Here is a 144179-nt window from a genome sequence, read left to right as displayed (position 1 = left end):
GGTTATGCTACAGCGCAAAAAATCTTACGAGCAGGATACTTCTGACCAACAATGTTTAAATATTGCATAAACGCAGTCAGAAGTTGCCATGCTTGTCAAATTTTCAATAACAAAACCAGAAGACCACCCGCACCTCTGCAGCCAATAGTTGCTATCGGGCCATTCGCCAAATGGGGCATCGATTTCATGACATGTAACCCCACCTCGACCCGGGGGCATGGGTATATCATAGTCGCCGTTGACTATTTTACCAAATGGGCCGAGGCGATGCCTACATTAGATAATACTGGTGAAACAGCTGCCCTCTTCTTTTTCAATCATGTAGTCGCCAGATTCGGCGTACCACAAGCTATACTCACAGATCATGGATCACATTTTCGCAATCACATGATAACCGAGTTCGCTGCCAAACTAGGGTTGTCTCACGACAGCTCTACTCTGTATTATCCGCAAGCCAACGGACAAGTTGAAGCAATGAACAAGGTCCTGAAACGCATGCTGCAAAGGATGATTGGAGTGCACAAAAGAAGATGGAACCTAATCCTGTACTCAGCTTTGTGGGCTTACCGAACATCGGTAAGGAATGCAACCGGGTTTACACCTTTCCAACTGGTATATGGCCTGGAGGCAGTCTTACCAATCCAGTGCGAAATCTCGTCTCTCAAACTCGAAATTGATCTCCTCCCCGGAACTTCAGAAGAAGAAGCTTGTTTCTTGGAACTAATCCAATTGGATGAAACCCGTCGTGATGCCGCTTTGGCTAACGAAGTCCATAAGAAACGAGTCAAAGCGCAGTTCGACAAAAATGTCAAACCCCGTGTCTTCTTAGAAGGTGACTTGGTCTTGCTTTATGATCAAGAATCCGATAAATTGGGAGCAGGTAAATTTAAGTCCTTATGGATGGGCCCCTATATTGTTAAACTAGTGTTAGCAAAAGGAGCCTACGAGTTAATGGATTATGACGGAATTCCACTAGCGCAACCTCGTAACGGGTTGTACCTCAAGCGTTGATATGCATAATGGTAACCTGTATGCTTTTGTTATGTTTTTGTTTTTGCTAAAGTGTTTATTTTGGTCAAGTAATCCACTTTTTACATTTATTGCAGATGTCAAACCTATTGGAGTCATGTGTTGGATATGCCGACGGAGCGAGTCGTAGTTCGCGGAACCTATCTTCCGCGGCCTGGGCCATTTTTGATCCGAGTGGCGAGTTAGTAAGTTTCAGAGGGGTATGTATTGGTCGATCAACAAATAACATCGCTGAATATAGCGTGTTGATAGAACTTCTCTCTGATGCCATCGCACATGGTATACGCCGATTGATTTTCAGGCTAGACTCACAACTCGTCATACTACAACTCACTGGTATCTACTCTGTCCGAAATCTAGCTATTTATCGCATGTTCCTAAGGGTTAAGATTTTGGAAAGACGATTTGATCTTATTCAATATCATCATATTTCCAGAAACTTAAACACATTAACTGACTCATTGGCAAATTATGTGTTAGATAGACATTTGCAACATTTATAAAAAATAAGCATACCATCAATGTTTGCATTTGGATCATGTAACTCAACCAAAATAAAACTCCGAAAATCAAAAATATATATAACTGTTTATGGTTTACACATAATGTTCTGTAACCAAGACAAAATCGGTCAAGTGACCAAAAGCTCAAAATGCTAGGGGGCACCCTAGTCTAATGATGTTCGTGATAGCAAGTCACAGCCTGTGCGATCATGCGTAAGAGACGAGTCCATCGTCTTGGCACACCAGTAGTATGCCGCTGCAACCTCAAGGGTAGCTCGTCAGTCCTCACATCTGGAATACCAAGAGTGAGGCCCTCAACCTGATCCTGTAATGCTGTGAGAGTCTCGGCCACATCAAGGCCGCGAAGGATAGCCCCTCCAACAGCCTCTCCTGCCGGGGCGGCAACTAGCACTCTCAGGTGTGCTACTGGCCAAATAGGACCAACATCTGCATGAACGCATGAGTTTGATTAAAGTCTTGATAGAATAAAGCACAAGGACATTATAAATGAAAAACGATAAACAGGAATATGGTCAAAGAATTTACCAATAGCGCCCCACTGTTCGCCATCCGGCAGTACTAAATCCGGATCACCCCGGAAGTCCATGCCAGCATATGGATACTCGGAATAAACCATCTCCTGATGATCAAACCACCTGAAGAAGGTATCAGAAAATGAAATCTGAGACTGACCAGCGTGCCTAGACATATGGTCAACCCATCTCTGCATACGTGGTTCAGTAGGTGAAGGTAAATCGAGTGCAATATACTGCGGCTGCATCAGGGGTATCTTCTCCATGGCAAAGGCGGTCAAAATAGAACCATACCCAAAGTTCTTCAACCTCCCGCTCTATATCTTGGTCAACTGTTCTTTCATCACAAGAAGTACTGCGTCGCACCAGTTGAACACCATCGGTTGGAGGCATTCCAAGGCATACTGCATATAAGATCGGTTGGCTACATGAAGAGCCGCACCACCAGCCATCCTACCAAAGGTAAACAGAATAATCCTGAGGGACTTGTCAGTGACATCACAGATAATGATCTTGTCGTCTTTACTCGGCTGAGATCCCTCTCTGCAATACCGGCGAACATAATCTCTCACAGATTCACCTCCTCGGGCCGAACCTAATAAAGAGATGGGGGCACCCCGCCTCGACAAGCCAGTCAAGAAATAGATGTCTACCGCAGTCAAGGGGATAGATTTGCCCCTGATCTGGAACACCTGGTTGGTAGGATCCCAAGCATCGAGCAAACACTGCAGTAAATTGATCTGTTGTCTTATGCTAGAAATGCGGAAAAACTTCAGCAAGCCACAGTTCCGCAGTGCGTTTACTGTAACCGGATCATGTAGGGCAAGCATGTCCTCTTCTTCATGCTCACGTTCTCGCCATGTAATGGTCATCTTACTCCAAAGATCTCTGAAAAACAAACAAGAGAAGAGTTAGATCCTGATTTTGGTAAGAAACAGGCAAAATTTCCATAAAAAACTGTGCATAAAATTCCTTCTCTGTGCCCATCGCACCTACAGTAGTGCTCTGGGTGCGTTGCATGTCAGATGGCCATTAGACAGGCCAACATCCAACGCACCTTTCGATACACAGAGGGTGCACTGAAGGCAGAACGAGTTTTTCAAACCCCAGAGGCCCAGAAAAACCAGGAATCAAGCTCAGAATGCAAAATGGAAAGCATGAAATGAAAGAGCTTAGGTTTAGCTCCTACCTGGTCCAGACGGTGCCGAGAATCGTCCACAGAATCTCCCGAAATCAGCTGATGAAAATCAAAGGGGGAAAGCACCTCCAAAGCTCCAACAAACCAAAGTTCAAATGAAATGGTAAAATGAGAGGTAAAAACACTTTTCATTACTTTTTACGTAGTTTGAAGTAAAATATTAGTGTTCTAACTCATTTTTCAAGCATATGGTTCATTTCTAACTAGTTTGATGAAGCATTTGAAAATACAGTACAATCTTTGAAAGAACAAAGCTATTTATGGTAAAGTAAAAAAGAGACCATTCAATCGAGCAGTTTTAGCACATAGTTCAAGCTCGTTAAAAAATAAACATAAGACATAAGCAAATGTTTCCCCCCCGTTTAAGCTCATTAAAAAATGAACTATTCCCCGGTAAATAACCATCGTGAATGTAGTACTTCAGCCTTTGAAGCCTTGGTCGTGTTTGCACCATCACCTCCACTTTTGCATTGGCCGATCATTCACCTCCATTTGATTGTTTACCCATTTTGAGGAACAACTGCGAAGAGTGATCTCACTAGCCATCCGTGTAACACTGCCGTGATTGGAAAATTCCAAACCTTACCTGGAATCAGCTGCTACCCATTTTATCACTCGTTCCTCAAAAGACGAGTCTCCTTTAAGCTCTTTTCAACTGACTCGTAAAATATGAAAATATTGCCGAGCCATTGGCCTCTCCAGCTCGTTAAAGGGACCGGAAGTGCTATCTCTCCTCTAAATTTTAATCTTTTTGGACCTGACAGATTATTACACAAAAAGATCGAGCGCTTGTTTTGTTCGGCTCGTTAAAAGTATCAAAAATTCATCCCTTCTGTATTGTTTTATACTTTTTCGGACTTAAGGGATTAGATGACGAAAAAGGAATTTTGGAGTTACCTTTACGTTCCTTTTCAGACTCTCTAAAATTGAAAAGGACCGAGTTATCTTTGTCGTTAAACTCGCTAAAATTTTAATAGCAACAAACTTGTCTATAGACGAGAACGAGTTTCACTATTGCTAGGCTCGTTAAAACATAGCGATGGGTTTGCCCGAAGGGCAAATTATAGAGCAAGCATATGTTATCCTCCTCAAGCTTGACAAAAATAAAGAGGTACTGGTCAGCAATGACTGGGGAAAATTGGGAAGAAAACTTGAAGAAACTTTGTTGGTAGCAAGTTGCTCTTGAACATGACACTTCCACTCCGCGTCCGAGTCGGGTTGGGTTGTTTCATTCACCGGTCACATCACCATGGTCCCTTCATACCATCCACATTTGGGGTTAATGCTACCGATCCATCACATCAGTGTCGCCGATATGTTCAAGAGAAGTCATTCAGAGAATTGACCTATGTCTCACCCACTACCATACATTTCTACTCCATTCTTTCATGACCGCCACCCTGAACCTTATATCACCAGATCGTTTTCACCTCCATTAAAATCATTTGCTCCGTTCCGTGTCATTGATGTGGGATTCATTAAGGCCCTCCTATGACGGATCGCTTCTTGTCGACATCAGCTCATTATCCAAGAAGTCGATCTAGGAACACCCCATTCAGTACTTTGAAGCTTGCATGCCTCAATGGCAAGTTTCTCACTTCCGGCGACAGGTTTACATCAATGGCCTTCGACCTAAAGATTTTGCGTGGTGTTTGAGGCCAAGTCCTTTATTCACACCACGTGAATTGTACTGCAGTACCTTGAGGGTCATTATCATTATCGGTGATTCCTCTCACGCCTGTTAACAACTTACATCATTGGCTGGTAATCAGGCGATGTCTTTCCATGTTTGACTCCAGAACATCCTTCACATAGATCGGCTTGTACTTCGAGTGAAGATCGAACGAGATTGAAGACCCCATATCTAGTTTCATCCATCCGGGTTGCGATATACATTCAGGAAAATAAAAACATCAAATGTACATCATGGCTGCACAGATAATCATCCAATCAAAGGGATGATGGCTCTATCAGAATCATTAGTCTTCACTCAGACGATTGTCTGTCCTATGTACATGAAAATGAATTTATAAAGCTGAGCATGGAAATGCCCGCCTCAGCTAGATCATGAAAATATTATGAAAATAATGTATTGTATTGTATCTTATTACAGGTCTCCTCCCAGCATTGAAAGAACTTCGGATCCTCATAATAAAGCATTTCACCCGATATCAAAAGATTAACGACCTCATGCTTTAGGGGGCAACTGTTATAGACATTTTTGGGCACTACAACCCCAAGCATGAAATGTCCATAAACTAAGGGCTCCTAAGTCCCTAAAAGTGTTGTTCTAACCCCTAAAGGAACAAGGTCAACAGATTACAGCTTCTCCCAAAAGTTCTCCATGAAAAACTGCTCAGAATTGGTCAAAACAGGATCATTTCAGCTGCTCCACTGGCCAGGTGTGTTGCATCTCACCTAAACACACTGTGTGGGTGCGTTGCATTTCAAAAAGCCCTTCTATGGGGTGCGATGGGCGAGAAATGACAAATGGCAGTGTCATTCCGCGAGGTGGAGAGGCAATGGAAGCTTCCAGAAACTTCTCCTGTGACACTTGTCTCACTGAATTCGACCAAGGATGAGTAAGAGATCATCAATCTCCAAATGGAAGAAAGAACTATCAGAGGGAAGACACTAATCAAATCATAAGCTGACTCATCTCCATTACAGATATCTACATATGGATCCCTCATCCCAGAGATCCAGAGGCTGGAATTTTGCATATTGTAAGGAATTGCTGTTGGTTTCTTGAGATAAACATCAGATTGTTGGGTGATCTAAGCTTTGTATGAGGTGAAGAGGGGCTTCTTTGCTGAGAGGTTGATGTTGGGTCAGAACAACTGGTTGTAACTCCTCTTGGCTCTTTCTTGTTTATCAATAAAAGCTATTCGAGTTTTCCTCCATACTCTTGTGTCACTGATATTTGTTGCATTTGTATGGTCAATTCACATCTGATCCTAGATTGTTTATGATTATAGATCCATGTCTTTGTATAGTGCTATGCTACTGTGATCTTACAGGTACTTTGTGAAGCTGGGCGTGCAAGGGAGCAGATAGCGAAAGACTATCAAAGAAGAGAGGAATCAAATCAGGAGATTAGCGCAAGATAGAGGTTGGTCTTCTTGTTCCTCTCTATTTATAATTCATAAAGGAAAAACGAAAGTAGCTTTACTCTGTTTGTTTCTAAGGCAGCTGTCACACCTTAGTGGGATAGAGTAGTGCTATATAGACACTTTTCCTTGTAACAATTGGGTGAAGTTAGTTAGTTACTTCTTGGTAACCGAGTTGCAGTTCAACAGTTAGTAGTGGCAGTGCTCGGGGTAGCATGTTGAGAGGGAGTTACAGTATAGATGTAGCAGTGGCAGTGGCAGTGTAATGGGAAGCAGTACAGGAAGAAACAATGCAAGGGATGTGAGGTAGCAGGCCAAGCATTAACACAGGTACCGATGTGGAGGATCAGTGTGATGTTTCTGTGATGAAGCATTACTAGCGCACATTCCTCACTAAGAGGTGTGTTGATTTTTGGTAGCATTGGATGTGCTCTAGCCATGAAAATTGGTGGAGGGTCTAAGGCACATGGAATCTCAAATACCCAGAAATCATTTGGGGAAATTCCACCCGGATGGAGAGATATTAAAATAATTAATATTTTTAATGGGGTTCCTAAGTCTAAACTTAGGAAAATTAAAATATTAATGTGTATTAATATAATATGGGTGAGAAAGTTCTAAATAACGAGGATCAAGCCAAGTCTAATCTTAGCTATTGATTAGGGACTTAATATCAGCTATTGAATCATCAACAAGAAAAGTGTAAGAGGAGGCTTGAGGGTCAGTTGGAGATACACTAAGTTGATCAGTCAATTTGATTTTTTGGGGTAGGGTTTGTTGAGAAATCGAGTTAGTGATCTGTTGCAGCGAGGAGAAGTTCGACAAAAAGCCGAGAATACATAGCAGAGAGTTAGAGATAATGCCATAGAAAGTGCAGAGGCAGCCAGAGTTGACGCAGAGGTTTGGAGGGTCAGCGTTGGTGACGCAGGAGGCCCAGTGATGTAGAAATTCACTTGTAAAGTATATGTCAATGGATAGGTGAGAAGTGACCTTGAAAACCCTTTCCCAAGGAAGGAGTGAAGAATGGAGTTTGCTTGCTTTTTAAGCAACAGACTTGGTCCACCAGGGATAAGGGGTGAGGATTAGAGGGTTGAGGGAGAAAAGATAGGCTTATAAACAAGTTTCTCAATCCCTATAATCTTTGAGAAACTTTGATTCCCAAATGGTCCTTGACAGATAGTCTTTATTGAGAAGTGGGACCACACGGGGCCAAGAGAACCCAACCCAGGTTCGGGGGTGAAATGTAGCAACCAATGATGTTCTTATCCTGGACAAGGTATGGTGAGAGGACCAAACAATAATATTTATTTCAAAAGGTTGAATTGATCCTATTAGTGTCTAGCCTTGCGGATGCCTAGGAAAAATTCGGTCCTAGAGCTAGGGCTTGAGATTCCCGGAGATTCAATCATCGGAATGGCCCCAAATTTGGAGGAGAGAGAGGGGACCAACCATCGCAGTACCCTAGAGGAGATCAAAAGTTATCCTTGGGCCAATTGTCAGGAAATTGATGCCCTAGATGACCCACTAGGGCTAGACTTGTGAAAAAGGGGAAAAATAATGAATAGAAGGTTAATATGATCACCCCTTTTATGGAACAAATGCCTAGTTCACTTTGGGATATGGAGTCAAGAATGGTAATGAGTAAGAACTTGGATTCTTGATCAAGGAGGCCCAGAAAGTCAACTTCAACCAATGTAGATAGTAAGAAAAGAAAAGCAACGTTAAAGCATTTATACTTTAAAGAAAATGATGCAAGCTTCTCAAGATAAATAATATCTAGGATATCTTGGTTCATATAACATTGGCCCATACACTTAATAACTAAAACATTGCTCAATTCCACATCACAATAATGTAGCAACTAGCCCTAATTTTCGCAGTATCTAGCAACAAGAATAACAATGATAAAAAGCAATTACAACGCTATAGAGTATATCCAACCAGCAATTCATTTGCATAACAGAACTCCAAGATAGGAGAAATAGCCCAAATCGATACATCAAAATTCATCCATCTCCAAAAATATCCTCCAAGGAAAAAGTGCGAAAATTCTCTAAGACTAGAGAGATTCCAAGTCAAGTGATGATAGAAATGAACGTATCTAACATCAATATATAGCCTCCTAAGGAGTTCATATTAGCCCATGGACCCCTAATGATAAAATAATGTGCAAATAATAACCCCTAATGGTGACAAGCCCACCATACAAGCTCATAATGTACAACAAGCCTCGCTAGGGGCCAAATAATGGAGTATGCATGTCGTAGGGCCCTCCAAAGGATTAATAACATTCTGAAGTGCCATATTGAGGAATAAATTCCTTGGAATATGATGGACAAGGGGGTGGCCCCTTGTTCTCCAAGTAGTAGACCTGTGGTGCTTTCAGTGGGTCTGAGGGCACATTAATGAGCCCATGGGTCTCCATATGAATCTGAGATGTCTGCAGATCCTCTGCAATGGTGCAGGTGGTGGAATGAATGCTGCCATGACATCGTAGAAGTGTACCCCTAATGGTGACAAGCCCACCATACAAGCTCATAATGTAAAACAAGCCTTGCTAGGGGCCAAATAATGGAGTATGCATGTCGTAGGGCCCTCCAAAGGCTCAATAACATTCTGAAGTGCCATATTGAGGAATCAATTCTTTGGAATATGATGGACAAGGGGGTGGCCCCTTGTTCTCCAAGTAGTAGACCTATGGTGCTTTCAGTGGGTCTGAGGGCACATTAATGAGCCCATGGGTCTCCATATGAATCTGAGATGTCTGTAGATCCTCTGCAATGGTGCAGGTGGTGGAATGAACGCTGCCATGACATCGTACAAGTGTTGGGACACCTACCAAGAGTGTGGGCTCCTACCGGGGCCTACTAGGCATAGTGTACCAATCATGTCACCATTGTCCCAAAAGTGGATCGCTAGTAGTCTCTGAACATCCATGAAGATCTGTGGAGTGTTGTCTATTGTTGTGGAGGCCCATGACTCTCTATGCACACCCTACATGTGCTAATGTGGACCTCTAGGGGTCAGGATCCCATATAGGGAAGCCAAACCCAAATGGAAACTACTTGCAATCCTGCATAAGATCTAGTGCGTCCCCTAGGCTTCCAGTACAATCAGTCACTAGAATAATTGGGTAAAGGAGCTTACAAACCATGGATAACAAGGTGGGCACTTCATAATGGCATGCCCTTCCGTAGTGGGCTTTAGCCTATGCTAGTATCTCCAAACTCCAAAGGGGGTTAGCCAAGTACCTTATTAAGTGGTTTCAACCCTTAGAGGAGATAGTATGTCCAAGGTACAACCTTCAAATGGGGGTGGCAAGTGACAAATAGGTGAGATGGAATAGGGAATGAGAGGGGCACCCCTGAGCCACATAATGGGGCATAGTGGTAGCTAGATAAGGGGAAGCCCACACCTGGGTATATAACGTATAGGAGGGAGCAGTCGTGGTACATGAGGTGCCCCGACCTTGATTATTCCACCCTTCTTTGTATGCCCTTTCCTTATATGATTTTTCTTTAATTAAATGCTCGGGGCTCAAAGGACAAGAGCATGATGTGTTTAATATAGCAGTGATTACCCCTTTTGAGGTAGGGCAGTTCATTGCCCTCCAGGAGTTGGGACAATCATGGGTTCCTAAATGATAGAGGAGGCTCATCTAGGGCCTATGGAACCAGGGTGATGGCCATGGATGGGGTAGAGCTCATGTGTTGGCTTTTTCCAATGTGCTAATTATTTTTGTCCTGACCATCTTTTGCATTTTGTGGTACAATTTCCTTTTAAATGTGGCCAATTATGCTTTTTCTTCTTTTTTTAGTTGCTTCAACCTCCGAGGCATCATTCTAAGTCTGAACCAAGGTGGGGGCAAAAGGGATGGGAAGGCTAGCCCTATGTGGACCCACAATGGGAATGTGGACACAAGTGGGAGAAAAGATGAATGGGTGTATAGTGAGTGGAAAGGGAGTAATATGTGTGGGTAAAGGAGCGGGACTGTGAAAATTCTGTTACTGCAACAACTGATTTATTTTACCTATTTATTTTCCAATAAGTTATTTACGAAATCCCTTGAGTAAATATTAAAATAAATTCTACTGTAGATATTACACCACAATACAAAAACAAATACATGCACAAGAATCAAACACATCAACACATATATTTTTTTACAATTGTCTCTGGAAAAACCCAACTTGGGAAAACCGGTGCAGCAAAGGAGGATTTTTATTAATCAACTTTTCTTGAGTACAACTAGGGTGCCAAACTGGCTCACCCAACAGAGATAATTTCTCTAACACCTCCCCTAGACTCAGCATCATACTAGCTAACCTTAGCGCAACTCCCATACCCTCTGCGTCAACACTGGGCCTTTCTGCGTCACCCACGTAGGCCCTCTAGTGACTCCACAGTCCTACTGCCTCTGCGTCTTCCTGAGTGGCTCTGCGTTTGCCTATCTGATCTCTGTGCTGATCCTCCGACACTATCCCTGCCTCTTTGCTCTATACTTGCTACTTCATGTTGCAATCCAGTCTTCTAGTTCGAATTTCTCAGCAAGCCCCGCTCTGGAAATCGAACTGACTCAGTGTGTCTCCAACTGACCCTCAAGCCCTGATCCAGGTGGATATTGGTGGCCACCTGCCAAGTCCACCTGGACCCCCACCATTGTTTCTCTCAGAATTTTCAGTTTCTTTAATTGTAGCACAACTTACTATTTTTAGCAGTTTTTCGGGTCCTGAACTTCCGGAGCCGTTTTGAGGCCCTAAACGACGTTTTTTGGGAAATCTGGGTCCATGACCCATGTTGCCTCCCAAGGTGGTATGCTCGGATAGATCTTTCTAACGAGCTATTGTACGCATGAAACAGAGATCGTATGCCAAAGTTACGACTCCGGGAAGTTGGTGTACCAATTTACCCAAACGGGGCCCACAGTTTGGCGTTTCATCTTCTAGGGTTAGGTTTTGGAATGTTGAGGGTTTTCCATTGTTTCTCAACAATAAATAGGCTTTCGAGCCTCATTGTAACATAGTTCAGAGGCATGTAGCCACCACATCTCTTCTCAGAGATAAGCTACCATTGCCCTAACTAGTTTATTTCCATTACTGTTTGTAAGCATATTTCAGTATTTTACATTAATGAAATGAAGTATTATTTCCGCTGCATATCTATGTTTATGGTTATCTCTGTAATTTGTTGCGTTCCTGTTTAAGTCCGGATCAGTGGTATCAGAGCGGTCTGCTTTTTCTCTGTTTTTCTTTGCATGTCCCCAACAAGGTCGGGATATAAGGAGTTAGGGCTTGAACTGGTTGAACCTTTGTAAGACCAGCCTCGCAAATCCCGACGACCTCCCATGGCGGATGAGAAGAAAGACGAGGGGGCAGGAGATCCTATCAAAATCTTGCTCGAAGAAGCCCTCGAGCGACAACGGAACGCGATGATGGACAACTTTGCCCAGATCCTTCAGCGGCTACCCAGAAGCGACGCATCGTCTTCCAACAGCTACTCTGGAAATGCAACACCCTTTGAGGTACAAGTTAATTTTGAAATCCCCATATTCGAGGGTCAGATAGACGCAGATGTCGTAGATAAATGGTTAAATCTGCCAGAGGGTTATTTTTCTGTTCATGAATTTTTGAGTCGGGAAAAGATTGTTTTCGCTCTTCTCAAAGCAGCCCCCGACGTCAAGGACTGGTGGGAAACCTACTGCGAGTAGAAGGATGAAAGTACTGGCTCACTATTTTCAGCCGCACCCACCTGGAATTCATTCCAGGATTCCATCAAGGAGCAGTACTACCCTGTTGGAAGCTATGAGGATGAATACATAAAGTGGACCACGCTGCGGCAGGGAAGGGACCAAGACGTGCCGGAGTTCACCAACCTTTTCCATACCCTTCGCACAAAGTTAGGTATCAAGGATTCGGAGCAGCATTTGATACTCAAATACCGCGGCTGCCTGCACAAGTACATCCAGGAAGAAATACAATTCCTGAACATCTCCTCGCTCAGCACAGCATACCGATATGCCATCAAGGTCGAGCAGAAGTTTAAACAAAAGAAGCGAGACTTTGGATCTGCGAATCCAAAGCAGGGGAAAGGTGCCCCTAAACCACAGAACAAAGGACAAAGCCAAGGCGGGGCAGCCCAAGACAACCCGTCGAAGCTGCAAGCAAAGAACAACACCGCGAAGCCGAAAAAGGACACAGGAAAATGGTGCGAGTTCCATATGAGCTCCACTCACAACACAAGTGAGTGTCGGGCCAAGCAGTCACTGGTGGTTGAGCTAAAGGTTTCAGAATCAGATGCATGTTCCGACTCTGAGTTAGAACCCGACAAGGGGAATGACAAAGGGAAGCAAATCATTGATGCGGATCCCAACGCCACTGGTGCTACCGCCAAGATCCAGAAAAATGAACCCGAAGATCTAGAGGAGGAGGAGCGTCTCTTCCACTCCTAGATGTGGGTAAAGGGCTCCACATTGCAATTCATTGTTGATAGCGGGAGCTAAAAGAACCTCATTTTGGCAGAGGTCGTGAAGCAATTGGGCTTACCGACCACAGCACATCCACAACCGTACACCATCAGGTGTCTTCACCAAGGACGAGATCTTCGCGTAAGCCAGCAGTGTCGCCTTCCATACAACATCAAGCCCTTCACGGATGAGGTATTGTGTGACATTGCTCCCCTTGAAGTTTGTGATGTATTACTAGGACAACCACACTTGTGGAAGCGACATGCTGTGTATGAATCAAGGCCCCTGTGCTGTTATTATTACATTGGGAAATAAGTTGTACAGGATACTAGAGGTAGCACCACCTACCGCCATCTCTTTGATTACTGCAAAACAATGTAGTAAGATCATTTCCAAAATCGGGAAATTTGTTTTCCTGATGATACGCCCTCAAGGAAAGAAGAAGACGGTGGCTGCGGCCTCCAGACAGGGCCCCTCCACATGACAACTACAGATGGACAAGGTCGTGGAGGAGTACGAGGACATCTTCACCTCCCCCGCAGGGGTTCCACTGCACTGTCAGGTCAAGCACTCCATCGATCTGACCCCAGGTGCGCCGCTACCCAATGGACCAATTTATCGCCGCTCCGTTCTAGAGAACGATGAAATCAAGAGGCAGATTCAGGAGCTCCTGCAGAAAGGTCACATCCGTCCAAGTTAATCGCCTTGTGGGAGCCCGATCGTGTTGGTACATAAGAAGGATGGGACGTGGAGACTCTGTATTGACTATCGGGCACTGAACAAGATCACTGTCCGTAATAGGTACTTGATCCCGTGGATTGATGACCTCCTGGACCAACTAAAGGGGGCGAAATATTTCAGCAAGATCGATCTGAAGTTAGGATATCACCAGGTACCAATCGAACCCTCTGATGTGTGGAAGACTGCCTTCAAATCCAAGGAGGGCCTTTTCGAATGGTTGGTTATGCCTTTCGGATTGACGAATGCTCCTGCAACCTTCATGAGGCTAATGGATGACATCTTGCGGCCATTCACCAACTCATTTGTAGTAGTATACTTGGATGACATTCTGATCTTCAGCCAGAGTTGGGAAGAGCACCTCCACCACATCTGATAGGTTCTCCAAACACTGCGGCAACACAAGCTATGTGTCAATTTGGAAAAATGCACTTTTGGCATGACCCAGGTTTAGTATCTGGGATACATCATTGATGAACAGGGGGTGCATGTGGATCCAGCCAAGATCCAAGTCATTCGGGATTGGCCATCTCCAACTACTCTAACAGAGCTCCGCAACTTTCTAGGTCTTGCCAAGTTCTACCGCAGGTTCGTGTTGGGGTTTTCTCATATTACTTGGCCCTTGAGTCAAGTCACCAAGGGAGGAGCGAAAGCAAAATTCTTTTGGTCTGAATCTCAACAAAAGGCATTCATAGAGTTGAAGGATCGCCTCTGCACGGCACTAGTGCTCGCATTACTAGATTTACAACAACCATTTGAGGTCGAGACAGATGCCTCTGACTATGCGATTGGGGCAGTCCTTACTCAACATGGACATCCAGTCGCATATCACAGTGAAACACTTTCAGACACAGTCCAGAAGTACCCCACTTATGATAAAGAGATGTATTCCATTGTGCAGGCCTGCCGAAAATGGAAGCATTACATTTTGGGAAAGGAAATGGTCATCCACACCGACCACCGACCCCTGCAGTTCATACAGACCCAAGGGAAATTGCAGAATGATCACCATCAGAAGTGGTCTACATACCTGCAACAGTTCCACTTGAATATCAAGTATAAGAAGGGCAGCACCAATAATGTTACAGATTGCCTCAGTGGACCACCAATCATGGCATTAACCACCGTGCTCAACTCTTGTGGGCACGAGACTTCTGATTGGCCATTTCTCTACAAAAGCGACCAAGAATTCAGCCACACATACCAGACACTCTTGGAGGGTCGGCATGTTCCAGATTTTCACCTCCAGGATGCCCTGTTATGCCACCTGGGTCACCTTTGTGTTCCTTCAAGCGAGAGTGCCAAGATTATTTGGGAAGCAGACTACAGTCGGGCTGTTGGGCATTTCGGTGTCGAGAAAACAGTGGCAGTAATGCAAAATTATTTCTATTGGCCGAATCTTCGACAGGATGTTGGGAAGTACATCAGATCATGTACTGCTTGTGCCATCGCCAAACCGACCATCAAGAAGCACGACCTCTATACCCCGTTGCCTACCCCTAGTCGACCTTGGGAATCCATCTCCATGGATTACATGTCAGGCCTTCCTTCCACTAAGCATGGAAATGACTGTGTTTTTGTGGTCGTCGACAGGTTCTCGAAGATGGCCATTATGGCGGCCTGCAAGAAGAGTATCACAGCAGAAGTCACTGCTAAACTCTTCTTTGAACGAGTGTGGGTGCACTTTGGGATCCCACAGTCTATCATCTCAGATCAGGACAATCGATTCCTCAGCACATTTTGGTCGAGTCTCTGGTCAATGCTGGACACCAAACTCATGAAGTCCACAGCCTTCCATCCTCAAACTGATGGCCAGACAGAGGTTGTCAATAGGATGATTGTGCACATTTTGCGCATGTATAACTCAAAGCATCCACGCACATGGGACGAGAGCCTCCCCTATGTTCAACACAGCTACAACCGAGCTCTTCATAGCTCCACTGGCCACAGCCCTTTTCAGGTGGGTTTGGGATTCCAGCCACTATGCCCCATTGATGTGGCCATGCCACTTGCAGCTACTCACATAAATTTAGCTCATGTCCAGTCCGAAACAGATAAGGCCACTAGCTTCATTGAGCGCATCCAACATATTCGCCAGCAGGTCCATGAAATTCTGGAGAAATCAAATACCAAGTACAAGCAGCGACATGATCAACATCGGGTGCCACACAAGTTTCAGGTGGGCGACAAAGTCTGGTTGCATTTGCATAAGGAACGCCTTACTGGAGCCTATCGGAAACTGAGACCACTCCGATATGGTCCTTACACCATTACTAAGGCTATGGGAGACAATGCATTTGAGCTCAGCATTCCCCCATTCCTTGGCCTGCACCCAGTGTTCAATGTGGACCGCCTTCGGCCATACTTTCCACTATTGCTAGACACATCTGACATTGCAGAACAGCTCACACCCACAGAATTAAATCCAGATTGCATGGAACAAGCTGCAACTGATCGGATCATGGACACACAGATCAAGAACACTCGCCAACAGAATATCCAACTATATCGAGTTGTCAAAGCAGGCCAACTCCTTCACCAGGGCAAGTGGCTCACCAGGGAACAATTTCAGCAAAGTTTCCTCATCTCATGGAGGAACTCAACGCAATGGGGACCATTGCTTCCTAAGGGGGGAGGAATGATCCAGGTGGATATTGGTGGCTGCCTGCCAAGTCCACCTAGACCCCCACCATTGTTTCTCTTAGCATTTTTAGTTTCTTTAATTGTAGCACAACTTACTATTTTTAGCAGTTTTTTGGGTCTTGAACTTCCGGAGCCGTTTTGGGGCCCTAAACGACGTTTTTTGGGAAATTTGAGGCAACATGGGTCCATGACCCATGTTGCCTCCCAAAGTGGTAGTGCTCGGATAGATCTTTCTAACGAGCTAATGTACGCGTCAAACGGAGATCGTATGCCAAAGTTACGACCCCGGGAAGTTGGTGTACCAATTTACCCAAACGGGGCCCACAGTTTGGCGTTTCATCTTCTAGGGTTAGGTTTTGGAATGTTGAGGGTTTTCCATTGTTTCTCAACAATAAATAGGCCTTCGAGCCTCATTGTAACACAGTTCAGAGGCATGTAGCCACCACATCTTTTCTCAGAGATAAGCTACCATCGCCCTAGCTAGTTTATTTCCATTACTGTTTGTAAGCATATTTCAGTATTTTACATTAATGAAATGAAGTATTATTTCCGCTGCATATATGCGTTTATGGTTATTTCTGTAATTTGTTGCGTTCCTGTTTAAGTCCGGATCAAGCCCCCTCTTATACTTTTCCTGTTGATGAATCAACGACCGAGATTAAGTCCCTAATCAATGGCTAAGATTAAAATAGACTTGATCCTTATCTTTTAGAAGCTTCTCATCCTTATCTTTATTAATACCATTAATATTTTTATTTTCCTAAGTTTAGACTTAGGAACTCATTAAAAATATTAATTATTTTAATAGCTCCTTATCCGGATGGAATTTTCCTAAACGATTTCTGGGTCTTAGAGATCTCATATGCTTTAGCCTCTCCACCAATTTTCATGGGTAGATCACATCTGATGCTACCCCAAATCAACAGGGACCACGCAACCAAAGTCTCGTTTCCCAATTATTACCACCCTAGAACTGAATGGTCAATAAAGGAGATCCCATGGGACTAAGATCCAACGGTAATAACCAAAAGAGATCAAGGGGACAAGAGCGCAAACTAATCCCACTCTTTCCGCCAAATCCCCCCATCAATCCATACCCAGAAGTATCCATGATGAGTAAACCCAATACTCAATTACCAAATGACAAGACATACCTTTAGATTCGGGAGGCCTGCCTTCAAACATACCATCAATACAGGTGGGTGAGGGACCACATGGCTGGCTCAGGTAGTAGAGAAATGACACAACGAGCTAGTAGAAGCATCAAGGAACTGCTGGTTGTCGGCTGAGGCTCATCATGGAGAAAAATTTCTCCTGTGGATATCACCCACAAAGTGGTGGGTAACAATGTTCATTAATTCTACTTTGCAATTTATTAGGTTATTGTCATCAAGACAAATGCCAAACAATAAAGGTCACATTGCACAACACAAAACACAAAATATAGGTGCTCAAGCAGGGAAAATCCCCTATGAAGGGGAAAACCCAGTCAAACTCTTCCACTAGTAGATTCAAATCAAAATTGAGACAACTAGGACCCAAGACCAAGACAAATGATTCACTCACTCCACCAAGTCAGCCTTCCATAAATTCAAAACTAGGGTTTTGATCCCATTCATCTTTCTTCTGCAACTTGCATCTTAAGAGAAATCACACATGTGGTAGAGGATCACGACTTCAGACTTTCGCTTTTCTTGTTTCTTCTTTGCATAGGACATGCTCTTTTTCGTATTTCATCTCATATTCTAAGCTTCAAATCAGATGTGTTATGTACCACCTTCAACTAGCCTAATGCACTTGGATATATAGTGGTTCAAGTCTCCAATATTAGGCCGACTTGTCAACTATTCTGAGGCTGACTTGAAGGACTAGGGCAGGGCAACATATAGGAGGGGGGAGCTGAATTAGTGGAGAAATTTCTTTGACACAAAACAATTTTCATTCTTTGACTTAAGGTGCCCATGAAGGGTCTTTTACATTATGACTTTGACTTTGACACAATACGAAGTTCCTAGAGCACTCAATGGGTGCTTTGACCCTTTGACCAATGACGCAAGCATGAAACCCATGATTTAATAAGTCAATTTCTTTTATAATGAATTTTTTCTTTCTTTCTTTTTGACCAATACAATTACATCATGACTCATATACAATTATGAAGACCAACACTAGTTACATTCTTCAACACTCCCTCTTAGCTAGGGAGGTATTCATAATTACACATATACAAAGGTACATGGAATATCTCAAAGTGATATTCTCTACAAAGAGTCACAACACACACAATGCTATAGATTAGATAGTTGACCAAGGTATCTAATCTAGTCGGTACTAAGGTGGATACCAAGATTCAGCCACTGTAGGTACCATCAAGCTTCCACTCTAACACCAACCCAAGGATCTAAGTGTGTATCCAAGATCAGAGCTCCAAGACCAACATCACCCTCCCCACTTCAGTATCTAGATATCATCACAGGCCGTCCAAATATCCTCCCAAACATCTTGTCATCCCAAGAAGCTTCATCTCTCCTTATCAGCTAAACCAGTTATATCCACCAATCCAAGCATGATTCAAACGTTCAACCTTCTTATGGAGAGATCTGGACAAGCACAACCCCAATTAGTAATAAAATTTCACTTCATATACATATTTAACACAAACATTCAGGGTCCTTAATTATTCTAATGCTACTTAGACCATCATCATATTAAACACATCAGTCGGAAGGTTTCTTCTTTAACTTCTTTAGCAACACCAAAACCAAACTTAGCACTTCTCAACACAACCAAGTCTTTATTTAATCAACCATCTATAGTGCTTTTAGCTATTCTTTGATTTGACTGTTTCTTCAGAGCCTTTTACTATAGTTGACACAATATGTCCTCCCTCTTAACTAGAGAGATATACAAAAATTTCTTTCTTCCAACCACATAATATCTTTTATTTGTATCATCATATCATCAGACAAACTTCAAAGTTTCATTCTTTCAGTAACATCATTCTTTCTTATGGCAACAAGGTCATCTATACATCATTCTTGCAACTTCCTTTATCTATCATCATCATCATTATTATCAAATCATCTTCAATTATGAACATCTTCAACATCTTGAAGATTATGTACCTGCAAATCTTCAACAATAAGTACAACCAAGTACAAGTATACAAAAACATGAAGTTAACTATATCAAAATCATGTCATTATAAATGAAGCATCAAAACAATCAAGCTTTAGACATCAAATACCTAAACCTAGTTAGGTTCATAGTCAACAAGGGTTACATCTTTTACATATTAGATTTCAACAATTTGTTAGGGTTTTGTTACAAACCCTAGATTCCATCAATGAGACTTTTAAAGTCTTAGATATCAACAACTAAATCAAGTTAGCAATCATTACATCTAGGGATTCAATATTATGTCCTCAAACTCTACTAGGGTTTTGTCACAAACCCTAGATTTCATTAATAAAACTAAATCATGAATATCAATAATCAAGATAGCATACTAGCATTCCATATCTAGGGTTTCATTAATATTTTCTTATATCAATCTCTTACTAAGATTTTATTGTAAACCCTAGATACAAACATCAAACTCCAAAATTAGATATACAACAAATTTTGTTCAGGCTAGGGTTTCAATATGCAGAAGCTCATCCACCTAGGGCTTCATTCCTAGATTTTACATTGACTATAGCAAGTTTTTTCATAAAATCTAATGCTTTAATATCCCAAATACAATTTTTGCAGATAATTTCTTCATAATAATTTGCCATTAATTTAAATAGATAATGCACACCATTATGAACTAGAAAATCAACAACGAAATTGGAAATAGATTCTGCAACTGAAAAATAAGTGAGAAAATAAGCAGAGAATATCAGCCTTATTTTATTAATATGTAATACGCTGATACAAGAAAATGGAAATGGTTGAGGTGATGGCCTAAACGATCTACAACAATGCCACAAATGACCTCTAAAATAGATTGAAAATCAATAAGCTGCAACCTGTGAATTCTGGATGAATTCACCTAGGGGAGAGTTGGGTACTCACACACTCTCACTGAATCACCCGAGGTTTTTCGTCCTAGGGCTACTATGGTAGAGAACTGAATTCTCTAATCCACATCAAAGACAAATGCTCCAATCCAAGATGTCTCCAAATGACCTCCTCATCCTCTTTTATAGATCTGATGGATAGATCTCCAGGCCTCTAGAAGCATCTTATTTTATTATTATTTGAGAAGCTCCTCGATTAACTTTATCTTTAAGTGACTTTATTTCAATTAAGTCACTTTTGGGCCTTTTCCTCCAAGTAATTATCTTTCCTTAATTAATTGACTAATTAAAGTCATTTTTAATTAAGGAAAATGGTAAATCACCCACCATACTCTCTTCGGCCACTAAAAGTCACTTCTCAGCATCCCATCCTATAGATCTTCTCGTTTTAGTTCCAATGATATTTTACACTGAGGTGTTCCATCAAATGGTCTTCTTAGAATGCCACCTCGAGCATAATTAATTTAGGCCCCATAATAATGCTATTTTTTTAAAGTTGTTGGAATGCAAGAGAATGAAAGGAAATCTATGCGGATGATGGAATATGCCAAGCGAATGCCATCGGATCCCGCTAAAACTCCTCAAAACTCCCCCGGAACCCTTGATGACATAAACCTGCTTCGACGACTTGGGCATCCCATGCCTTGGAAATCCACCTTGGCTGTAATATAAAGGAAAATAAAAATGGGGACATGACAAATCCTCCCGCCCCAAAAGTGCTTACCCTCAAGCAATCTGCACCTATCCACTATAGAGACATTTGCAAACTGATACTAGGATCCCATATGAACCACTAGTCCACATCATGCCTCTAGGAAATCCAAACATGACTGGACCCCTCAATACTTGGATCCCAAGCCCATCTGACTCAAACTACTACCAGTAGATCTACCTGGATCCCAATGCTACCATGGCCAATCATCATCCATGTCCCATGGCTTTGATTTTGCTCTGTCTCTGGAAATAAATGCTACTCCACCAGTAGAAAACCAACTCATCACCTCTCACTAGTCCAACCCTTGGCATAGACCAAGGTAAACCCCTCTATGATGATGCAGGCTTAGTGTAAATGGTATGTTGATAAACTATCGGCCTACATCCCTCTACAAGCTTAAAGATGCAATATCCCTTACATCTACGGGCTCTTGCTGTACTACATCCCTGAATAAAAAGATTGCTCCATCAAATAGGATACCAACTCATGATCTCCTGCCAATCTATCCCATGAAAATGATCGAATGCGTAGGAAATTATATATGGAACAAGTTGTTGAGAAATCTAGGGGTAGTTAGATAAGGTGATTTCTCTTACTTTGATAACTTCTTGTGATTTCTTAACTTGATGTACTTGTATTTAACTCTTCTTTACTTGCTATTATAGTGTTATTTAATCATCAAACAACCACCAAACAATGAAAAACAATGAGACAAGAGGACACAAAATGTAGGCTACAAGCCAGGGCCAAAACCTCTCCTCTTGAGAGGAAAACCCACAAGAATTCTTCTCTTTTTATAGAATGTTCAGAGGATGAATTCCAAGACCTATGACCCTTGACAAAGACCCATCCAAGACCAAGCCAAACTGCTCCTTGATGAACTTCTTTCAACTCAAGTCAAACTTGCCTCATAGAAAATACAACTTCTCCTTTGACCAATATTTCGGACCAACAACTTCTTGATTGCAACTCGACCTTACTGCATAAACCATAGGCCACACATGAGCTACTTCGCTTAGTGAGCTACTTCTTATTCAATAACTTGACTACCTTCCTTTATCCTTGGCTTCCATATTTCAGATTCTTTAAGTGTTGAAATTTCTAAGTCTATTTGTTAGAAATTTAATCTGTATTCTTCTAGTTTATTTCTTCTACTTGTTAAATTCGAACAAGTTATTTAAAACATATAAATAACGAAATAAACACAATACAGTCTCAACATCTATAGATCATCAGCTGAAAGAAAACAAACACACAAGTGACGCTGTTATTTTTGGACAAATGTCCCTAGAAAAATCCAATGTTAGAAAACCGGTGCAACTATTTTGAGGTTTATTATTATGCAGTGTTTCCTTGAGTACAACTAGGTGCCAAATTGGCTCACCCGACAGAGAAAAACAACCGACAGTAATACCTATCTATTCAGGAAACCTTTCCCACAAAACCCTCTTCAGCAACTCTGAAGCACTGTGTCAGCCTCCTGCTGTTCTGCGTCAGCCTTAGAACCCTCTGCGTGAGCCCCTTGAGGTACTGTGCAGCCTCTAGTACCCTTTGCGTCACTCCTGCTACCTTCTACGTGGATGACGTAGGCCCTCTGGCCTTTGCGCTATCTCTGTTAAGCTCTGCGTGGCCTGCTCTGGCTGTTACTTCTCGTTCTCTGCCTCTGCGTTGGTCTCTCGGAACTATCTCTGCCTCTCTGTCCAGTACTCATTGCCCCTCTCTGCTGATCACTGATTCGACTTTGCTTAGCAACTCTGCTCTAGCAAATCGAATGACTGATCACTCTGGTGTATCTTCCAACTGACCCTCCAACCTCCTCTTATAATTTTCCTGTTAGTCCTTCAACGGCCGAGATTAAATCTCTAATCAACGACTAAGATTAGATTTGGCTTGATCCATGACTTTTGGAACCTTCTAACCTAGTTTTATATTAATACCCATTAATATTTTATTTCTCCTAAGTTTAGACTCAGGAACAACATTAAAAATATTAATTATTTTAATATCTCCCAAACCGGGTACAATCCGTCCAAACCATTTATGGGTCTTCGAGATCTCATGTGCTTTAGTCTCTCCACCAATTTTTATGGCTAGAGCACATCTGATGCTACCCCAAATCAACATTAAGTAGGTGTGAAATTTGGCCTTCCTGCAACATATTGATGCTTTGACTCTTCTTCGCATGTGTGAGTGTTTCTGCTCCAAAACATACATTAAAAATTTGGTTTCTTCTTCTTTGGAATCTCCTCCCTCTTCACTCTTGTTCTCGATCTTTTTCTTGTGCTTTAACGAGCTGATTGGATGTCCTCACAATGAGGTCAACTATCTTGTATATATAGGCTTCATGTCAATGTCGAATAGCCTTTAGGTGACCAACTTGTTGTTCCTTGTAGGCTGACATGTTTGATTGGTAGGACGACTTGTCTTGGAAGGGGTCTTTTGACTCACAAAAAATATTTTGACACCCAATAGGGTCTTTCATATATGACAATGACTCTTTTGACTTCTAGTTACAATGACAAAACCTAGAAGCACTTAATGGGTGCTTGACCTACAAATAAAAATAACCTTGAGCATGAAACCCATGCTTCAAAATAATAATAATAAAAATTATTTTTCTCTTTACATCAAATACATAAATTCATGATTACATTAAACATTATGAAGAACAAACCTAGTTACATTTTCCAACACTTCCTTTTAACTAGGGAGGTATTCATAATCCATACAAGGTACTTGAACATTCTCATATTGAAGAAGTCTCATAAGAAGAGTAGGATTGGTAAACCATCTCATAAGCTATTTATTCAACTTATATCAGTGCATCTCATCATATCAACCAACATTTCCATATAGCAAGGCCTTAACTAACAACTCTATCTCTCCACAAGAAAAGAGCACAATGTTGGGGTGACAATGATTTATAAACACCTTCATCATTGTCCCTTAAGGCACACACCCCATCTGGATGTTCAAAAGGTATGTCCTTCTAGGATCATTCCCATCTTGGATTAACACATCCTCATGGAATTTCATCTTTGACTACTCTTACCTATTGGATGCCCTATCTCATGCTGAAAGAGTATCATAATCAATCTCAGATTCTTACCCAATCCTCCATTCTTTCTTCATAACATGAAGAAAAGAATGATGTGTCTATCTCTCCCTATCAACTAGGAAGGATCAATTCATTCCTATAAAAGGAGTATACCCAAGCTCCCACTAAATAAGGGACTTGTTACCAATAACAACTCTATTTGGTGAAGATCATGGTACTATTGGCTGCCTATAGGGCTCATTTTTTTCGGCATCATGTCATGAACTTCAACTCTTTCATCATGGAGCCATCTTCTTCTTAGGGCATCGACCATCTTCTCTATCACTTCCTTTCAATGAAAAATCGTGTTGAACTAGTCGTCATTTCATCCTTCTCTTCAACGGGGAGTGATCATCTAGTCCACATCTGTCTATCCTTCATACAACTACCTCTTCCAGGTCATGTTTCTTAGAATCTTCCATCCAATCTTTTGAGTACTAGTTGTAGGTGACTTCTATAATTCTATTTCGGTAGCCCTGTAACAACCCAACCAGATGCTTTCAAAAGTCAAAATGAACATTAAATCAAAAAGTACCCCTTTATGATGGCCTTTCGTCATGACATCTGTTTTCGACAACATCAACATTCTTTCACATACTGTTTGAATCCATCTCCAAGATATACATTACCATAGGTTCTCCTCTTTTAACATATCAAGGTATTCATATATTCTTCGTGGAGATGTCATATTTAATCCTTCTTGATATCAGATGTTGATTGCTTATCTTATCTTACGTGACTATAGATGCATCTTCTCATGAAATTTTCTTTTACCTTCTTCACATATTGCTTCCTCATGATCCTTTATACATAGTTCCTTTATCATGGGTACTGTTGTCGCACAGAATGTCTAGGCACCGCGACAATGGCTCAGATCGGGGGCTGTCACCCTGATCCCCAATCTCTCCGTTTAAGTTGTCTCCCTACTACAGGCTAAGGGGGGTAGACCTTATGGAAAAGTGGAATGAAGAAGAACTAGTTGGGAACCAACCAGTTCGGGAGACACAGTGAAGCGATCAAGTACTTGATTAAGATTTAGCAAGACTTATAGGATTTGATTAGATTTTAAACGATTGATACTAGTGCTTTATGGAGTCAACGATTTTGCTATGAAAATTAAGACCAAGTAATCGATTAGCAACTGTTGCTTAGATGAATGACTATTTTATATGAAATGCAGATCCCAAAACTAATGTGAAATGCAAGAATCTTGGTTAATTTTAGTTAAATGTCTATTTAAATGTGAACTCTTCAATCCTTTTTGTGTTGAGCTTGATTTCGTAGTAATTGGCAAAGAGAAGATTAGGAGAAGCACACTAAGGTGTGATTAATGATACCTCTCCTGAAATTCTAACATACCCGGTGCCTTTGGCGCTGCAGAGAACTGTGGCTCTGACGACTGCAAGGTCACCGTTTTAAGTACTATTAAAACAGGCTTATCAAGAAAATACAGATGGAGATCTATTTGTCTATCGACTAAACTTATGCTTGGAAGTAAATTTTATATACGCAAAGTTAATTTATATGCAAATGCATTGGAAGATGAAATGAAATGAAACTCGAGAATGGGAAAACACTTATGCTGCAAAAGCCCTCAATTACCCAAATGAAATGCTCGCCTTTTTTTAGATGAAGACTTAGAAAATAAACTCTTGAAGATACTATAGTTAGAACACCAACTTATTTGAAATCTTCTTGATACAATTTAGCTCAAAGAGAACAAAAACAACTTTGCAATTAGATATCAATGTCAACAGATGCTAAAAAAAATACTTAGTTTATGAAACAAAGGATATGCATTTTATCACAATTCCATGACAAAATACTTAATTTTCAAAAATTAATTTTTAGGACAGCAGTAAAAAAAACTTTATGACAGCAGCAATATGACAATGAAAACAGTGAGCTATTAACGATATCTTTATGCCAAAAATTTACCGAAATTTTTCCAAATTTACTCACATGAATTATCAAAAAAATTTCAGCCTGTTGTGATGTGATTTCCAGAATTATATCAGATCTGATATACTTATTACAGCCAGCGATTAAGACATGAAATAAGCCTAATAATGAATGCCCAACTCAAGAAATTAATTCTTTAATGTATTAGACAACTTAGGAATTGATTTTAGGCTAACCCACATGAAATGTTTCCACTGTTATATTTCAGACTTCAAAAACAAAATTATTCAGAGATAACAGTGACTCAAAATGTAGATCTAGGCCAAATTCTTGATACACATCAAACATAAATGATTTATTAATGTATTTAACAAATTTTTAGTTAATTTCAAACCACTTAGATGTATTTTTCACCACTATTAGAAAGGTATGTGACTGCCGTAGCAAACAGTGAGGAAATAGATAGTTTAGAGATCAAACCCTTAGGCCCTAGGCCTTGAAAATAACTTGCCCAAGTTGCCAAAAAAATTTCAATATCTAAAACAAAATTTTTTACCAAATTTTCTACAAAAACCCACCAATGATTAGCTTCAAAAAATCAGATATTCAAATCAGAAATAGAGCAAGGGAATCTAGAGCCAATGAGAGCTAGCACTAAGCCCAATAGAACCAGTGTTGGGCTAGGAGAAGGCAGATCTAGGTTTAGGAGCCCCAAAACTTGAAACCCTTGTTTTAAAAGAAATTATTTTGCTTCAGATTTTCATATTTATTTCAAAATCTTTAATGGCTAGCTTTGTAAAAATATTTGGGATAAAATATTGTCCTCCAGGGCCTAGATCTGTCTCAAAACCCCCAGATTTGCTTGAAAAATCTAAGATCTAAAGATTTACTTGGCTGATTTTTGAGATCTATTCCTGCAAACAATCTTTGAGCCCAGATCTTGCCCTCTAGGGTCTAGATCTAGTTCAAATCTAAAGATTTACTTAGCTGATTTCTCAGATCTATTCCTGCAAACAATCTTTGAGCCCATATCTTGCCCTCTAGAGTCTAGATCTAGCTCAAATCTGAAGACTTACTTGGCTGATTTCTCAGATCTATTCCTGCAAACAATCTTTGAGCCCAAATCTTGCCCTCTAGGGTCTAGATCTAGCTCAAATCTGAAGATTTACTTGGCTGATTTCTCAGATCTATTCCTGCAAACAATCTTTGAGCCTAGATCTTGCTCTCTAGGGTCTAGATCTAGCTCAGATCTGAAGATTGTCTTGGCTGATTTCTCAGATCTATTTCTGCACAAGTGGAAAGAGAAAAACCCACTACCCAATATGTACAAAAATAGAGAAAATCCCAAAAACTCAAGTGTTAAAATTCAAAATTATGTTACAGAATTTCAAATCTACACAAGTAAATAACAGATCTATACAAATAATTTACAGATCTATCAGATCTGAGGAGTATAAGTCCAACTACGCTCCTAGATCTGATAATCTAAGGCTCTTAATAGCCAGATCCATCAAAATTTCCACAAAATATTTAAAAGTTTTTGAAATTTTAGAGAGGTACTAGCCCAAAAACACCCTGCAGAAAAAAGATTATCGTTAGATAAATCCTGAGGCTTATATGAAGTAGGCTCTTCAGAAAATATGAGTTGAGAGTTGGCTGGTCCAAATGAGAACTATCCCCAAATGCTCAATGAGGACCTGAGAGATCTTCTGCAAACACTAGATCAACCATCAAATCAAGTAGAGAAATAGAACAACAATAAAATTATGAAAAAATAGAGATCCCTTCTACTTCAATCAAAATTAAAAATGTTACCCTAGATCCAACAAACTGAATAAGATACCTGTATTCAGATTATTCTAAGAGAGCTATTGATTGATAATTTTCACATAATATTAATCATAAACTAAAACAATGTTACCATAAATTCATGAAGAGGAACACTACAACACGTTGAAACTCCAAAGGCTTTTGCATTAATTCAAAAAAGCATATAAGAGAGCTTGAGAGCTTAGTACATGATCTAGAGATCGGATCATTCTGACTGACCAAATGACCTCTTATTTAAAGATGAATCCTCCAATGGCTAGTTCGAGTGATCCACATCAAAGCAATTTCGACCGTTGATGACGATCAAAATCTCTTTTAATCTCATCCATTGAAATTTTAAATTTTTGAGGAAATTCGAAATTTTCAATTAAATGTATTTTAATTAATTAAAAAATTTAATTTTTGAATTAATTTTATCAAATTTTTGACTTTGACTTAACCCCAGGGACCAAGGGCTTAAAATTTAGAAAAATAGTTAATTTACCTTAGTCCCTAGACCTCTTAAAATTTAAATTTTTAAGGACCAACAAATTTTGCCTTTGGAAAATTTATATTTACTGAGGACCTAGAATTAATTAAATTTCTGGCTTAGGATTTTAATTAAATTTGGCTAGAAAATTTAATTAATTAACCTATGAGGGGATAAATTATTTTTCCAACCCTCAGGACACTTTACATTGTGATTTTCACAGATTTTACATCACAAGGGGGAAAACCCATCTGAAAAGGATCCTCAAAGACTACCCAGTTCTGTGACACAAATATAATTTAGTAGATCAAACAATTTGTAATAAAATAACCTAACCGAATAGTTAGGATTATTCCCAAATCACTTTTAAATAAACTCAATCTAGAACACCAGCACTCCCCTAAGATCCCAGTGACAAAATCCACCCCGGCTTTGGAGTAAGGCTGAAGGAAAACTCTGTCGACTATTCGAGAATGGATCGGTGAGACAAAAAACCTCTTGGAATGTAGATCGTCATCAGAAAAATAGGTTTACCTAGGCAATTACATACACGACACGGATCTGCTGATATTATTTACGATTTACACATGCAGAAAGGGTTTACAATATAACAGAATAATCACGCTGATGATGATAGTTGAACAGCACAGAAAAGTCAATCAGGCGCTATCCCTTTTGCGAAAAAAGGAGGTGTACTGCTATGGGTCGTTGACACGTAGTGGTCAACATCTGGCTCTACTTGGGGACACGTTGCTACAACAGAGGAATGTGAGAATCTAGAATCTGCATCCACGCAACACACAATATAACATAAGTAGCGTCCATCCAAGAAATCATCATATAACGTTAAGCACAGGAAATATATAAGCTCTTCATTTATTAACTAGTCTAATAACATGAAAAACACAAATCTAACTACAAAATGAAATACTGAAATAACAGGGCATAAGGTTAGAAATACAATACAAAGATGCCCATGGCATCAGATGCATTCAATATAGTGCATACTGAGCATTTGCCTGCTTTCAGGGAAATCTGTCGGCTATTTCTCGGATGTGCCATGTCCAATTCTTTATACGGTAGGACTTTTTTTTATCCGAAAATCAAGATGTTCGCGACCATCTGAATGCATCAAATCGCTTTCTCATTCTCTTTCTCTTGCGCTTTTTCTTTGTAGGAGGCTGTATCACTAATGACGTGGAACATTCTGCTTCAAAACTCTCAGATGAAGTATGTAAGATATGCATGACATGTCTTTCGTCATTCTACATCTGCTTTGTCAAGGAGATAGATCAGTTGCATAGGTATCATGAGTTATAACTTTACCCTTTTTTATTTCTTCTTCGATCATGTCATCCTTAGTTAAATCTTCATTAATGGAGTTAGTCTCTTTCTTGAGATATTCGCAACAAGACGGGACCTGTGATTTCCTCTCTTCCAAGCTCTTATGTAATGAACCCATTTCTCTGGCATGTCTTACTATTAACTTCGCTTGATTGAGTTCAGTTTTCACGAATCTTTCTTGCAGAGTGACATGATTAGCTTGCATAGCCTTTATTTGATTCTGAATAATGGACATCTGATTAGAATGATTAACTTCCATTATTTTTAATTTGTTTTCGATGATATGTATTCCATCTGTATTTATGACACATGGTACCTGCTTTTCTTCTATGGCCAATAATCTATTCTGAAGAGATATTTGACCAACTTCCATGTCCTTTATAATTTTATAATTTTTTGCTTTCATGCCCATGAAACAGTTTTGCATATAGTTTATCTCTTTCTTATGATTTCCCTGCTGATTATTATAATCGAATCTCATGATGGTCATTTCTTCATCCATAGTTGACAACTTGTTCTGAATCGCACTTATTTCTTCCTGATAACTTGCTTCCATGGCAGTCACTTGATTTGAATGATTGAATTCCATGATCGTCATATTTTCCTCTAGGGCTAATAACTTGTTTTGCATAGAATTAATTTCCCTGTCATGATTAGCTTTCATGGTTTCCATTTCCTTAGCATGCTGACTTTGCATGTCGGTTACGTGATCAGAGTGTTTAATTTTCATGATTTCCATCTCCTTATCACGTTTTTCCAGGTGGGTGTATAAAGTTTTCATATCCTTGACGTAATCAGTTACAATTTTTTCTTGATTAAGCTCCATATTTTTTACCAACCGCATTAGTTCTTCTATAATTTTCTTATCATTTTCCCTTTCATTGTCTAGACTGATTTGACAACTTGTCCCTGTTTTCCCACTGTCATGGATTTGATCTACAATAGTACAAGTGGATGGCACATTCTGATATGGAGAATTGTCTTGAAATCTTTCATCGACAGTTGGATCCTTCACAAGATCACTTTCATTCTATTGCATAATTTTAGGGGCACAAGGCGAGCTACCTTGATAACCATATCTATCTTTAAAAGCATTGACGATGTCTTGTAAAGAAGCGAAAGAATCTTCAGGACAATTATTAAACCAATTCAAAGCATCACCCTCTAAAGAAAAGGCAAATAGATGCATTTTGACATCTTCATGATCACACTGGGAAGAACTACAATATATGAGCATTGTAAGAGTAAACCTGCATAGATGCTTTCTAACAGCAACTGAATCACCACCCGAGAACAAAGACAATTTATGAATGGCCACTTCCGGAATATCATGGAGAACATCAGTAAAATGACACGGGGTAAACGAATCATCCATGATGAATTGCCTGAAGGAATAATGGGGGACCAAATAGATGATAGAGAGAGAACCCTATTCAAGAAAATCCAGAGATCCACAAGAAGCGAGCTTCTAGTAGAAATTCTTGTAAAAATTGAAAGAAGTGGAGTCGCCACTTGAACATGAATCTAGCTCTAAGATCAAAAAGGCAAACAACTAGATACAAGGGAGGGTTTCTTGTTTGAGAAATAATGGGATGAATGAGTGGAGTTGCCACCCAAACACGAAATGAACCGAAATGTCAAGGTGCTAAAGGTGTAGATGAAATAATTAACAAGATGACAAAAGATAGGGAGATAAAAAGATCAAATGATGCCAGGAAATGTTGTGCTGCCTGACAGGATAATGAATGGCGGAAAAGATGAGATGATTGAAATGATGAATGTCATAAAGCCAAGGCCCAATAAATCGGTCCCCAGTGGCAATGCCAAGAAGTGATGGCTTTGTCACCTCGATTGAGAGATGAGAAATGAGAAGAATTATGAGGAAATGTAGTTGAAATGCCGAGAATAAAATGTCCTCGGCAACGACGACAAAAATGTTGGCGTTGCTGGTAAAAATGATAAAGAAAGATGATACGAGGAGAATGAAGAGAAAATGTTATTGAAGCACTGAGAATAAAATATCCCCGGCAACGGCGTCAAAAATGTTGGCATTGTCAATAAAAATGATAAAGATGATATGAGGAGAATGAAGACAAAATGTTGTTGAAGTGCCGAGAATAAAATATACCCGGCAATGGCGCCAAAAATGTTGTCATTGCCAGCTGAAATGAAAAGATGAGAAATGAGAAGAATGATGAGGAAATGTCGTTGAAACGTTGAGAATAAAATGTCCTCGACAACAGCGCCAAAAAATTTTGGTATTGCCGGCTAAAATTAATGATAGAAAGATGAAAGATGAATGCTGTAAAGCCCAGGCCCAATAAACTGGTCCGCAGCAGTGGCGCCAAAAATGTTGTCGCACAGAATGTCTAGGCACCGTGACAACATCTCAGATCGGGGGTTGTCACCTTGATCCCTAATCTCTCCGTTTAAGCTGTCTCCCTACAGCAGGCTAAGGGTGGTTAGACCCTATGGAAAAGTGGAATGAAGAAGAACTAGTTGGGAACCAACCAGTTTGGGAGACACAATGAAGTGATCAAGTACTTGATTAAGATTTAGCAAGACTTATAGGATTTGATTAAATTTTAAACAATTGATACCAGTGCCTTATTGAGTCAACGATCTTACTAGGAAAATTAAGACCAAGTAATCGATTAGCAACTGTTTCGTAGATGAATGACTATTTTATATGAAAGGCAGATCCTAAAACTAATGTGAGATGCAAGAATCTTGGTTAATTTTAATTATATGTCTATTTAAATGTGAACCCTTCAATCCTTTCTGTATTGAGCCCGATTTCGTAGTAATTGGCAGAGAGAAGATCAGGAGAAGCACACTAAGGTGTGATTAACGATACCTCTCCTGAAATTCTAACATACCTGGTGCGTCTAGCGCTGCAGAGAACTGTGGCTCTGACGACTGCAAGGTCACCATTTTAAGTACTATTAAAACAAGTTTCTCAAGGAAAGACGGATGGAGATCTATCTATCTATCGACCAAGCTTATGCTTGGAAGTAAATTTTATCTACGCAAAATTAACTTATATGCAAATGCATTGGAAGATGAAATGAAATTAGACTCGAGAATGGGAAAACGCTTATGCTGCAAAAGCCCTCAATTACCCAAATGAAATGCTCGCCCTTTTTTAGATGAAGACTTAGAAAATAAACTCTTGAAGATACTTTAGTTAAAACACCAGCTTATTTCAAATCTTCTTGATACAATTTCGCTCAAAGAGAACAAAAAAAACTTTGCAATTCGATATCAATGTCAACAGATGCTCAAAAAAAATACTCAATTTATGAAACAAAGGATATGCATTTTATCACAATTCCATGACAGAGTATTTAATTTTTAGAAATTAATTTTTAGGACAGCAGTAAGAAAAGCTTTATGACAACAACAATATGACAATGAAAATAGTGAGCTATCAATGATATTTTTATGCCAAAAATTTACCGAATTTTTTCCAAACTTGCCCACATGAATTATCAAAAAAATTTCAGCTTGTTGTGATGTGATTTCCATAATTATATCAGATATGATATACATATTACAGCTAACAATTAAAACATAAAATAAGCCTAATGATGAATGCCCAACTCAAGAAATTAATTCCTTAATTTATTAGACAACATAGGTACTGATTTTAGGCTAACCCACATGAAATTTTTCCACTGTTATATTTCAGACTTCAGGGATAAAATTATTCAGAGATAACAGTGACCTAAAATGTAGATCTAGGCCAGATTCTTGATACACATCAAACATAAATGACTTATTAATGTATTTAACACATTTTTAGTTAATTTCAAACCACTTAGATATGTTTTTCACCACTATTAGAAAGGTACATGATTGTTGTAGCAAATAGTGAAGAAAAAGATGGTTTAGAGATCAAACCCTTAGGCCTTAGGCCTTGAAGATCACTTGCCCAAGTTGCCAAAAAAATTTCAATATCTGAAACACAAATTTTTACCAAATTTTCTGCAAAAACTCACAAATGATTAGCTTCAGAAAATCAAATATTCAAATCAGAAATGGAGCAAGGGAATATAAGGCCAATGAGAGCTAGCACTAGGCCTAATAGAACTATCGTTGGGCTAGGAGAAGGCAGATCTAGGCTTAGGAGCCCCAAAACTTGAAACCCTAGTTCTAAAAAAAATTATTTTGCTTCAGATCTTTAGATTTATTGCAAAATCTTTAATGGCTGACCTTGTAAAAAGATTTGGGATGAGATATTGTCTTCTAGGGCCTAGATCTGTCTCAAAATCCTTAGATCTGCTTGAAAAATCTCAGATCTGAAGATTTACTTGGCTGATTTTTGAGATCTATTCTTGCAAACAATCTTTGAGCTTAGATTTTGCCCTCTAGGGTCTAGATCTAGCTCAAATTTGAAGATTTACTTGGTTGATTTCTTAGATCTATTCGTGAAGACAATCTTTGAGCCCAGATCTTGCCCTTTAGGGTCTAGATCTAGCTCAGATCTGAAGATTTACTTGGTTGATTTCTCAGATCTATTCCTGCAAACAATCTTTGAGCTCAGATCTTGCCCTCTAGGGTCTAGATCTAGCTCAGATCTGAAGATTTTCTTGGCTGATTTCTCAAATCTATTTCTACACAAGTGAAGAGAGAAAAACCCAATACCCAATATGTACAAAGATAGAGAAAATCCAAAAAACCCAAGTGTTAAAATTCAAAATTATGTCACAAAATTTCAGATCTACACAAGTAAATAATATATCTATACAAATAATTTACAGATCTATCAGATCTGAGGAGTATGAGTCCAACTCCACTCTTAGATTTGATAATCTAAGGCTCTTAATAGCCAGATCTATCAAAATTTCCACAAAATATTTTAAAATTTTTGAAATTTTAGAGAGGTACTAGCTCAAAAACACCATGTAGAAAAAAGATTATCGTTAGATAAATCCTGAGGTTTATATGAAGTAGACTTTTCAGAAAATATGTGTTGAGAGTTGGCTAGTCCAACCGAGAACTATCCCTAAATGCTCAATGAGAACCTGAGAGATCTTCTCCAAACACTAGATCAACCATCAAATCAAGTAGAGAAGTAGAACACCAATAAAATTATGAATAAATAGAGATACCTACTACTTCAATCAAAATTAAAAATGTTACTCTAGATCCAACAAACTAAATAAGATGCTTGTATTCAGATTTTTTAAGAGAGCTATTGATTGATAGTTTTCACATAATATTACGCATAAACTAAAATGATGTTACCATAAATTCATGAAGAGGAACACTACAGCACGTTGAAACCCCAAAGACTTTTGCATTAATTCAAAATTGCATACAAGAGAGCTTGAGAGCTTAGTACATGATCCAAAGATTGGATCATCCTGACTGACAAAATGACCTTTTATTTAAAGATAAATCCTCCAATGGCTAGTTCGAGTGATCCATGTCAAAGCAATCTCGACCGTTGATGAGGATCAAAATTTCTTTTAATTTCATCCATCGAAATTTGAAATAATTGAGGAAATTTGAAATTTTCAATTAAATGTATTTTAATTAATTCAAAAATTTAATTGTTGAATTAATTTCCTCAAAATTTTGACTTTGATTTAACCCCAGAGACCAAGGGCTTAAAATTTATCTAAATAATTAATTTACCTTAGTCCGTGGACCTCTTAAAATTTAATTTTTTAAGGACCAATGAATTTTGCCTTTGGAGAATTTAAATTTACTTAGGACCTAGAATTAATTAAATTTCTGGTTTAAGATTTTAATTAATTTTGGCCAAAAAATTTAATTAATTAACGTACGATGGGATAAATTATTTTTCCAACCCTCAGGACACTTTACATCATGATTTTCACTTTTTTTACATCACAAGGGGAAAAACCCATCTGAAAAGGATTCTCACAGACTACCCAGTTCCGCGACACAAATATAATCTAGCAGATCAACCAATTTGTAATAAAATAACCTAACCAAATAGTTAGGATTATTCCCAAATCACTTTTACATGGACTCGATCCAGAACACTAGCACTCCCCTAAGATTCTAGTGACAAAATCCACTCCGGCTTTGGGGTAAGGCTGAAGGAAAACTCTACCGACCATCCGAGAATGGATCAGTGAGACAAAAAACCTCCCGGAATGTAGATCGTCACTAGAAAAATAGATTTACTTAGGCAATTACATACATGACACGGATCTGCTGAGATTATTTACGATTTACACATGCAAAAAGGGTTTACAATATAACATGATGATCAGGCTGATGATGATAGTTGAACAACACGGACACATCGATCAGGCGCTATCCCTTTTGCGAAAAAAAGGGGGTGTACTACTATGGGTCGTTGACACGTAGTGGTCAACAGGTACCATAGTTTCTAACCACCTCATATTCTCCATGAGGTCATATTATCCATGTTATCAATACATAGAAGAGTTCAAGGCACATTGATTACATGCCTGCATGCATCGTTCTAATGGAAGAGCTTCTTATTTCATGATGCTCATGAGATAGAGCATTTATAACCAATACTATATGTAACCATACAATGACATGAATTTATCTATATATTACCAAAAATATACATACTTCTTCCTTCTTTTAGTCATCTAGACTTCCTTTGGCAACTTCCTTTCACTACTTGAAGATGAGAGTTTTTCAACCAACTTGAGATGCTGCACATCTTTGTCATCATACCATCATCCTTCTTAACCAATGGATCCCGTACAAGGTGGAATGTAGACTATTTGCGAGACACTTGCTTCTTCTAAGTAGATTTGAATCTTCTAATAAATATTCTAATGGAGGATCTTGATGATCCTCATTCTGCAAATGCTCCTTTCTAATAATGATGATGTATGATGATATCTTTATCTTTCTATATTGCTAGATGAATTATTCCAACCATATATAATGCTACTTCGGTTATCCTAATATTATTTTAATGTAGATGCCATGAGCTACTTCCTTTTTATCATGATGACTACTTCAACCATGTAGACTTGTACTTCAGCTATCCTTCCATGATTCTTTGATGATATCATTTTCTTCTCTTTGCTACAATGCATCCTATCATTCTAGAGATGATTCTCACTTGGACATGCTAACTTTTGTGTACTTGAATAATAGGCTAAGTGACTGAGGGACCTTCTAATAGTGGAGGTCTATCACTTCTTCCCTGTTTGACTTCTTACTTTCAAGTTCTTCTACTTCTTCCTTGACATGGGATTCATTTCTTTCCTTTCTCTTCTTGTTGTCCTTCTTGAGTTTAGGACAATTTACTTTGAAATTCCAATATTCATTACACTCATAGCATTGGATCTTTGACATATCAATTCTCTTGTGAAACTTCTTTCAAGGCTCAAATTTCCCAAATTTTCATTTCTTCCTTGTCAACACTGCATATGCGTGAGTTCGTTCATTTTTCCTAACATCGTCTTTTGCCTTTAATCTAGATTCTTCAATCTTGCATAATGACCATAGATCACTAAATGGAGTGGTTTCCTTCTTCCCATAAATACTTGACACAAAGTTGTTCCATTCATCAAGTAATGCATTGAGCACAATGGTGGTCATCTCTCGACCAGACATTACTTCCCAAGTTCTTGTAATTGGTCTTTAATTTGAGATACCTTCATGAAGTATGAAGCCATCCCTTCTTCCTTTTGAGATTTTCATCTTGTATAGTTCGGTTCTTAAAGATATGATTTCCCCTAGAGTGCTCACAGAAAATAACTCCGCCAATTTGTCATAGATTTCCTTTGTTGTCTTTAACTTTGCAACATAAGGGATGAGAGAATCCTTTCTACGAGGACCCTTTGTGCCCTTATTTATCCTTTCATGTACTTTGATAGAGCTTGAGATTGCTCTTGTGATGGCTTGGTGATGGAGCCCTTTACATATTCAATGACTTCATTTTCCATGAGAATTAAATTGATTCTCTTCTTCCATTCAAGGTAGTTCGAGGTCCCGATCAATTTGTTGTTTTCCTTGTCGAATGAAGTCATTTGATTTGTAGATTGAGACATAAAGATATAGAATACTTACTTGTCAAGTGAAGATGCTCTTTTGAAGATGATATCTTCAACTTGATTCCTTATTGATGATGTTGACAACTGAAGATGCTTCCTTGATGATTTCTTCAAAGATGACAATGCTTCTTTTTCAAGAGAGGGAGGTTGCCTTGATTTCTTTGATGATGATAGCGTGCTTATTCTTCCTTCCTTTGGATGTAGAATGAAAAATGTGTAAGCTTCTCAAGAGTGCTTCAAGAGTAGAGTCTTTCTTTGAATGGGGGTAGGTATTTGAGGTCTTCTTTTCTTTCAAAGTGTTGTTCCTTCCTTCAAGATGATGTGATCCTTGTCCTTGTGATGTGATGGATGGTTCTTCTTGATGCCTTTAGATCTCCTTTATAATTTGACTTGATGCTCCTCTTATTCTTGGCCCTTATGAATACTTCTTCCATTGGATGATCTTTAAGATGCCTCTTCGTCTTGTTGATATCGCCTTAGCTTTGATACCATTTTGAGAAATCTAGGGGCAACTAGATAAGGTTATTTCTCTTACTTCGATAACTGCTTGTGATTACTTAACTTGATGTACTTGTAGTTAGCTCTTATTTACTTGATTATTATAGTGTTCTTTAATCATCAAATAACTACCAAACAATGAAGAACAATGATACAAGAGGACCAAAATCTCTCCTCTTGAGAGGAAAACCCACAAGAATTCTTCTCTTCTTATAGAATGTTTAGAAGACGATTTCCAAGATCTATGACCCTTGACAAAGACCCCTCCAAGACCAAGTCAAATTGCTCCTTGATGAGATTCCTTCAACTCAATTCAAAATTGTCTCATAGCAAATACTTCTCCTTTGACCAATATTTTAGATCTCCAACTTCTTGACTGCAACTCAGCGTTACTGTAGAAACCCTAGGCCATACTTGTGAGTGAGAATATGGTGAAATAGTCCTTTCTTCTTTTCTTTGTGAGCTGCATCTTGTTGAATAAATCGACTACCTTCCTTGATCCTTGGCTTCCATATTTCGGCTTATTTAATTAGGTCTACAATTCAGCCTTACTGCAACAACTTGATGCCTTAACTCTTCTTCGAATGTGTGAGTGATTCTGCTCCAAAACATACCTTAAAAATGTAGTTTCTTCTTCTTTGGAATCTTGTCCTTCTTCGCTCTTGTTTTTGATCTTTTTCTTGTGCTTTAATGAGCTAATTGGATGTCCTCCCAATGAGGTCGACTATCTTGTATATATAGGCTTCATGTGGATGTTGAATAGCCCTTAGGGGGTTGACTTGTTTCTGCCTGTAGGCCAACATGTTTGATTGTTATGGCGACTTGTCTTGGAAGGGGTCTTTTGACTCACAAAAATTATTTTGACACCAAATAGGGTCTTTCATATATGACAATGACTCTTTTGAATTCTAGACTCAATGGAAAAACCTAGAAGCACTCAATGGGTACTTAACCTACAAATAAAAATAACCTTGAGCATGAAACCCATGCTTCAAAATAATAATAATAAAATTTCTTTCTCTTTACATAAAATACATAAAATCATGATTACATTAGACATTATGAAGACCAAACCTAGTTACATTTTCCAACACAAGTCCCCTATGCTGCACCATGCACAACTCATGCCACTTTGTCCATTCCATCAGCATGATCTATCCAAGAAATCTTGCTCCTCTCCCTGTAATGGGAAAATTCAGCAAATTGTGTTGCAAGCCCTGTCTATGTATTCTTGGAGAGGGTTGCTCCCTGAAAGTACTTCAACTCTACTAGTTTCTTGTGCATCTACCTGCACCTCATCAGTGGGTGGGCCCAAATATGGATGCACCTCCATCTCAAAAAGATCCTCCGTCATCTGATTGGAAACTCCATGCTCCTCCAATCTACAAATCTCCTGCAAAACTATTTTGTCAGACTCTAGCACCTCCTGATGACAAGTGTCTGCAAATACTGCCACCCTATTGGCTGTTTGTACATCTGTCTACTCCTCATCCTCATCAATGGTTGGCCGCAAGGATGGATGCTCATCATCCTCCTTTATGGGCTCCACATGAGCCTCCCACTGGCTCTCCAAGAATGGCTCCTCATGCACACTTTGCACATCAACCTCCTCAATTGATCCATGCTCCTCTATGTGCTCTCCATGTTGAATCATCAGTCACTCATCTGGCAAGTCTGCCCCGTGGATAATTTGTTGCTCATCATACTCCTCCATCTCAAATGGATGCATATCCAGGCCGCTTTCATCAACTCCCCATGATTTCTCACGTTCCTCAAAGGTATCCTCATAAGAATCGATGGACTCAACCATAGAAGAAGAATCTTTATCCTGAAGGTCAGAAGGAATCTCCTCCTAATCTACCCCTGTCATCTCCTTAGTGTCACTCAAGCATGAGTGGTTAGGTCCCCAAGGTTCCTTGCAGATGAAGCAAATATCCTTCCTCAACTCATTCCTTCTACATGGTTGGTTACCACAAATCTACTGTAACTCCTCATGGGTCAATCGTCTCCTAAACATCTCAACGTTTTGCTCAATTAACCTTTCGGCTAGTTCATAAGCAGCAGACAAAACCAACTATTCCTCCCTTGAAATGGGCAACAACCTAGACTGCAACCTCTTGCAAATGGCATCATGGCCTCCCATACGTGAAGACAAAATGGACTCCATGTGTGTTGTGACTGTTTTAGGATGATGTTTCCTAATGTTGAAGAAGCATTGGGACATCTGTAAGATCAAGTCGTTACAGTCCAGCTCAAACATGCGGTCATAAGATCTAACCAAAGCCATGACTTCTAGAATCTCTAACCTCTTCCCAAAGGTAGGGCCCTCACTGTTATCCAAATCTTGAAAGGTCTCCACTATCATTCTGAAGATTCTCCTCATAATGTCATCACTGTAAAGAGATATAGATGCGGTTAGCATCATGATACTACTTAGACAAGAGGCAACTGGAAGTTTGACTCCAATACAAGGATGCTCCAAAAGTGTTGTATGAGAGCAAGCATGGTTGGTTTTAGAGCCCAAATCAAGCTCTTCCCATGTGATTGATGCACCTTGGAGAGGAGTGAAGCAATTTCTTGTAGTTTGAGAAGGGCTTTTGTTGTAACCCCCATGTATCTCAAATTTGTTCCTAGTGCATAAATTTTGGGCCCCAATTCATGTTCTTCTTGTGGATGCTCTTGTTATAACATACAAAGTATCTCCCTAGAAAAGGTTTTGTTGATTGTTGCTGCTAGTTTATGAAGGGAGTTTATAAAGGTTTGATCCATGATTTAGTTTAACGAGGTCAAGTACATCAATCAAGGCTTTGATTGAAAACAATACACAGACCCCTCACTCAACTCTGCAATTATATCAACCCTTGGGTACAGCAAGAAAGACAACGAATTCTGACAATATACACAAGTACATACTCCTCAGCAGTGGCTTGAATTAGCAACTTCTCACTAAGATCCCCAACACAAGATATAGGTCAAGACTCAAGAAAATTTCATACTTGGAAGATTGACGAGACTTATATATAAAACTGGAATACTTGCGTCCTTATGATCTTCTTGTAATGAAGTTTATTGTGTGCTGATTTGGGGTAGCATTGGATATGCTCTAAGCCTCAAATTTTGTAGGGAGGCTTGGGCACAGGTATTCCAAAGAACCCAGAAAGTGTTTTGGACAATTCCACCCAGAAGTGATTTTATTAAAATAATTAATATTTTTAATGGGGTTCCTAAGTCTAAACTTAGGAAACTTAAAATGTTAATGACTATTAATCTAATCAGGGGTGAAACTTCTAGAAAAAGCCATGGATCAAGCCAAAATGATCTGAGCCTTTGATTATGTTTTAATCTAGGTTGTTGGTTGTCCAATAGGAAGATATAAGAAGGGGCTTGAGGGTCATTTGGAACACACACAGAGAGAAAGAAAATTGATTTTCTAAAGTGAGAAGTTCTCAAGAGGAAAAATTGATTGAGGAAATCTCTTGCACTTGAGGGGCAGGGATAGAAACTTCCGGAGAGAGAGATTCTAAGCCGGAGATACATCAACATAGAGAGGAAGTAAGTGATTCAAAAGTCTTGACGCAGAGGTTGACAGAGGGCCAGAAGGGCCACACAGAAGTGATGCAGAGGCAGAGAGAGAGGCGAAAATTGGAGTAGAGGCTCAGTATCAGTAGCTGGAAGCCGGGGTGTGAGAATGGGAGGTTGAGAGCAGGGACTCTGGGCTACTAATCGAATCCCCAGCTAGGTGACGCAGTGCCTAGAAGGGTTGACACTGGGACAGTGTAAAGGCAATGCAGAGATAACACAGTGCCTGCCAGGGGCACTTCATCCAGCAGCCGGATCAGCCGAGACTTTTTCTTAGTGATTGTGTGAGGTAAAACTCACAAAGCTTCTACCAATATTTCTCTTTGTAACTGAATAACCCTGTGAGGTTTTCAGTGATGTATTCAAATTTTGCTACTGCTTAATAATAATAAAACCTCAGAGCTGCTGCACCGGTTTTCTCGCATTAGGTTTTTCCGAGGAATTTTGTCCAAAAATAATTGTCCTATGTGTTTCTATTTTACTTGCTCAATTTCTATGTTTCATAATCATATTTAAATTGGTGTAGGCTTCTTCAGTAATTTGCTTTGATATTTCATGAAGAAATTTGAAATAAGTTTGTAACTTAATTTACAATCTAGGAGAAGTAGATTCAGCTGGTTGCAAAGGGATTCCGGAGATGGTTAGATCTAGGAATTTTCACATGGTATTAGAGCTAGTATAGGAGAAACAAGAGGAGTAGAACCAGAAACTATAGCGCTGAGCAGAAGGGGAAATCAAAACGCTGCAGGAGGCAGCAAGTTGAAACCCGAGAGGGTTTGCGCAGTTCCTGCCAGAGGGTCGAAAATCCGAGGGAGTCTCTCTTCGAGTGAGTTGACGGAGAGAAAATAGCTTCTAGTTCGATTTTTGCAGTGGTATAGGGAGCAATGCTGAGCCTCGGCGTGAGGAGCAGTTGGTAGACACAAATTTTTCAGTGGGAAGCTTTATCGGGTTGAAAAGACGTTAGAAGAAGGAAGCAATGAAGCATAGTGAGGGAATACTTCCTCATTGATTTCTTGCCAAGGAAATCAACATTTCTCAATTGTTGAGTAGCAAAGGAGCAACAACTTAATAGCTCCATCAGGGAATGCGTAAGTAAGCCCAGGAGCTACGTAGTAGGGAGAGAGAGGGAGCAGTTCGACAATTTTTAGAAGAAATGGCAACAAGTGGCTTGAGGGATCAGGATAGGTTGGACGGGGCGTTCAACTATGCCATCTGGAAGGATAGGATGACCTTTCTGCTTGATGAGAATGCCCTCAAGATGTACGTTGATAATGTGGTGGCTGAACTTGCAGATGCAAATCTGCTGAAAAAGTACAAGGTTGAGATGGCTAAGGCAAAGAGGATGATCCTGGACGGGGTCAAGGATCACATGGTGTGCCACATTGCAAGCAAAGGGACCGCTAAGGAAATGTGGCATGCCTTGGACACATTATATCAGGAAACTTTCGAGTAGCACCTCCATGCATGTTCCACCACTTAAGGGAAGAAAAAGTCTCTCGATCTCTAATTGCATGCATGATCTCAAATGTACCAGTGCTAAGTGTATAGTTGCTCAACTGTCTCCGTACCATGGAAGTCTCCTCCTCATTTGGGACTAATTTAGTCAATGTTATCATATATTTTTTGTGAACCTCTTGATCTAGGTGTGGTTTTCTCTTGCTCCCCCCCAGGTGCTGGTGTTGAAAGCCATGATGGATGATAGTATTTAGGTGTCAAAACATATGCTAATGCATGTAATGGAACATTTAGCATTCCCATTGATTTTCCACCTCTGCACGAATATAATTGTACAAGGTGATATCTCTAGGCTCAACAATGTCTTTAATATGCCCCAACATGCTATCCATTTGCTCACACACCTCCCCAATTATTGTCTATCTGAATCTCCAAACTTGATCATGTAATAAATTGGTCTGGTGAATTGCAAAACATATTTAACTTGTGACCAAAAGTACATGTCAAGAATAGTGTTCTTGGCTACATTGGCACCATCTCTATCAGTGTTAATTTCCTCCCATGATTTAGTGGTCACCATATTAGTTAAAGCTTGTCTCACCTTCACTAGCTGCCTAAATGTGAGGTAATAACTTGCAAATCTGTTTTTTGCAAGTTTAAGCAACTACAACTTGGAGTAAGTGCCATAGAAGTAGTTTACCCTTGTATGCCATGTGATAAATTTAATTAGCTGCTTCCCTCTCCTGTAAAGCTCATTAATCCACACGCATTCTTTATGCTTCACAATATCATATATCAAAAGGTTCAATGTGTGAACCAGGCACCCAGACCAAAAGATGTGTGAATGAGTACACTCAATAACTTTTCTTGTTGCCTTACAATTTGTTGCATTATCTGTGATCATTTGAACCACATTATTTGGTCTAACATCTCTGATTGGTTGCAATAGATCTGCAATATTTTGTTAAGATGCACTGATGGAGGAGGAGTCATGACATGTAATAAATATTGCACCACTAGCAAAAACACCAAGAACATTTATCAAATGTTGGTTTCTAATATTTGTCCACCCATATGATACAATGGATGCTCCACAATCTACCCACTCATTTGTAAAATGTGTCAAAGCTCTTTGAACCTTTGCTTTTTCTCTTTCTAATAACACCATTCTAGCTTTCTCATAGTTGGGGGACTTGTATCCTTTTGGGGCTTCATTGATGCCCTTTACCATTTCATGCCAGTAGGGAGAGCGAAGCACATTGAATGATAAACCGCAAGCACAAAGAAATCGGACTATCTTTCCATCCGCATCACCCCTCCCAACGACATTAAGGAAATCCCCTATTGTTCTTTTACCTCCAGAGCTTGCAGAAGTACCATGAGTAGATGAGCTACCAAATCTAGAGGTTGCACTTGATTTAGACTGAGTTTTTTGTTTCTTGCTTTTTTGTTGTGCAACCTCCTCTATTTGGATGTATTTTCTTCTTTGTTCAACTGAAATGTTTGGGCAAATTTGTATCCCCACATCACCCGTTTTATCATCACTGTCCATCACCCCACAAAGATGCCTCCTCATACAGGTATATGAACCACTAAATGGTTTTCCTCCATGACAACGATGGGGGCACAAAAATTTGTAGCTTCCACAACCCTTTCCCCTTCAAGTTTGGTCACATGGTTCTACAATGGTGTTAATGTAGCCTTCCCCTCTAGTGTTTCAGTGTTCCCTTTAGGTTCATCCCCTTCCTCTTCAAATCCTTCCTCCTCATCATACATTGGGTCACTCATATGAGGACCGCTATCCTCTTGTTCTTCTTCCCTTCTATTCCTACTCCCCCTTGCCATCATTAAAACCAAAAGTGGAATGATACATAGAAGCCAAAAGAACACCATCTTGGAATATGGATATAGGTGGTGGACAACCTGCAATTAAATGAACAAGTAGAAAAAATGGGAAAGAGTAGGAGAGGGAGGAGAAAAATACAAAAAACAATGACAAAAAAATGAGGGAGTTTGGGGTTTGCACTTACCTCTTTAGGTCTTGTAGATGGAGGCCCTTCTTTACTCTTCCAAGCTTCTCCTCCTTCTCCTAGCTCCTCCTTCACTCCTTCAAGCTCTCATAAAATAAAAGTGAGCAAATGAGAGATGAAAGGGTCTCTTAATCCCTTCACTCCTCACTCTAACCCAAGTTGGACTCACCCCCAACAAAAAAAAAATGAAAAAAAAAATGCCATTTTGTGGCCTGCGTGGCGGAAACGGTAGGCTGCTCGGTGAAGTGGTTACAATCTGTACGTATCTGACCCAGAACCATTGCGGATTGTACGACCGATCTGCCATATGAAACACATTTCGGAAATTCCGAATTGTGGATCGGGCCGTACGGTTCCGAAATGGCAGGAACCGTATTTTTCAGCCCGATCCGCGTTTCAAAATTTCCGAAATGCTTTTCAGGGGGTGGATTGCCCACTGATCCGTACTGATCACATTTCGCTCTTTTGATCTGGGGGGGGGGGAGGGGGGGGCATTTCCTGCAACATGTCAAGCATCAGCAGTAGTGCAATGGTTGATGGACAACATGTTAGGGATCAACAATGAAGAGACGATGCTTCAAAGTCAGAGCAGTATGTAGAGAGGCAATGTATTGCTAGAGCACATTCCATGCTAAGAGGGAGTGTTGATTTGGGGTAACATCGGATGTGCTTTAAGCCTCACATTTTGCAGGGGGGCCTGAGCACTGGTATTCCAAAGAACCCAAAAAGCGTTTTGGGAAATTCCACCCAGAAGTGATTTTATTAAAATAATTAATATTTTTATGGGGTTCCTAACTCTAAACTTAGGAAAATTAAAATATTAATGGGTATTAAACTAATCGGGGGTGAAACTTCTAGAAAAAGCCATGGATTAAGCCAAAACGATGTGAGCCTTTGATTATGTTTTAATCTAGGCTGTTGGTTGTCCAACAGGAAGATATAAGAAGGGGCTTGAGGGTCATTTGGAACACACACAGAGATAGAGAAAATTGATTTTCTATAGTGAGAAGTTCTTAGAAGGAAAATCAATTGAGGAAATCTCTTGTAGTTAAGGGGCAGGGATAACAGCTTCCGGAGAGAGAGATTGTCAACTGGAGATAAATTAGTAGAGAGAGGAAGTGATCCAGAAGCCTTGATGCAGAGGCTAATGCAAGGCCAGAAGGGACACACAAAAGTGACCTAGAGGCAGAGAGAGAAAGTCGAAAATCAGAGCAGCGGGTCAGTATCAGTAGTGGGAAGTCGGGGTGTGAGACTGGGAGGCACAAAGCAGGGTCTCTGGGCTACTGACCAAATCCCCAACTGGGTGACACAGTGCCTAGAAGGGTTGACGCTGAGACAGCGTAAAGGCAATGCAAAGATAGCGTAGTGCCTTCTAGGGGCACTTCAGCCAACAGCCAGATTAGTTGGGACCTTTTCTCACTGATTGTGTGAGGTAAAACTCACAAAGCTTCTTCCAGTATCTCTCTGTAACTGAATAACCCTGTGAGGTATTCAGTGATATATTCAGATTTTGCTAATGCTTAATAATAATAAACCTTCAGCGCTGTTGCACTGGTTTTCTCGCATTGGGTTTTTCCGGAGACTTTTGTCCAAAAATCATTGTGTCCTATGTGTTTCTATTTTCCTTGCTCAGTTTGTATGTTTCAAAATCATATTTAAATTGGTGTAGGCTACTTTAGTAATTTGCTTCGATATTTCATGAAGAAGTCTGAAATAAGTTTGTAACTTAATTTACAATCTAGGAGAAGTAGATTCAGTTGGTTGCAGTAGGATTCCTGAGATTGTTAGATCTAGGAATTTTCACATGGTATTAGAGCTAGTGCAGAGAAACAAGAGGAGCAGAACCAAAAACCCCAGTGTTGAGCAGAAGGGAAAATCGAAAAGCTGCAGGAGGCAGCAAGTCGAAACCCCAGAGGGTTTGTGCAGTTCCTGCCAAAGTGTTTAAAATCCGAGGGAGTGTCTTTCGGAGTGAGTTGATAGAGAGAAAAGAGCTTCCAGTTCGACTTTTACAGTGGTAGAGGGAACAGTGCTGAGCCTCAACGTGAGGAGTAGTTGGTAGACGCAGATTTTTCAGTGGGTAGTTTTGCTGGGTGGAAAAGACATCAGAAGAAGGAAGCAACAGAGCATAGTGAGGGAATACTTCCTCAATGATTTCTTGTTGAGGAAATTAGCATTTCTCAGTTGCTGAGTAGCAGAGGAGCAACAGCTTCCTAGCTCCATCAGGGAGTGTGTAAGTTATCCCAGGAGCTACACAGTAGGGAGAGAGGAGTAGTTTGACAGTTTTTCAGAGGAAATGGTAACTAGTGGCTTGAGGGATCAGGATAGGTTGGATGGGGCTTTCAAATATGCCATCTGGAAGGCTAGGATGACCTTCCTTCTTGATGAGCATGCCCTCAAGATGTACGTTAACAATGTGGTGGTTGAACCTGTGGATGCAGATCTACTGAAAAAGTACAAGGCTGAGATGGCTAAGGCAAAGAGGATGATCTTGGACAGGGTCAAGGATCATGTGGTGTGCCAGGTTGCAAGAAAAGGGACCACTAAGAAAATGTGGGATGCCTTGGCCACATTATATCAAGGAATGTTCGATCAGCGGAAGATGTACTTAGAGCAGAAGTTGAGATCTGCTTAGACACAGAAGGTGGAGCAAGTGGATTTGTTTTTTACGAAATTGAAGGAGACTTGTGATGAGCTGTTAGCTGTGGGACATAGTCCTCAAGACTCGGAGTTAATGAGACTAGCTCTAAACTACGTCTCAGATGATTGGAAGATCTTTGTCTAGAGTATCCTGGGCAGGGCAGCGTTGCCAAATTGGGACGAGATGTGGGCAGCTCTGAAACAAGAAGAGCTGAGGAGAGACCTGCTCAAGGTGAAACTTGACGGGAGCAGTAGCAGTAGTGGGTCGAAGCCCAATGTGGACGAAGAGGATAACATAGCCCTTGCATCGAAGGGAGAGCTAGAGCAATAGAGACGTAAGAAGGACGTCTCCAAGGTGAAGTGCTTCAGATGTGGCGAGATGGGCCACTATGCATCCCAATGTCCTTTGAAGAAGAAGGACAAGGATGAGAAGCATGATCCGAAGGTTGCAGCCGCGAAGATTTACGAGGAAGAGTTTGCCATGACAGTTGAGATACCTCCAGGAGGGAGGTGGGCTAATATAGAGCTGTAGTCGGGAGGACTGCAGATGGGCAGGATCCTTGAGGAGCCCACCTCTTGGATCGTCACCTTGCTATGGGAGCCCATGATCAGGAGTAGCAAGATGGTGGAGTTTTAGTTGGTGCCATTGAGTGTTGATTCGATAGATGCAGTGGCTAGGAGAGCCAAAGATTGAGCAGCACAGAGCAGAGAAGCAGCAGTGCGAGTAGGCACAGTGCAGAGCTTTAGCAACACAGTGGCTTCAGAGGCAAAGTGAGACTAGCAATAGTCAGGGTGTCAGCACCGAGGAGTATCCACTGGATACTTGTCCAGTTTTGGTGTCTTCAGTTTCTTCTCTCAGCAACTGAGTTGCAGTACGGATGTAGTGTTAGCAGTGGTAGTGCTAGCAACATAGCAGATGCAGCATTTGAGAGGGAGCTGCAGTGCGGATGTAGCATTGGCAATGGCAGTGTAAAAGGTAGCAGTATAGTAGCAGCAACAACACAGTGGTTGATGGATAGCATGTCAGGCATTAACTACACCGAGACAATGCTTCAAAGTCAGAGCAGTATGTAGAGAGGCATGTATTGCTAGAGCACATTCCTCGCTAAGAGGGAATGTTGATTTGGGGTAGCATTGGATGTGCTCTAAGCCTCAAGTTTTGCAGGGGGACTTGGGCACAAGTATTCCAAAGAACCAATAAAGCATTTTGGGAAATTCCACCCAGAAGTGATTTTATTAAAATAATTAATATTTTTAATGGGGTTCCTAAGTCTAAACTTAGGAAAATTAAAATATTAATGGCTATTAATCTAATCAAGGGTGAATCTTCTAGAAAAAGCCATGGATCAAGCCAAAACAATCTGAGACTTTGATTATGTTTTAATCTAGGCCGTTGGTTGCCCAACAAGAAGATATAAGAATTGGCTTGAGGGTCATTTGTAACACACACAGAGAGATAGAGATATTCGATTGTTTGAAGTGAGAAGTTCTGAGGAGGAAAAAATGATTGAGGAAATCTCTTGTAGTTGAGGGGCAGGGATAGCAGCTTCTGGAGAGAGAGATTCTAAACCGGAGATACATCATCAGAGAGAGGCAGTAAGTGATCCAGAAGCCTTGATTTAGAGCCTGACGCAGGGCCAGAAGGGCCACGAAGAAGTGACGTAGAGGCAGAGAGAGAGAAAGTCGCAAATCAGAGCAGCGGGTTAGTATCAGCAACCGAAAGCTGGAGTGTGAGACCGGGAGGCTGAGAGTAGTGACTCTAGGTCACTAATCGAATCCACAGTTGGCTGACGCAGTGCCTAGAAGGGTTGACACTGGGACAATGTAAAGGCAACACAGAGATAGCGCAATGTCTACCAAGGGCACTTCATCTAGCAGTAGGATGAGCTAAGACTTTTTCTCAGTGATTGTGTGAGGTAAAACTCACAAAGATTCTGCCAGTATTTCTCTCTGTAACTGAATAAACGTGTGAGGTATTCAGTGATGTATTCAGATTTCACTACTGCTTAATAATAATAAACCCTTAGAGCTAATGCACCAGTTTTCCCACATTGGTTTTTTCCGGGGGCTTTTGTCCAAAATTAACTATCTTATGTGTTTCTATTTTCCTTGCTCAGTTTCTATGTTTCAGAATCATATTTAAATTGGTGTAGGCTGCTTCAGTAATTTGCTTCGATATTTCATGAAGAAATCTGAAATAAGTTTGTAACTTAATTTACAATCTAGGAGAAGTAGATTCAGCTGTTTGCAGTAGGATTCCTGAGATTGTTAGATCTAGGAATTTTGCCAGTATTTCTCTCTGTAACTGAATAATCGTGTGAGGTGTTCAGTGATGTATTCAGATTTCGCTACTGCTTAATAATAATAAACCCTTAGAGCTGATGCACCGGTTTTCCCACATTGGTTTTTTCCGGGGGCTTTTGTCCAAAACTAACTATCTTATGTGTTTCTATTTTCCTTGCTCAGTTTCTATGTTTCTGAATCATATTTAAATTGGTGTAGGCTGCTTCAGTAATTTGCTTCGATATTTCATGAAGAAATCTGAAATAAGTTTGTAACTTAATTTACAATCTAGGAGAAGTAGATTCAGCTATTTGCAGTAGGATTCTTGAGCTTGTTAGATCTAGGAAATTTCACATTATGTTGCATAGAAATCCACTTGAATTTCAAATGAGGTATTCAAGGGTCTAAACTAAATTTTATTTAGCTTCAGAGTTTATATAGATTGCATGTAGATAGTGAAAATAGTTGTAGTAATTTTTCATTCACCAAACAAATGTATAAAGTATTAATGGAAGAAAGAGAACCTAGGACTGTGCCTCTTGTTCCACAGTGTGATTGATCCACGCAAGTCTAAAAATAGTGGATGATACCAAGCTCGAACCCTGCTCTAATTAATATCTTTCTCCTTATCAGTCCCTTTGCTTTACCAACAAACCATCAAAGTCCAATAAGCAGCATTTCTCACCCAAACAACAACTACACAATTTCTCTGAGATAAGACTATTTTGGGCTTCCACAGCGTACAACCACGCTACCTTCAAACCACCACGATGCCGTCGAACTGCCACGCCCTGTCACACAATACCTTTCCAATAGCTGCCATCACACATCTTTTTTGCACATTAAACTATAGGAACCATGCGCACTTCTGTCTCTTCCTACAAGTAGTTACTAAAATGGTGCATACTTAACTCAATTTCTCCAAAATATTCTTGGACGATGGTCACTATATAGCAAATATACCCCTGTTCTGTCATTAATTTTTGGGGAATTTAGTCAGACAATTGGGTATCAACAATTTAGTTAGACAATTGGGTATCAACATGTTGTAGGCTCCAATGGGTTGGCCTTCTTCCTAAGGAAAATGGTTTGATCTCTTTCTGAACATGTCTACTATAGTGATGATAATTTCAGCCCACTGAAGAGTTAATTTGTGAAGCATGACAATAATTCCACAAGCAATTGGCAAGGAAAATTTTAAGAAGCACCCTAAATTTATATGTATAATAAATGGGTGAATCCCCATGATACATAGGAAAAATGGGAGGCGATTTTATCACTAATATAATATGTATATATATATATATATATATATATATATATATATATTGGCGAATCTCTCACCAGATTATATTATCTTGTAAAGTCATGACGAATCTTTCACTGAATTATAAAATCTTGTAAGACCTTGGAAAATCTTTCATTGAATAATAAAACATTGTGAAGTGTTTGCGAATGTTTTGTTAAAGTATGAAACCGTATATAATAATAATAAAACATATTCATTAAACTGTAATATACTAACATACATGTTTGGAAAAAAGAAACATAATTTTCACTTCCTACAATCAATGTTGCAAGTTTTAGTGGCCATGATTGTCATGGTAGAAGAGATTAATGTTTTCTCTACCACTTTTGTCAAGCTACCACTTTTTCCAAGCTATCAAATTTCTTTCTTATTCCATAGACCCCAACTGCGAGATTAAAAAAACACATCAAGTTTCTTTACCCCAACATGCCAACAAGTAGCAAGCCCCAACTGTATAATATAATGAAGTAGTAGGTATCCCAAAGGCCTGAAGGGGATCTAATGGAAAGAAGTGACTGTTGTCAGAAGCCTTCCAATCAATATATAAATATATAAATGTAGATTTATTATTATTTTAATTGGAAATCTTGAATTAAATAATAAAATTTAATTACGTCTCTCCCAATCTAAATTTCTTATTAGCATAATTCACTACCTTCATACCATTTTTAACAGCATTGTAACATGTGGCTTAATTTCCTTTTTGGTGCACAATCTCCACCTTTTAGGACAATATGGTGCAGTGACCCAACCCCTACAAATCATTACGACAAACTAAGAATAACAGAGAAGATGAAAGGTTGTACAAACCAGCGTATTTTTCAAACAACTAATCCAAGATCAGTATCTTAACTTTTTCATGAAGATATCATATTGAGAATGTTTAAAAAATGGTGGGAAATCTGGGTAGCAACTATCTCTCTTCTGCGAGGGTGATGCGGAAAGAGTCTCTCTTTTGCCAGGGTGATGCGGAAAGAGTTAAGATTTCATTGTTTTGAATTTTTTCTTGTTAAATGAGAAATACCAATATTAATAGAGATATCGGTATTTTTTACTAAATTTTGTGAAGTGACTAAATGTAGCTTTAACCATTCACCTTAAGATTTTTTTTACAATATAATTTCCTAAGTCTATTTAATATCTTCATTATCATAAAAACCAACCTATATCCATCTTAACTCCACATCTACCACTCTTAGAGGGATGAAATCTATTTATCCCTCCCAACACTTGGTAGACCCGGAATTAAGATGGATCTAAGCTAATAGAATTTCCCCTTTAAATAGTCTATGCTCACATGAATACCATGATATTACCATGGGTTATCATAAACCTGGAGCTTAAAAACTACTATTAGGAATTTATAAAAATTAATAAAATTAATAATTGATTTTTTTTTTTTTAACCAAGTTAAAATGTTTAAGTGACATTAAATTACAAGATCCATTTTAACTCTTGATCTACCAAGCCCTGAGAGGGATCAAATATTTTTTCACTCTATGTTAGTTTGCATATCACGATATTTGATACAGAGTAAAGATGGATCTATGCTAGTTTAATTCCCCCCTTTAAATAGGCTGCATTCCATGTGAATACCATGGGTCAATATCATGTGCCATCTTTATTTTTACTAATATTAGGGTTCATAATGTTTTTTTGCATAGTATTAATAATAAGTTGGCCCATAGGCTTCACCTAAATATAACACATTTTTTGAGTGTTCGTAAATATAAGGTGGCTTATGGAGTAAATATAAAAAATGTTTTATTTATTTACCATAACTCTTGTTTATTTATATTTGTATTAATTTACCATATCTTTTTTTATAAATATGGTATTTGGCCCATAGGGTTCAATTAAATAAAACCTCTTTTTTTAGCCTTCTTAAATAGAAAGAGGGTTATGGACTAAATATAGAAAGAGGTTTTATTTATTTACCATACCTATAGTTTATTTATATTTTTATTTATTTACCATACCTTTGAAGTATAAAAAGAGGTTTTATTTATTTACCATACCTTCACTTTATTTTATTTTTATTTATTTACACGCTTGCATGTTCATAAATATAAGGTGAAATATGGAGTAAATATAATTATTTATTTATTTATTTATTTACCATACCTCTCGTTTATTCATATTTTTATTAATTTACCATACCTCTTTTATAAATATGGTATTTGGCCCATAGGATTCACTTAAATGAAACCTAGTTTTTGAGCATTCTTAAATAGAAAGAGGGTTATGGACTAAATATAAAAATAGGTTTTATTTATTTACCATACCTCTAGTTTATTTGTATTTTTATTTATTTACCATACCTTTGGAGTAAGTATAAAAAGAGCTTTTATTTACCATACCTCCACTGTATTTATATTTTTATTTAGAACTATCATAAATACATGAGAGCGAATGGAAGATTGTAACTCTTAATTTCAAGGGCTAAATTTACTTTTTTTACCCTCTCCCTTAAAATAAGGTGGGCTAACCTCCATACCTAATTTTTTTATAAAATAAACTTGAGGTGATTCGTAACAATGTACTATGATACAAAATATTTGCCCAATAAAAATATAAAACCCCTTAATTTAGCCCAAGGGCGAAAATTTGCCCCTAAAATTTTCCATGGCAATCGACCTTCCCTTCAACAATTTCGAAAGACAACAATGATTTGATTGCCTTTATATTATAGATAGAGATGTGAGAACGGAAAAATGGCTCGAACCACCAATGGAAGGACTGATCTGCTTCATCAAAATTAATAAGGCACAATGAAATATCAGTTCTAGACCAACTACACAAGTATTCAACCCTTCTATTTCGCACAATATTTTAACCTTCATGGAATCGAGATGCTACAGGTATCACACATAACACATTCGAACTCCAAGCACATGGCCCGGGCAGCAGATGACTACGTCTTTTGTAAAGGAAATACACGCTCAGTCAATGTAAACAAACACAACCTTTGAGCTATCAAGAGGATCAGTGCCTGCGATGAAGAGCAGAACTTGATCTCTATAGAAATTGCACATGCATTCGTCCAATTGCAGACTCTATACATGGAATAGAGAGAATTAACCCCTTTATTGACACAGAAAGAAAGAAGAAAGAAATTATTTTAACGTCCACGAGGCTAAAGATAGCCTATGGGACAGATTGCTTCTTCATTTGCTTGATGTATTCGGCCCTTTTTCTGTGAAGCTTCAAAATAAATGCTCCCAGCTTCTCGACAAACCCCTCGCTAAATAGATTATCCCAAGAGTTAGCTGCCAGCATATCTACATAACTTTCCCTGTTGTCTTTGAAGGCCTCACATTTTAAAATGAAATGTTTTTCTGTTTCCACTTTTCCGGAAGAACAAAAAATGCATACTCTTTCCTCCCACACTTCCTTTGGCCTTTTCCAGTGCTCTGTTTCACAACGGAGTTGATGAGAATTAGTCCTTAACTGAGCAATAAGAATTTTGGCTCTCCAAGAGATATTGGCCTCTATGTATGCTTTTGGTTGATGACTATGAGTGGGATTAAACACTTAAATATAATAATTTTTCTTTCTTCCTAGCTTCTTATCCCAAGTACGCTTGTGGAACTTTACCATAACAAAAGCTTTTATCTCTTTGTTGTTTATGGGACACGCATTCAAGCAAATACCCCATTTACTAAACCATTTGCTATTTTGTTGCATCCAAGTTTTTTGCTCTTGCACAATCTATCATTAAAGACAACCTTAGGCCATCTACCCTCTTCCATTTGCTCAATTTTTTTTAAATACCTTATGACTCGCACCATAGCAATTTCTTCAATAGGAGCAGTCCCTATTTCACTTAACAAGATAGCATAAGGAACTGAACTTTCAATCTTAAATTTGTTTGTAAACAAATGTTTCTGAATTTTCTCAATTTGTCTTCATTGCATGTCGGATGGACTGCTGGCCCATAGTTCACAACCATAGAGAATCACTAGAAGCCCAAAAAGAGTTTGAGTGGTTTTCCAGTCCCATAACTCTGCCTCTCTACACCTATTTTGAAAAGCATAAAATGCTTTCCAACCCCCCAAAATTCTTTTCTTTCTACATCCATTCCAACTTAGATTTTTGTTGAAGTCAATTCTAAGGTATTTGTAATCCGCTTCTTCTTCCAGAATGTTGCCTTCAAAGTAGAACTTATGCTGGTTATGTTTTCTTTTCTAAGAGAAAACCACTACTTTTGTTTTGTTGATATTGACTTGCATCCCTACACTTCTACAAAAATGCTCAAGGGATAGTAAGTTCTCTTGCAAACCAAGAGCCGATTTAGCAATCAGAATAAGGTCATCTACATACAAAAGAAGCCTTATAACAAACTTGCCCAAATAGATACCATCACCCCCTTGCGAATTTAACCACTTCTCAAGCTTATCGATATATAAACCAAAAAGGGTAGGAAACAGTGGGCAACCTTGCTTGACCCTGATATCGCTTCTAAAACTTTTAGAAATGCCTGCTAAAGTTATAATTTTGACTTTCACCTCTTCATACAGCTTATGCACAACTGCTCTCAAATGTTTAGGAACCCCAAGTTCCTCCATTCTGTGCCAAAGCTTATCCCTGGGAAATAAGTCAAAAGCTTTTCTAAAATCAATAAAGCAACAAAAGACTTCTTCCTTTTTCTTCCAAACTTTTTCAATGATGTACCTTAAAGTTATACAATGATCAACTGTGGAATGTTTAGGTCTAAAACTTGCTTGCCCTTTAGCACGCTTATCTCTTTCTTCTGCGCAATTGTTAATTTTGTTTTCTAGCATGCTTCCAAATAGCTTTGCAAACAAAGGGTTTATCATGATGATCCTATAATTGGAGGGATTATTGACATCATCGCTCTTGAAAAGAGGTATTGCTAGAGTAGTTTTCCAATTTGTGGGGAGCCCTGGTTGTATGATGTTGTTGAAGATTTTTGTAATTGAAGAAATTTCAAACCCCACTCCGGTTATCAGTTTTCCTTATCATTCCATGCATTTAGTTTTAAATCCAAGCATGAAAAAAATTCTAAAATCTGGAAATGACAATAATTTTCTGAAAACACAAATTTAGAGATTTCACAACTGCTGAAATTGCAAAAATAAAACACAGCAAAATTATGATAGCCACACAAAAAATAACACCGTGATTTTTGGTCAATGTGACCCTGGAAAAACCCCCTACAACTCTTGGGGAAAACCAGTTTGAGAGCTCTTCTTTATTTCTAAAAATGCTTTTATAGAGAAACTGAAATACACTGTAAAAATTTCAGCAACCACAAATTACAACTTATCTCAATTTCCGTGCTTGAACTCCACCTCGAAAATCATGCCAATCAGCAAACAGCCAAAACAAAAGAAATTTACAGCAATAAAACAACATTAAATGTTGTATGGCTAGCCTCAAAAAATGTGCCCAGAACTTGCTGTCCCTCTTCCTCGATTTATGTGCCTTTCTCCTGCGATACGGTTTTTCCTTGGGATGTGTGCCAATAAATGTTGCTGCCCAGATTTGCTAAAATGTCTTCTTGCTGCTCTCCTTCACTTCCTCATTGCTCAGAAATTTTCTCCTTGCTCTCTTTTCTCTTTCTCTCAAATGCTCATGAAAGAATGAACGATCTTTTCCTCTTCTCTTCTCCTTTTATTCTCTAAATGACCTTTTGGGTTACCCTAAGATCTAATGGCTGAGATTCATTTAGATCTAGGGATGAGAATAAATATGCATTTAATTCTCACTTTCTATTTTTTAACTCACCCACTTAAATAAAGACCCACTTAGCTTTTATTTCCATAGTCACTTTTTCACTTTCTAATTCTTCATTGAGTTTAATAAAGTCACCTTTAAATTAAAATGTAACTTTACCACTTCTAAAGTCACTTTTAAATTAGAATGTAACTTTACCACTTATAAAGTCACTTTTAAGTTAGAATGTATCTTTACCACTTATAAAGTCACTTTTAAATTAAATTGACTTTACCACTTATAAAGTCACTTTAGGAGGAAAGTACAAATAAATTTGGACACTTTTCCCTAAGCCAAAGATCAAAGCCTTAGGGAACCACTTGTCCTCTGGTACCCAAATTTTAACACTCCCTTTTACCGAGGAAAGTGTTCCTCACCACTCCCATCTTGTCTCTGAAGTAAACATGCTTGCCCCGTGGTAAGGCTTTGGTGAAAATGTCCGCTACCTGCTCATTTGTGGAAATGTACTCAAGCTTGACAGCTCCCTTTTGGACATAGTCTCTAATGAATTGATACTTGATCTCAATATGCTTTGACCTGTCATGAAAAACTAGATTCTCCGTGAGTTTTATGCAACTCTGATCATCATAGTAAATCACTGAAGGTCTCACTGCCTGACCAAATAGACCAAACAACATCTTGCGAAGCCATATGGCCTCACAACTAGCCAAACTAGCATCCATACACTCTGCCTTATTTGAAATCAATGCAACTGATTGTTGTTTCCGGCTGATCCACGACACAACTGCCGAACCCAACCCAAAAAAACACCCGGAAGTACTCTTCCTATCTGAAGCACAACTTGCCCAATCTGAATCTGTGTACCCTGCTAATCTCACTCCATCACCCTGTCTATAATCCAGACCAAAATCCACAGTCCCCTGCAAGTAACGAAGAATGTGTTTTGCAGGCACCCAGTGCACTCTCCTGGGCTCACACATGAACTGACTCATAGTGTTAACTGCAAAACATATATCTGGTCGAGTGTTGACCAGATACATCAAACAACCAATCAACTGTTTGTATAGAGTAGAATCCACCAACTCGGAATCAGAAGCATGAAGCTTCTTCGAGTTAGTGATCATAGGTGTAGAAATGGGTTTGCAGTCCTCCATGTGAAATCTGCTAAGAATATCCACAATGTACTTCCCTTGTCCTAGGAAGAAATTCCCCTCCTGACACCCCTCCAATCCTAGAAAATAATGCATCAAGCTGATATCCTTCATCTTAAACTCTGAAGCAAGATCTCTCTTGTAGCCTTCAATGAGTCTCTCTGCAGCAATGATAATCAAGTCATCAACATACAACACCAGAATGAGAGGCTCCTCACCCACCACAATGAAGTACAGGTTCGGATCAGCCTCACTCTTTGTGAAACCCAACTGTTACAAGTATGTATCAATCCTCGAGTACTAAGCTCTAGGAGCTTGATTTAGGCCATAGAGTGCCTTTTTCAATCTGCATACATGGGACTCCTTCCCATGCACCTCAAAGCCCTGCGGCTGCTCAATATAAACCTCCTCTTGAATGAAGCCATTAAGAAATGCAGTCTTCACATCCATTTGGTGGATCTTCTAACCCATCTCTGCTGTAATCGATACAATGGAGCGAATAGATGTATACCGAGCTACGGGAGCAAAGGTCTCCTCATAGTCAACTCCCTCTACCTGTGAGAATCCTCTTGCCACAAATCGAGCCTTGAACTTCTCGATGCTGCCATCTGCAACATGCTTTATCTTGTAGAGCCATCTAGAAGTAACAATTGATTTACCTTTAGGCCTCGACACTACCTCCCAAACATTGTTCTTCATAATAGAAGAATACTCCTCCATCATGGCCTCTCTCTAGACCTGCTGGTTGGCTGCCTCCTCATAACTAGATGGCTCAGAGTCAACAATGCTTGTTACCAATGCCATGTAACTACAGAACTACTCAGGTGGTTTACTCTCTCTAACCTGTCTCTTTGGCCCAACAACTGATGTGGCCTCGCGCAAGGTATCTTGAAACCACTTGGGCTTCCTCTTCCCTGAGCATACTTCTCCCACTGAAGTGAAAGAATCCTCATCATCATCAGAAGCCTGAACTCCTAAAGGCCTATCAACTGACCTCATGCCTGAACCTGTGCCTGTAGATGCTGAAATACTGTGTGAACTGTCCATTAGGGGACTACCCTGTGAACTGCTTCGCGGACTGCCCTGCATGCTGCCCGAAGAACCACCCACCTGACTTTGAGAGCCACTGCTCACTGATGGACCTAACACTGTAATCGATGTACCTCCTGATCTCTGACCACTGGATCCCTGTGACTGACTCAGCTGCTCCTGAGGATCTGGTGACTTTGGATACTCTAACTCCATGACCTCCTGAAAGCTCTCTCCTCCTAGAACTTCACATCCCGCTTGATAACCACTTTCCTCTACGCATGAATATAAATCCGATAAGCTTTTGAGGTTTCGCTATAACCCACAAAGATGCCCTTGTCTGCAGTGGGCTCTAGCTTGGTCTTGTTCTCCTTGGGGACATAAGAATGTGTAAGGCACCCAAAGATACAAAAGTGCCCAACATCAGGCTTCTTCCTAGAAAAAGTCTCCTCCAGAGTCACATTCCCTAAGGCATGATGTGGACTCCTGTTCTGCAAGTACATAGCAGTGTTGCAGGCCTCTGCCCACAAAAATAAAGGTAACCCTTGATCATGAAGCATGGCTTTGGTAGCCCCTGCAATGGATTTGTTCTTCCTCTCTGCAACCCCATTTTGTTGGGGGTTGTAAGGAACTGTGAACTCCCTTCTAATGCCTGCCTCAGCACAAAAATCAACAAACTCACCAAGGGTATACTCCCCTGCATTGTCTGACCTGAGGACCTTGATCTTTCTACCTGTCTGGGTCTCCACAAGAGCTTTGAACTCTTGAAACCACTTGAAGACCTCACTCCTGGTCTTCAAGAAATAAATCTAGGTCTTTCTAGAGTGGTCATCAATGAATAAAACATAGTACTCATAGCCACTCAATGATACATGAGACATCCGACCACTCACATCAGTATGTATCAAGTCAAGGATCCTAGTCGCTCTGCTGTCACTATTGGGAAAAGGGGATCTGGCAAACTTCCCCATAGCACATCCTTTGCATACATGAAGGTGATCAGAACTGAAATTTGGCACACTAGTGGTGATCTCGCACAATGTACTCAAGGCCCCATGATACATGTGCCCCATCCTGCGGTGCCAAATCTCACACAACTCTGAACTGCTAGATCTGTTGTCGGTCCTATCTCAAGTGCTACTACTCAATGCCATCAGGGGCTGGAATGAGAACTTGTACACCTTGGCATGGCGCACACCAATAGCTCTAGCTGAAGAAGCTAGAGTTCCCCTAGGATATATAAGCACCTGCCCTCTCCTGAACAACACATCATACCCTCTATCCTTAAGTGCTGAGACAGATATCAGGTTCTTCTTCATTCCAGGCACATATAGAATATCTAACACTTTTAAGGGAGGTTTGGGTCCCCTATCAAATGTCAATGTCCCCACACCGACTACTCTAACAATGCTGTCATCACCAAGTACTACCTCCATATCAGTATCACCCTCTGAAAGCTCTGAGAAGTACTCTCTGACTCCTGTCATGTGGCGGGAAGTGCCACTGTCAACATACCAAATGCTAGAAGATGCTCTGCTAGTAGCAGGAAATGCACACTCCCTCTGAACCTGTATGGTAGGTGATCCTGCACTAGTGGCCTCACAAGCTATGAACCCAAACTCTCGATCAAATCTCTCTGAGAAGCTCTCTATCTCTGTAGAAGCTGCCATGGGTTTGTCTTTCCCTTTCTTGTTGTTCTTCTCTAAACACATAACGACATAGTGTCCCAACTTTTGACAATTCCAACATTTGACTTTGGAATAGTCCTTCTCCTTGTTCTGCTGCTTGCTTTTACCTTTGCCTTTACCTCCACTATTGGAAGCTTGCTTCTTTGCTCTGCCCTTCTTGCCTCTTGCTAACAATGCCACATTGTCATCCTCCTCCACCTGTTTGGCTGCCCCAAGATGGTTCTTTCTGAGCTCATTTTGAATGCAATCATCCCACAACCTCTCCCAATTGGGAAGGTTTTCCCATGCAACAATGCCATCCACAAAATTATCCCAAGTCTTAGGAAGACCATTCAAAGCAATTTTCACCAACTCAGTGGGTGCAATGATCTCACCTACGGCTGCCAAGTCATCTCTCACTAAAGTGATCTTGGTGAGGTATGTTGTAGCATTGTCAGTCTTAGCCATTTTAATGGCCTTCAGTTTCTCCTTTAGGACCATTTTTATGTTTTCATTTGAGCTCTGGTAAACACTAGTCAAGGCTATCTACATCTAATGTGCATAAGTATTTCCTCTCACATGAGGAATGACATGGTCTTTGATTCCTTCCAGAATCAATATTTTCGCCTTAGCATTCCTTTTGTTCAACTCTTCCAACTGTACAGGGTCAGCAGGTACTTCTACTGGGTTCTGTGTGGTATTTACCATAATGCTCGAGACTTCTGCTTCCTCAAAGATGCTCTGGATTTTCTCCTTCCATGCACTGTAGTTGTTCTGCCCATCCAACCTGTCTCAACTCTCAAACCCAAAGACATGTTTCACTGTCCTACCAAACTAAAATTTTCAAATATGTGGTAAAGGTTTCTATTTTTTGTGTAAAAATCAACTTGCTGTAATTTTCACTTTGCTGCCCCAAATTTCACTTTTCAGCTAACCAAGCTCTGATACCATGAAGAAATTTCAACCCCCACTCTGGTTATCAGTTTTCCTCATCACTCCATGCATTTAGTTTTAAATCCAAGCATGATAAAAATTCTAAAATTTGGAAATGACAATAATTTTCTGAAAACACAAATTTAGAGATTTCACAACTATTGAAATTGCAGAAATAAAACACAGCAAAATTATGATAGCCACGCACGGAAAATAACACAGTGATTTTTGGTCAACATGTCCCTAGAAAAACCCCCTACAACTCTTGGGGAAAACCAGTGTGAAAGCTCTTCTTTATTTCTGAAAATGCTTTTACAGAGAAACTGAAATACATAATAAAAATTCCAGCAACCACAAATTACAACTTATCTCGATTTCTGTGCTTGAACTCCACCTCAGAAATTTTGCCAATTAGCAAACAGCCAAAACAAAAAATTTTACAGCAATAAAACAACATTAAATTTTGTACGGCTAGTCTTGAAAAACGTGCCCAAAACTTTTTGTCCTTCTTTCTCGATTTTTGTGTCTTTCTCTTGCTGTACGATTTTTCTTTGGGATGCCTGCCAATAAATGTTGTTGCCCAAATTTGCTGAAATGTGTTCTTGCTACTCTCCTTCACTTCCCTCACTTCTTAGAAATTTTCTCCTTGCTCTCTCTTCTCTCTCTCAAATACTCATGAAAGAATGAATGATCTTTTCCTCTTCTCTTCTCCTTTTATTCTCTAAATGACCTTTTGGGTTACCCTAAGATCTAATGGTTGAGATTCATTTAGATCTAGGGATGAGAATAAATGTGCATTTAATTTTCACTTTCTATTTTTTAACTCACCCACTTAAATAAAGACCCACTTAGCCTTTTATTTCCATAGTCACTTTTTCACTTTCTAATTCTTCATTGAGTTTAATAAAGTCACCTTTAAATTAGAATGTAACTTTACCACTTATAAAGTCACTTTTAAATTAGAATGTAACTTTACCACTTATAAAGTCACTTTTAAATTAAATTGACTTTACCACTTATAAAGTCACTTTTAAATTAAATTGACTTTACCACTTATAAAGTCACTTTAGGAGAAAAGTATAAATAAATTTGAACACTTTTCCCTAGGCCAAAGATCAAAGCCTTAGGGAACCACTTGTCCTTTGGTACCCAAATTTTAACAGTAATGTGAGGTGCAAGAATCTTTGAGCCCTACTTTAGATATTCTGCTTGGAGTTCAGCTGAGTCTTTTGCTTTTCCAACACCCAACTTCTTGATACCCATCTCTACCTCTTGTACCGTGAAGAGTTCAGTATCAGTGTTGACCAAGGGGAGAGGGTCAACCTTGGGAACCTGCTCATAGAGTTGTCTTGCATAGTCAAACCATTTAGAAGTTGTAATGTTATTTCCAATTTTTATCTTTTTTCGGTTGCAGCTCCTTCCAAAATAATTTGGGATTATTTTTCCCAAGTAAGATTAGTTCTTCCCTCCTCGAAACCATGAAATCGACCATTTTCTTGCTTAATAACTACTTGTAAGCTTTGAGCTTTATGTTATCTTTGTTTGACTCTTTCCACATTCTCCTTGCCTTTTTGCATTCCTCGTCAAACCAAGTATTAACCAGAAAGCAATTTGTTTCAGACTTCTTAATTTTTGCTCTTTTGCACTTTGCAAGTGTGCATTGAATTAAATGTGTTGATTCATGACTATGAAGGCTGTGAATTGTAATTTTTTCCTTCTCGAAGAGCCTTTCTAGCGTCATTTTGAAGGTATTACAATTTTTTGGGGTCAAAAGAATTCTACCCTGTGGGAGATTTTGTTGGACATGCTGAATTTTTGACTCGAATTGTTTCTTTCCAATCCAAGAGAAACATAAATAAATTGGCTTGTGATCTGATTTCAAGTCCCATAGCTGATCTCCAATCAAAACTTCCTCCATTTTCTCACACAAACCATGCAAGAAAATTACATAATCTACCACACTTGCTCCATTGTAAGTATTGCAAGTGAAATTACCAGACTTTTCCCATCTAGTCAAGCCATTAGAAATGACTAAATCAAAGGCCCCACAAAGAGTAAGCAATTGTTCACCAAAGAGATTGCAACTCTTGTCCTCTGAAATTCTTTCCCACTAATGATTACTTTCTTCTGTAAGCCAAATAGGGTCACAATCATCTTTACAACAAAGAATGCTAGCTTTCTCACTTGCAGTCCTAGGATTGAAATCACCCACTATAAGGACTTCACCTAGCTGCGAATATGTTGCAATATCCTCTTTTAAGGCTGCAAATGGATCTTTATGGTCAAGCCCTCTACCTTTGTAGATTTTTGAAACCTGCGGCGCAAAATAGCATGCTGCAATTCTGATGTGGTTTCCATTTTCTAATATTTTAAACCGAATGAATTGCTTATTTAAGTCTTCTCTTTCTACCTGAATGAGACGACCTTCTTTCTCCCTTACTAAAACCATGATACCCCCACGCCCTTTGCCATAACCTACTGCCTTGTTCCACATTGCCATCTTCCTGTATCCTTCAAACAGAGGTGTCTTGCACCCTTCATGCAGTATAAATGAACTCGCGGACTTTTCCAATCGCACCAATCTTGGGCACATGCATAGCAATCCTTTGTAACTTGAAATGGCGACAACTCCCTAAGAAATTTGGTCTTGGAAATGGAATCCTCGCGCAACTACAACGATGCAAACTTGGCAGCTCTTATGTGATTGATTAGTCTTTGACCCCTCTGTCTGAATAATCTATGTGGCCCCTTTCGGAAACAAAGAAATCAGCCCCACAAAAGACTTTGGCTAAATATTAGAACTTTGGCCCCTTTAAAAATAACAATGTTTTCACGACCCCTCTTAATAATTGGCTTAGAACCCCCACAAAATATTTGAATACGGAATAAATAAGTAGCCTTTATAATATTCACTTGTCCTTAAAAAAATAGATTTAAGGAATTAAAGTTTTGGCCTAATAATTTTGATCCTACCAAAATCTTCATTCCACAAAGACAATGATGAACTTTTAGAAAATTTTCTTTGAGGAGATTAGTTGAACACTTGATATGCAACTTTGATGGAGATAATAATCTGACCTTGGTCCAGATCCAATAATGCTTGCAAGAATAGTAAACCCTCGACTTTTTCTGAAGCTACTCTGCAGTAAAACCCTCAAGCTAGCATGAAGACCATCTTCGATACCACTGTAATATCCCAAATAAAATATTTGCAAATAATTGCTTAAGAAATTTTTTTGTTAATTTCAATAGATAATGTGCACCATTATGAACCAAAAAATCATCAACAAAATTGGAAATAGATTCCGCAATTGAAAAATAAGCGAGCCAATATGCAGAGAATCTCAGCCTTATTTTATTAATATGTAATACAATATGTTAATACAAGAAGATGGAAATGGTTGAGGTGATGGCCTCAAATATCTACAACAATGCCACAACTGACCTCCAAAATAGACTAAAAATTGATAAGTTGCAACCTGTGAATTCTAGATGAATTCACTAAGGGGAGAGTTGGGTACTCACCCACTCTCACTGAATCACCCGAGGGTTTTTGTCCTAGGGATACTACGGTAGAGAGCCGAGTTCTCCAATCCACATCAAAGACAAATGCTCCAATCCAAGATGTCTCCAAATGACCTTCTCGTCCTCTTTTATAGATTTGATGGACAGATCTCCAAACCTCTAGAAACATCTTATTTTATTATTATTCTAGAAGCTCCTCAATTGACTTTATCTTAAGTGACTTTTTAATTTTATTTTATTTCATTTAAGTCACTTTTGGGCCTTTTCCTCTAATTAATTATTTTTCCTTAATTAAATGACTAATTAAAGTCATGTTTAATTAAAGAAAATGGTAAATCACCCACCATACTCTCTCCGACCACTAGAAGTCACTTCTCAACATACCATCCTGTAGATCTTCTCATTCCGGTTCCAACGAGCTATTACACTGAGGTGTTCCATCAAATAATACTCCCGAAATACAACCTCGAGCATAATTAATTAAGCTAGGCCCCATAATAATGCTATTTTTTGAAAGTTGTCAAAATGCAACAAAATTAAAGGCAAGTTGTGCATATGATGGAATATGCCAAGGCAATGCCATCAGATCCCATAAAAACTCCTCAAAAATCCCTTAAAACGCTTGATGACATAAACTTGCTCTGATGACCTAGCCATCCCGTGTGCTGGAAATCCACCTTGGCTGTACCATAGAGGAAAATAAAAATGGGGACATGACAATTTCTAGGGTTTTATTATGTAACCGAGATATGCTAGGGTTTCTTCATAAGATTACCAAAATCCTAAATATTAAGAGAGTAGGATTTCATCACGAGTTCAAAACCCTAAGAGGACTAGGGTTTCATTATTAACATACCCTAAGCACCATAAGGCTAGGATTTTGTAGTGAATCCTAAAGGTTAAGGTTTTACTAAAGTAAACAAAAGATAGAGAATATAACAAAGTTTGATTTAATCTAAAGATTAATCAGCTTAAACAAGAATTTTAATGATACAAAACCTTAGATATGAAAAGAGTTAGTAATACAAAGAAAATTTCAATATGATTGTACCTTTTAATGAAGGAGACCTACTACAAATATTGTTCTATTATACATACCTTGAGTTGCTACCTTTTGAAAACCTAGTAGGGTTTTCTTATTGAAAGACTCCCTTTGAAACTTCTTACAAGTCTCCTTTTGAAGTCTCCCTCTGAATTTAGTCACGATCCTTATACCTGCAAACTTAGTTCTAAGGAAGGATAATAATCAAACAAAAATAAAGCTAAATATACTTATCTTTTGCGAGAATATGGAGGCTTCTCCTAGAAGGACAACATTTCTATAACTACCTACAAAATTCACTTGACAAGTGCTACGAAAAATATACAAGTACAATAGCTTGATCATCTAGGGTTTCCATTATCCTTTTAAAGAACGAATTCCTAGAGTTACAAAAGCGTATCATTCTTGCCAAGAATTGTCATACTACTTACAAACCCTAGACATAGTGTTTCTAAGAGAATTAGTATAAAGAGTTTCCAAATGTTCTAGCTAGGATTGTCAATTTCAATCTTCATCATAATGAAAACTAGTCAGCCCTTACAAAACCCTAAAAATGTTATATGCTTGACTCTTAATAAATGAACCATTTATACATACCTTTTTCTTTTATGATGAAGAATTGATGCACCATAGAGCTAGATGTTTTTTCTAGCAAATTGGAAACATATTGGTAGATATTTGAGATAAAAAGAACAAAAATAATACTTAACTGACTATGGTGAGATCTTCAAGAGTTCTTTCACAAGCTCGTGCACGTCAAAATGAACACGTTCTTCGTACTATGGTGGACTATTTCTTTTGTCTTGAAACAAAGACGCTAAGCTTGCTGAATGAATTTTGTACTTGAGATTCATTATTGATTAATGTAATAATGTGTAGGCTTGGCATTCCTTTGTACACAAGTATTTATTTAGTGACAGCTATAGCTTGTGATACAATCACAAAATTTAACAATTCGGCTCTTCTTTATGTATATGCACATGATCGTACACAACTCGAAGGAGACTATTAACATCTGATAATTACTTGACTAACCCTTCAAAGGTCGGTTTATATTTCACTTGATCAAGCTTGGACTATATGTATAGACATATTCAGGTTCTTCGTCCTTTCTCAGGAGTCTCAACTCTTTCAAGTATAGTGACTTTATCTAGGTAACATATTCTTTAAAGTAGGCTTGTAGATCTTCCAAATGATTCAAACTCTTATTAAAGATGTTCATAATTTCTGAAATCAAATTTATGAGGCAATACAAAATTTGGATCCTTGTAGTGATTTCAAACCTTGATAATAGTATACAGGAGTTCGATCTTACTCACAAAGAGTTTGGTCATGACTATACTAGTGATCTAGCCTTTCAGTCCTCAGGAGTGATGCTTTTAAACTCTCTTGCTTGACTTGATCAGACCTGTGGTCTAATTACAGAGATATGCCCAGAATTTTTGGATTAGAAATGTATATTTTTCAGCTTGGTGTCATGATTAGGTAATTTGACTTAATTAGTTCCTTTGGAAGCCTTCTTTATTCACACATTCAAGTTGCCTTCTTTCTTTCGTAGATCTTCTAGCTGCCTTAATTAATTAACCATAGCTTTGATCTCATATTGAGAAATTTAGGGTAGGTTTAGATAGGGTATATACTTAATTTGATTTCTCTTCCTTTGACACTTTCTTGTGATGTTCATTAATTCTACTTTGCAATTTATTAGGTTATTATGATAAATACAAATGCCAAACAATAAAGATCACAACACAGAACACAAAATATAGGCGCTCAGCCAGGGCAAAACCCCTAGGAAGGGGAAAACCTAGTCAAACTCTTCCACTAGTAGATTCAAATCAAAATTGAGACAACTAGGACCCAATTCCAAGAAAAATGAGCCCCTCACTCCACCAAGTCAACCTTCCATAAAATGAAAACTAGGGTTTTGACCCCATTCTTATTTCTTCTACACCTTGTAATATTCTGCACTTTTTCGGCCCTCTAATACTTGAAAGAATTTGCACATGTGGCAGAGGATCAAGACTTTAGAATTTCTCTTTGTTTGTTTCTTCTTGGCATATGAAATGCTCTTTTTTGTATTTCATCTCATCTTCTAAGCTTCAGATCAGTTGTGTTATGTCCCACCTTCAACTTGCCGAATGCACTTGTATATATAGTGATTTGATTCTGCAATATTAGGCTGACTTGTCAACTGTTCTGAGGCCGACTTGAAGGAGTAGGGAAGGATGACATATAGGAGGGGGAGCTGACTTGGTGGAGGAGTTTTTTTGACACAAAACAATTTTCTTTCTTTGACTTAAGGTGTCCATGAAGGGTCTTTTACATTATGACTTTGACTTTAACACAATACAAAAATCCTAGAGCATTCAAAGGGTGCTTTGACCTATTGACCATTGACCCAAGCTTGAAGTTGAAACCCATGCTTTAATAAGTCAATTCCTGTTATAATAATTTTTTTTTTCTTTTTGACAAATACAATTATATCATGCCTCAAATACTATTATGAAGACTGACACTAGTTACATTCTTCAACACCAAGTAGTGCCCTTCATAAAGCCATAGGACAATAGGGGAGATTCCATGGGACTCGGATTGAGGATTAGCCCCCTATTTAAGGTGAGGGAACAAATCCACAGTCAAAGCCCTTCCTTCTTCCAAGTCACCCAATGATCCATGCCCAAAATTCCCAATGGAAAACAAGCATAAGCACCTGATTGCATAATGAAAAAAATTCCATTTGGGTTGGATTGCCCACCTTCTAACATATCCTCTTGATAGATGGGTGAGAAAACATATAACTGATACAAGGAGCGGAGATAAAGTGGCACATTACATTGGCTCTGAGGTGGCTCTTAGGAAATTTTGGTTTCCGGCTAAAGAAGATGACTAGGAAAGAAGCTCTCCTAGGGGTCCCCACTTTTGGTGGGTAATAAGGCCAAATTGGTTTTTCAAGGAGGTTGATTTCCCAGTCTAGGAAGGGGGCAAATTGACTATCCAACGAGGCCGAATTACCCATTTAGGGAAGCAAAAATTCTAGGAGGCCAAATTGATTTCACAAGGAGGTCAAATTTCTGGTCACGAGAGGAGACTGAATTACCTACTTAGAGAGGCTGAAATATCAGTTTGGGGAGGAGGTCAAATTGTTTACTTAAGGATGTTGAATTGCCAAATTTAGATGGAAGTTGAATTGCTAATCTAGGGAGGCTGAGTCCACTTCCAGAGACGAGGCCAAATTGGTCATTTTAAGGAAGCTGAGTTTCAGTGACAGACAGAGGTTGAATTGGTTTACGAAAAGGGGTTGAATTATTGCAATTTGGGAACGCATAATTGTTGAACAAAGAAGGCCAAATTGCATATTCTAGAGAGTTAATTTTTAAGAGGGCCAAATTGATCAATCAAGGAAGCCGAATTGCCATCTTGTGGAGGGGCTGAATTGTAGAATTTAGAGAGCAAGGGGCTAAGTGTATCTTGCAGGTTTATCCTCATATTATTAATGTAATTTCCTCTCAAAAGTTATTAATAAAATTATTGGGGTTTCTTGCAGTAATTCATATTTGCAATTTTTGTGGTTCTAAATTGCATTTCATTTATATCTGTGGCAAAAAAATTATGGTGCAATTTTTTCAGTTATTTTCTGAAAAATTAATTAAATAAATAAAAGGGATATTACGCTCTCCATGCAAAAATATCCTCTCCAAGAGAATTCACACCACTGTTCATCCATTTCATCCAAGAGAAAAAGAGAAAAGAGCTAGTGTGCACTCACTCAAGACGAGAGATGTGTGCTTGTGATGATCCAATGAAAATGACTTTCCTCTATTTATATAAGTTCAACCAAGTCATTTTTAATTAATTTACATGGAAAAAAAGCCCTACAAATTTCCTTGAACCATTCAACTAGGCTAATAAGTCACAAGATAACCTAAAGATAGCTTTACAAATGATAAATCATAATAAAAGTATGATACATCCTCAACGTGTGTGGGAGGAAAGGCCCTTCAACATGATGTCATCCTCAAAAAATGGGCATCTCTATCAAGCAAGTGATAAAGTGTGTCCAAGAGTGCTCCTCACTCCAAGGGACACCATCAAAGTGCATGGATACATCTCCAAGTAACACCTCCTCCACCTAGACGTCATCATCAAGAAGGTTCACATCACCCTCCTAGGGCATGCATGAGTGATGTATCATCCCTAGGATCAATCATTGGGATTAAAATAGGGTGTGCTAGCCCTCCAAACCATCTCAAGTGGTATCCATCATCATATGGGCTCTGGAATAGGGCAATGTTCATCAAACAAGTTCAAGGCCAGCTTGGGGGCATCTTGGGTACTTTTGTCATATCATCAATCAAACCAATGTCTAGGATTTCGGGCTCAATGTTTTAGCATATGGAGATGTGGCAAAGGGGCATAAAACCATGTGGAGGCTCCTCAAAGCCCAACACTCATCTCAGGAAGGGAAACATTATGATTGCAGTGTCATATGTGCTCTTAAAGTTGGGTGAGACATCCTCTTCATTGTGCTAGAAGGGTGGAAGTCATCCCTCAAGGGATCTTTGTTGTATCTATGATGAACCACCTAAAAGTTACACTCAAGATCAAGTGATATCAACATCATTAGGGACAAAATCCATTAAAGCATCATAGTGGACCATATTCAATGTTAGGGGTAGAAAAATACTTCACACAAACCTTGCCTTGAAATGTCTTTCTAACTGATGATTTGTAATCAAGTTACTACACTTATATTAGGGATGATTATGTAATTATCCCTATTAGGTGTTTCCATCCCCTAAGGGGAGGGACATTTCTTATGTAGGCCCATCAATCCATATATGCATGTGATAATTGTAGTCATGGAATGGGAAAGACTTCAAGGAAGATGGCCATAGCCATGAAATAAATTGAAGGAGGTCCAACATCTTCAGTATAAGGATGAGAAGAGGGAGCAATTGTGGAGACATAAGTCACCCCTTTCCTTTCCTTCCTTTTTTCACCCCTCTGGTACACCTTTTTAATGATTTGTCTTTACTTTTTGCATAGCTTAGGTGATGCAACTTTCTTTATGTTTTTCCAATACCCCTTAAATATGTAGTTGTATATCATTCAATGGGGTTGGGGCATTCATAAGTTCCTTTATTTAGATAGAGCATGGAATTCCTAGGAACCAAGTGATGGACAATAAGGGGGTAGAGCTCTTACTAGGCTTTTGCCCACATGATTATTATATGTCCAAACCATCTTTTGCATATTTTATTTTCTTTAATTTGTGGCTTCATATAATTTTAGCTTTCTTTGAGCTACATCAACCTCTTAGGGAAAATTTTCCAAGCCCTAACTTAATGATGAGCATATAGGGTGCCAGTTGTAATGACCAATGACAATTAATCCAAAGAATGGAAGTGAATATAAGGGAGAAATGGGAGGTGCTAAGTATGGATTACCTTGGGCACACTATATTAATTAATGCCTCCTATTAGTGCCCCTTTCACAGTGGAAGAAACATCGTCAGGGGAGGTCACACTAGACTAGGGGCAAAGGATAATTTCCCAAGTGAAGCACTAGAACAAGAGTACAATCAAGAGCGGCCAATCATCCAACTTGGCCTATAATCCATATAAGTATGCCCCAAACATTAAATAAAAACAAATGATTACAGGAATGTTTAGTATACCTTTTGATAGCTGACCCACCTTCCTTCAAGAAGCATGCTAGATGGGATAGAGAGCACTAGCTAGAGCATAGATGGAGACATTTGAAGTAAAGCTATATGTGGATCATCATAGGACTGTTGGCTGGCTCACTAACCTTTGGTGTGAATTTTTTTTCCTAAGGATTACCCACTCTTGGTGAGTAATAGGTCCTTTGGAGGACATTAAGGGGTTCTTTGCACACTTTGATGAGGTTGTCCCACCTTTCTTGAGAGGTCGTTCTACATCCTTTTGAGGATGTTGGGATTCTTGATGACATGGCACCTTTGTAGTGATGAGAAGGTACATTCTTGATGGGACATTGACCTTTTGGGGATGATATTTCACTTGGAGGATGAAACATTGCATCCTTTGGAAGTAATGCATTTTTAGAGTGCCTACACATGATTTTGAGTGAGAAATCCACTCTAGGAGACCACATATGCCACACTTTGACTTGGAGCATGCATGTATAGAGGGTGTCTTCACATATGAGCATAAATATGGCATTTTGGGAGCATCATTGGTGGTATTTAGACCTATCCATTCTTGTGTCATGGATATTTATATGTTGTGACTTTATCTTTAGGGATTGTAAGAGATAAAGCCATTATTTGGTTTGCTTAGGGATTTTGTTAGGAGAAGAATATAGTTTTAATGAGAGAGGTGCTAGATATCTCATATAAATAAGAGAAGCGCTTCTCATTTGTATCTTATTGCTAGAACTTGTGGAAAACAACTCCTTGTCTACATTTACTTGGTTTCTTCTATATTTGCTATGAATGGGTAACTAGATCAACTTCTTATGGAGATGATTTGTGGAAGGATGTACAACTTTATGGATGTTCATGACTAGGGTTTATGAATGAGAATAATTTCTTGAGTAAGTGGTCTCACTTAATCTTGTTGGCTTTTGTTTATGGATGATTATAGATATAATTGTACTTCTCTAGTGGCAGCCTTTCTTTCTCTTCATATTGTTCTTGGACAAATCCCTTCTCTAAAATTATTGGAAGATTAATAGTGGAGTATCCTCCCTTGAGAATTGTCTTGAAGTTTGTAAGTTCTAGAGTTTGTAGTGGACAACCTTAGATATCACCTGAGATCTACTCACATCCTTTCAAGGGAGTCCTTAATTGACCCCATATGCCCATGAAAAAGATTAGGAATTAGTATTTTCCCAACCTATTCAATCATATTTTATAATTTCATTTTTTTTTAATGCTTTAGAATAAATATAGGGTTTTGTTCAGCATACATTTAATTTTCAACCATTAAAAAATCCTAGACATCTAAGGTTTTCATGCATATTTTTACCTAAAATTTTAGGGTTTTCTTGCATATTCCTAATTGAAATCCTAATATTTTTTTGCATGTTTGATCTAAAATTGTTTTACTACATGAAATTTGCCTTGCTAAATTCTTGTGCAACATAACTAGGGCTAAACATTTTGTTTTAGTTGGTTGTTATATGATTTGTAATTTTGAGATCTTAACTGTTAATCAAACCCTAGCTTTATTCATTATTTTATGGGCTAGCCGTTTTGTTTTGGTTGGTTGTTATATGCTTTGTAATTTTCAGATCTTAAATTTTAATCAAACCCTATCTTTATTCATTATTTTATCCCTATTTTCTATTGGTTTATAACTCATTTTGAGTCCTAAATTGAATTACTTTTGTAACTTGTTTACTACTGTAATTTCCTGTCTTTTATGCAAGTTCTACAACAGTCATTAGTTATTTTCAGATTTTGAGTGTTTTGGCGGTCGTTTTACATGAGATTGTTATATGATAAACTCCCTAGATCAGCATAACACTTTAAACCAAAATTTAAATTCCTCTTGATTGTCCACCTAATATTTAATGTTCTTGATGCATTTCACTAGTGGTGATTTGGGTAGCTACTTAGGATACCTTAGACTTGATTGCGTCTTGCCTTAGGAACCCGAAGTCCTACTAGTGAAGCCTCCATTGTGTTGGAATTGTTCTTCACTAAAACGTGGGAGTTTTTTTCTTAGGCAACAGTGGCAACACTTCTAATGTTCCACTAGTGCTAGCACTTTGGGAGGGATTTGCTATGAAGTGTTAGATTTTGCGTTAACAGGAACTAGTCACTTCTTTGAGACAAATAAAATTCATATTTTCATCATCTTTTGTAGATGTGGAAATTTCTATTGCTTGTACATACAAAATTCAGCTCTTGGAGCCCTAGATTTCATGGTAGATTCCCTTTCTTTTGAGCTGGAAATTACCTTTTTTGGAAATCAATCTTTGCTGGCACAAAATTTGCAATTAAAGAGGGTAGTACCAATCATTTTATGTGGTTTTTTATTTAGTTTGTATTTCATATTTGGTAAGTGACATTCATTTTGTAGAATTATGATTGTTTTGGCTTTTTATTTATAATTCAATTCACATCTAAATCAAGGATAAACAGTCTTCTGTAATTTTCTTGGATTTTTATCAGTGTTCCATAGGGATGCCTCCCCCAGGGTCAGGTGCATGCACCCCTTGCACCCCATGCCTCTGGGACAGGGGGATGATTAGGGAAACATTTCCCCGTGTCCCCCTTTTTGGGAGACGCAATGGGGGAAGCGACTTCCCAAAAAAGGTGCTTTTAGGCGTCCCCCCTCTGAAAGGGCTAGGCATCCCCCCTTCATTTTGCTTGAAAACAATAATTTATGAGTGAGGAAGCTTAATATTCAACCCTAAGGCCCTACTAATGCTATGTAATTAATGGTAATGTTAAATTCTTAAAGTAAAAGTGATATTCTCCTTTATCTTTCATTTTCATCCTTTTACTTAAATTTTTAACATTACCATGAAATGACTCGGGACGTTTGAGAGTAGTTCTAACCTTATCGGATTTCATATGGAGAAATAGAATTTCTATGAATGCCACTTTTACTTAAATTTCTAACATTACCATGAAATGTCTCAGGATGTTTGAGAGTGGTTCCATCCTTATTGGATTTCATATGGAGAAAATAGAATTTCATATCCCATTCAAAATTCAATAGACTTAACCATTTTCAGGTTTTCAGGATTGGGGGGATTGCAATGTTTCCACTGGATTCTACCAAGTATGAGGATCTAGAACTAGCATTTAATCAAGAATGCCAAGCTCAAAATCACCCCTTTTTAGGGGGGACATGTCCCCATCAATTTTGTCTAATAGCCCTTGAAATAAAAATTAAAAAATAAAAGAAAAAAATAAATTAAAACTAAAAAGAAAAATACATAACAAATATCAAAACCTAAACTAATTTTCAATCCCTAACTCACTCATTCAACTTACCAAGCTTACCTCTACTTAGCTTACTCTGCAGCGCTATCTGACTTACTAGTTAACCATTGCCTAGGAGGTTGATGGGGTTGGAGAAGATACACTTGTAAGGTCGAGTTCCTTGATAGTAATCAAGTTTCCTAGCCAGAAAGTGGATGCAGAGATAGTGAGGGCAAAGATAGTGAGTGCAGAGGAAGTTTTCCAATTTCGGAGAGTCAGCTATAGGAAAGTCGAGTTTCCTTAGTGAGGCTGCGTAGGAACTTCGTAGGCAGTGTTAGAGGCAAAGTTTGATTTCGCTGGAGTGAGGGTCGATTCAGTTACTGGAGGCCGGGAGAATTTCCAAAGGGGCTAGCAAGTCATCTTAGAGGCTGATTTGGGTAGGACAACTTGATCAGAGCAACTTCTAGGCAGTGCATGTGAGGGCCTGCGTAGCATATTCACAGAAGGTTGATGCAAGGGGTTCGAGGAACCTAGTTTGTGCCAGTTTTTGGAGTTGGATCAGTGTCAAGTGAGGCAAGAATTGTCTCACTAATTTTTTGACCAATTTATTTTGTAGAGGATATCTAGTTTTGGGCATCCAGTTGTACTCAAAATTTCATTGCTGCATAATAATAAAAACCCTCAGATGCTGCACCACTTTTCTTACATTGGGTTTTATTAGGGACATTTGTCCAAAAATAACTGTCAAAGTTTTATTGTGTGTGCATATTATTTCTCAGTTTCCAGTTTATTTTCCGCAACGTTTTTATGTTGAAAATTGTAGTTGTGATTTTATTTGTTATTTTCCATAGCAAATAAACTGCTTAATAATTAACTAGTTAGAAGAATAATTTCCAGTTGTTGCAATAGTTGAAATTGACACATGGTATCAGAGAAAATTTGATTAGACAGGAAGTTTAGAGGTGGAAGGAGGAAATCACTTAGATTTGGATGCAGTTTGGCAACTCAGTTTCCAGATTTGCACAACGCCTAGCCAGGCAGTGCGAATCACTAGACAGGGGGTAAAATTTCCAGTTGCAAAGTGCAAGAAGGGTCGATTTGTGCAAGAATTAATTATAGCAGCATAGGTGAGTTGTTCTCATTTTCTCGCAAAACAGATTCCTTTCTAGGCGCAATTGTTTTTGCAATAGCAAAATCAACGCCGAGCGGAAGAGAAATTGCACACACTGGGGGTTTTCTCATAGGGTTTCTTGTTCAAGGAAATTTGTGATTTCCAGTTGCAGAGGCGGAACCAGCTAGCAGGACTACCAATTCCAGTAGGGAGTGCGAATTACAGAGTAGGTAGCCAAGAAGTAGAGAGGTGATTCCTGTTTATAACCCAGTTGTGAGTTTGTAGAGATGGTCTCAGCAGGACTTCGTGATTAGGATAGATTGGATGGTGCTTCCAACTACATTGTTTGGAAGGCTAGGATGTCCTTTGTTCTAGATGAGCATGGTCTGAAGGATTACGCATAAAGAGCTATAGTTGTGCCTACAGACCCATAGGAACTAGTGAATTACAGAAAGGAAATGGCCAAGATGAAGAGGTTGATCCTAGATGACGTTCAGAATCATGTTGTCTCACACCTAGAAACCAAGAATACAACCAAAGAAATGTGAGATGTACTCGCAACACTATATCAAAATCTTTCCAAGAATCAGAAGTTGCTCTTGAAGGAGAAACTTAGAACCATTAGGATGCAGAAGGGAGAAGGAGTTACCTCATACCTTACTAGAATTCAAGATATCTGGAATGAGTTGCTTTCCATAGGTGAAACACCATAAGAAGATGAATTGGTGTGTGTAGTCATTAATGGTTTCTTCGATGAGTGGACAACGTTCGTCCAAGGCATTACTAGACAAGATACTCTACCTGGATAGGATTGCTTGTTGTTAGATCTCACGCAGGAGGAGATGTGACTTTCTCTAGTTAAGAGTAGTCTCAGTGGTAGCGACAGAGGATTGAAGATTGTGAAGGAGGAGAATGTAGCCCTTGCATCAAAGGGAAAGGTAATGAAAGGTCCTAGTCAGGGATAGGGCTCATAGGGAGGTGAGAAGAAGAAGGACTTGTTGAAGGTCAAGTGCTTCAGGTGTGGTGAGTTTGGTCACTACAATACTCAGTGTCCTCAGAGGAAGAAGGACAAGAAGGAGAAGCAGGAGCATGAAGTAGCTTCGGCAAAGATAGATCAATTTTCCTCTAGGTTGGAGGAAGATTTCGCTTTGTATGCAGTTATACCTCCAGGCGAGAGGTGGGGAGACATCAAGCTCTAGAATCTAGAACTGCGCAGAGTTGGACAAGGTCCATAGAGGAGCAACAGTTGTAGGTTACTCTTGATATGAATCATTACCCTTGCTACAAGAGCCCACAATATTCAGTAGCAGACGGGTCAGTGTAGGATGGCACAGTGAATTCTCGAGGGACTATTACAGTACTAGTTGTAGTCAGATGTTGAGGAGCGCAGTGCAGTTGCAATGCAAAAAGGCCTAGTAGGCAGCGCAAAGGCTACTAGCAGTCAAAGACTTGGGAGACAACTGCAGCAGATGGACACAGTTGATTCAATATTCAATATTTAGGATTTTCAGTTCCATTAGTTGAAGCAGCAACAACAACATGAGATCAGTTGTAGTGCAGTGGCAGAGTTGGCAGCAAAATAGTTGTATAGTGCAATGTTAGCAACAGTGCAAATGCAGGGTGATTCAGCTACAAAGTGGTAGATGAATCAGAGTTGCACAGTAGTTGATGGACAATGGCAAGACGCTATAGTTGTCAGACATCAACAATGTGTATGAAGGATGTTATGGGAGAGAACACCTTCCTTGCTAAGAGGGAGTGTTAGTTTTTGTAGCATTGGATGGTGTTCTAGTCTCACACTTTGTGGAGAGGCTAAAACACATGAGATCTTCAGAACCCATAAATTGTTTCTGGAAATTCCACCTAGAGACAACTTAATTAAATTAGTTGATTGATAATTAAAAAATTCCTAAGTCTAACTTAGGGAAATCGAATAATTAATAGGAATTAATTGACAAAGGTGAGAAATCTCTAGAAAATCACATGGATTGACTTAGAGATGATCTCAGACATTGATAAGGAATTAATCGTGTGAAAATTTCTGAATCTAACAAATCAGAAATCCTATTGCACTAAATTGATTTGCATTACCTACCTGTGTTCATCATTTTAACAAGTTATTTTTAGAAATATTAATGCAAATACACTACAACCTACACCCATATACAGATCAAGTACTGAAAAAATAAATGAGACAACCGCACAAAGGACACACTTATTTTTGGACTAAACGTCCCTGGAAAAACCTAGTGTGGGAAAACCGGTGCAACATATATGAAGGTTTTATTATTATTCAAATTCTGAATACAACTAGGGTGCCAAATCGGACTCACCCAACAGAGAATAAACCCGGTAGAAGTACCTCTATTTGGAGATAGATATTTTGGCGGATCCAACAACTGGATGAACAAATCCCACAGGTGACTACGTTGTCCTTAATGCTGTGCAATGATGGCTACTCCCAGCTCTGCGCTGGAATTGCATCACCACCTCTAGGAGCTGCGTCACCCTCCTGGTGAGCCTTCCTGGTTTAGAAATCGATCTACTGAAATGATGCTTGATCTCCCTCACAGAAACCCCAGTGCTACCTTTGCGTGACTGCGTCAGCCCTCTGACCTTTGCGTCACCCTCCTTGAGCTGCACTGTCTCTCCTTGGTGCTGCTCTACCTCTCTGTTATGTGTTCTCGACCTTGAACAAACATTCGGTTGCCGAACTGCCCCTCTCTGCACTAGAAGCTTACTTCAAAATTCTTAGCAAACCACGCGCCATAATTTTGATCTAGCTCAAGTGTTGCTCTCCCTATGTGTGTTCTCCAACTGACATCAAGACTTCCTTTATACTTTTCCTGTTGAGAAATCAATAGTCATGATCTAATCTCTAATCAACGACTAAGATCAAATTAGACTTGATCCTCGTCACTTAGAAGCTTCTCACCTAGATTTAAATTAATTCATTTTAATTATTTTAATTTCCTAAGTTTTAACTTATGCACCATTAAAAATAATTAACTATTTGAATAACATGCACTCCATGAGAAATTTCTCCAAACGATTTTCTGGGTCTTGGATATCTCATGTGTTCTAGCCCCTCAAAATTTTGTAGCTAGAGCACATCTGACGCTACCCAAAAATCAACATTCCCTCTTAGCGAGGAATGTGCTTTAGCAATACTTCCCAACAAAAGTATCACATTGATCCACAACATCGGTCCTCTGCGCTGCTGCCCATGACACTGCCACTGTCACTGCAGCATCTGTACTACAACTCCCTCTCAATACGCTGCATCATGCTTTCCATAGCACTGCCACTGCTAACTGCTGCACTGCAACTCAGTTGCTAAGAAGTAAGCAACTGAAAAGCCACCCAAAAGCTGACACGCTGGTTAGTATGGATGCCCCTTGACATTGAAGCTACCTCTGCTACTAATCTGTACTGACCTGCTGATGGTACTATGCTGATGTTGCATTTGTTCTGTGCCTTCCGCTCTGCTGCAACACTCCACTGCGCTGCTTTAGACTTTGGAACTCTAGCTCTGCCAATGTTTCTCCATCATCCCTCGCACCAACTAAGTCCCGTCATTTTGCTACTGTCATTAAGGGCTCCCGTAGCCATATGTGATCCAAGAGTTTGGGCACCTCAAGGATCCTACCCTAATGTAGTCCTTTCGAACTACATCTCTAGATCACCCCATCTCCCTCTTGGGGATGTGGTTGCGATCTTTGCCAAAAAAAATCTCGAAGTGGTTCTCTTCTCCCTCTTTCGCTACTACCCCAACAAAAAGTTGGATCTCGATTTCTTTGGTGCTAGAAATCCTCTAAAGAACAATTTCCCTCTAAATTTTGATTTCCTTTACGGAAATCCTTCTTCCAAACACTGTCAAACCACCCCTCTCTGATCTCTCTTTGCTGTTGCTCAACACTGGATCTAGATTTCTTAGCACAAAATATTTTGAGGAACTGATTCCCTCTACTTTGCTTCTACCCCACTAAGTACTGTTCTGCACCAACAGAATCAACACCCCACCAACAACTCCAGATAAAATCTACGCTACACCCCTAGCAACTGGAAAACTAAGACTCAATAGTCTCTGTGTTGGACCAGTAACCACTGCGGGTGCCCTCTACAATGACAACGTCACCCAATCAGGCTGATGCAGGCTTTGCGTGAGCCTCCCTTGGTGACTGTGTCACCCCTTCTTTGCTCTCTAGGCCTGAAACTACGCTGTCTCTCGAGACAGCTGTCTTCACGCACATATTTTTCCTCTGTCCTTTTGTTGATGGCTTCAACCCTCCTTGATCTGCAATTTCTCTGATACCATGTGAAAATTTCTGAATATAACAAATCAGAAATCCTACTGCAGTAAACTGATTTGCATTAACTACTTGTGTTCTTCATTTTAACAAGTTATTTTCATAAATATTCACAAAATATTAATGCAAATACACTGCAACCTACACCAGTTTACAGATCAAGTACTGAAAAAATAAATGCGACAACCACACAAAGGACATACTTATTTTTGGACTAAACGTCCCCGGAAAAACCTAGTGTCGGAAAATCGGTGTAGCAGATATGAGGGTTTTATTATTATGCAGATTTCTGAATAGAACTAGGGTGCCAAATTCGGCTCACCCAACAGAGAATAAATCCGGTAGAAGTACCTCTATCTGGAGACAGATATTTTAGTGGATCCAACAACTGGATTAACAAACCCCACAGTGACTAGGAGCTGCGTCACCCTCTCGGTGAGCCTTCCCGGCCCAGAAATCGATCTGCTGAATCGATGCGCAATCTGCCTAATAGAAATCCTAGCTCTGCCTCTACGTGACTGCGTTAGCCCTCTAGCCTCTGCGTCACCCTCCTGGAGCTGCGTTGTCTCTCCCTGGTGCTTCTCTGCCTCTCTGTTATATATTCTCGGCCATGGACAAAAGTTCCGTTGTTGAATTGCTCCTCTCTGGATTAGAAGCTTACTTCGAAATTCTCAGCATACCACGCCCCAGAATTTCGATCTAGCTCAAGTGTTGCTCTCCTTGTGTGTGTTCTCCAACTGACCCCAAGCCTTCCTTTATACTTTCCCTTTTGAGAAATCAATGGCTGTGATCTAATCTCTAATCAACGGCTAAGATTAAATTAGACTTGATCCTCGTCACTTAGAAGCTTCTCTCCCATATTTACATTAATTCACTTTAATTATTTTAATTTCCTAAATTTTAACTTAGGCACCGTTAAAAATAATTAATTATTTGAATAACATGCACTCTGGGTGGAATTTCTCCAAACGATTTCTGGGTCTTGGAGATCTCATGTGTTCTAGCCCCTTCACAAAATTTCGGAGTTAGAGCACATCCGATGCTACCCAAAAATCAACAAATCGTGGTCGTTGGTGTTCCAATTGGAGATTATAAGAGGAGGTCAATGGGGTTGGAGAAGATACAATTGTGAGGTTGAGTTCCTTAGTAGTGACCAAGTTTCCCAGCTGTAGTGATTCAACATAGATAATTTTGAGCTAAAGAGGGGACACAGAGACAGTGAGTCCGATGGAATTTTTACCATTCTAGAGAGTCAGCTATAGGAAGGCCGAGTTTCCTCAGTGAGGCTATGTAGGGACTGTGCAGGAAACTTCAAAGGTATAGTTCAATTTAGCTGGTGTGAGGGTTGATTCAGTTGCTTGAGGTTGGGACAATTTCTAGAGGGGCTAGCGAGTCATTCTTAGAGGCTGAGTTGGGCAGGACCAATGTTGCAGGAACCGTCGCCACCCCTAAGTATCAGAAGGCAGAATCATGTCCCATACAGATTCGCCACCGATCCTCTGACAAAACTACGAATCTTGGATTTGCGGTTCTACCATTTTTTGGTGATTCTTGGAAAATCGGTTCCGCAGGGACCTAATTCGTGGTTTTGGCTGCCCGATCTGCGGATCCGAAAAGGACCAACTGTAGATCCGTGGAGGTTTGGGGCATGTATCCATCGCGGATCGTGAGTGGATTCGAGAGAAGGTGGACGATTCACACGGTTCCACGGGTCTTTTTCTATTTTTTTTGTTTGGGAAATTTCGAACTGTTATGTGAGGACCTATGCTTTCTGAATACTCCCAATGTGACCCTAGATGCTCCCTAGACACTTTCTAGATGCTCCCTAATGGTAATGTTAAATTCTTAAAATAAAAGTGACATTCTCCTTTATCTTTCATTTTTGTACTTTTACTTAAATTTTTAACATTACCATGAAATGACTCAGGATGTTTGAGAGTGGTTCCAACCTCATCATACTTCATATGGAGAAAATAGAATTTCATATCCCATTCAAATTTGAATAGACTTAATATTTTTCAAGATCAATGGGATTGTGGTGTTTCATTGGATTATATCATGTATGAAAGCATGTGATTGGCATTTAATCAAGAGCACCGAGCCCTATATGTACCCTAGTGTTGGTGTTGTTGATTATTGAACTCCTTTGTCATAGCCTTAGAAAAATGTACCCTTCACTAAAGTCAAAATCATTGATCAGGCATGTTAAGCTTTCTCTACCATATTATAAAGCTTGGATTAGGCCATTTGATCAAAATTGGGAAATGTTGACTAATATCCCTAGAGAATCCAAGTAGAGGCAAAAGTTAGACAAGAGAAGAGGAATCTAGACTCTAGATGGTTGATGCTAGAATAATTAATCATTGATGTACAATGGATGCCATATCTATATTGGTTTATGTAAAAATATGCATGTTTTCATGTCTTCTACAACTAATTTGGTATTTTGGATGTTTTTTTTTAATATAAATGCAAAACATATATATATATATATATATATATATATATATATAAAATAGATGCTTCTGAGATGCTTCGCTTCCTAGATTTTTGGGAAATGATTCTTCCGTGGATCTACTTCCAAAAAACATTCCCGCTTCATGCAACTTTGGGTAGGACGATTTGATCAATGTAGCTTCTGTTAGCGCTTGAAATTTCACCTCAGGCTGAGAAAGGTAAACTCCAAGGCAACATCAAACCACTTGGCCTCGTAGCTAGCCCTATGGGGCAGGAGAGGGCTCTCTCTGGTCTATCTCGATAGAGATCTTCAACGGGCGAGATAACCAATAAAGAACACTGATTTTAGGCTAGTAAATTGATAAACGGTTTGATTTGAGATTTTTAGGATTTTGGTGGAAAATCGGGAAAAGGCAATTTTGGGTGCGGGGATTGGACACAGTTTTTGCAGGGGGTTCTTTGGGGCAAGGTAGGAGACTGTATTGATGCCTTTGAATTAAGTGAATGGATAGGAATGACCGGTGAGGAGCTAAAGAGAGCAAGAAACCTTCAAGAGTTCTCTTTAGACAGATGAAAACATAAATATTAAGCAAACTTAAAAGCAGAACATGACAATCATGAATTCTACTTTAACACTTCATTTGCCTAATTTGCAGAAGAAAAAGTAAGAAGATGATTCACATAACAAACTTACAAGTACAAAGAGAAACACACTATCAATACATGTAACCACAGGAATCCCAAAAAGGACTGCAAAACCCTGGTCTTTGTTCCTTTGCCAAAATTGCAGAGATACAATGAGTAATACAATAGAGCTTTCTCCCTCAAGAGTCCAACCATGAAAATGACCAAGAAAGTACATAATATAGGCAATCTAACATCTTTCCTTGCCTATAGGGGTCGAGCTCACTATCCTAGGAGCTGTTTCAACCAATTCTAAACTGAGCACTGAAAACTAGGCAGTGAAAACAACTTGCCTCTATAAGCTAGGAAACCAATTCATTCATTAAATTTTGCCTATCTCATGAATGAATCTTCTAGAAGAGATAAATAAGTGTCAAAATATCATAAAATTACATCATTTACAACAAGGAAGATCAAAATCTACTCCAAAAAGTCAAATCCAGTCAAAACTGCGTTTTGCTGAGCTGTAGGTGAATTTCTGTGAAAACTGCCCAACACGTCGCGCCCTGATCCTGAACGCGTTGTGCACCTTTGGAGCTGCTTTTGAGGCACTTCCAGGTGTCCAAATGAGGCAAAAGTGGGCTTGTTGGAAAGGTCTGGATATCTACTTTCCAACCCAAGTGGAATTTCTGAATTTGGTGGCCATTTTCCCCTCCAAAATTGCAATCTCCCAACACTGCTTCCTGTGTGTCAAAAAGGTGGCAGAAAGTCATTTTCTGCTTGTTTTTTGACTTTCTGGAGGCCCAAAACTTGGTGAAATTTCTTGGAAATTGCTGAGCAAGTATATCTTTGCATGAAAAATCCAAAAATGCTGAGTTTTCCTGAAAAGGAGTTGCCCATCGAAAGGGTCGCGCGCAGCGCGTGACGTGTTGGTGGAGAAAACCTGTTTTTTTTTGCCCAAAAATTCACAAGTGACCAAAAATGCTCAAATTTTTTTGAAATTTGTGCTAGAGTTAAGTCATTTAGCATCATGCTTCTTCAAGGAAGCCTCAGCCAAGATGTGGAGGGGATCAGGCCTTTTCCTTCGTTTTAGTGCTTTGGCCAACCGTCTTTGGAGCACCTTCATTCTTGCCTTGCATACGTGCATTCGGGCCCAATAGTGGTTCTTCATGTTCCGGAGCAGGTCCTTATCTTGGTTGGCCTTGGCCAGCAACCTCTCCAAATGAGCATTGACCTGGAGAAGCATAGCCTCTCGCTCAACGGGTACCAAATCACCGGGTCTCTTGCGAGCCAAGTTGCGGTCCTCATGAATCCTCCGCAACTCATCAAGAGTGTGCTCATCTTCCAATTGCTTGTTGCGCTACTCCAAATATGTAGTTGTCCATTGTGCCATCTCTAACTTTTGCTGCAACAAGTGGTTCTCAGTCTCCTTTTGCTGAATGATCTCGTGAAGCTCCGTGCTAGGAGAATGGATGTCAAGATCAATGATGTCGATATTTGGATCACCTGACGGTCCCTCCTCAATCATGGGCTGCTTGCCCCTCTCTGATACCTGTGCTGCTGTCGGAAGCGAGGCCCCTTCCACCTGATGTGGAGATAACACTCGCTGAGCTGATGAAGAAGGCGAGACCCCTTCCACCTGATGTGGAGAAAATACTCGCCGAGCTGATGCAAATAAGGCCCTGTGGCCTCTCTGATATGTGACCAATGGAGGAGAGCTGACATGTCTGGTCTCAGGGATATCATGCTGCTGTGATGGTCCTCCCTCCTCATGAACAACCTCAGGAGGTGGTGGTGGCGCTGTGAAAAAATCACGAGAGATAAAATCCTCCCATGGGATACCCTGCTGAGCCAACTGATGTATGACCACAAGCTGGATCAAACCATAATGATAGATGCTCCTGTGTTGCTGTGCTGGGCTCTTTCTCTGCATCAAGGGCACCATCTTCTCAATATTAAGGCACATGAAAAATGGTATGTTCATCATCCGTACCCGTGTGAAATGCATCAACAAGAGAATATGGTACGAATACAAACATGAAAATCTGCCCTCATAGGTGAAATAACGCATGATGAGCCTCATCAAGGGAGCATACTCAGCCCTCAAAAATCTGAAAGGAAATACACCAGTGATGTGCCTCATATATGCAGGTTTAATGTAGGGCTCATACTGAAATCTGTCCAATAGTTTGCGCTTGTTCCACTCTTCTCCAACATTAGGTATCCCTGTTGCTTGAGCAACCATCTCAGGTGTCAATGTAAAATCCACCCCTGTAAGGTTCACATGCCCGTCATGCAAATGCAAAACAAACAAGCGGACCAATTCCCTGTGATGCTGAATTTGAGAGATCCTCTCGCAAAACTCATAACATGACATGTGGTGAAAACATGTGACTGCAAGTGGACAAGTCTGGAAATAGGTCAAAGAGGTGGGCTCCTCTCTCACATGGTGACCACTCTTACCACCCCTGTGAGGCCTCCTTTGTACCTCAACCTCTAGTGTTGACTCACGGTCATCACTTTGCTCATAGTCGGTTTCGGTTTCTGACATGGTTTCAAGAGCAAAGTGGCTGAAATGTACCGCTGCTTCTGCTCAAAAATCTGTTGTTTTAATTGTTGAAATGTTGTTTCAAGGGGACAAATAACACAAGGGAGATGTTAGGGAGGGGAGACTTTTAAGGGAAATTAGGGAAAATATATGAAATAGGGAATTAAGGGAATGAATCATGACATATACACCATCACACAATTATAATTTGCAAGGGTTTTATGGAGGTAGGGTTTAGAGTTATATTATTGATTTTTAGGAATAGGGGTAGGGTTTTAGGGCTTTTGGTATTTTTGGTAGGGAGATTAGGTAGAAATGATATGGGAGGTGGTAAAGGGATGTGGGGAAAAAGTGGGGGTGAAAAGGATGACCTTGAAAACAGCAAAACAAACCCTAGCTTTACTAGCACTTTGACATTCTTAAGCAAATACACATGGACTCCTCATTTGAAAATAATGGCTTTTAAATACATTCTCATGCTCTTTCAAGCTTTAGCAAACAATACATTTTGATGATTGGAGGCCTACCTGCAACCTTGAAGAAATTTGGGGTCGTTTTGCAGTTTACAGGCAATTTTCTGTGGATGAATCCCCAACATGTAGCGCGCGGGTCTGGACGGGTCGCGCGTGCCCAACGCGTCGCGCCAGTGCTTTTTTCCAACTGTGATGACTCCCTTGACGCGTCGCGCCTGCCCAACACGTCGCGTGCAGGTCTGAACGGGTCGCGCGCGGGCTCTGTCTGCAATTTCGCCCAGTTTCTCTTCAAATCGCCTTTCACTCTTGCTTTGAGGCAAATGATGACCAAATGGAGGGAGAGAGGGGCTTTATAAGCTTGATTTAAATTAATTTCCCCTCAAACCCTCTTTCTAATGTTTATAACATGACACTTTTTCAAAATTTAAATGCTGCTGACTTTATGGTTTCCTTTTGTCCTGAAATTGGTTGAACTGATGCTTTTTCTCGAAAATTTTTGCAGGGATAGCTTCTAAGGAATCTTAGCAAAGGGGACCAGGGCTGCATGCTGACTTTCAAAGAATTTTGAATTTTTACAACTTTTTACAAAAATGAGAAAATGACCTTGTCTTTAAAAACAGGGTTTTTAAAATCCAAGGTAAAAATTAGCTGTACAAGATGAAATCTTTTGAAGAAATACTTTGATAGTCATCCCTCTGGCCTGCTGGGCATTTATTGACTTTTAAAGACATGACCTCAAAGACAAATTGGACCTAAACCCTAGACCTAGGACTTTTGACCTCAAGACAAGACAAGTAACCTTGAAAGAGTTTATTGACTGAAACAACTTGATCCAGCAGTGCCAAGAGGGGAATAAAGACACCAGCTCCTCCATCAGGGTTATGGCATGCCTAATGGAATGCAATGAGATGACACTGATGAGACACCTACTTATGCAAATGCAAAGAGCTTTGATCGTTGATGGAGGGCTACTAGATCGACTCTAACAGCTTCCAGGAAGTGCATGTGAGGGTATGCACAACATCTGCACAAAAGGCTGACAAAAGGGGGTTCAAGCAGTCTAGTTTGTGCCAGTATTTGGAGCTGGATTAGTGTCAGGTGAGGCAAGAATTGTCTCACTAATTTTGTGGCTTGTTTATCTTGTAGAGGATTGTTAGTTTTGGGAATCTAGTTGTAGTGAAAATTTCACTGTTGCATAATAATAAAAACCCTCAGCTGCTACACTGGTTTTCCTGCACTGGGTTTTTCCGGGGACATTTGTCTAAAAATAACCATGTCAAAATTTTATTGTGTGTGAGCATATTATTTTTCAGTTTCTAGTTTATTTTCCGCAACATTTTTATGGTGAAAATTTCCAGTTGTGATTTTATTTGTTATTTTCATAGCAAATAAACTGCTTAACAGTTAACTGGTTAGAAAAATAATTTCCAGTTGTTGCAATAGTTGAAATTTTCACATATAGATATGACTTCCCACTTCCACTCAAGAATTGGGATTGGTTGTAGCAATCCTGTTAGGTGACTACATTCCACTTTGACATTTTGACATTCCAGGCACCTAGCAATTTATTCAACAAATTTATTCTTCATTCTTGGCCAATAATAAATCTTCTTTATAGTTATCATCTTCTCATATCCAAGATGACATGAATAAGGTCTTTTATGGAACTTGTCCATTATGAGCTTCCTCAAGTTGATTAAACAAGGCACATACCATCTATCTTTGAACATTAGCATTCCATCATCAATGAGCTTGTAACTCTTTCTCAGGGTTCCCTTTGGTTCTTGTTTTAAGCATTTTTTTCTCATGATGAAATGTTCATCATGTCGCAATGCTTCTTTTACCCTTTGTTTTGTGTCAATTTCACAAGTGCTCATGACTTCCAAGTAAGGTACTTGTAGAATTCTACTAAGTACATCTTCTACCTTGTTTTCCTTGCCTTTAATGTGTTTTATCTTGAAATCAAATTCACTAATCAAAGCCAACCATATTGATTTTCTAGCAATTAATTTGGGTTGATCGAAAAAATACCTCAACCCTCTGTGATCTAATCAACACAAATCTCCTCCCAAGCAGATAGTGTCTCCATATTTTTAATGCATGCACTATTGTTGCTAGCTCCAAGTCATGAGTAACCCAGTTATTCTAATCCTCATTTAATTTCCTCGATTCATAAAAAAGTACATGACCTTATTGCATCAAAACTCCACCTAGTCCTTCCTTGCAAACATACTAGGAAATTCTTCTCTAGGTTTGTTATTTTTAGAATGGGTGCATGTGTGAGAAATTTCTTAAGCTACTCAAAACTAGATGCACACTTTGATGTACTCTGGAATTTGATTCCTTTCCTTTGTAAAGTTGTGATTGGATGCTTGATCTTTGAAAAGTCTAGAACGAATCATTAATGATATCTGACAAATCCCATAAAGGATCTAACCTCTGTGACATTTTAGTGAGTATGCTATTCCATTGTGGCCTTGATCTTCTCGGGATCCACAACCACCCCTTCCTCTGAGTTAATGTTCCCCAAATATTGAACTTGTGATTGGAAGAAGTCACATTTGCTACATTTGCTAAGTTTGGCATGCAAATTATGTTCCCTTAGTAGCTATAATACTACCTTCAAGTGGTCCTCATGTTCTTCTCTGGGTTTGAGTAAAACCAGGATATCATCCATGAATACCAACACAAATTTGTCTAAACACTTGTTGAGGAAATTTTTCATTAAGCACATGAATGTGGTTGGGGCATTTTTGAGCCCAAATAGCAACACCACAAACTCATAATGCCCGTATCTCGTCCTGAATGTTGTCTTGTGGATATCCTCATCTTTAATTCTAACTTGATGATAACAAGATCTTAGATATATTATGGAAACCACTGCAACCCATCTCAATTGATCAAATAAATCATCAATTTTGGGTAGCAGGTATTTATCTTCACAGTGGCTTTATGTAACTATTGGTAGTCAATACATAGCCGCAACATGCCATCCTTTTTCTTCACAAACAATGTTGGGGCTCCCCAGGGTGACATGCTAGGTATGATATATCCCTTATCCAAGATTTCTTTTAGCTGTAATTTTAACTCCACCAATCTAGCATGCTCATGCAATATGCAATTTTTAAACTCGGTACTGAACTAGGAATCTATTAATCTAAGTTGTCATTGATGTCAATATGGCAGTGTTTGTGATCGAAAATTCTTTGATACATGATTTCCCATTGATGCCCATTGATCATAATGATGAAAGTTTGATATATGATGATATGATGAGATGGAGGAGCCAAGTGAACTGAATATATCTATATATATATATATATATCTATATATATATATATATATATATATATATATATATATATATATATATATATATATATATATATATATATATATACAGACAGAATAAAAGTAGTAAACCCAAGAAGGAAAGCTAGTCAAAGAAGGGCTATCAGAAGAGTTATCGTAGGTCACAAAGAAATAAGCCAAAGGAGGAAAGCTATCGGAAGCGGAGGAAAGCCAAAGAGTAAGAGGAAGAAGTCATGGAAAGCCAGCAAGAGAAGAGAAGCAGTTTATGATGAGGAGTTAAGATATCGACGCTTTATCGAAGAAATTATATCGGCACTTTATCGGCAACTTTATTATGTGTCACATTGATATCCTCAATTGCGATATGAGTTGCGAACCCAATGGTCCCATTACAACACGCCCTAAATAAATATCACATCTGCCATACTGTAAGTTTTAAAGCCTTGTCACGTTGAAAACCTGCGATTGCGATTTGAAACAGTGGACCTAACAAATTTATTAACTATTGTTTGGAATATATCTCATTTGCTGCGTTGCGAACTTTAAAAGCCTTGCCACTGCTCAAAATCCCCGATTGCGATATGTGCATTGCGGACCCACCGGACTATTACAATTCACCTTAATGAAATATCGCGTCCACCTATTGGAACGTTCATATCGCAAGTCATAAGGAATGTATATCCAAAACTGCCGATTGCGATAACATTGCGGACCCGCTGCATCATTATAGCATGACTTAATTAAATATCGCATTTGCTATGGGGTGATATGTGAATATCGGTGATATTGAATGTTGCGATTGTGGGATTCTCGTGAAGTTGCGATTGTGGGATTAAAGCCATGACTTGGCGTGTGGGGACCTCTATTAATGTGGATTTTCATAAAGTTGCAATTGCGGGAGTCTTATAAAATTACGATTGCGATAAAGTGGTGGACCCAATGGGTTTATCAAAACAGTTTAATATAATATCACATCCAGTAGGGGCAATCGACCATCGGCTATGTTATGGGCACGACTTGTAAAAGACCTCCGAAAGTTGCAATTGCGATTGAGGTAGTGATGTGGCATGTGGGACCATCCTGTGGGTAAAACCTCTCTTATAATGTGATTTCTGTAAAAAGGCTAAGTTATAATTGATTGAATATTAAGAAAAGGCTCTCCGATATATTTTAATATATCATCTCATGCACAATTCGGCCCCTCCACCAATGAATGGGTCGTTTCGTTTATTGGCAAAACTCATATATATATATATATATATAAGTTGGAACATTTCACTTGAGGTAAGTGATTCGGGCATCTATTACAAAGAGAAGAAGTAACAGTTGACAACTCGTGAACTTGAAGGAATAGAGGAAGCCGAAGATCAAGCGAGAAGGAAGAAATCCAAAGGTCCAACAAGAAGAAGCCGAAGGTCCAGTGGGAGCCGAAGGTAAAAGCATTTTGTTGACTGGGTTAATTATTGAAAGTTCGGACCTATAATGAATTCGTAGAAGCACAACTCGCGATTTGTTAAAGTGACTGCATAAGACAGGGTTGCTTTATAATTGTACGCACAACCTGAAGCCGTGATAGTCACTCTCTTGAAGCAGTTAACGGGATAGTTAGAACAGAGGGTTGAAACATTGAGTTGTATGTGTGCTGAGCTCAGTACAATTCATTGAAGATACATTGAAGTTGTGTAAAGACTATTGAAGACCATGGTGTGTTAGTCATCACGATGTGACTTGGAGATTTTTCTTAGGTGTAATGAAGAGCAATGATGATACCTTCTATGAGACAAGGTTGTCATTGATTATGTAGCATGGAGACTACAGTGAAATTGTAGAGTGACAAAATTCAGTGAAGAAGATTTTGGAAGCAGAGAATTACTATCAAACATATCTAGACAAAATATAGCAGTGGGTTGGAGCCCAGAGGGTTGGTACCCTGAAGGTTGGAGCCTCGAACAAACAAGGTAGGTACCTTGAAGGATAGGGTTGGAGCCCTAGAGGATCGGTGTCCTCAAGAAACCAGGTCAGAGCTTGTACTAGATAAGGGTTGGAGCCTGTAAACAAAGGTTGGTGCCCTAGAGGTTGGAGCCTCACAAAAGACCAAGTTGGTGCTTGGAAATAGTTGGAGCCTGGGAGATTGAAGATCGGTGTGTTCATCAACGGTTGGAGCCCTATATATATTGTACCTGATTTATTGTAAAGATTATATTAATAAAAGAATTTATTCCTATTTCTCATTTTGTGTTCTAAATATAATTGTTTTAACTGGTAAAAGTAACAATTGAAAAGAAATACAGGTTCACCCCCGCTCTCAGTATTTCCAACAATGGGTTTCAGAGCCAGCACCTTCACTCAAAGCCTAACATCTTGAAGGTTGATCAATTAGAACACAAATGGCAAAGTCAGGGAAGAAAGTCTCCAATCCTCATAAAGATGTGTCTCCCTCAACCATCGAAGTTGAAATCAATCAATTTGTAAAGGCTCCATGGTTCAATGGAAAATTTGATATATGGGAAGCAATAATGAGGAATTTCTTTAAGACTCAAGGCATTGAAGTCTGGAAATCAGTGATTGTTGATAGCATGATGGATGGAGAATCCAAGGAGTACAATACAAAAGCAAGGAAGACCTTCCTGAATGGGCTACCAGATTCTATAAAGAACAATTTAGAAAAGTGTTCATCAGCAAAGGGTATATGGGACAAACTTCATGATCTTCACTCAAGAGGAGCATTGACCATGACCACTAGTCAAGAAGATGATGGAAAGCAAGAAGGAAATCTAGAACCCATCATGGAAACTGAAAATGAGAATGATGACATCAAGGACAAAGAAGATCTAGAAGATAAAGAGAATGAAAAATATTTCGAAGAATATCTCCTCACTAAACTTATGGCTACCATGGAAGAAATTATCAGTTTGAAAAAGGAAAACAAAGAACTTAAGAAGAAATCACTAGCTGGTGACCAAGACCAAACAAGGAAGGAAGTTGACCTTGTCAAGCTTCAAGTGCAAGAAAGAGCTGAAGAGATTGTCAAGCTTAAGAAGGAATTTCATCAAAACAAAAGAAAGTATCACGAAGAAGTCATATCCATGACAAATCAATTGAATAAGGCAAAGAAACAAGAAGATAACTTGTCAAGACACCTTGAACAAAGACACAAGATCTTGAACAAACTTGAAGTAGAGATTGGTCAATACAAGGAAGAGATCTCCTCCCTTAAATCACAACTAGAAGAAGCAAGGAAACAAGCACAAGGAACTAAGAAGACGATGGAAGCATTGGTAATCATAAAAGGACAGTTTGATGAAGTAGAAAGGGAGAAAAACACCATGATATGCCAACTAAAAGCAAAGGATGAAGAAATATTCGAACTAAATCCGACCTCAACCTTCTCAAGGCCGAAACATGTCAAGCTACAAGGATCATGGAAGAAATGGAGAGCAGTCTAGCCAAGGAAGATGAAGAAATCTTCAAAATGAAATCATATATCATGTCCCTTAAAATAGAAGCAAATGAAGAAATATGTATCAAGGAAGAGCTTGAGAAACAACTTGGTAAGAAAAATAATGATTGCGAAAGATTGGAAGAAGAGATTGTCTCCCTCAGGTAAAAGGCTGAAGGGATGGACAAATTTTTGAAGAGCTCTCAAGCCTTGGATGACATGCTCAGCCATCAAAGATCCCCATTTGATAAATTAGGTCTTGGCTATGAAGGAGAATCCTCAAGCAAGAATGATAATGCTTCAAACAACAAAGATGTGAGAAAGCTAGAAAGAAATATTTATACTCCCAGTTCCCGCAAAGGCAAGGATAAGAGTCAAGGAAACAATGAAGGAAGTCCTGTTCTAAGAAGAAATTAGATGATGTCAAGGATGCAAGAAACAATGGTTATAATCAAAGGATTTCAGGGCAGAAAGACTTCAGAAGTACATCAAGGAAACCTTCTTCTCCTAGGTACCAAAGTATATTTCTTGGTTATTGTTATTCTTGTACAAAATTTGGACACATGGCAAAAGATTGTAGGGCTTATCAAAAAGATAGACATTATGGTCCCCGACAATCTCCGAGAAGGAATTTTGCAGGAAGAAATCATGAATTCTTATTCATGAACAACATAGAATGCTTCAAGTGTCACAACATTGGTCATATGGAACGTGATTGTAACTTAACTTGGGTTCCTACACATGCTAGAACCATGCCAGAGAATAAAGTTATACAAGTATGGAGAAGAAAGCAAATACAATCTAAAAATCTCCTGAACTCTCCAGCCAACAACATATGTTGTTGAATTGATGAAGATATCCTTGATATTTCGAGTGTTTGATGATGGGATTCTCCGATTCTGCCAAAAAGAGACCATGCATACAGTTAGGGGGAGCTTGTTATTCTTGATCATTATTGTAGAAGCTATCCGTGAAAGGATCCTTATGAAATCCTTAATGAGCTATATTAACAATTGATAGATCATTTCTCAGGAACACTCCTTTGAAAGAACATGATCTCCTATCTATCCATTGGATTGTTGTTGAAAACGTTTTTCCACTTGATCACTAAGCAAGAATTGGAGCAGCAGAAATGGCCATCTAATGCTAGAGAAATAGGGAAAATAACTATGTTGCTGGTATTACAAAAGTTGAATGTCTCAACTCAGGGATATGATGTGAGAACAGGTAAATCAAGGACAGTAATAAAGGCAACCTTCAAACAAATGAAACATTTGGGAATGGAGCTTGAAGCAAGAGCAGTTGATAGCATCTAACATAATTGAAGCATTGCAAAAAATTGTCAACCTGTAGAAAGAATTTAAGAGACAGTCATGGATTGGATATCGAAAAAAAGGGGAGAATTTTGTGTTGTCAAATATAGCTCAACAACGTAAGGAGAAGCATAGAGATACAGAGGAATCCCGATTTGAAGAAAGATAGCGAGAATGACAAGTTCAGTGGCATTTTCACTTAATTCGGACTGTGAAGGCCTCTTAATTCTGACTATGGAGACAACAGGTGTAGAGGCATAAAAAATTGGACTTGGACATTTGGTGTATGACTATTTGGAGTCTGTTTTGAAGCATTGAAGCAGAGTTTCTTTAAGCACTGTTGAAGCCATGATGAAGAAGTTCTGAGACATGAAGATCTACTGTTCATAAAGAACAGGAGCAGTTTGACAGGGGGAGAAGTTCGAGAAGGGGAGTCCTTGTGCACTCCTTTTCCATTGATGTCAAAGGGGGAGAGAAGAAAAATATTGCCATCTATTTTGGCTAAAACCTGCATATGCAACACAAATGTAGCATAGTACAGAGAAAGCCCCCTAGAGACATCCTCGGATTGCTGACAAGACCAGTGCCTAGGGTAATCCAAATTAGTGTGCCTCAAATGAAATTTTGAATAACAAGAGACATTACCTATTGTTTCAAACATGAACACGAGAGAGTGGTTCTTCTTCCCAAAGATGTAAGCCAATGATATGAGCCTTGATACACAGAAATAGATTTCAAAAATAAAACAAGACCCTTGCCCTTCAGAACTTCACAGTTTAATCAAATTGTTTTAAAGTAAATGATAATATACAAAGTGAGGAAAGCAACTCAGAATTACGGAGCTTACAACACCAAGAAATTCATACACATAACATGAGCCTGGAACCATAACGCTGATCTACTTTCTGAGTTAAAAAGGAGTGTTGAACAGACAATGGAAGAAAGATGACTTCGCATCATACAATGCTGCAAATGTAATTTCAAACCCTCACACAGGAATGTGCATTTAAAGAAATACAAATGAATCTACAGGAGAATTTAAAGACATTACAGTGCTTATTGATGCATGAATAGTAGGACTGAGGAACAAACAAACAAGTAATTTTACAGGAAAAACAAGCTGCAAAGTTCAGAAGGAGGAATCACCACCAATCTAGTGATATTCTGATATTCTATAAGCTATCACAGGAGTTACAAAATTGGCCCTTTTCTCTTCGGATTTTCAAACCCTTTTACAATATCAGGACCCCCTTTTTATAAGAAGGGGATGACCAAGACATTAATGATTAATACAAGAGCATTCATGGGTCGAGGGCATCTATTCGAGGGCATATATTGTCAGATCAGATTGCCCTCTCAGCCGAGGAGGGGTGTCATCCAAAGCTTTGCTACCTCTTTGACCTCTTAAACATGATCTAGAAATTTTGGAGTAAATGAGCAGAGAGAAGGATCCCAGTGAGAAGGAGGAGGTGTCCCTTGCTGCTTTAGTGGAAGCCTTGGGTGGAGCCACGTCCCTACTGTTGTCATGCTTCTCTCTGTTGTTGAGGTGGTTTACTGCTGCATTGGCCGACTTCTGTCAACTCTACTTTGAATGCATATGGCACTGACTTATGGAGGCGTGCTGTAGGCCGAGTCCTTTTCGGGGTGCCCCCATACCTCCATTAAACTACCTAGGTGTCGACCTTTCAATCCGTCAAAGCTCGGTTTGATGTTTATCAATGCATTATGGCGCGAGATTAATTCAATTAAAACAGGTGGATCGACAAGGATTTCTTATTTAGGTCTTAAGCCCCCCTTTGATAGCCCCTTTTATGAATATTTGCACAGGACTGTAGGTGAAGACCAACGAACCATATATAAAGTGCTTGATAAACGCGCGAAGGGCCTTTCTTTATATCACAATAAATCCTCCTATTGACCGATTTTCCGTACCCAAATTTTTTATAGGTTGTAGTTTATAATTTATTGCATCTGGGACCTCACATCAGCGCTTCTTTGTTGTTTTGCCTCTTTCAATCTTTTGTATTTTGCGATTGCTGATTGTGATATGCGATATCGTAAATCGCAATCGGTCCCTGGTACTGCTGATAAGTCTTAAACCAAAGCCCTTTGTTCCGCCGATGGCCGAGATTATATCGCTGATGGAGTGCCATGTGGAGGAGAGAGAAGGAGTGGCCCGGGGCTTGTTTTGCAGTTCTTTTCTTTGTATTTCGGAAACTCGCCTCCCTCGACAAATTTGGTCTATATATATCGCAATCGGCCTTCGCCTTCCTCGATTGTGACATGGACGTGCGCTGCGACCCGCTGATGCCGATGTATATGTTCCCCAGGCCCGCCGATCGGCCGATATCTTTGTCTTCATGTGATGCGATAATTCCACCAAGCTCGATTGCGATTTTATTTGAACACGTAGCCATTTTTACCCTTTTCATGCTTTTGGGGCTTTTTTCAAAGGGATAGTTCAACTAAGTGTAACTTTTGATCTAGGGACCCTTTTTGGGATTTCTTGATACCACTAGAAAGCTCTTTCCAAGCACCTTGCAATGGGGAAGGTTCCATTAAGCTCAGGTGACTTACATGACTCAGAAAATGGCATTTTCTTCCTTGCTATCCTGCATCCCGGACCTCTGACCCTCATCAAGACATTTAGTGAGCTCTAAATACAACATTGGCTCCATCTGGGGACAGTTCCTTGCCAGCAAGGTGCTAAGAACCTGCACATTGCGAACTACTCCTCTGGGCATGAAGTCATTTCTAGAAGAAAAGATACTTCCAAAAAGCCAAAAATTCTTTACAAATTTAAAGAAAAACTTAACTCAATAGTTTGCAGTAAACACACCGGATATTTACAATGAGTGTGGAGCCGACAATTTTAAGTTTGAAAATAAAACTTAAGGGACTGACCATTTACCAGTAGTTCCAACAATTCACCATCTAAATTTTCCAACAGAAAGGTATTGTTCCCTTTTTCTTCTGCAATTCGGAAGGGACCAAACCATAATGGATCGAATTTCCCATGCTTGCCCTTGTCTTCCTGCCTGACATCCCACCTAAGAACTAAATCTCCTAGCTGCAGAGGTCTATCCTTAGCTTTCTTATCAAACAACAACTTCATCTTTTGCTGATAATTAGACAATCTGGCTTCCACCTGCTCTCTGCTCTCCTGAAGTTCCACCAGCTGATTTATTCTCCTTGTAAGTGCACTTGGCTCCTCCTCAGCTTCTTGTAGCAGATTTGCTATAGGCATTGCTAATTGTATAGGGAAAACATCAACCTTACCATACACCAACTCAAAAGGTGATACCCCAGTGGATCTCTTGGGTGTTACCATGTTGGCCCATAAAGCAAATTTCATCCGAGAATCCCAGTTCCTTTTGTTTTCAACAATAATTTTCTTCAATATTCTCACTACTGTCTTATTGGATGATTCAGTCAAGCCATTACCCTAAGGGTAATATGTGGTGGAATGCCTGATAATGATTCTGTATTTGTTGTAGAAAGCAGTGAACTTGGCAGACTTAAAGACTTGGGCATTATCAGTGATGATTTTGGAAGGGCAGCCAAAGCGGGACAATATGTTCTCTTCCATGAATTTCATAACCACTACATATGTAACATTCCTAGCTGGAATGGCCTCAACCCACTTGGTGAAGTAATCAGTGGCTGTCAATATCCACCTGTGTTGGCCACTAGATGGTGGGTTGATCTCTCCTATAAAATCCAAGCCCCACTGTCTGAAGGGCTCTTCCACTTGCACAGGAATCAAGGGGAGAGGAGAAAAATTCTATCTTTTAGCGAACATCTTGCATTTCTGGCAGCTCCTGACTCTGTTATAAACATCCTTGAATGGTGTAGGCCAGTAAAATCTAGCCTTAACGATTTTGTGTGCGGTGGTTTTCCAACTATAGTGCCCCCCACAAGCTCCTTCATGAAATTCTTCCATCACCCTATCGGTCTCTGTTTGTACTAAACACAACAGAAATACACCCACTAGGTCCTTCCAATATAGTAATCCATTTGATATGATGTATTTATAAGCATGTAATCTCAAGCTTCTATATTTGGAGGAATCCAGCCCCAATGGGCATCTTAAAAACAGGAGGTAGTGGACAACATTTTTATACCATTGAGACCCCTCATACTTGTCATAAATTTTCTATTGAGATGTTCTGATGCTGCTCTGGTGCTCTTCAGATCCACTGTTTTCCATGATTAAATTATCCCAAGTGCTTGGAAGTTAGCTTCAGATAGGATTTGAGCCAGACCTTGTCCCTTAATGAGCTTGGTGGGCTTTATTTCTAGCTCATACTCCTATATTTTTGTTATCCATCTGCCCCTCTTCCCGTCACTGTGCCCCTGCACCAGAATATCTTTCCTTACTGCCGTGGGAACAAATGTTGTAACCTTGGACTGTAGTACATAAGTGTGAAAAGCCTTTAAAGCTTTAACCAGAGCATAAGCTTGCTTCTCCAGTATATTATATTTCAATTCGGCATCCCTCAGTACTTGGCTGAAAAAGGAAATAGGTTGTTCATGACCTGCTTTGTTTTTCTGTAATAGTACTGCTGCAATTGTGAGTGGAGAGGCGAAAGAGAAAATGAAAAAAGGAGCTGAATAATCTGGGCTAGCTAACACTAGGGCTTTGGCCAGAGCTTCCTTAATCCTGTTGAAAGAATCACGGGGAACAAGATTCCACTTTACCTCATTGTCCTTCCTGAGCATATCTGTGATGCCTTTGACTATCTCTACGTAATTTGGGATGAATCTTCTCAAGAAATTTATTCTTCCTAAGAAATCTTGGACTTCCTTTTTATTTCTGGGAAGTGGAATGCGGCTGATGGCTTCAACTCTTTTCGGGTCTATCTTCACGCCCTCACATGATATGATATGTCCCAGTAGCCTTCCTTCACTTAGCACAAATTGAGATTTCTTGGGATTTAGAGAGAGACTGTACCTTCTGCACTTCTCGAAAGTCAGTTTTAAATGTAAAAGGTGATCCTCTTCATTTTTCAAGAAGACTGTAATATCGTCAAGGTATACCACCACGAATTTGTCCTTATCCCCTACAAAAGCAATCTCCATGGCTCTTTGGAACGTGGCCCCTGCATTTATCAATCCAAATGGCATGCAGGCATACATAGATGTTCCCCACGGGGTAGTAAAAGCCATATTTTCATGATCTTCAGGGTGGACTGCAACTTGATTATACCTGGAGAACCTGTCCATCATTGACATTCGAGCGGAACCAACCACTTTCTGCAGTATGTTGTCCATCTTGGGCAGGGGGTAATTGTCTTTTAAAGATGCCTTGTTCAAGTTGCAGAAATCCACACACAGCCGTATCTCCCCATTCTTCTTTTGAACAGGGACCAGATTTTCTACCCACTGTGAATATCTTAAAGGGATAATAATCTTTGCCCGTAGGAAATTTCTTATTTCCCTTTCAATGGAGGGGAGTAAGAGGATTTATTTGTCTGAGCTTCTGCTTATAGGGCTTCATCCCACTTTTCAAAGGAATCTTATGTTGTATGATGTTAGTATCAAAAACTTTCAAATCATCATACGACCAAGAAAAAACATCTTTATAAGCTTTAAAGAGATCTAAATACCTTTGCTGGTACTGCAATGGGATTCCCTTTGACAACTTAATCATTTGGGGCTCCTCTTCTGAACCAATGTTATAATCCTGCACTTGATCATCAGTTTCAGAAACCATTTGTTTAGTAACTATGTCATCCTTAGTAAAGAGCCTTTCTAGTGGGACTAGTCCACAGGGAATAGTGTTCCCTTTCAGCTGTTAGAATTTGTGTCCAACCATTGCATCTTTGCATGGTGTGGCTTCTTGACTTGCTTGTTCTTCTTCCTCTTCTTCTTCTTGATCAATGGTGGAGTTGGAAAACTCTCCAATGAGCTAGGAATTGTTTCACCTGTTTGCCATCTTCAAATACTTTCTAGTGCTTGATATTATTAGGTATAGAGGGTCTACACCTAACCTCAACTTCATACCTGAGGAGAGGATTTTGGGGAGGCCTGAAGGTACTGGCAGCTACAACTAGAGAGTCCACCATCCTGTTTTCTTCTTTGGGTAGAAACTGAATGTTAAAGGCCAGGAAGGAGCTATCAATCAGGTCCCATACTTCATTTTGATATGTCCTCAGCCTGGGGTGTTTAGCCTAGCATCGGTCCTTAATCTTCTTTACTATCAACTCAGAATCTCCATAAACTGTCAGACAATCGATTTTTAGATTTTTTGCAGTCTGCAACCCAAGGAGCAGTGCTTCGTATTCTGCTACATTGTTGGTTGCCTCGAATTCCAGTTTAAATGAAAGAGGTATCATACAACCTTCAGGAGATACCAACAATACTCCTACCCCATTTCCTTCTTTCGAATTTGCTCCATCGAAATACAATTTCCAGACTTTGCTATCACCTGTAGGTTGTTGTTCTAACTGCTAGGTTAAGTGAACTGACATTTCCTCTGTAACAGCCTCATCTTCTTCTAAAAATAAGCAAGATAGATCACTTTCTTTTCCATATACTGGAGAGTTCCTTGAGCCTTTAGCTGAGGTGACAATTTTCACAAATCTGGATTCTCTATATAGCCTTCTTTGTTCTCCTCCAAAGGTTGGAATGGTGGCATAAGTCAGGTCCAACTTAATTGAGCCCCCCACCTTAGAACCCCAAGATCTTGATAGTAGCATGCCAAAACGAGGAGGTATATCAACCACTACTATATCCATTACCACACTTTTTTTTGGAATTTGGGCCAAGTTCACCACCAAATCTTTGATCATTCCCAAGCGTTTGATCCTCTTGGAGTCAAAAAAGTACAAATCCTTGTAGGGCCTAGTGATCTGTAACCCAAGCTATTCCATCACTTCCAATGGCATGAGATTATGAGAGGCTCCAAAATCCAACATGCAATTCTACAGAAGAAGATCATGGACCCCAAGGGTCACACAAAAGGGCGCAGTAGAAGGATCAAGCTCTTCCACATGTGGCCCAAAAACTACCATTGGCCTCTCCTCCTGAAGTTTTAGAGAATCATGAGTGGGTGAGGAGACTAATGGATGCATGAATTGAGATACCTGAGCTTTATAGGTAGGCTGTCTGAGAAGCTCAGTGAGTGGGACAAGAATATTCACCTTTTCAAGCTCCCTTTGAAGATTAAATGTAGATGGGGTCTTCTCCATACCCCTTGATTCTGCTTCAACTTGATTACCATCAACACTTTTATGCAAAACAGGTGCCTCCTTTGCTGCATGTCCCTCTTCTCTATTTCTTTCCTTGTTCAAAGGGACTTTTATCCTGGCATGGTCAGGGTTCAATTTACCCTTTCCTTTGTCTGGCAATGGGGGAATAATTTGGGGAACATTTGCTTCTTGTTGTTCTGGTTCCCTGGACCTCTTTCTGGAAGACCTTAGATCATACTTGTGATGCAATTGTGCTTGCATAAAGTCAGCAAACGTTTTGTAATAATAATCCATGTCTTCCTCCTCTATTTTTGTTTCTTCATTATGGTTGGCCTCTTAGTGAGCCATATCTTCTTGTTCCTCCTCAGGGAAAGCAGAATATAAGTTCCCTTGTATATCTTGTGTATCTGACCATTGTTCATCTAGATCCTCTTCTAGATATAGGGGATGCGGGATTTGATCTGGATGTTCTTTTCTCTCCCTTTGCAACATCTGTAAAGGAGGCCTCCTATACTGTGGGTTATACCCCCGATTATTTCCTTGAGGGTTTTGCTTGGAGAGATTTATGTTCTCGATTTCTAGTTTTCCAACCTTTTGTGACAAAATTCTGATGAGTTTATCCATTTCTTCCAGCATGGAACCTGATACTTTTCTTTCTTGTCCTGAGGGAGAAGCTTCTTCTTTACCTCTTCTTCTCATAGTGATTTCCTGCTTTACTTCCATCTTTCCAGCTGTGGCAAAATTGGCTTCCACTTCGAGAACATCGACTTGAAGCCGATCCAAAGTAAGGGACTTCCTTTCTCTTAAAACAAATCCAAAGTCAGGCTCGAGAGCTCCTAAGTAAGTCACATGACCAGCGGCTGGAGGGGTCTTTATTTCAGCAGGCAGGTTATTGTATTGCTTGTTAAATCTCTTATTGAATTCAGATATGTCTTCTTTAGGCCTCTTTCTGATAGCATTGAACTTTGTAAGGAGGTATTCGTGGTCCCTTTTCTCACCCCAGTTTTGTGTAAAAGAGGTTTCAAGCTCTTCCCAAGTAGTGATGGAAGCATTTGGTAAGGTTTCAAACCAATTTTTGGCCTCTCCATCAAGATACTGTACTAAAAGTCAGAGTACTACATCCAACTGTTCAACGTTGAAATTCTCAACAAAGGCACAAAAAGCTTCAAGGTGGTTTTGAGCAGGATTCTCACATTCTCCATTGAACCTTAGTAACAACTTTAAATAGTCTTGTGCCAAAGGATTCAATGGCTGTGGTAAGTCAACAGGAGCAAACTTATTCAACAAAAAGCCTAGAACACCCATCTGAAATAAGGGAGGAGGATGGGGATTTGCTTGAGGGACTTTGATCAAGGCCACAGAGTTTTGAGTAGATGGGCAAGAAATTGGGTATGTCAAGATCCTGGGAGCCAACCTTGAGCGATGAACAACAGTAGACTGAGAAATGGAAGGGGCAGTTACAAAGGCTGGTGAGATTGTAGCAGAGGCAGGTGGGGTTTTCTCTTTTCAATTTTTCTTAGAAATCAGCTTTTCAGGGTCAGATACAAATGGAGCCTTCTTCTGAGAGGTGTCCAACTAAGTGTGAGGCCTTCTCGATGCGAGGATGATGAATAATGAGTAGATTGAAGTGGAGTCGCCAAGGTCAAGTGAGTGCAATAAAAACATCTCTGTTCACCTGTCTAGAGAGTGTTTAGCTTGTCATATCCCAGGGGAAATTCATTCAATAAGTTCCTCGACAACGACACCAGAAGATGTTGTGGCTAAAACCTGCATATGTAGCACAAATGCAACATAGTACAAAGAAATCCCCCTAGAGATAACCTCAGATTGCTGACAAGACCAGTGCCTAGGGTCATCCAGATTAGTGTGCCTCAAATGACTTTTTGAATAACAAGAGACATCACCTATTGTTTCAAACATGAACACGAGAGAGTGGTTCTTCTTCACAAAGATGTAAGCCAATGATATGAGCCTTGATACACAGAAATAGATTTCAGAAATAAAACAAGACAGTGGAGGCCTTGCCCTTCAGAACTTCACAGTTTAGTCAAATTGTTTTAAAGTAAATGATAACAGACAAAGTGAGGAAAGCAACTCAGAATTACAGAGCTTACAACACCAAGAAATTCATACACATAACATGAGTCTGGAAGCATAAAGCTGATCTACTTTCTGAGTTAAAAAGGAGTGTTGAATGGACAATGAAAGAAAGATGACTTCACATTTTACAATGCTGCAAATGTAATTTCGAACCCTCACATAGGCATGTGCATTTAAAGAAATACAAATGAATCTGCAGGAGAATTTAAAGATATTACAGTGCTTATTGATGCATGAATAATAGGACTGAAGAACAAATAGACAAGTAATTTTACAGGACAAACAAGCTGCAAAGTTCAGAAGGAGGAATCACCACCAATCTGGTGATATTATGATGATCTATAAGCTATCACAGGAAGTACAAAATTGACACTTTTCTCTCCGGATTTTCGAAGCCTTTTACAATATCAGGACCCCCTATTTATAAGAAGGGGATGACCAAGACATTAATGATTAATACAGGAGAATTCATGGGCCGAGGGCATCTGTTGTCAGATCAGATTTCCCTCTCAGCCGAGGAAGGGTGTCCTCCCAAGCTTTGTTAGCACTTCGAACTCTTAAACACGATCTAGAAATTTTGGAGTAAATGAGCAGAGAGAAGGATCCTAGTGAGAAGGAGGAGGTGTTCCTTGCTACTTTAGTGGAAGCCTTGGGTGGAGCCACGACCCTGCAGTTGTCATGCTTCTCTCTGTTGTTGAGGCAGTTTACTACTGCATTGGCCAGCTTCTGTCAACTCTACTTTGAATGTGTATGACACCGACTTATGGAGGCGTGCTGTAGGCCGAGTCCTTTTTTGAGTGCCCCCAATACCTCCATTAAACTACCCATATGCCGACCTTTCAATCCGTCAAAGCTCGGTTCAATGTTTATCAGCGCATTATGGTGCGGGATTAATTCTTTTAAAACAGGCGGATTGGTGAGGATTTCTTAGGCCCCCCTTTCATAGCCCCTTTTATGAATTTCTGCATAGGACCACAGGCGGAGACCAAGGAGCCATCTATAAAGTGCTTGAGCTTTCAAATAAACGTGCGAAGGGATTTTCTTTATATCGCAATAAATCCTGCTATCAGCCGATTTTCTGAACCTGAAATTTTTATAGGTTGCAGTTTATAATTGATCGCATTTGGGCCCTCACATCGCAATCAACGCTTCTTTGTTGTCTCGCCTCTTTTAATATTTTGTATTTTGCGATCGTTGATTGCGATATGCGATATCGCAAAATCACAACCGGCCCCTGGTACTGCCGAAAAGTCTTAAACCAAAGCCCTTTGTTCCGCTAATGGCCGAGATTGCGATATCGCTAATGGAGCGCCATGTGGAGTAGAGAGAAGGAGCAATCTGGGCGTTTTTTGTAGTGCTTTTCTTTGTATTTCTGAAACCCGCCTCCCCAGGCAAGTTTGGTCTATATATATTGCAATCGGCCTTCGCCTTTGCCGATTGCGATATGGACATGCACTGCGACCCGCCGATGCCGATGTCTATGTTCCCCGGGCCCATTGATCGACCAATATCTTTGTCTTCATGTGATGCGATAATTACTCCATGCCTGATTGCGATTTTATTTGAACACTAAGCCATTTTTACCCTTTTCATGCTTTCAGGGCTTTTTTCAAAGGGATAGTTCAGCTGAGTGTAACTTTTGATCCAGGGACCCTTTTCTGGATTTCTTTATACCACTAGAAAGCACTTTTTGAGCACCTTGCAATGGGGAAGGTTCCATCAAGCTCAGGTGACTTCCATGACTCAAAAAATGGCCTTTTCTTCCCTGCTATCCTGCATCCTAGACCTCTAATCCTCATCAAGACATTGAGTGAGCTGTGAATGCAACACCATCAATGACAAAGGGGGAGATTGTTAATCTAAGTTGTTAATGATGTCAATACGGCAGTGTTTGTGATGGAAAATTCTTTGATACATGATTGCCCATTGATGCCCATTGATCATAATGCTCATAGTGATGAAAGTTTGATATATGATGATATGATGAGATGAAGGAGCCAAGTGAATTGAATATATATATATACAGACAGAATAGAAGCAGTAAACCCAAGAAGGAAAGCCAGTCAAATAAGAGCTATTGGAAGAGTTATCGGAGGTCACAGGGAGATAAGCCAAAGGAGGAAAGCTATCGGAAGCCGAGGAAAGCCAAAGAGTAAGAGGAAGAAGTCATGGAAAGCTAGCAAGAGAAGAGAAGCAGTTTATCAGGAGGAGTTAAGATATCGGTGCTTTATCGGAGAAATTATATCGACACTTTATCGACAGCTGTATTATGTGTCACATTGATATCCTCGATTTCGATATGAGTTGTGGACCCAATGGTCCCATTACAACACGCCCTAAAGAAATATTGCATTCGCCATACCACAAGTTTTAAAGCCTTGTCACGTTGAAACTTGTGATTGCGATTTGAAACTATGGACTCGACAGATTTATTAACTGTTGTTTGGAATATATCACATCCACTGCATCGTGAACTTTAAAAGCCTTGCCACTGCTCAAAATCCCCGATTGCGATATGTGCATTGCGGACCCACCAGACTATTACAGTTCACCTTAATGAAATATCACATCCACCTATTGGAACGTTCATATCGCAAGTCATAAGGAATGTATATCCAAAACCGCTGATTACAATAACATTGCGGACCCGCTGCATCATTATAGCATGACTTAATTAAATATCGCATTTGCTACGGGGTGATATGTGAATATCGATGATATTGAATGTTGCGATTGTGGGATTCTCGTGATGTTGCGATTGTGGGATTAAAGCCATGACGTGGCGTGTGGGGACCTCTATTAATGTGGATTTTCATAAAGTTGCCATTGCGGGAGTCTTATAAAATTACGATTGCGATAAAGTGGTGGACCCAATGGGTTTATCAAAACGGTTTAATATAATATCGCATCCAGTAGGGGCAATTGGCCATTGGCTATGTTATGGGCATGACTTGTAAAAGACCTTCGAAAGTTGCAATTGCGATTGAGGTAGTGATGTGGCATGTGGGATCATCCTGTGGGTAAAACCTCTCCTATAATGCGATTTTTGTAAAAAGGCTAAGATATAATTGATTGAATATTAACAAAAGGCCCTTCGATATATTTTAATATATCATCTCATGCACAAGTCGGCCCCTCCACCAATGAATGGGTCGTTTTGTTTATTGGAAAAACTCATATATATATATATATATATATATAAGTTGGAATGCTTCACTTGAGGTAAGTGATTCGGGCATCTATTAAAGAGAGAAAAAGTAACAGTTGACAACTCGTGAACTTGAAGGAACAGAGGAAGCCGAAGATCGAGCGAGAAGGAAGAAAGTCAAAGATCGTGCGAGAAGGAAGAAAGCCGAAGGTCCAGCGAAAGCCGAAGGTAAAAGCATTATGTTGACTGTGTTAATTATTGAAAGTTCGGACCTATAATGAATATGTAGAAGCACAGCCCATGATCTGTTAAAGAGACTGCATAAGACAGGGTTGTTTTTATAATTGTACGCACAACCTGAGGCTGCACAGTCACTCTCCTGAAGCAATTACCGCAACAGTTAGAACAGAGGATTGAAACAGAGAGTTGTGTGTGTGCAGAGCTTAGTACAGTTCATTGAAGATACATTGAAGTTGTGTAAAGACTATTGAAGACCATGGTGTGTTAGTCATCATGATGTGACTTGGAGATTTTGCTTGGGTGTAATGAAGAGCAATAGTGACACCTTCTATGAGAGAAGGTGATACAGATTTAAACAGGGACACAACAAACTACAGAGATAACAATAAATACAGATATGCAACGGAAATAATACTTCATTTCATTACTGTGAAATACTGAAATATGCTTACAACTAGAAATGGAAATAAACCAGCTAGGGCGATGGTAGCTTATCTCTGAGAAGAGATGTGGTGGCTACATGCCTCTGAACTGTGTTACAATGAGGCTCGAAGGCCTATGTATTGTTGAGAAACAATGGAAAGCCCTAAACATCCAAAAACCTAACCCTAGAAGATGAAATGCCAACTGTGGGCCTCGTTTGGGTAAATTGGTACATCAACTTCCCGGGGTTGTAACTTTGGCATATGATCTTCGTTTGATGCGCACAATATCTCGTTAGAAAGATCTATCCGAGAACTACAACTTTGGGAAGAGCAACATCGATCCATGGATCCATGTTGCTCCAAGTTTTCCCAAAAATCATCGTTTAGGGCCTCAAAATAGCTCTGTAAGTTCAGGACCCGAAAAACTACTAAAAATAGTAAAATGTGCTATAATTAAGCAAACTAAAAAACTGAATGAGACAGTTGTGGGGGTCCAAGTGGGATAGGTGGGTGGCCACCAACATCCACCTGGATCATTCCTCCCCCCTTAGGAAGCAATGGTCCCCATTGCGTTGAGTTCCTCCATCTGCTAAACTTGGTCCCTAGTGAGCTATTCTGCAATCTCTGATGTGTCCAGTAATGGTGGGAAGCATGGTAGAGGGCGGTCCACATTGAACACTTGGTGCAAGCAAAGGAATTGGGGAATGCTATGCTCCAAAGTGTTATTCCCCATAGCCTTGGTACTTGTGTAAGGACCATGTCGCTTCTTGTACTTGTCATTTTTCAAAATGGAGTGGTGATATATCGACCCGTTGGGTAGAGATGCTCTAGGAGACAGATTGAATGAGTGCTTGAGCCTTGACCTGACAATGCAACGGTGTCCCTGTGGGTGAGGAGAATATGTTCCTGTTTGCTTTCATGATAGTGTCCATCTGTTGTTGCTACTACGTGGAGGAACCCTTCACGGGGGTCATGGATGTGGCGACGATCTTCCCCTTGCTTTGGGAGCGAACCAGATAGAAAATGAATTTCCTAGTCTAGGAGATGAGCTTGTTGCATTTCTTAGCAGTGATGAAAGAGGTCGCGGTAGGTGGGGTTACCTCCTGTATCCTGTCTAATGAATTACACAAGGAAATAATAAAAGAGGAGGCCTTGACTCATACACAGCATGTCGCCTCCACAAGTATGGCTGGCCTAATAATACATCACAAACATCCAGAGGTGCAACATCACACAATACCTCGTCGGTGAAGGGCTTGATGCTGTAGGGAAGGTGACATTGCTGGCGAAATCGAAGATCTCATCCTTGGTGAAGCCACTCGATGCTATATGGTTGCAGGTGTGGTATGGTTGGTAGTGCTAGCCGCTTCACGACCTCTGATGAAATGAGGTTCTTTTGGCTCCCACTGTCAATAATGAATTGCAGCGGTGAACCCTTCACCCACATCTATGAGTGGAAAAGACGTTCCCCCTCCTTTGTATCTTCGGACTCATTTCTCTGGATCTTGGCAGTGGCAATAGTGGCGCTGGGCTTCGCATCAACGACTTGCTTCCCTTTGCCATTCCCATTGTCGGATTTTGACTCAGGGTCAGAACATGCATTTGATTCTGAAGCCTTCAACTCAACCACCAACAACTATTTGGTCCGACACTCACTTGTGTTGTGAGTGGGGCTCTTATGGAACTCACATCACTTTCTTGTGTCCTTCTTTGACTTCGTTGTGTGGTTCTTTTCTTGCGGCTTCAACGGGTTGTCTTAGGTCACCCTGCCTTGGCTTTGTCCTTTGTTCTTCGGATTCACAAATCCAAAGTCTCGCTTCTTTTGTTTAAACTTCTGCTCGATTTTGACAGCGTATCGGTACGCCATGCCGAGTGAGGAGATGTTCAAGAATTCCATCTCATCCTAGATGTATCTGTGTAAGTAGCCGCGATATTTGAGTACCAAATGCAGCTCAGAATCCATGATACCCAACTGTTTACGAAGGGTATGAAAAATGTTTGTGAACTCTGGCACATCTTGATCCCTTCCCTGTCGCAGCGTGGTCCACTTTATGTATTTGTCCTCATAGCTTTTGATAGGGTAATACTGCTCCTTGATGGCATCCCAGAATGAATTCCAAGTGGGAGTGGCTAAAAATAGTGAGTTCATACTTTCATCCTTCTGCTCGCAGTAGGTTTCCCACTAGTCCTTGACGTTGGGGGCTTCTTTGAGAAGAGCAAAAATAATCTTTTCTGGATTGGAAAAATCATGAACAAAAAAATACCTTTCTAGCAGATTTAACCATTTATCTATGGCATTTGCGTCTATTTGACCCTCGCATATGGGGATTTCAAAATTAGCTTGTACCTTAAAGGGTGTGGCATTTCTAGAGTAGCTATTGGAATCCGATGCATCGCCTCTAGGTAGCCGCTGAAGGATTTGGGCGAAGTTTTGCATCATCGCATTGCTTTGTCGTTTGAGGGCTTCTTCGAGCAAGATTTTTATAGGATCTCCTGCCCCCTCATCTTTCTTTTCATTCGCCATGGGAGGCCGTCATGGTTTGCAAGGCTGATCTTGCAAAGGTTCAACTAGATCGAGCCCTAACTCCTTATTCCCTGACCTCATTGGGGACATGCAAAGAAAAACAAAGAAAGAGAAGACCACTCTGATACCACTGATCTGGATTTAAACAGGAACGCAAAAAATTACAAAGATAGCCATAAATATAGATATGCAGCAGAAATAATACTTCATTTCATTATTGTAAAATACTGAAATATGTTTACAAATAGAAATGGAAATAAACCAGCTAGGGCTATGGTAGCTTATCTCTGAGAAGAGATGTGGTGGCTACATGCCTCTGAACTGTGTTACAATGAGGCTCGAAGGCCTATTTATTGTTGAGAAACAATGGAAAACCCCAAACATCCAAAAACCTAACCCTAGAAGATGAAACGCCAACTGTGGGCCCCGTTTGGGTAAATTGGTACATCAACGTCCCGGGGTCGTAATTTTGGCATATGATCTTCGTTTGACGTGCACAATATCTCGTTAGAAATATCTATTCGAGAACTACAATTTTGGGAAGAGCAAAATCAGTTAATGGCCCCATGTTGCTCCCAATTTTACCAAAAAATTTCGTTTAGGGCCTCAAAACGGCTCCGGAAGTTTAGGACCCGAAAAACTGCTAAAAATAGTAAATTGTGCTATAATTAAGGAAACTGAAAAACTGAATGAGATAGTTGTGGGGGTCCAAGTGGGATAGGTGGGTGGCCACCAACATCCACCTGGATCACAAGGTTGTCATTGATGATGTAGCATGGAGGCTACAATGAAACTATAGAGTGACAGAATTCAGTGAAGAAGATTTTGGGAGCAGAGAATTACTATCAAACATATCTAGACAAAATATAGTAGTGGATTGGAGTACAGAAGGTTGGTGCCCTGAAGGTTGGAGCCTCGAACAAACAAGGTAGGTACCTTGAAGGATAGGGTGCCATAGAGGATCGGTGTCCTCAAGAAACCAGGTTGGAGCCCGTACTAGATAAGGGTTCCAAGGAAAGGTCAATCAAATCTCTCGTAGGGGAATAGCGGTGGAGGAGCTATTGTCAACCATTCATATATTTGTTGGTGTTTGTAACAGGTTCACATAATCCTATTTAATATAATATGGATGAAATTTGTTAAGTTTGCTACTATTTCTCCTGTTAACTTTGAGTTTCTGCATTTTTGGGTTTTCCTATTGCAAAATTTGTTTATAATTCTAATACTTTCATGGTGAAAATTGTGCAATTTGATTGGGTTTGAATAAATAAATTTATGGTGTAATTTTTTAAGCAAAATTTCGGAAAAAATGTCAAATTATTTTTCGGAGTATTACAGGATTCCATTCCGAGCTTGCTTCTCTTTGGCATGCTGGTACCTTGAACCACATAAAGGGTACAACCCTTTTGGTTACATTTCTTCAGTTGCAGTGTTGAGATCTGTTTGACCAAAATTGGTTCTCTCTTCCCTTGTAACACTATTTTCTCTTTGCCATCACTGAGACACTACAACGACTTATTATAGCAGTCCACCTTAGTTTAGTGGGCCACTAGCCAAGCCATGCCCATTAATACTTCATACGAGCCCGACGACAACACGTTGATGGAAACTATAGTGGGGATGACAACCATCTCCATGGGGCGCAATTTGACATATTCTATCACCCTCTTTTTGGGTCCTATGGCTAGCTAGACTAGCCATGATTCTGCATGAATCTTCTTTTGCAAAGCACATATCTATGCAAATTTTGGACTGATATAAATGAAATTTGAACTGGGATCGTTTAAAATTGAAATAGGATGGTTGGAAACCATACCTTCCATTTCGATCACTGAGCCCTGATGATCTACTCGTGAACTTTGCCCTTAAAGTTGAAAATGGCTACCTTGGCATTCATGATTTTAGAGTAGTCATCGACTTTGAAATATTTCTTCAAGCCAAACAACCAGGTTTCTGCCTCTTTATTCTTCTTAATTTCTCCATCGAAGGTAGAAGGCTTTTCTTTTTGAAACTTCTTTAGCCCTAAACTCTTTTCACTTCTCCTTTGTTGGTAGTACCTTCTCGTTGCAATACTAGATAGTTGATCATGGTTGTTTGTCTTCCTTTCCAGAGTGTCGAGTGGATTTTCACCTCTCGTTGTGTCTTCACTGGCCTGTCTATGCCTCTTCCTCAATTCATCTCTTAAGATCCTAAGGGTATCCATTCAATTAAGAGATTTTTCTTCTGACTTCTTTCCAATTGAGTCCTCTTCTTGATCATGATGGCTTCTGTCCATGTTGTACCATATCGTTCTGTTGCTCATTCCTCTAATTCTTGTTGTAATTTGTGTCTTCTTATCATTCGCTATCACTCTCTCTCTCTCTCTCACTTTATGTTGTCACACACACAATTGTTAGCTCAATAAAGTGTAAATATAGTAACTCATCACCTTGGCATGTTAGCACTAAGCATGCTGATTTGAAGTTGTTCACAAATTAAACTCCATGTTACTTACACATGCTAGAAAATGAAATATCATGTCAACAATCTATTGTGGCCATTGCAACAACCCTCCAAAATTCCTGAATTTTCAAAATTTTGGAGACCTTGTACTATGTCTGTGTCCATCACTTACTTCCAAAGCCTCATTGGTTAGCTAAAACCCTTGGGACAGTGTCACAAGTCTAACTCTCGGAGGTTCAAAAGTTCATTTTTCTGCTTAAGTCTAAAACCTATGACCATGCAACCTACTTCATTTTGGCTATGTCAAACCGCTAAGTCGCAAACAAAAATTTGTGACCTTTCAATCTTCTTGCGACCTGGCGACCTCGCGCTTGATGAGCTCGTTGGGTTGCAAATCCCCGAAACGACCACCCAACGATCGTGCGACCTTGTGACTTCACGACCTCATACAAGAGGTCGCTAGGTTGCGTGGGTCGCTAAGTCGCAAAAGGGTAAATTCACTCCCCATGCAACCTGGCAACCTCTACGACCCCTCGCACGTGCGACTTTTCTTATAAATAAGCCAACCGACATGTCATTTGGTCATTTCGCTTTGGTCACTCGTGGGACAAAGGTTCTTGGCGATTTGTAGAAGCATGTGACCCTACCAAGTAAGTGACTCTTCCTCTTCCCAGTTATCATTACTTATTGCCATTTGTCCCCTTCTTCTACCCTAACCCCGCTTCTTTCTAACCTAGGGGGTTTATCCAAGGTTAACAATCCATTTTAATCCTGGATCCCTTAGCCAAGCTATTCATCCTCCCAAACTCATTTCTCCCCGGTCACTCAGTCCCATCTCTTCCCTAAGCAAGCTTTCCCTCTTAGTGATCAAGTTGTATAGTCCAGTAGGTCCCTAGGGACTCATTTTGAGCCTCTTTTCCTTCGCCGAGCTGCCTTGAGGAACAAGGTACATAGCCAAAAGGTGCGATAGGAAAAAAGACACGACCTAGTGACCCTTGAGACCTTGCGACCTCCCTTCATAGCGACCTTGCGACCCATGTGACTCTGCAACCCCCGCGACCTTTCCTTAATTGTGACCTGCACAGCCTAACTTATCATGTGACCTGTGACCTTGCGACCTCTCTTAATCTTCGGCCTAGCCTACCCTAGTCGCTAAGTTGCATGGTTCATATTCGCGACTCTACGACCCCCCTAACCTTTGCTACATTGCAATGTCTCTTAGGTAGAATTCTTCTCCAAGAACTTGCCTGGAACTCTGAAGCTATGATTTGTGTTTTTATCCTAAGTTTAATTATTCATGTTGTCTCTCCCATCGTGGGATTGTTTGTTTGACATGCCAGGCGACTTGATCTTGAGTGCATATCAATCACCACTTTCTCTGGAGAGATGACACCTCCAGTAGTCAAGCATTCTCGGAAGAGCTCTAAAAGCAGCATACAGGAGAGCTACCAGGGCCCACCACGTCCTATTTATAGGGACACTGCATGCAACCTCAATAAGAGCACCAAGCTCTTCTGGTTTGATATTTATGCAGAGTTTCCTAAATAGGACATCCCTGAAGACCAGGAGTATTTCCAGGTGTATATCAATGTCAATAGGTCTAGGCTCCACAAAGTGGCCTCGCATCGTCCCATCTTTGCATGCACAGAAACCATCGACTAGATTATATAGAGCACAGACCCAGATCAGTGGGTAGTGATAAATCACACAAGTGAACCTTTCGCAACTATCTCTGCAACAAACATTGTTTCTTATTACAGGTTTCCGAAAAAGGAGGAATCATTCAATACCTGATGGTTGTCAAGTTTTGTAATTCTAGCTAAGGACATTCTGAGGAATTGGTGGCAAGACCTGTCTAAGTTCCAGGTAAAGAATGATCAAGTATACAAGACAGAGGGTCTAAAGAAGGTTTACCAACTCATTTCCACCATGATGAATCGATTATACAACAGGGATGACATTGATACCTCGGGACATGGGTCCCTATCATGTATGTCATCGCCACTAGAGGTACAGTTTTCAACTGGGTCAGTATCTTAGTTTCCGCATTAAGGACTAATATAGTTGCAACCAAACATCCTGAGGCAGACCAACTGTCAGAATTCTACATGGCCTCGTACCTATTGTATGCGGTTTGTGCGAGAGTCCATTTCGACCATTGGAGCTACAACTGGACTACAACTACAACGGAGCCTGTACACCAGCACTATAAGATCTTTTGGGACCCAGGCTATAAGAGTGTACATGAGTCCTCCTCTGAAATGTTCATCGCTCCATTATATCAGTTGATTTTCAGAGAAGATCCTCCTTGCATGTCGAAGAGGGCCATGGAGACTCTTGATAAAGTGGAAAATTGCTTCCTTATCCAGGAGGGCACATTCATTAGGGTCTTTGGCTCATACAAAACCCCTCACGCGCTTCCTAGATTTTCCATAGATAAATTACTGTTGCAGGAGGTATGTTATCAAATGACCCAAGGTTTTTCAAAGACACTGAGTAAAGGGAAGAAGAAACCCTAACCCGCCTTCCCTCTCACTATTGGGGCATACATGGTTGAAAACTTCAAATAAGTTGAGGCGGAAGCTGAGGAGATAAAGGGGTTCCATTTTGTGACTTTGAATCACCGTACCTATGACCTCGAAAGAGTAGTAGCAGCTCACTGCAAGAAGGCCAATTTCAACTAGTCATACCTACACACTAGGCATTCTCACGAGGACAAAGTTAGAAATTGGTACAACACAGCTAGGGAGTTTAGCCCAAGCGAACAACAAGAAAAGGAGGACGAGCAAGCTGGGCATTCCCAAGAAAATGTGAGCCTACAAGAAAGGTCAACTTCACTTAAGAGGAAGAAAGAGAAACAAAAGGCAGCGGGGAAACTAAAGAAGCACAAAGGCAAAGAAACAAAAGATCCCCTGAGCGACCAAGATGAGGGTGAAGATGACAAAACATTAGAGCAGAGAAATGCGACCTTAGCAAGGCAAAAGCAAGAGCTCAAGAGGAAAAGAGAAGAAGAACTAAGATGGTCATAGAAATTAGGAGACCAACAGCTCGAAGACCATCCTGAGAAGAAATGACAGGAGGAAGAAAGTAGGAAGAAACAATAAGAGGAGGAACGATTGAAAAAGCAAGAGGAGCAGAGGGCCCGAGAGGAAGAAGAGAAGAAAAGGCAAGAACAAAAAGAGCAAGAGGAGAAACACAAACAAGCAGAAGAGCTCAAGAAGAAACAAGAACATGAAGAGCAATAAAAGAGAGATTGGAGGAGGAACAAAGGAGGAAGGCAGAGGAAGAAAAGAAAAGAGAGGAAGAAGAGGAACTAAGAAAACAACAGGAAGAGGCTGATAAGAAAGCTCAACAGGAATCCAAATAGCAACAACAACTCAACGAACAAGTTGAACTTGCCCCGCTAGATGTTCCCCCATCCACTCCCATCACCGGAGGGCATCTTCCTCTTAAGGAGTTAGGAATTCCTGACAAGGCTGAGGAGGAGGTGCTAGACCTAACTAGGCTTACCTTCGATCAAGTCAATTGCAAGATCATGCAAGAAAGAAGGAAATATTATGCTAGGAACCTTGTGGAGCCTTTGTCGGTGACCACGGGAATAAAATCATCTTAGATACGGTAAACCATAAAATGATCGCCTTCGCCAGGACCTCTTTGTGTCCAAAATCGAGCTGAACGTTGGAAGAACAAGCAAGCAAATTGCAAAACTCTAAGGCAAGCTTTATGCATCTGAACAAAGAGTTGCCAGAGCGGAAGAAGATAGAAGGAGGCCTGAATAAGAGAATGCAACACTTTGAAGTTCGCTTAGCTTACTCAAGCACGAAGGAATTGCAGACCGCAATCAAGGAAGAGGCTGAAACCCTGAGAGGAGCCATGGCTGTGGTTAATGAAGAGATGTCGAAGCTGCATCATTCTGTGGCCCCTGTCCTAGCCATACAAGGCAACACGAAAGAAAAATTCTCCATGCTGAAAGACACCGTTATAGATTTGGACAATATTCATGAGTGGACAAACAAGTGTCCAGAGGCATCAGTGGTTCTGCCAAAGAAAGATTGGGTCACCACCTAGAACGATAAAGTCCTTATACACGTTAAGATCCAATCACGAGATAAGCTAGCTAGAGATGTTGACAAGGTTCTTGCTTCTTACAAAAATCTTCTGAGTGGATTGGAGTCAGTGATCAAGAACCATGGGGCTCCTTCTATTGGGGCCATTGGAGTCAAGCATTTCTCGACACTTTCAGGAAAGCTTCCAACACAAGTGACTTGCAGGTCACAAAGGAGAACATTACGCGGTACATGGTGGAACTGATGAGGATGTACATGAAGCTAGTAACTCTAGCCAATCATATCAAGGTTAAAAGAAGCACTCTCATTTCAGACGCCCTTGAATGCCTACATAGACATGATGAAGATCAGCCAAAGATAGCTCCAATAGTTGTTGAATACAAGCTCTGGCACACCTACCTCGTGGAGCAGCTGCACATAGATGTTCCAGAATTATCTATTACTAAATTGATAGGGTAGAATTAGCTTATTTTGTTGAGAATAGCAAGATAGGATAGAGTAGAACAAAGTAGGAATTTGAAGAGTCATAAGGAAGTCTAAAGGTCATGAGGAAGTCTAAGAGTCAAGGGTAGACCAAAAGTCACCCTCTTTTCTATAAATACACCCTCATGGCATATTGTAAAGGGACTTTTAGCTTTGGACTTATTCTGGTGCATATTGTTTTGAGAACTTATGCTCTTTTAATAAATGCAAGGAGTAATAGTAGATTTCCATTGTTGGATTGGATGAAGACTTTGTACTTTGATGCCATGAATATTATTAGCTTGATGAATTGGAAGTTCCTATGAGCTTTGGTGTACTATCTCCTCATGTATCTTTTGATGCTATGAGTTTCCTTTGCAACACATGGATGGTATATGATATGCTGACCTTATGCTTATGTTGATAAATTACTTTATTTCTAAGTTGCACGATACAAGGAAATGCGTACGAGTTTCCGAATCGGGTATGGATACGAAATGTGATCCCCCCAAATTTTGGAAATGGGGAATACAATATATATATATATATATATATATATATATATATATATATATATATATATATATATATATATATATATATATATATTAGGACATTTAAGAAATATGTGCAATCATAAAGCATACATGATACATTATAATTTATTACATTATGATTAAATTGCCCAATGTCAATGCATAAGCGATAAGTATCTAAATTTACATCACATTTACTCATGAATGATCACAAAATGAAAATAATCAGCCACGAGAAATTTCTAATTTCTTCTCTCATGCTTGACTGGGAGTCTCCTATTGCATAGTCGAACGACCTTAGTGCTCTTGATTAAATACAAGTTCCATACCCTAGTACCCTAGGTTCTCTTGATTATTAGGAGTCTCCTCTGCATAGAGGGCTTGGTTCTCTTGATTAAATACAAGTTCCATACCTTAGTACATGACAAAATCCAATGAAAACATTGCAATCCCCCCAATTTGGAAATCCTGAAAAACAGATAAGCCTGCTGGATTTTGAGTGAGATCTAAAATTCTACTTTCTCCATATGAAATCAAATGAGGTCGAAACCACTCTCAAACATCCTGAGTCATTTCATGGTACTATTAAAAATTTAAGTAAGAGGATGAAAATGAAAGATAAAGGATTTAAATTACTAAAGAATTTAACATTACCATGAAATCAACATTAGGGCCATAGGCTTGAACATTAGGCTGCCTCACTCAAAAAAAAAAATGTTTCCAATCTTCAATACCTCCCTCTATCACTCCTGAATTGGCAGGGAGCGAAGCGGGAAAAAAAAAATAGTATGGCCACGTTTCCCCCACGTGACAGTATGGCCTGAAACATGTTTCCTAGCCGTACCAAATGCATTTCTGTTTTGTTTCGGCCTAGAAATGCCCTGAGGACCAGCGTTTCCTTCAACATAGCTTTATTCATATTGGTATTATAGTATGATTGTGGATTGTGCACTCACTTGTGTTTTTTAATGCTTAACCATCTTGAACTCATTCTTGGTTGTTAAGTTTATGCTTTAGCTATGCGTGGTCTTATTTGAAGTCTTGCTAACGATGCTTTACTTAAGATTCATGCTTTGAAGTTCTAATATTGCTATTTATGGTATCTGTTTTATGGAGAATTCATCAGTTACTCACTTGTGTTTGTTGAAGTTTATACATTCTGTTTAGCCAATATTCCCTTTCTTGTTCGAAGAAAACTTCAATAAACTATACGACAGCTAGGCCTACATACCGGACGGGATCCATAAACCAAACGATGTAGAGTCTAATTGTGATTCTACACTGGGGAGATCCCCTAGCTATTGGCAGTAAATTTTATCCCGTCAACATAATCTACAAAGGATAGCAATCGTATCAACTGAGTCTAAAGTCAACATATATTGAAATATCATATCAACACTCTACACAAGATAGAAATCGTATCAACTATGAGTCTAAAGTCAACATATATCACAGTTAAAGTATCAGTTTAAATTTCACCCTTTGTGTGTGATCCTCTTTAAGTCTAATGTTGAACCTTCACTCTGATATCACTTTGTAACCAACCCCCACCCTCATAAGATACCTCGGGTCATGGTAGGTGTTACCTATTTTCTTGAACCCTATCCCCAAAGTTAATATGGGGTTACAAAATAATCCTATCTCAAAGTCTACGTAATTTAATTCTAACGCCACCATTGAACTCAATTTGTCGAGAGCTTTTGGCGATATAAACTTTACCTCAATCAAAATCATGCATCAAAAGTTATGCTCATTAGAAGGTTGGCCCAGAAAAAGGGCCAAGTCATCCCTGGTGTTCTGTAATATTCCTAATTGGAATTTAACAGCTAATACAAAGCAATGGACTAGGAACAGTAAATAAACTGGAACTCATACATAATAATTAAAACACCAAAATGTCGAGCAACATAATCTGAGCCATTTGCCATTTTATTAATTTTATAATAAAAGAGTACATAAAATGAGTTGAAGTTTTGGACCCTAGGCTTGTTATGCAAGCTATGAAAACCCCATGTAGTACAACTCTAATCTGGAGAAATATTGGCCCAAACTAGTACTATTCCCTACCCAGAAAATTACTAGTACTGCTACTGGAATGGGACTAAAGATTCTGCTGTGATGAATGCTAATATCACCCTGAAATTGCAAGCACAGACTCCTCTCCAAAACCCCAAAAATACCCAAAAAGAGTTTGGCCAAACTCCAAGCCAAAACTAAGCCCACCAAGTGATGTAGATTCCCCAGCTAACTAGCAATTCGCCTTGCTATAAGAACGAGGATTTACGGCCTGAATATTTATCGATTTTTTTCTTTAAATTAGCTGGAGACTCCTCTCAGTAAACCCACAAAAACCCATAAAGTGTTTGGGCTAAATCCAACATGCCATGGTGACCCCAGGAAAAACGCCCTATAGAAAGAATTCTGTTTTAGAAGGCCAATCAATTACTGGAAAAATCTCTTCCAACCCCTACAAATCACTCCTCCAAGCCTCTTTATTTCTCCTTAGCCCAATATCTCCAAATCTCCTTGTCAAAATATTTGCGCAGTAGCTGTCCAAAAACCCCCGAAATAAATAAATTCAGCCCTCCAAAATGTAGCACTCTTGGCCCTGCAAATCACCAAGGAAAAACTCGCCCTCCCTATGGATAAATCTCTGCAAATTTTGTGTCCAAAACTCCACTTTTTGCTAACTTCTCTCAGTCCCTACGAATTTGCTTTTACGTCGTAAGAGAAGCGCGCTCCAGCTGGAAATGGTCTATGATGTAGCTCCTAGAGAAGCTCTGAGATGGACTCTTTGTTACACCCCTAGGGTGACACTCGAAGTTCAGTGGAGGTGGAGGTGGAATTCCAACTCAGAAATTCCTTATGCTGAACAACACAGTTGTCTTGGCTAAGCAGCTCAAGAGAACTAATGTTGAAATTGTAAAATGACCAAAGGTAATCCACAAAATGAGTCCATCCTCATTTTATAATTTCTCCTCATGCCTCTAGTCTCCTTTTTCTTAATATTATTTTATTGGTGGGGGCCATTTCCCACTAAGTCACTTTTGCTACTATTTAATAAAATAATAATTTGTCGCTATTCTCCAATAAAATAATACTAGCCACCTTTCCCCAATAATATTTGCCCCTTTTTAATTAATATGACTAAAATTGGGCAAAGTTCCTTAGTGACTCCCATGCTTACAAAATTGGGGATATTATAGTCCTCCCCACCAAAAATTGCTTGTCCTCAAGCAATGATCGAACAAGCACGCTCTCTCTCTACTGACCAAACTGCCACTGCAAACAATACCGGGGTCCCAAATGTGCCATTGAGCCACACTGAATCCTTGCACCATCCTATCATAAATGGATCCCTCGATACCAAGGTCCCATGCTAATCTATAAAAGATGCCACCATGTCAATGCTGCGCCACTCTGATTATAATTTACCACCCATCATGCGCATACTGTATCCTCCTCTCTTGGAACCCAGTGGTGAAATACTAACAAATGCTAAATACATCCCACCCAGGCATCTCCATAATGCTAAACCCTACCCATCCAAAGCTAACCCTGAGCCTATGTAGAAATAGGGAAAACCTTCCTCGCCATACGATGAAGGCCTCCGTGAACCCCCATGTGTCAACCCAGGAGTGAACTATATCACTCTCTGCCATGACTCCGCTCATCATGAGATAGAGTGATCTATCAACCAAATGAATCCGCGGATCCCATAGCCAGATCTGCTGCAACATAGCTCTGACAGTTGTTGGAATCCATTTGTGCCTCATATCTAGTCCCTACATGCAATCAATATATATGCTCCATATATCATGAACTAATTTGATGCATGCTAAACTACCCTGTGTCTACCATTGCATAGTACTGATGACCGCTAAAAACTGCATGTGCCTAGTTGATACCCCTTGAATGCAACCAATAAATGGGTTTTCGATACTCGCAATCGACTTAATGTATGTGGATCCATCCTGCTCCTGCTAACCATGACCACTAAGTCTGCCATCCACCCTCTCGATAATCTGCCAATACAATGTCTGGAGCCCGGACACCCACTGGAAAATTGTCTCAATCATACATGGTATGCTTTGCTCATGCAGGATCCCGACATGCCCTGTGGAAAAAGTGGCACATGTCTCCCCCATGACTAGCTCCCCAGGTGTAGGCTCTGTGATGAACAATATGCCACCCTTGCAGAAGATCACTTGATCTCCATACCTATGGTTGTCAACTCGCGATCGGATGTGCTCTAGCTCCGAAATTTTATGGAGGGGCTAGAACACATGAGATCTCCAAGACCCAGAAATCGTTTGGAGAAATTCCACCTGGAGTGCATGTTATTCAAATAATTAATTATTTTTAATGTGGCCTAAGTTAAAACTTAGGAAATTAAAATAATTAAAGTGAATTAATGTAAATATGGGTGAGAAGCTTCTAAGTGACGAGGATCAAGTCTAACCTAATCTTAGCCATTGATTAGAGATTAGATCACGACCATTGATTTTTCATCAGGAAAATTATAAAGGAATGGTTAGGGTCAGTTGGAGAACACACATAGGGAGAGCAACACTTGAGATAGATTGAAATTTTGGGGTGTGGTTTGCTGAGAATTTCGGAGTAAGCTTCTAGTGCAGAGAGGGGCAGTTCAGTAGCGAGACTTTCGTCCAAGGCCGAGAATACATAGCAAAGAGGCAATGCAACACTAGGGAGAGACAATGCAACTCCAAGAGGTTGACGCAGAGGCAGCACCAGGTTTATGTGAGGCATATTGGGCATCAATTCAGCAGGTTGATTTCTGTGTCAAAGAGGCTCACTAGGAGGGTGACGCAGCTCCTAGAGGAGGTGACGCAGTCCCAACGTAGAGCTGGGAGCAGCCATCGTTGCACAACATTGAGGATAGCGTAGTCACTTGTGGGGTTTGTTCATCCAGTTGCTGGATCCGCCAAAATATTTGTTTCCAGATAGAGGTACTTCTGCTGGGTTGATTCTTTGTTGGGTGAGCCAGATTTGGCACCCTAGTTGTATTAAAAAATCTGCATTATAATAAAACCCTCATATTTGCTGCACCGGTTTTCCCACACTGGGTTTTTCTGGGGATATTTACTCCAAAAATAAGTGTGTCCTTTGTGTGGTTGTCTCATTTATTTTCCAGTACTTGATCTGTATATTGGTGTAGGTTTCAGCGTATTTGCATTAATATTTTCTGAATAATTCTAAAAATAACTTGTTAAAATGAAGAATACAAATAGGTGATGCAAATCAATGTACTACAATAGGATTTCTGATTAGTTGGATTAAAAACTTTTCACATGGTATTAGAGCGATTGCAGATCAAGGAGGACTGAAGCCATCAATGAAAGGACAAAGGAAAAATTTGTGCATGAAGACAACCGTCTTGAGAGAGAGCACAATTTTAGGCCAAGAGAGCAGAGGAGGGGTGATGCAGTCACCAAGAGAGACTTACGCAGAGCCTGCGTCAGCCTGATTGGGTGACGTTGTTGCTGCAGAGGGCAGCGCAGTGGTTACTGGGCTACTGCAAAGACTATTGAGTCTTGGTTTTCTAATTGCTGGGGGTGCAACGTAGAGTTTATTTGAAGTTGTTGGTGGGGTGCTAATTCTGTTGGTGCAAAATAGTACCTACTGGGGCAGAAGCAAAGTAGAGGGAATCAGTTCTTCAGAAGATTTCTTGCCAAGAATTCTAGATCCAGTGCTGAGCAGTAGCAAAGGGAGATCAGAGGGGTGGTTCGACAATGGTTGGCAGAAGGATTTCCGTGAAGGAAATCAAAATTCAGAGGGAGTTTGTTCCTTAGACGATTTCTAGTGCCAAAGAAATCTAGATTCGAGTTTTTCTGGGGCAGCAACGAAACAGGGAGAAGAGAACTTGTTCGACATTTGTTTGAGTAGAGATGGCTATTAACAGACTAAGGGATCAGGACAGGTTGGATGGAGCATCCAACTTCGTCATCTGGAAGGCCAAGATCCTGACAGTTTTGGATAAACATCACATCAAGGATTATGCCTTGAAGACAGTTGTTGTTCCGGTTGATGTTGATCCTCTCAAAAAGTACGAGGAGGCTTAGGCAAAAGCAAAGTGCATGATCTTGGATGGGGTCAAGGATCATGTGATCCCACATATTGTTGAGAAGGACACAACAAGGGAAATGTGGGAGGCCTTGACCACATTGTACGAGGGAACTTCCATTCAGCGGAAGATGTTGCTTGAGGGTCAGCTAAGATAGTTTTAGATGTAGAAGGGAGAAGAAATCGATCCCTTCCTTCTCAGGTTGCAAAGGATCCGTGACCAGCTAGTTTCTGTATGGGCTACACCAAATGCTGAATTTATGGTCAAGACTGCATTGAATACAGTCACTGAAGACTGGAAAACCTTTGTCTAAATCATCTTGGGTAGGGCTTCTCTTCCCAATTGGGAGGAGATGTGGGCAGCTCTTCGATAGGAAGAGATCAGACAATGGACCAAGACAGGAAGTAGCAGCAAAGGGATTAGAATCAAGAAGGAGGAAGAGGAGGATGCAGTTCTCGCATCAGCAGGACAACAAGGGAAGCAAAAACAAAAGAAGAAGGACATATCCAAAGTCAGATGCTTTAGATATGGAGAAATGGGTCACTTCGCCACGTAGTGCCCTCAAAAGAAGAAGGGAAAAGAAGAGAAGTTTTACTCAAAGGCTGCTCCAGCACAAGCTGACAAAGAGGATGATGATGATTGCGCCATGAGTGCTCATGCATCTCTAGAAAAGAAGTGGGGCGATATAGAACTATAGTTGGAGCTACAGTGAAGTAAGTGGGCAGGATCCTTGAGGTGCCCAAACTCTTGGATCACATACGACTACAAGAGCCCTTAATGATAGTAGCAGAATGATGAGAGTTAGTTGGTGCGAGGGATGATGGAACAACAGTGGCATAGCTAGAGCACCAAAGTCTGAAGTAGCGCAGTGGAGTGTTGTGGCAGTGCGGAAGGCACAAAGCAGATACAGTAGCAGAGTAGTAGCATCAGAGGGTCAGCATAGATTAGCAACAGAGGTAGCTTCAACGTCAAGGGGCATCCAGACTGACCAGCATGTCAGCTTTTGGGTGACTTTTTAGTTGCTTACTTCTCAACAACTGATTTGCAGTGCATCAGTTAGAAGTCGTAGTGCTATGGGTAGCATGATGCAACATATTGAGAGGGAGTTGTAGTACAGATGCAACAGTGGTAGTGGCAGTGTCATGGGCAGTAGTACAGATTGCAGCAGTGTAGTGGATGAAGGGCAGCAGGCCGAGCATCAACGACGTAGAGGACCGATGCCGTGGATCAGTGTGATACTTCTGCTAGTAAGTATTGCTAGAGCACATTCCTCACTAAGAGGTAGTGTTGATTTTTGGGTAGCATCGGATGTGCTCTAGCTCCAAAATTTTGTGGAGGGGCTAGAACACATGAGATCTCCAAGATCCAAAAATCGTTTGGAGAAATTCCACTCGGAGTGCATGTTATTCAAATAATTAATTATTTTTAATGGTGCCTAAGTTAAAACTTAGGAAATTAAAATAATTAAAGTGAATTAATGTAAATATGGGTGAGAAGCTTCTAAGTGACGAGGATCAAGTCTAATTTAATCTTAGTCGTTGATTAGAGATTAGATCATGACCGTTGATTTCTCAATAGGAAAAGTATAAAGGAAGGCTTGGGCTCTATTGGAGAACACACACAAGGAGAGCAGCACTTGAGCTAGATCAAAATTCTGGGGTGTGGTTTGCTAAGAATTTTGGAGTAAGCTTCTAGTGCAGAGAGGGGAATTTTGGCAGCGAAACTTTTTCCAAGGGCAAGAATACATAGCAAAGAGGCAGCACAGCACTAGGGAGAGACAACACAGCTCCAGGAGGGTTACACAGAGGCTGGAGGGCTGACGTAGTCATGTAGAGGCAGCGCCGGGGTTTCTGTGAGGCAGATTGGGTATCAATTCAATAGATCGATTTCTGTGCTGGGAAGGCTCACTGGGAGGGTGACACAGCTCCTAAAGGAGGTGACATTGTTCCAACGCAGAGTTGGGAACAACCATCTTTGCACAACACTGAGGAAAATGCAGTCACTTGTGGGGTTTGTTCATCCAATTGTTAGATCCACCAAAATATTTGTCTCCGGATAGAGGTACTTCTGCCGAGTTTATTCTTTGTTGGGTGAGCCGGATTTGGCACCCTAGTTGTATTCATAAATCTTCATAATAATAAAACCCTCATATCTACTGCACCGGTTTTCCCACACTGGGTTTTTCCGGGGACGTTTAGTCCAAAAATAAGTGTGTCCTTTGTGTGGATGTCTTATTTATTTTTCAGTACTTGATCTATATATTGGTGTAGGTTGCAGTGTATTTGCATTAATATTTTCTAAATAATTCTAAAAATAACTTGTTAAAATGAAGAACACAAGTAGGTGACACAAATCAGTTTACTGCAGTAGGATTTCTGATTTGTTGGATTAAAAAATTTTCACATCGTGCAACGACCCTGCTCTTCTAGTGGAGAATATCTATTCTGCCCCTAAGGCACTGAATCTCATAGCATCATCTCAGGAAAATCTCCCAAGTCCTACTATCCACAGTGTGGGTCTGGATCGAACACAATAAGCCTATAAGGCTCCCCTCAACTGCACGTGGTGCCAACAAGTGGAATATCCATGGGTTTTAATGGGTATGATCAAGAACTCGTGTGGATGCTCTTGGCCCGTCCCATGATTGATCCACTCTCCCAACCTGTGTATGTCCACCCCAATGACATACCTGGCATCCTCATTAAGGAATATCCCTGCTAGTAGCACTCCCTCAGTGTGCAATGCAACCCTGCACACTACTGCATATAACCATTTATCTTCATGTCTCCTAGCATACAACTGCACCCAATCACACATCTTTGTGCACCACCGGACCCTGCTACATGCTGCTGCATCATCCCAAATCAACTGGTATTCCTCCTGTATCGATGTTACTGCCACTCTATGAGGTAATGCACTAATATGTGAACTACTCCTCCTACACCACGATGCAACCTTGCGCACCACTGCACACCTTTGTGCTCCTCTGCACACTGTTGTGCACTGTTGCATACCCCTATACACTCCTGGATATCAAGGTCTAAGACTTAGTCCATAGGCATCGTCTCGCATCTTGTTAGGGTTGCTATCTCTACTACCACTCTACTGGTAAGCCCTCCATGATGTGAGTTGTATCTCCTCATCTGCCCAGATAGACCAAGTGACCAAACTCCTCACATGCTAATGTGAATACCACTACTGAGTCTATCCTCATTAGCTCATGTGTCCAATATGCCAGTGAGAGAACACCGTCTCCATATAATACCCTGTCTGCTGGCCTGTCAATGCCACCTTCTCCTACCAACTCCTGCCAGAGTGGGCTAATCATCCTACAATCCCATGTATGGCCAACAAGCCATGACAACTCATGAAATCTGTCTACTCCCCTATCAATCCATCCTGTCATTAGTGTTGTTAGGAACTCTGTAGGGGATATGAAACGGTGTTTGTGCCCAGCCACCAAGTCCATCATGCAGCTACTACCATCACCTATCAACTCCACGATGTGATGGAGAATCCCACCTGGATCCCAACAACAGTCTGGCCCTCTGGCCCCTTTGGTAATCCACAACCTCTGTTGAACTGTGGCCATGGATGCATTTAACCTCCTAACTAGCTCCAATGGATACCAACTCAATATCTCTCGCCATCCAACCTTGAGAGAGGGATCGAATGTGCGAACAACCATACACAAAACCATTCGCCCATCCTGTGAATGTTGCTCTGTGTGTAGCCCATGTCGCCTCATCACACTGACATGGTTCGTACATAAGATCGGTTGGGAAAATTCTGCACCTCCCTCTCTGTTGTGCAGACGTAGCCTAGCAATGCTGCAAGTCCTATCTATATAAGCATGAAGAGAGCTACCGTCTGGAGGTATTGTGGCTTGGGTGACGATTTGTACATATGTATGCTCTAAATCAGTGGCTGACCCAAAAGATGGCTATTCGTCCTCCTCCACCATGGTCTCTATATTGGTCACATACTTCCCCTCCATGACTAGCTCACATCCCTCTATGTGTTCTCCATGCTGCTGTAGGTGGCCACGGTCGGGGAACTTAGTCATGGCTCTGGGTACCTCTGTGTCTCCTAGCACCTCATCTAGGGCCAACAACTCATCAACATATGGCTTTAAGGGTGTAGGCTCTACTCTCTCCACCTAGGTATCAATCGGTGCTATCAAAGAGGTCTCCAACAATGGTGACTCTTGTGTCACACTGGGTATATCGATGTGCTCCTCACCATCTTGCGTGCTCTCATGCTCAACTCCTCCTTAGGCTCGTGACATCTAAAGCTCGGTCTCCACCAGCAAAAACGCTCCCTGGTCTCACCCTCTAACTATGCTCCTCTACATGATGATCTCATCCTTGACCTATGCTTCTCCTTCTCCGGTTCATCCAGAAAATGAGGCATGGTAAGACGGCCAAACTGGCCATACGTATGGGTGTTGTACTGTTGGGCTGTGCTTGCACATGCTTGGCTTCTTTGCTAGTTTTGTATCATTTGTTGCATCCCCTCTAGAATAAGTTGGTGCTATCTCACCAATTGTTGGCTTTGCCTCATCAACTCCTCCGTGATCCCTTGTGTACTCTTCCCTTTTTGCATCATTGGAGTGTTTATAAGCTCACCAATCACTGTGCATGCGAGTCTAACACCTCTATGATCTTACTAGCTTCTCCACAACTAGCCAAGATCATGCTCTGATACCACTGTAATATTTGTAATTGGAATTTAACAAATAATACCAAGCAATGGACTAGGAACAGTAAATAAACTGGAACTCATACACAATAATTAAAACACCAAAATGTCCAACAACACAATCTAAGCCATTTTATTAATTTTATAATAAAAGAGTACATAAAATGAGTTGAAGTTTTGGAACCTAGGCTTGTTATGCAAGCTATGCAATTGCAAACCCATATAGTACAACTCTGATCTGTAGGAAATATTGGCCCAAACCGGTACTATGCCCTACCCAGAAAATTACTACTACTGCTACTAGAATGGGATTGAATATTCTGCCCTAAGGAATGCTCAGATCACCTTGAAATTGTAGCCACAGACTCCCCTCCAAACCCCAGAAATACCCAGAAAGGGTTTGGCCCAACTCCAAGCCAAAACTGAGCCCACCAAGTGATGTAGATTCCCCAGCTAACTAGAAATTCGCCCTGCTATAAGAATGAGGATTACAGCCTGAATATTTCCTGAAAATTTCTGTAAAATTAATTGGAGACTCCTGTTAATAAACTCACAAAAACCCAAAAAGGGTTTGAGCTAAATCCAACATGCCCCAGTGACCCCAAGAAATGTGTATGGTTCTAAATAGTTGGAAAAATGCTCTGTAGAAAGAATTTTGTTGTAGAAGGCCAATCAATTATTGGAAAAATCTCTTCCAACCCCTGCAAATCACTCCTCCAAGCCTCTTTATTTCTCCTTAGCCCAAACTCCCCAAATCTCCCTATCAAAATATCTATGCAATAGTTGCAGAAACCCCTGAAATAGGTAAATTCGGATTTCCAAAATGTAGCACTCTTGGCCCTGCAAATCACCAAGGAAAAACTCGCCCTCGCTATCGATAAATCTTTGAAATTCTCTTGCTAAAACTCCATTGTTTTCTAGCTTCACTCAGCTCCTACGAATTTCCTTTTGCGCCCTAAGAGAAGCACGCTCTAGCTGGAAATGGTTTGCAATGTAGGTCCTAGAGAAGCTCTGAGGTGGACTCTTTCTTACTACCTTAGGGTGACATTCGAAGTTCATTGGAGGTAGAGATGGAATTCCCGCTCGGAAATTCCTTGTGTTGAACAACACGGTTTTCTTGGCTAAGCAGCTCAAGAGAACTAATTTTGGAATTGTAAAATGACCAAAGATAATCCACAAAATGAGTCCATCCTCATTTTATAATTTCTCCTCGTGCCTCTAGACTCTTTTTTTAATATTATTTTATTGGCGGGTGCCATTTTCCACCAAGTCACTTTTGCCACTATTTAATAAAATAATAATTTGGCGCTATTCCCCTATAAAATAATACTAGCCACCTTTCTCCAATAATATTTGCCCCTTTTTAATTAATACTACTAAGATTGGGCAAAATTCCTTAGTGACTCCCATGCTCACAAAATTGGGGATATTATATGTTCACATGGCTTCTACAGGGCACCCTCCCTACTTATTTGGCACTACCACACCATTGGGTGGGTCTATTTGGTGACCACCTTATGGTGAGTTGGTAATACAAATTTTAACTATTTACATGAAAAACCAATGACCGAGACCAGTCACCGAAGGTGGAGCCCAACAATCCATGTCAATCTCGACATCTTGACATTGGGTTCTCTCGTCTTCCTTTCTGATCCAACCTCAATTGAAAATGATCGAGGTCCAAAGTCCCAAGTCCTAGTGGGGTCCATTCTAGCCCACATGGTGTCATCACGCGCTCTCCACAGTTCTCTGCTAGTAGCCTAGTGGTCAGATACCCCGATAAGTCCTCTCCCAAGCCATGTCCTCTCTACATGTCAGCATTGGGTCCATCGACCCTCTCATTTCTCAACTCTCTCGAATGGTCTGAGAGCTTGATAGGGCTCACCCACATACGTCACTCCAGCCCAACCATAGATCATCTCAGCCTTAGATCCATAAGTCTCTTTGTGCAAGACTGTTTTCTGGTAAATGGCCGAAGACTGATATAGGCCTATCAACATTAGGTCTCTCCATAGGTTGGTTCTTACAGTTTTCCCCAAGGTTCGATGGCCCGATGGAAAAGTTTTAGTGACTAGGGTTCTACCCCAATCACACTCTCTTCTTATTCGCACACATATGCTATGTTTCGGCCCTGGACCAACAAACTGATGGCCGAAGGTTAGTGTGGGAGCCATTTGGCATGGTTCCCTTGGAAAACATTTTCTCTAGTGGCTCCTCGACATCTGGTCAATCATGTGTGTATGCATTTTAAATAGTTTCGCCTTTGTCGGTCTCAATGGCTGAAGGAATTCCCAATCTAAACTTTCACATACAGCATAACAATATCCCCAGTGGACAATATTTTGGCTTTGCAAGGCAAAGGGAAACTTCCCCGAAAGTCCAACTTTCAGTGTTTTGCAAGCCAAGAGGCGACTGTCCCGAAGTCCAACTCTCTCTATGTGTTTATGATACGAGAGCCCTGTTACTGCTCAGTCTAGCAGGGGTCCTACGAGGGGCTCCAAGGGGGAAACTACTAGACCAAGAGGCAACAATTTGACAAAGACCCACAGTCACCTCAGTCAATGTCCCTTGCTCTTTACAGACCTTCACTGATGGGAAGAGTCCAGTAATAAGGAAACCACTATGAATGGAATATCAATGATCTAAAAGCAGTGATTTCAAAAGCCTATTCAAAGGAGAGACTCGAATGAAAGAGGTTACTTGCTCAAGAAGCAAGGTGTATGGCTCTCCAAGAAGGGCTAGAGGGAGACCTAGACCTAGGGTTGAGGAGTATTTCTTGATATGAAATTCCCTAGACCTAAGGATCCTAATGGAATAGGGTTTTCTAAGCAATCCTTGTGAAATTGGAGTGACAAGGTTGCGGGACCACAAAGAAACCCTAGTGGACCCAGACGAGGTCAAGGGTTTGGGGTGAAACTTCAAACAAAAGATCTTGACCAAGTGAGGGAGAAGAAAAAGGATCAAAGAGATAATATTTGACTTGAATTTTTAATGCAATGATCCTTGATGAAGCCACTAACCAAAGGAAACCTAGGGAGAAATGGTCTTGAGATTCAACCGTCGAAATGGCTTCAAAATTGGAGGATATCTCAAGGTTACACCAGCGCAGCTCTAAACCAAATTTCATCAATTTTTTATGGCTACAACTAATTTCGTGTGATGCCCTAGGAGAACTGAGGTTTAGGGCTTAGAAAAAGGAGAAAGGGAGGTGAAAAATATTTTCGTTTTTGGTGATCATCAAGGACTAGACCAGTTCCTAGCCTATTGGGAGAAATGGAGTCAAGGATGAGATTGATTCAGGGTTTCTTCTCTAACAAGGAGCTTAAATGCAACTTTGCACGCCCTAGTGAAGAAACTATCCATCTACAACAAGGATTTATACTTCAATTTGACAAATTAATGGAGTTTTGTGGTTGAACCTTCAATGATTTCCCCTAGGAACATTCACTTTTCATTCCCATTTAATAACACATGCAATAGATCAAGCCTACTTAGTGATTCAATATTTTCGCATAAGTTTAGAGCCCAAGCAAGATAATGATGCAGTCTTCCATACATTAAACATAAAATGAAATTTTTGCATAAGAGAGAAACTTACATGGCACAAAACGTATACCCATCCATTATATTTGCAAGAGAGAAGCTCCAAAATAGAATAACATCAATCCAAACATCAAAATGCATCCAAGAATCCAATTTGTCCTCAATAGCTAATGTGAAATTCTCAATAAGAGAAACCAATCAAAATCCAAGTGATGATCAAATGAAATGATCATCACATCAATATATATCCTCCCTAAGGGGTTTGATTTGCCTAATAAGGCATAATAATGCCCCAACTAATAAAACAATGTGCCAAAATAACATTCCTTGGTGACAAGCCCGCCAAGATAGCTCCATAATACAAAAATAAACCTCCCAAGAGGGAAAAATAATAGATTCAATAGGTTGAAGGGCCATTGAGGAAGCCTAGTGGAGTCGAATGTGTGCCAACGTGAATGAATGAGCTCCAAACATAGTGATAAAGGGGTTGGTCCCTTGATATCCAAGCAAACAACGTGTGGTGTTCCCAAGTGGCTATGGGGGTGATGAGCCTCAGTGTCTCAACGAGAATGTTAAGGAGTCCTAAGGCTACCAGAGTTAATTATCAACCCAGGGTTCGTACAAACTTAGAGGTGATAGTGCTCTATGCATAGTAGGTCAAGTTCGTATAATTCTTCAAAAGTTCAGTAGAGAGAGAGTACAATTTATAATATTCACTTGCCCAATCTGATAAGTCAAAACAGCAGAAATAAAAAGCCCCAACCAGAAACTCAATGTTGGTCAACAGGGCTGAAATAGACCTCCAAAATAGCTTGGTCAACCTTGGTCAACATGACCTCCAACAGCAAGATAATTCAGCCCAAAACAGTCCGAAAATAACCATTCAAACCTGGTCAATAGAAGTCAACCCAACAACCAGAACTAGGGCAGTCAAAGCTGGGGTCAAACAGTGTTGGTTTTCGTGCCTAGAATTGCGGCCTACCCAAATAGAAGTCTCCCTCACAAAACTGAATTCAATGCTGGTCAAAGTCAGCCTCCTAAAATTTTGGCCTCCAGAAATTTCAGTCACTTGAAATTTTGGCCTCCTGAAATTTCGGTGAAATCTTGTCAACGCAGCAGCTATAAAATCATACCTTCCTTCACACGTGTGGAGAGAGAGAGAAGCCGATAAATCTGTACCCAATCAAGAAGAGAGAGAGAGATGAATGAGAGTGATGCCAAAATGAGGAGGAGGCACCTTGTATTTATATGCAACGTTGAACGCTGGAGGAGGCTAATTTGATCGTTGACTGACCTTGACAAGTTTTCCATAATCAAAATAAATTCATAACTTCATTTGTACATGTCAGAATGGGATGATCTTTAGATCAATCCTATACCTCTCGAAAAAAGGAATCCAAGAAAAATATCAATTGCCTCATAAGAGTTGTCCAAATTGATGTTTGGCCCTAGTTGCCAAATTTGACAAAGACGAAAGAATGACGCCTCCAAGGTGAAGTGCTTCAGATGTGGCGAGATGGGCCACTATGCACCTGAGTATCCTCTGAAGAAAAAGGACAAGGATGAGAAGCATGATCATAAGGTTGCAGCCGAAAAGATCGATCATGAAGAGGGGTTCGCCATGACAGCCAATATACCTCCAGGAGGGAGGTGGGTTGATATAACGCTATAGTACAATATAGCTACAGATGGGCAGGATCCTTGAGGAGCCCACCTCTTGGATCATCACCTTGTTACGGGAGCCCATGATCGGTAGTTGCGGGATGGTGAAGTTTTAGTTGATGCCATGGAGTGTTGATTCGACAGATGCAGTGGTTAGTAGCACTAGAATGTGAGTAGTGCAAAGAAGAGAGGCAACAATGGAAGGAGACACAGTGCAAAGCTTCACCAATGCAGTTGCTTTAGAAGAAAGCGTGGGACTAGCAACAGTTAGGATTTCAGCACCGAGGTGTATCCACTGGATGCTTGTCCAGTTTTGGGTGTTTTCAGTTGCTTCTCTCAGCAACTGAGTTGTAATACGAATGCAGTGTTAGCAATGGCAGTGCTAGCAGCATAGCAGATGCAGCGTTTAAGAGGGACCTGCAATACAAATGTAGAATTGACAGTGGCAGTGTCAAAGGCAGTAGTACAGTAGCAGAAGCAGCGCAGTGGTTGATGGACAACATGTCAGGAATCAACAACACAAGGATGATGCTTCAGAGTCAAAGCACTGTGCAGTAGCAGTGTATTGCTAGAGCACATTCTTCGCTAAGAGGGAGTGTTGATTTGGGGTAGCATCGAATGTGCTCTAAACCTCATATTTTGTAGGGAGGCTTGAGTACATGTATTCCAAAGAACCCAGAAAGTGTTTTGGGAAATTCCACCCTGAAGTGATTTTATTAAAAAAAATAATATTTTTAATGAGGACCCTAAGTCTAAACTTAGGAAAATTAAAATATTAATGGGTATTAATGTAATCAATGGTGAAACTTTTAGGAAAAGCCACAGATCAAGCCAAAATGATTTGAGCCTTTGATTATGTTTTAATTTAGGCCATTCGTTGTCCAACAGGAATATATAAGAAGGGGCTTGAGGATCATTTGGAAAACACACAAAGAGATAGAGAAAATTGATTTTATGAGTGAGAAGTTCTTAGGAGGAAAATCGATTGAGGAAATCTTGCAGTAGAGGGGCAGTAGGAATTTGGAAGAAGAAATTTCCAGAGAGTACAAGGCATAGGGAGAACAAAAAGACATCCAGAGGAAGGCTGAAACTAGTGCTGACATAGAGGCAATGCAATCCTTGAGGGGAAGTCGCGTTTCCTGCTGAGGGAAGCGAAATTCAGTTGCCGGAAGTCGGGGTGTGAGTCTGGGAGGTAAAAGGTCAATTTATCAGCATGCAAAGGATCCAGAGGAGAGGTAGTGTAATACCCATGAGGGGTGATGCAGAAACTGCCTGGAGTGAAGCAGTTCTGCACAGAGGGTGACTCAGAGTCTCTAGAGCGGCAGGATCAGTGACTAATTCTCTAGTGACAGGGTGAGATCACTTCACCAGTGTTTTGTTCAGTATTCTCTCTGTATCGGGTTGCTAGTTGAGCATCCTAGAATTGTACTGAGAGTTTCCCGCATTGTGTTTTTCTGAGGACTATTGTCCAAAAATAACTGTCCTATGTGTTTCTATTTTCCTTGCTCGGTTTCTATGTTTCAGAATCATATTTAATTGGTGTAGGCCGCTTCAGTAATTTACTTCAATGTTTCATGAAGAAATATGAAATAAGCTTGTAATGTTATTTACAATCTGGGAGAAGTAGATTCAACTGGTTACAGTAGGATTCCTGAGATTGTTAGATCTAGGAATTTTCACAAGTTGTCGGAGAGAGCTAGAGATCGGAGCAGTGAGTGAGGGGTAGAGACTGAAGCTGGAGGAAGTATTCCATATCCAATGAGTGCATTTGCAGAGAGCCAGAAAAGCCACAGAGAATCTGACGGAGGGGTAGCACAACAACATCTAGAGGCAAGTTCGATTTGCTGAGAGGGAAAGACGTCTTCAATTCCAGATGCCGGGAAGGAGTCCCAGAGTACCGAAGAAGCATCTTTGCAGTGAGAAGAGAGCATAACGACTTAATCAGAGACCAATCAGAGGCTTGACATAAAGCAGGTTGCACAGAGCAGCACAGAGGATGACGGAGAAGGTTAGAGGACCGAGTTTCTGAAGCCAAGTTGTGTCGTGGTTTGCCTGAGGGGTGAGGAAATTCCTCATTAGATTTTTCCAAGTATTTTTCTCTGTAGGAATGCTAGAGTTCGGCATCCAATTGTACTCAAAATTTTCTCACTGCTGCATAATAATTGAACCCTCACTACTGCACTGGTTTTCCCAAGTTGGGATTTTCCGGGGCGTTTGTCCAAAAGTAATTGCGTTAATTTTGTGTTTGTGTGCTAGCATTTTTCAGTTTCCAGCGCCTTATTTTTCCGCATAATTTTATTTATGAAGGTTGTTGTGTAAAATTTCGATATTTGTCGTAGCAGATAAATTGTTAATTAATTAACAATTAGGAGAAATAATATCAGTTGCTGCAATAGGGTTCCTGTATTGGAATTTTCACATGGTATCAGAGCACAGTGGATCAGCAGGAGAGCTCAGAAAACGAAGGAAAGTAATTTCACTACTCAGCAAGGGCACCAGGCCGAAATTCCCAAGGGCAGTGGAGTCTTTTTCCAGGAGGCTGACTTGCTTGAGGAAGACTGATTTTTATGAGAGAGGCAGAGAAATTAGATCTTTCCAGATCGAGTGATTCCAAAGACAGAGGGAGAAACTCAGTGATTTCACTGAGAAGATCTCTAGCTGGACGCAGAGGTTTTTTCATCAGTTCGCTAAAGGAGAACCAACATCAAGGTGGAAGAGAGAAGAGCACACACAAAGGGAAAATTTTCCTCAGGGAACTTTTAGTCTCAAGAAGTTCGATTTTCCTTGCAGATCGACAGTAGTTGTAAGTAGATCTTCTCACTCTAGAAGGGAGTGCGAGTAGTGTAACAGCAACCGAGTAGAAGGAGAGAGGAAGCTTTTGACAGTTTGTTGAGATGGCCATTGCTGGGAATCGTGATTAGGACAGGTTGGATGGAGCTTCCAACTACGTCATCTAGAAGGCAAGGATGTCCTTCCTTCTAGATGAATATGACTTGAAATCCTACATTGATGCTGTAGTGGCAGTTCCCCAGGATGCAGATAAAAATAAAGAATACAAGAAAGAGATGGCGTGGGTGAAGCGATTGATCCTAGATGGAGTTAAGGATGATGTTGTCTCACATATAGCTGGCAACAATACTCCCAAATAGATTTGGGATGCTCTCTCCACGTTATATCAGGGTACTTTTGAGCAACAAAAGATGTACCTAGAGGAGAAGTTGAGACTCCTCCGGATGCAGATGGGGGAAGGCATAGACCCCTTCCTTACCAGGATTTAGGAGGTCCGAGACAAGATGTCAGCGATTGTGGTAGCGTCTCAACCCACGAAGCTAGTGCGATTGGCACTCAATAACGTCTCAGAATTTTGGCAGGACTTTATCCAAAGCATATTGGGCAGAGATAGGCTACCATACTGGGATAAAATGTGGGCCGATTTGCAACAGGAGGAGTTGAGACGAGCTCCATCAGTGGCAACAACCACAGATCAAAGATGGTGAAGGTGGAGGAGAATATGGCCCTCGCATCGGTCCGAGTCAGGGACAGGGGGAGCAAAGAAAGAAGAAGAAAGGGCATATCAAAGGTCAAGTGCTTCAGGTGTGGTGAGCTCGATCACTACAATACTAGTGTCCTCTTAGGAAGAACGACAAGGAGGAGAAGAAAGACTAGCAGGAAACTTCAACAAAGATCGATAGGCTTTCCTCCAGGCTGTAGGAAGACTTCGCTATGTTTGTCGATATACTTCCAAGAGTGAGATGGGGTGACTTGGTGTTGTAGCCCCAGAGTGCTACAATTGGCAAGATTGTTGAGAAGTCCACCTCATGGATCATTACCTGGCTACGGGGGCCTACAATATTTAGTAGCAGGATGGATTAGTGGCAGTTGATGCAGTGAGAGATCAAGTGACGGTTGCAAAGACTAGTAGCAGTCAGATGCTGGGAGCATAGTGTAGAGTTGGCAGCAGTTGCAGATGGCACAGTGCAGAGTCAGCAACAGTGCAAATTCTTCAATGACAACGTAGAAACTAGTAGCAGTCAGAGACTCGGGAGACAGATGCATCAAACTAAGCATAGTTGATTCAATATTTTGGATGCTCTTCAGTTACAGATGTTGCAGTTGCAACAACAACATATGAAAGGTAGTTGCAGTGCAGATGCAGAGTTGACAGTAGTATGGTAGTGTCAACAATAGCACAAATGCAACATCAAAGTTGCGCAGTTGTTGGTGGGCAGCAACAACCATACATCAGTAGCGTAACAGGAGATGATACAAAGACAGAGTCTTGTGGCAGGGTGTACAACACTAGAACACATTCCTCGCTAAGAGGGAGTGTTATTTTTTGCAGCATCGGATGTGCTCTAGCAAGGAAATTTAGTAGAGAGACTAGAATACATGAGATCTCCAAAACCCATAAATAGTTTCTTGAAATTCTGCCTAGAAATGACTTAATTATATTATTAACCAGTTTTTAAATATTTCCTAAGTCTAAACTTGGGGAATATGGTTAATTAATCAATATTAATTAAGTCAAGGCGAGAATCATCTAGAAACTCACATGGATCGATTTAGAGATGATACTAGCCATTTATTAAGTTTTAATCTTGGTCATTGGTGCTCCAACAGAGGATTATAAGAGGAGATTGATGTGGTGATGTAGAAATCACAAGAGACTTGAAAAGTTCAATTTCTCGGCAGATCAATTTCCAGATTAGCAGCAGTCAGTTGTCGAAGTGAGTTAGAGATCGAAGCAGTGAGTGAGGGCAGAGACAGTGAGGCTGGGGGAAGTATTCAAGATCTAGTGAGTGCATTTGCAAAGTGCTAGTAGAGCCACAGAGAAGCTGACATAGGGGCAGCGCAACAGCTTCTAGAGGCAAGTTCGATTTGTTGAGAGGGAAAGACGTCTTCAGTTCCAAAGGTTGGGAAGGAATCCCAGAGTGTTGGAGAAGCATCTTTCTAGCCAACATAGGGAATAATGGCTTCATCAGAGATCAGTCAGAGGCTTGACGTCAAGCAAGTTGCATAGAGGATGACGCAAAGGGTCAAAGGGCCAAGTTTCTAAAGGTAAGTTGTGCTGAGGTTTGCCAGTGTGGTGAGGAAATTCCTCACTAGATTTTTGCCAGCATTTTTCTCTATAGGATTGTTAGATTTGTACATCCAGCTGTACTCATAATTTTCTCACTACTGCAACGATTTTCCCAAGTTGGGGTTTTCCGGGGACATTTGTCCAAAAATAATTATGTTAATTTTATGTGTGTATGCTAGCATTACTCAGTTTCCAGCACATTATTTTTCCACAGAATTTTATTTGTGAACGTTGCAGTGTATTTATTTCGATATTTTTCGTAGTAGATAAATTGTTAATTAATTAACAATTAGGAGAAATAATATCAGTTGTTGCAATAGGGTTCCGGTATTGGAATTTTCACATGCAGGAGGCATAGTGAAGTGTCAACAGCAGCGCAGATGCAGTATGGTTCAACTACGGAGTGTCAGATGAATCAAAGTATGCGCAATGGCTTGGCGGATAATGGCATATTGTCACAGTTGTTAGACATCAACAACGTGTGGGAAGATGTTATAAGACAACATAACACCTTCTTTGCTAAGAGGGATTATTGGTTTTTATAGCATCATATAGGTGTTCTAGTGTCAACTTTGGTCAGAGAGGCTAAGAAACACAAGATATCCAAAACCTAGAAAAAGTTTCGAGAGAAAACATCCAGTGATAGCTCAATTAAATTAGTTGATCGATAATTAAAAAATTCCTAAGTCTACCTTAGGGAAATCAATTAATTAAAGGGAATTAATTGAGAAAGGTGAGAATGCTCTCGAAACTCACACAGATAGAGTTTGAGATGATCTTAGCAGTTGATGGGGATCTAAGCATGGTCGTTGGTTCACCGAAAAGAGATTATAAGGGAAGAACGTTGTGTTGTAGATAGACACACTAATAGAGAGAGTTCCTTGGAAGATCAAGCTACCTAGTTGTAGAGATCCAGCAAGGGAGAGAAGTTTGAGTCAGAAGGGACACAACAGTGGCAGCAGAGATTCCGATGGAGGTTTCCAGTACTGGAAGAGTTAGCCAGAGGAGGTCAAAGTTATTCAATAGGAGGTTGCGCAGGGGCCTATGCAGAACCTTAATAAGGCAATTCGATTCAGCCAGAGGAGAGGTCGATTCAGTTGCCAGGGACCAGGATAATTTTCCAGAGGGCCGGAGAATTTCTTCCAGAGGTAGCAATAGGCAAGACGTCTAATTCAGATGCAGTTTCAAGCAATGTGAGTTAGAAGTTGCATAGAGGCCTATGTAGGGGTGTTCTTGGTGCTAGTTTGAGTGGTTGATTATTTTCGGATTACTTGTGGGGAAGGGAAAATTTCCTTTAATAATTTTTCGAGTGATTTTGATGTAGGAGAATTCAACTTCCAAGTCAAAATTGTATTTTGAATGGACTAGGGGTCATTTATTTACCAAGGGAGTTGATTCCCTAATTAATTGTAATTGATTAATTATTTATATTTTCCTATGTTTTCAAGGATTTCTAGCAAAATATGTAATTAGGAAAGAAATTGTAACCAGATCTATTCTTCAAGATAAATCTCGAGAATATTTGAGAAAGTTCGAGAGATTTTAGGGTAGTTGGATTCCTTGAAGGATTTGTGGATTTAAGAATTCTAGATTAGAGGTTTAAGTGAGAATTTTGTGGATTTGAATTGAATTGGTTTAGAATGACTTGTTTTTAATAATGTAAATGAATAAAGAATAGTGTGGTGTGTAAAAGAGAATTCGAGAGGAATTGACTAAGGGCCACAAGGACAAGTGGGTTTTTAATGTAAATCAATCCAAGAGGACCTTTGTAAAGTATTTATGCGTGCATATTAATTGAGGAAAAAATTTGTTCGGGTGTTCAGTAGTCTATGTGTTGAGCCTTTGTCCACTATTTGAAGAATCCTGTTATAATGTGGGATTATCCTTTGGAACTCATATTGAGTTTGAGTGTGATACATGTGTGTTGTAAGCATAATCAAGCTCATAATATATTTGCACAGTGGAAGTGCAATAGACCAAGGAAAGTGGACCAATTATGGTATTAGAAGGTGCGGTAGTAAGGATCAAGATCAAAATATAGGAGGCGAGATCAAGAGGAGTACAGAGCCTTAGAAGAAAGAAGGTGCATTAAAGAATGAAGTGGAACTGAGATAGAAGCAAGATCAGAGTTGCAACAGAGGCATGGTGCAAGAATAAGCTCATGAGAGATAGGAGCCTTTTAACCATAGGTCACAGGAGCCTTTTTAGAGTACCAAGCATTGAGTACAAGCAAAAGGGAAGCTTGAAGACAGAAGGCCAAGATAGAGTTTACAAGCGGTCATGCAAGACTTAGCTTTCTTAGTTCAACAAGAGTTTTTTAGTTAACAATGTTGGGTAACAGAACTTAGTTTTGTTAGGAGAAATTCGTCATTCGACAAGAGTCAGGCCGAATGTTTTATACCCGTCAATCCCGCAAATTTTGTTTATAGCTAAGTGTATGTCGGGCTTACGTATAAATGAGCCAACCAATAAGGAAGAGTCAAGATCGTGTGGAGTGCGAGTGGGGCCACGAGGAAATATTGACTTTATTTTGGAGGAAAAGGCTTGTGCACATTTGATAATGATCAAGTAACTGTCTAGCGCTAGGCAGAGGCTTTAGCCTTAAAGGATAAGAGGAATGTGCAACAAGAAGAATCGAACTTTAGAGACCAAGAAAACGTGTGTGTGGGGCCAAGTCAAGACGGGAAGGCAATAAGAACAAGCTAGGTCGATTAATGTGTCCCACTCAAAGGTTTTAAGCTGGAGGACTTTATAATTCATTCACCCATTAAGCCGAGCTATTGTGAGGAGGATGGAGACCTTCAAAACCCTTTCTCGATTGTCCCAAGCCTTTTAAGCACTTGGTTATAAGGCGAGGTTCCAAGGTAGCGGTAGAAGAGAAAGGAGTTGGGAAGAGGCCATGACATTATAAGTGGCTAAGGGCTACAACAAAGGTGAGATCCACCCTGCGGGTGTATTAAATTCGAATGGGTCAGGATTTTGGTAAAGTCGTGACTATAAATGGAAAGGTAGGAAGCTAAGTTATAGTTTAATATTAAGGGCATATGTGAATGGGGCGTGTCAATGAGTTGGGAATTAGAAAGGGGTTAATATGTGTAACCCTTTTGGCTCCTCCCACTGTGTATTTAAATCCTCCCACTATATTATTTGTAAAACAGGTTATTATCCCGTAAGGTGATTGAAAAAGTGTTGAAGGAAGCACCTTTTCAGATAAATTTGGGCATTGTGGGTTTTGAAATCAAGACTTTAAGTGGACTCATAATTGGGCCTGCATCATTTGGTATTAGAGCGGGTTTTTAAACCTGCTCGTTTGAATGCATAAGAGACAGTTACCATGATTGCACAAAAGTAAACCAGTAAAGGAAAATAATAGGCAGATGATCAACGAAGCAGGCATATAGGCAAATCGAAGATGGAAGGTGTTGTTGCACAGAGTGTCTAGGCACCGCGACAATGCTTAGATCGGGGGTTGTCATCTTGATCCCCGATCTCTCCGTTTAAGCCGCCTCCGTATAGCAAGCTAAGGGGGGTAGACCCTTTGGGATAAGGAGAACTAGTTGGGAATCAGCCGGTTTGGGAGACACAACAAGGTAATCGAATACTTGATTAAGGCTTAGCGAAATTTATAATTTGATTAAAAATGATTAATACCAGTGCCTTATGGACTTAATTATCTTGCTAGATGAAATGAAAACCAAGTAATTGGTTTTCTGCCACTGCTTAGGAAATAGAAATATAAAAAAACTCTTTAACAATTGCTTGAAAAAATTTGCCAAAATGTCTAGCATATAATGAACATTAAAAAATCCAAGTAATGACGTAGATAGATGAAAGATATTCAACAGATGCACAATGCTTCAACAATTAAAATTCGAGAAATACAAATATCTTGATTAACCATGAAATTCTTTAAAGCTAACTAGTTTAGGTCCTAGAACTATTTACCACTTTTAAATAGTTAATCCTCAAATATAGAAATTTAAGCACATTTAACTATAGAAAAATGACAAATATTAATACCACAAAGGTCCACCTTTAAAATTTTTAGCCTTAGCAAAAAATAAAACACCAAGGAGAAAATTTAAACTTAACACTTAACTTTTCCTTGATTAAGCAAGACTAAAAAAATCTAAATCGTTTTTTTTTTTTTTTTTTTTAGGAATTTTTTAGATTTTTAATTTTAGAATTTTTATCAAAGTTAAAAAAAAATTAAATGAAACCCAAAATTGAACTTTCATTTTTTTTATTTTTTTATTTTTTTATAGATTGTAAATGATTTATTTATCAAAACTAAATTCATAAACCTAAGAGAATTATGTATAAAACCTAACTAAAAATTTAAAATCTGTCTAAAACCTTAGACTAAATGAAATTGAAAATAAAAATGGAGGACTAAAGTGAAAACAAAATTTTTTAAGTTTTGATAAATCTTAACTTAAATCTAATTTTAAAAAAATATGCACCCTAGCCAAAACTAAAACAACGCATAAAAACAAAACTACATACCTATAATAACCCTACTCATACGTATGCCAAAGTCAAATTTTATTATTGTTTGGGGTGTGCAGGTCAATTGGAGGGTGAGACAAGTTGCGTGAGGGTTTGTTTTGCAGGTTTCGGAGCAACATGGAGCTAGAATGGAGCCGCGACAGGTTATGGTAGCCGTTGTGGGTTATGGTGGCTGCGTGGATGAGGAAAGGAGGCTGTGCATGTAGAGTAAGGAGTGAGTGAGGATTCTAGCCCTTAAAAAAAAAATTCAAATTTTTTTAGAGAAATTGAAACCGCTGTGAAACTGCTTTCAAATTTAAAATATTTTAAAATTCTTGGATCGCAGAAACAATACCCTTGCAAAAGCTGGTTCTGAGGCCAGATCTTACCCTCCAAGGCCTAGATCTAGCTTCACACAAAATCTCCTCTTCAGATCTGCAACCTGCAAATGGAAAAAAAAGAAAATTCCCAGA

The sequence above is a fragment of the Pinus tabuliformis genome, chromosome 6 (genome assembly GCF_031772625.1).
Source record: "Pinus tabuliformis cultivar Carrire ecotype Pingquan chromosome 6, CPIR1, whole genome shotgun sequence".
Taxonomy (NCBI): Eukaryota; Viridiplantae; Streptophyta; class Pinopsida; order Pinales; family Pinaceae; genus Pinus; species Pinus tabuliformis.
The sequence above is the reverse complement of the archived record's forward strand: the minus strand, read 5'-3'. Positions refer to the sequence as shown.